Source organism: Oncorhynchus gorbuscha, linkage group LG04 (genome assembly GCF_021184085.1).
Source record: "Oncorhynchus gorbuscha isolate QuinsamMale2020 ecotype Even-year linkage group LG04, OgorEven_v1.0, whole genome shotgun sequence".
Taxonomy (NCBI): Eukaryota; Metazoa; Chordata; class Actinopteri; order Salmoniformes; family Salmonidae; genus Oncorhynchus; species Oncorhynchus gorbuscha.
The window spans coordinates 39,108,995-39,253,173 of NC_060176.1; the positions used below are offsets into that span (position 1 = coordinate 39,108,995).

Below are 144,179 nucleotides of genomic sequence, written 5' to 3' on the forward strand. Positions count from 1 at the left end.
AAGTGTCAAAGAGTCCAGCCAACCTAGTCATAGACTGTTCTCTCTGCTACTGCAAGTCTAGGTCCAAAAGGCTCCTTAGACAGCTTCTAACCCCAAGCCATAAGACTATTTCAGGTCTTTCTTGGAAAAGAGATTTTATCTCAATGAGAAAAACCTGTATAAATAAAGGTTACGTAACAATTATTATATATTTTTTTGCATTGACCCCCCTTTTTTAAAGCTACTGCTATTGACTGTTTATTATCAATGCATAGTCACTTTACCCCTACCATATGCATATTACCTCAATTACCCCGACTAAACTGTACCCTCGCACATTGACTCGGTACCGGTACCCCCTGTAATATAGCCTCATTATAATTGTTTTTACTTTTTTTTACTTTAGTTTATTTAGTAAGTAAGCATTTTCAGGGTAAGGTTGTATTTGGCGCATGTGACAAATGCAATTTGGTTTGATTTGATTTATATATTTGGGCACAATTTAACACTTTAGTAGCTTCCTCCTTTGGAAAAGCATTTCAAAGTTGTATTTTAATCACGTCACTTTCACATGTGGTTGGATCAGAATCACCATTATAATCACTGGCCGGTAACGGAGAATTAAGTAAAACCACATGTCCAAATCTCTGTCTCCATCCATGGCTAAATTAGGAAAAGGCCAACTTTATCTAGCTCATGATAGATAACCTACACATATAGAGGGGCGCTATTTCGCTCGCTCGGATGCTTTCTCCGGGAAGATACGTTTTTAAATATGGTGTATGTGGACACCCTTTCAAATGAGTGGATTCGGCTATTTCAGCCACACTCGTTGCTGACAGATTTATAAAATCGAGCACACCACCATGCAATCTCCATAGACAAACATTGGCAGTAGAATGGCCCTACTGAATAGCTCAGTGACTTTCAACGTGGCACTATCATAGGATGCCACCTTTCCAACAAGTCACAGAACAGGATCCCCGAGTGCTGAAAAGAAATAGTCTGTCCTCGGTTGCAACACAACTGAGTTCCATACTGCCTCTGGAAGCAACATCAGCACAAGAACTGTTCGTCGGGAACTTCATGAAATGGGTTTCCTTGGCCTAAAATGCCAAGCGTCAGCTGGAGGGGTGTACAGCTCGCCGCCATTTGACTCTAAAGCAGTGGAAACGCATTAATCTGGCTGTCCGACGGATGAATCTGGATTTGACAGATGCCAGCAGAACGCTACCTGCCCCCAAAGCATAGTGCCAACTGTAAAGTTTGGTGGATGAGGAATAATGGTCCGGGGTTGTTTATCATGGTTCAGGCTAGGCCCCTTAGTTCCAGTGAAGGGAAATCTTAATGATACAGCATACAATGATATTCTAGATGAGAATGTGCTTCCAACTTTGAAGCAACTGTTTGGGGAAGAAATGTTTCTGTTTCAGCATGACAATGCCCCCGTGTACAAAGTGAGGTCCACACAGAAATGGTTTGTCGAGATTGGTGTGGAAGACCTTGACTGGCCTGCACAGAGCCCTGACTTCGAACCCCATCGCACACCTTTGGGATGGATTGGAACACCGACTGCGAGCCAGGCCCAATTGCCCAACATCAGTGCCCGACTTCACTAATTGTCATGCCGGTGAATGAGGACCCAAAAGCGACTTGGCGAAAACAGAGTTTTTAATCCAGTAAGATACTTAACAAAACAAAAGGCATAATACTACTCGTAAAGACGAGAACAGACTGGAGACATGATCAAGAACTGCAGGTTGCCTCGGGAAGGCACTTGAACCTAGCAGACTCAGACACCTGCTCACCACGCAGCATCTGAGGGAAACACGACACGACAGGGCAAAACATAGACACAGCACGGTGAATATAGACAAGGATCCGACAGGGCAGGTACGGAAAACAAGGAGAGAAATAGGGACTCTAATCAGGGAAAAGGATCGGGAACAGGTGTGGGAAGACTAAATGATTGATTAGGGGAATAGGAACAGCTGGGAGCAGGAACGGAACGATAGAGAGAAGAGAGAGCGAGAGAGTGAGAGAGGGAGGGGAGAGAGAGGGATAGAAAGAGGGAAAGAACCTAATAAGACCAGCAGAGGGAAACGAATAGAAGGGGAAGCACAGGGACAAGACATGATAATTAATGACAAAACATGACAGTACCCCCCACTCACCGAGCGCCTCCTGGCGCACTCGAGGAGGAACCCTGGCGGCAACGGAGGAAATCATCAATAAGCGAACGGTCCAGCACGTCCCGAGACGGAACCCAACTCCTCTCCTCAGGACCGTAACCCTCCCAATCCACTAAGTATTGGTGACCCCGTCCCCGAGAACGCATGTCCATGATCTTACGTACCTTGTAAATAGGTGCGCTCTCGACAAGGACGGGAGGGGGGAGGGAAGACGAACGGGGGTGCGAAGAAAGGGCTTGACACAGGAGACATGGAAGACAGGATGGACGCGACGAAGATGTCGCGGAAGAAGCAGTCGCACAGCGACAGGATTGACGACCTGGGAGACACGGAACGGACCAATGAACCGCGGGAGTCAACTTACGAGAAGCTGTCGTAAGAGGAAGGTTGCGAGTGGAAAGCCACACTCTCTGGCCGCAACAATACCTTGGACTCTTAATCCTGCGTTTATTGGCGGCTCACAGTCTGTGCCCTGTAACGGCAAAGTGCAGACCTCACCCTCCTCCAGGTGCGCTCACAACGTTGGACAAACGCTGAGCGGAGGGAACGCTGGACTCGGCAAGCTGGGATGAGAACAGAGGAGGCTGGTAACCCAGACTACTCTGAAACGGAGATAACCCGGTAGCAGACGAAGGAAGCGAGTTGTGAGCGTATTCTGCCCAGGGGAGCTGTTCTGCCCAAGACGCAGGGTTTCTGAAAGAAAGGCTGCGTAGTATGCGACCAATCGTCTGATTGGCCCTCTCTGCTTGACCGTTAGACTGGGGATGAAACCCGGAAGAGAGACTGACGGACGCACCAATCAAACGACAGAACTCCCTCCAAAACTGTGACGTGAATTGCGGACCTCTGTCTGAAACGGCGTCTAACGGGAGGCCATGAATTCTGAACACATTCTCGATAATGATTTGTGTCGTCTCCTTAGCGGAAGGAAGTTTAGCGAGGGGAATGAAATGTGCCGCCTTAGAGAACCTATCGACAACCGTAAGAATCACAGTCTTCCCCGCAGACAAAGGCAGACCGGTAATGAAGTCTAGGGCGATGTGAGACCATGGTCGAGAAGGAATGGGAAGCGGTCTGAGACGACCGGCAGGAGGAGAGTTACCTGACTTAGTCTGCGCGCAGTCCGAACAAGCAGCCACGAAACGGCGCGTGTCACGCTCCTGAGTCGGCCACCAAAAGCGCTGGCGAATAGACGCAAGAGTGCCTCGAACACCGGGATGACCAGATAACTTGGCAGAGTGAGCCCACTGAAGAACAGCCAGACGAGTGGAAACAGGAACGAAAAGGAGGTTACTAGGACAAGCGCGCGGCGACGCAGTGTGCGTGAGTGCTTGCTTAACCTGTCTTTCAATTCCCCAGACTGTCAACCCGACAACACGCCCATAAGGAAGAATCCCCTCGGGATCAGTAGAAGCCACAGAAGAACTAAACAGACGGGATAAGGCATCAGGCTTGGTGTTTTTGCTACCCGGACGGTAAGAAATCACAAACTCGAAACGAGCGAAAAACAACGCCCAACGAGCTTGACGGGCATTAAGTCGTTTGGCAGAACGGATGTACTCAAGGTTCTTATGGTCTGTCCAAACGACAAAAGGAACGGTCGCCCCTCCAACCACTGTCGCCATTCGCCTAGGGCTAAGCGGATGGCGAGCAGTTCACGGTTACCCACATCATAGTTGCGCTCAGATGGCGACAGGCGATGAGAAAAATAAGCGCAAGGATGAACCTTATCGTCAGACTGGAAGCGCTGGGATAGAATGGCTCCCACGCCTACCTCTGAAGCGTCAACCTCGACAATGAATTGTCTAGTGACGTCAGGAGTAACGAGGATAGGATCGGACGTAAAACGTTCTTTTAGAAGATCAAAAGCTCCCTGGGCGGAACCGGACCACTTAAAACACGTCTTGACAGAAGTAAGAGCTGTCAGAGGGGCAGCAACTTGACCGAAATTACGAATGAAACGCCGATAGAAATGAGCGAAACCTAAAAAGCGCTGCAACTCGACACGTGACCTTGGAACGGGCCAATCACTGACAGCTTGGACCTTAGCGGAATCCATCTGAATGCCTTCAGCGGAAATAACGGAACCGAGAAAAGTAACGGAGGAGACATGAAAAGAGCACTTCTCAGCCTTTACGTAGAGACAATTCTCTAAAAGGCGCTGTAGAACACGTCGAACGTGCTGAACATGAATCTCCAGTGACGGTGAAAAAAATCAGGATATCGTCAAGATAGACAAAAACAAAGATGTTCAGCATGTCTCTCAGAACATCATTAACTAATGCCTGAAAAACAGCTGGCGCATTGGCGAGACCAAACGGCAGAACCCGGTACTCAAAATGCCCTAACGGAGTGTTAAACGCCGTTTTCCACTCGTCCCCATATATTTACATTTACATTTAAGTCATTTAGCAGACGCTCTTATCCAGAGCGACTTACAAATTGGTGCATTCACCTTATGACATCCAGTGGAACAGCCACTTTACAATAGTGCATCTACATATTTTAAGGGGGGGGGGGGTGAGAAGGATTACTTTATCCTATCCTAGGTATTCCTTAAAGAGGTGGGGTTTCAGGTGTCCCCCTCTCTGATGCGCACGAGATGGTAAGCGTTACGAAGGTCCAACTTAGTAAAGCACCTGGCTCCCTGCAGAATCTCGAAGGCTGATGACATAAGGGGAAGCGGATAACGATTCTTAACCGTTATGTCATTCAGCCCTCGATAATCCACGCAGGGGCGCAGAGTACCGTCCTTCTTCTTAACAAAAAAGAACCCCGCCCCGGCCGGAGAGGAAGAAGGCACTATGGTACCGGCGTCAAGAGACACAGATAAATAATCCTCGAGAGCCTTACGTTCGGGAGCCGACAGAGAGTATAGTCTACCCCGAGGAGGAGTGGTCCCCGGAAGGAGATCAATACTACAATCATACGACCGGTGAGGAGGAAGGGAGTTGGCTCGGGACCGACTGAAGACCGTGCGCAGATCATGATATTCCCCCGCACTCCTGTCAAATCGCCAGGTTCCTCCTGAGAAGTGGGGACAGAAGAAATGGGAGGGATGGCAGACATTAAACACTTCACATGACAAGAAACGTTCCAGGATAGGATAGAATTACTAGACCAATTAATAGAAGGATTATGACATACTAGCCAGGGATGACCCAAAACAACAGGTGTAAAAGGTGAACGAAAAATCAAAAAAGAAATAGTCTCACTGTGGTTACCAGATACTGTGAGAGTTAAAGGTAGTGTCTCAAATCTGATACTGGGAAGATGACTACCATCTAAGGCAAACATGGGCGTAGGCTTGTCTAACTGTCTGAAAGGAATGTCATGTTTCCGAGCCCATGCTTCGTCCATGAAACAACCCTCAGCCCCAGAGTCAATCAAGGCACTGCATGTAGCACCCGAACCGGTCCAGCGTAGATGGACCGACATAGTAGTACATGATCTAGATGAAGAGACCTGAGTAGTAAGCGCTCACCAGTAGCCCTCCGCTTACTGATGAGCTCTGGCCTTTTACTGGACATGAATTGACAAAATGTCCATCAAATCCGCAATAGAGGCACAGGCGGTTGGTGATCCTCCGTTCCCTCTCCTTAGTCGAGATGCGAATCCCTCCCAGCTGCATGGGCTCAGTCTCTGAGCCAGAGGAGGGAGATGGTTGCGATGCGGAGCAGGGAAACACCGTTGATGCGAGCTCTCTTCCACGAGCCTGGTGACGAAGATCTACCCGTCGTTCTATGCGGATGGCGAGAGCAATCAAAGAGTCCACATCTGAAGGAACCTCCCGGGAGAGAATCTCATCCTTAACCACTGCGTGGAGTCCCTCCAGAAAACGAGCGAGCAGCGCCGGCTCGTTCCACTCACTAGAGGCAGCAAGAGTGCGAAACTCAATAGAGTAATCCGTTATGGATCGATCACCTTGGCATAGGGAAGCCAGGGCCCTAGAAGCCTCCCTACCAAAAACTGAACGGTCAAAAACCCGAATCATCTCCTCTTTAAAGTTCTGGTATTTGTTAGAGCAATCAGCCCTGCCTCCCAGATAGCTGTGCCCCACTCTCGAGCCCGGCCAGTAAGGAGTGAAATGACGTAAGCAACCCGAGCTCTCTCTCTAGAGTATGTGTTGGGTTGGAGAGAGAACACAATCTCACACTGGGTGAGAAAGGAGCGGCACTCAGTGGGCTGCCCGGAGTAGCAAGGTGGGTTATTAACCCTAGGTTCTGGAGGCTCGGCAGGCCAGGAAGTAACAGGTGGCACGAGACGAAGACTCTGGAACTGTCCAGAGAGGTCGGAAACCTGAGCGGCCAGGTTCTCCACGGCATGGCGAGCAGCAGACAATTCCTGCTCGTGTCTGCCGAGCATGGCTCCTTGGATCTCGACGGCAGTGTTACGAGCGTCTGTAGTCGCTGGGTCCATTCCTTGGTCGGATCCTTCTGTCATGCCGGTGAATGAGGACCCAAAAGCGACTTGGCGAAAACAGAGTTTTTAATCCAGTAAGATACTTAACAAAACAAAAGGCATAATACTACTCGTAAAGACGAGAACAGACTGGAGACATGATCAAGAACTGCAGGTTGCCTCGGGAAGGCACTTGAACCTAGCAGACTCAGACACCTGCTCACCACGCAGCATCTGAGGGAAACACGACACGACAGGGCAAAACATAGACACAGCACGGTGAATATAGACAAGGATCCGACAGGGCAGGTACGGAAAACAAGGAGAGAAATAGGGACTCTAATCAGGGAAAAGGATCGGGAACAGGTGTGGGAAGACTAAATGATTGATTAGGGGAATAGGAACAGCTGGGAGCAGGAACGGAACGATAGAGAGAAGAGAGAGCGAGAGAGTGAGAGAGGGAGGGGGAGAGAGAGGGATAGAAAGAGGGAAAGAACCTAATAAGACCAGCAGAGGGAAACGAATAGAAGGGGAAGCACAGGGACAAGACATGATAATTAATGACAAAACATGACACTAATGTTCTTGCGGCTGAATGGAAGCAAGTCCCCGCAGCAATGTTCCAACATCTAGTGGAAAGCCTTCCCGGAAGAGTGGAGGCTGTTATAGCAGCAAAGGGGTATGGGATGTTCGTGAGCAGGTGTCCACATACTTTGGTCATGTAGTGTACATTCAGCCTCATTTGAATTTAAGGACCATTATGAAATACGGAGAGACGAAAGATATATTATTTTAATGTTTTTTTTACCCCTTATTTATTGGTCAAATCTTTAGGGAAGCACAGCTTCCCTTGGCATCCATGAATACAACACCACTGCTCCAGAGAGGAAGTTCCAGAGAGAAAGTTGGCTTCGGTTACCTTCTCTTTGAGGGTTCCGATATAGCCCAGATACAGCCTGGTAATTTCACAGATGGTAAGCAGAACCACCCCAGTCACAAGGAGAGCTTGGTAGTAACCAGGCAGGTAATTCAACTATGCCAAGAAAGACTAATAACGCATTATTGATTTGGGTATGCTATAAATACTAAACAAAGCATTGTGGAACCTTGGGGCGACCTCTGTGAAGTCATACGAAGAACCCGCATGACAACAGCTGAGACCTACCAGCATGGGAATTGGAAAATGTTGAAGTAGAGGAGCATCTGAAGGGGAAGGTGGGACACCAACTCATTGATTGGAATATAGAAACAAAGCGATAGATTGACCATAAATCAATGTATATTCGAAGTATATAAATTTGAAGTATATAAATACTTTCCTGAATATCCAAACACTCTCCAGAAGGATGTGAAATATTTTCCTAAAATACCTCTTCAATTACACTTCAGAGTAACACATATATTGAATACATAGGCTATTTGAAACGGGCATCATATAGTATTCAGCCTATTCTTGGAATCAGGCCTAGCTGTTTTGTCATCTTGCTCCCTGTTGTAGTCACTGCTAAAGTCCCCTGTCCTGTTGTTGGTCAACACAGACCCGCTGACGGAAGCCAGGCCCATATGCAGGTTCTTGGGTGTGGGGGAGTAGAACAAAGGCATGGTGGCTGCCCAATATAACCATGCCTGCTATCAGTTTGTTTGTGTGGGTGAAGGCAACAACAGTGTGTTTGTAATGGTGTGTGTGTGATTGAGGGCTGTAGGGATTCATTAGTTAACCAGACAGCAGTGTCTGCTAATTAGATTATCAGAGTGGAGAGAGGAGGGATGACAGGGGGATTAGTGCCCTAGACAGACATAGCTGCGTGGTGGCTGTGGCTCTGCACTCAGTACTTTGTTAGGGTTTTAATACATGGGAATAGAAGGTTTCATGTCAACCAAGTTTTGAAACGTCAAATTGAACATTCCTTGTGAAAAAAACAACAATAGATAAAACCCATCAATAGGGACAATTTTCCCAGCTAGATCATTTGGTTCCGTGGAAGTTGTAGGAACATATGTTTTTGGTTTCATATTGATTGTGAGAACGAAGCCATATGTTCCTGACTGGTAAAACTGAACATTTTTTTAATGTTTTGAGAACAGAAGTGAAAAGTACATTTTTAGGTTGCAGAGGGGTTCTGAGAACATTTTACTCTGGTTGCTTGAAAGTTTTCCCGGGGGGGTTTATTAATGCCCTGAGAATGGAAATGAATGCTACTTTCGATTGAAAAAATAACTTCCTTAAAACATTCACTGAATGTTTTAATAAAACACCATCTTATTTTAGGTGAACTCTTTAACTACAATCACAGATATGACACATGGAAAGTAACTTATTATTTATTGTGGCACAGCATCAGTGAGATTTGAACCTATAATCTTCTGTTCTCTATTGATGGAATTATTCCACTGCGCCAACAGGATGGAGCTAACATGTTTTTTTTTACACATACAAGGCTGTTCATTTTAGTCTATTCAAACAGACCCAATTTCAAAGAAAACAAGCACTCATTAAGATCAGGTATGCCCAATAAGTGGCCGCGGCCAACACACCTGAACACACTTTACAAAATAGAGGATAGAGTTTTGTTGATTATGAGAACCGAATGGATATGTTTTTATTAAGCTTCTTAGAATGTTCTCTGAACGTTATAAAAGTTTTATTGTGTTTTTCTTATGGAAAGTGGGCCTCCCGAGTGGCGCAGCGGTCTAAGGCACTGCAGTGCTTGAGGTGTCATGAGAAAGCGGTATAAGCACTGCGATGCTTGGCTATCATGAGATAGCGGTATACATTATTTTTTCTTTACCTGTAGGACAGATTATGCTGAAATTCCCACAGAGGAACATTGTTTCTTAGCGTTCTTGGAACAATTTGAGAACATGACTTTATATAGAATCATGAGGAGAAAACCTGTATGAAACGTTATGCTAAAGTACTGAAATTCCCACAGAAGAACGTTGTTTCTTAGCGTTCTTGAAACAATTTGAGAACATTACTTTACATAGAACCATGAGGAGACCTGTAGGAAACGTATTGCTCAAGTACGGAAATTCCCACAGAAGAGCGTTGTTTCTTAGCGTTCTAGATCCATGAGGAAACATTCCCAATGTCAAACCAGTTGGAGAATGTTTCTAGAACACCCCCCCCCCCAAAAAAAAAAATTAACCATGTTTGAACTTTCAGGAAATGTTTTGTTAAAGTAATAAAATAACAAAAAATACTTTTTTTTTGTGAAGTTCCTTAAATATGCTGAGAATGTTCCAAAGCAAGCAACTATCCTGCACCATTCCCAGAAAGTTGTGGGAAGGTTGTATGCAAAATAACCGTAGGACATCTTAAGGCAGGTTATCTTTTAAATCAACATCACACATATTTGCTACACTAACTAATATCAATCGTTACCTGTTGAAAATTTGCTCTGTGACTTTAATTAGATGCAGATAGATCATGTTTTGATGGAAGATAGACAGTGTGGTAAGCATGTCATTAGGAATTAGAATACTAGATGGACATGAACCTTTTAATGATGGTATAAAGGCCAGCCGTTTAGGTCAGGGAGTTGGTCGACCATGGTTTGCATGTGCTGTGATAAGGTAGTGTAAAATAATGAATTTGAAGAATTTAGCTGCACTGTATGTTTGTTAGCTAGTTTGCCTGCCAGTTTAAGAGGAATGATTCCATTTATTTTTCAAATGAACTGCCATTATTCCAATATTCCATTAAAACAACGCAGCAATAAACTGGCAGAAATCAGTTGGACTTGCAACAATTACTGATATTGTGTCATATAATAGCACTCATAGCTTTCCAAGAAAACAACAATTGAGACATGTATGGTCTGCTTACATCTATTCTAGATGCTAGTTAGACAGAAAATTGGTCAACAACCCATATCAACTGAATATATAATTATATGACAATACTTTAGGTTGACAATAATTCTACTACACAATTTCTGATATTTCACCCACCTTAATTTTACTTACCTGCATAAGTCAAATCTGGATTATGTCAATTCTGCCATTCACGCCAATTAGACTGGTTTTGGATTTCTCCCTGGCCAATCTGGCTGCCATGTTCACCCCATTCTAACGTCGAGGGTTTATTACATAGTCATTTAATAGGATCTCTATAAAATGGTAGTACATTTGACGTAACTTGTGAAAACTTTTATTGACAAATTCATGATTCAATTCATGTTTAAATTACAGTGAGACGGTGTGGTAGGGCTCTGCTTTGCTCAACTGCACAGAGTCTGTCGTCCTCAGACTGAGGCCTGGATTATGTTGTGGCCTTGGGGCCTCACTCGTCATGTGTGACAGGGTGCAATGACAGAGTATGGCCACAAGATGTCCCTGTGCTTACAGCTCATCTCTGGGGGCACGCAGGGGAAAGTACTCAAACTGCTCCATTACCTCCTCTATCTTCTGAGATCTATTGTAGAAACCCAGCATCACCAGCAGACTACTGATCTCATCCACCTTCATGTTCTTTACAGGGACAGTCTGATACAACACACACGCAAAATGTTTACATTCAGTACAGGCGGGGAAACCATAATGCAAGATTGAACAGGTTCAGAAAATATACAGCATCACTGTCATGCCTCTTTCTCTTTAACTGTTTCAAATCACACCTATATGTTCCTATTTTTATTGTGTAATGTATTCTTGCAATAGTTATGTATTCCTTTCTAATGTTGTCATGCTTGAGTCAAGGTCAGAAAATATATGTTATTTACCCAACCATTTAGCTGATAATCTTTGCCTGACCTTTAGACGATATTGTAGCGATCTTAAAACAGCACCCATCAAGAGGTTCTGACTTCTTAGCGTAAGAGATAAGGTGTTGGCTATACAATAGCTGACCCTGGGTTTGAGGTCCTTGTCAGGCCTACCCCCACAACCGCTACACTGGTGTCAGAAGTGGGATGAGGCCTTTGGAGAGGCATTTACATGTAAGGTACTTGGTATAGAGAAGTGTGGGGGCAAGTTCTCCCAAAGGAAGGAGCTAATGTAACGACCTTAACCCAACACCCAGCGACTTTGTTGAATGGTTTGTTGCTCTTGGCATAATGGTGAACGTGTTGGCTTGTTAGTCACTGGACCTACTGTAGGTTCAAATCCCAGTCAGAGTTACCCTCTGAATTTGTTACAGTATGTAGCATCTTCAATGGGAATCATATCTTACCTGAACAACCTCATCCTTATCATTGTAGAAGATCAGAAGTGGATTCTTCTCCTCCCCTGTATCATATTCCAGATTGTGACTTCAACTGAAAGGAGGCTCAAGGAACATATATGTAGGGCTGGTTTCCTGAGCCCAGATTATTCCTAGTCCTGGACAACAACAAAAAAATCTATTTCAGTGAAGATTCTCCATTAAGCATGATTTTTCGTTATTGTCCAGGACTAGGTTCACTCTCTGCCTGTAGGATACGGGAACACCAACAAATTCAAGAACAATCTACTTGAAGTGAGATCAAACATACAACACATGATGGATTTTAATTTAGTTGGACCCACATAAAACTGGGTTGTTGCTAACACACATTGTCTTGTTTATCTGGAAGGTCATGAGAAACTACAAAAGGCTTTGGGTGGGTCAAGTTTTGAAAAAAAATTACATGAGGTACGATGTAACCATATGAGGCAATGCTAACATACAATGCAAACAATCTCCCAAGATATCATTAGAAAGCGACCTAGCAACCATAATACAATTATAATCTAGCCTCTTAAATCTATTTAAGATCTACACAGAAACCAATAGAAGGATACTACAATGCCCATCGCTCCATGAGAAACGTATAGAGCTCAGGCATCTTCTGGATGGCTCATCCAACCACACTTAGACCCTATGGGAAAAATGAACAGACGATGAGTATTTTTCATTCACAACCACCATGTCTAATCTGTTATCTCAGTTTGGTCAAAGATACAGAAGCCTTCATGTATTAACAATAAAATGTGTCTTCCTCCGAAGTAGAAAGTTTAACAAAGGTATGTTCAGAGTAGAGAAGTAAATTCATTTCACTAATTTAATCACCACATCATTCACATTTAACTTAACATAAGTATGCCCTTGGCTATTCTGTGACATTTTCTTCTGCCATCCTTCTTGGAGCAGAAAAGGTCAGCATGAGCAACAAAACGGCCCACGTGTTTGAGCCTGAACCTTGCTTCTTGAGTCTTCAATGGAGTTATTCAACAACTGACACAGTAAACTACCTTTCGGGTGACCATGGACTCATGTGCTCAGGTTGGACTGAACCAGGTGGCAGGGCCAAGGGGGGAAGAGGGTCCATTAGGAAAATGAGTCATGTTTTTAGTTTGGGTTTTCTTTTTGTTTATTCTCAATGACAGATATTATGGAAAATGGTCACCAGATGGGCCTAATACTTGTTCCACTTGAAATGGCTTGAACATAAATATAGATGTTAATGAACACTTTCTATCGGGATTGGTACCCCTGACTCCGTAAAATATCCTCGGGATTGGTACCCCTGACTCCGTAAAATATCCTCTGTCTCTGTAGCAACCCTCGAGGACACCTGCATTCGTATCACTTTTTCCCAGATCACAGTGCTAGTGAAAACCTACCTCAGAGGCACACTGCAGTGCATTTTCTTGAACTTGTTCAGCCTGTATGTATGACGGTAAAATACCTCTGTGCTGCAGAGAATAGTGAACCATAATAAAACACTTTAGAATGTGACACTTTAGAGCGTTTCTCCATTTCCCCACAGATGGAGCTACAGTAGAACAACAGTATGTCAGGTTGAAATAAATGCTTACATTGAATAAGCATGCCTTTAATAATCCTAGAAGTCCCCTTGAAATGAATGCAGTCAAATGACATGACACAACAATACAGTAGATGACAAAAAAAAGTATTCTGTTGTTCCATTCCATAGTAAAAACCTTTGCGTTTCCTTTGTCAATGAAACAGAGGCATGACATGTACACTAGAGGGCGACAACAACTGACTATTATATCCTGGCAGATTGGCGGGTAAAAATGTAGCCTACTTCCAAATTCTAGCCACAGACAATTATGTTTCCAAGAAAAATAAACCCTTCTAGATTGGAATGCTAAAGCAAAACCATCTCTCTCTATAATTCCCAGGCTAGAGCTTAGAACTTGATGTTCAACTCTTAACATTCAGCAGTTCGGTGTGTGCAAGCCATGATGTGTCAAATGGTGGAGCAGTCCTCATTTTAACAGAGTTTCCTCCCCTTGGCTGTGGCTGTAAATCCACAGCCCAAATTAAAAAGAGCAAGCCCCCTCCGACACGGAAAATAGTTATAGTTTTACTTTAATTTATCTTTATTTGTGTTATAAACCCAGCCATGTTTCTCACAATGTAAGTTTGCTGGCCAAGATTGAGCAGCAGAACAATCCAAATACAATTAATTTTAAACAGCAGGAGAAGGAAAGAGAGAAAAAGGAGAAGATGGGGGTTGGGTATTCTTGGCATGCCTCTGTGAGAGTACTGTATATGTGTGGATGCATACCATATGTTTTCTCCCTGTATGTGTGTGTAGGCCTCCTTCTATGTTGGAGAGTATGTCAGAACAAGAGGTTACAACCATCCATCTGCTGACAATGAGAGGGACTTAATGATGGTGTAGAGCTTTAGTGAGATAGGTCACATGGTGAACACGGATTCCTGTGAAAAGACAGGAAAATACATGCAGTAAAAAGAACTCAGTCATACCCAACATAAATAGCCACATTGTCACGCTCTGACCTTAGTTCCTTTATTATGTCCTTGTTTTAGTTTGGTCAGCGCGTGAGTTGGGGTGGTTAGTCTCTGTTCCTTTTTCTATGATGTGTTTTTGTGTTTGGCCTGGTATGGTTCTCAATCAGAGGCAGGTGTCGTTCGTTGTCTCTGATTGAGAATCATACTTAGGTAGCCTTTTCCCACCTGTGTTTTGTGGGTGATCATTTCCTGTTTAGTGTTTTTTCCATTCACCTTACGGGACTGTTCGTTTGTAGTTTATTGTTTTGTTCAGTATTCAGTTATTTTATAAAAAATATGAACACTTACCACGCTGCGCTTTGGTCCTCCTCTCCTTCCACTGAAGACTACCGTTACACACATTCATGAACATGAAGGCACACAAACCTCCAGGCATCTCATATCTTGTTCCCAGTTCCACAAACTTAAACTCCAGTGTCAAACCTATACAAATTCACACCCCATGCTGCTATATATTTTTTAAAATCACCGTCGGTATTGTCAAATCATCTTAGTCTATTCTTCCATCATCCATTGTACCTCTATCGTACATCAGACTAGGACAGCGTTTCCCAAACTCGGTCCTCTGGACCCCAAGGGGTGCACATTTTGTTTTTTGCCCTAACACTACACAGTTGATTCAAATTATCAAAGCTTGATGATTAGTTGATTATTTGAATCAGCTGTGTAGTGCTAGGGCAAAAAAACAAAATGTGGTTATAAGTTTCTACAGACCATGTGACCAGGTGAGAAAGAACTCTGGGCCCTAATGAAATCCAACTCCTTGTAGGATCTGTATAACATCTGGTATACATACATTATAGCAACAGGCCGATTTCCACACAGAATTGTTTTTATTTATTTATTTAACCTGTATTTAACCAGGTAAGCCAGCAATATGGGGATGAGGTAGTTGGATGGGCTATTTACAGATGGGCTATGTACAGGTGCAATGATCTGTAAGCTGCTCTGTTAGCTGATGCTTAAAGTTAGTGCTTAAAGTTAGTGAGTTAGTGAGTTGGTTTTGGGGGTGACCAGTGAAATAAACCTGCTGGAGCGTGTGCTATGGGTGGGTGCTACTATGGTGACCAGTGAGCTGAGATAAGGCAGGGCTTTAGTTAGCAAAGTGTTATAGATGGCCTGGAGCCAGTGGGTTTGGCGACGAATATGAAGCGAGGGCCAGCCAACGAGAGCATATAGGTCGCAGTGGTGGGTAGTATATGGGTCTTTGGTGACGAAATGGATGGCACTGTGATAGACTGCATCCAATTTGCTGAGTAGAGAGTTGGAGCCTATTTTGTAAATGACATCGCCGAAGTCAAGGATCGGTAGGATAGTCAGTTTTATGAGGGTATTGTTGGCAGCATGAGTGAAGGATGAAGGATGCTTTCTAGGAAGCTAATTCTAGGAAGCTGATTATAGATTTAATTTTGCATTTAGATGCTTAATATGAGTCTGGAAGGAGAGTTTACAGTCTAAATAGACACCTTGGTATTTGTTGTTCACATATTTTAAGTCAGAACCGTCCAGAATAGTAATGCTAGGCAGGTGCGGACAGCAATCGGTTGAAGAGCATGCATTTAGTTTAACTTGCATTTAAGAGCAGTTGGAGGCCACGGAAGGAGAGTTGTATGGCATTGAAGCTGGTCTGGAGGTTAGTTAACACAGTGTCAAAAGAGGGGCAAGAAGTATACAAAATGGTGTCGTCTGCATAGAGGTGGATCAGAGAATCACCAGCCGCAAGAGCAACACCATTGATGTCTACAGAGAAAATAGTTTTCCCAAGAATTGAACCCTTTGGCACCCCCATAGAGACAGCCAGAGGTCCGGACAACAGGCCCTCCGATTTGACACACTGAATTCTATCTGAGAAGTCGTTGGTGAACAAGGCGAGGCAGTCATTTGAGAAACCAAGGTTGTTGAGTCTGCCAATAAGAATACGGTGACTGACAGAGTCGAATGCCTTGGCCAGGTTGATGAATAGGGCTGCACAGTATTGTCTTTTGTCGATGGCGGTTATAATATAATTTAGGACCTTGAGCGTGGCTGACGTGCACCCATGACCAGCTCGGAAACCAGATTGCATAGCGGGGAAGGTACGGTGGGATTCAAAATGGTCGGTGATCTGTTTGTTAACTTGGCTTTCGAAAGATCTGAGAAAGGCAGGATAGGATAGACATAGGTCTGTAACAGTTTGGGTCTACAGCTTTCCAATCTTTAGGCATCTCTTACGATACAAAAGAGAGGTTGAACAGGCTGGTAACAGGGGTTGTAACAATTGCGGCGGATCATTTTAGAAAGAGAGGATTCAGATTGTCTAGTCCAGCTAATTTGTAGGGGTCAAGATTTTGCAACTCTTTCAGAAGATCAGCTATCTGGATTTGGCTGAAGGAGAAATGGGGAGGCGTAGGAGTTTCTGTGGGGGGTGCAGAGCTGTTGACCCGGTAGGGGTTGCCAGGTGGAAAGCATGGCTAGCCGTAGAAAAATGCTTATTGAAATTCTCGATTATCGTAGATTTATCGGTGGTGACAGTATTTCCTAGCCTCAGTGCATTGGGCAGCTGGGAGGAGGTGCTCTTATTCTCCATGGACTTTATAGTGTCCGATAACTTTTTGGAGTTTGTGCTACAGGATGCACATTTCTGTCAGCATTTGCTTTCCTAACTGCCTATGTATATTGGTTCCTAACTTCCCTGAAAAGTTGCATATCGCGGGGGCTGTTCGGTGCTAATGCAGTATGCCACAGGATGTTTTTGTGCTGGTCAAGGGCAGTCAGGTCTGGAGTGAACCATATCTGTTCCTGGTTCTATTATTTTTGAATGGTGCATGCTTATTTAAGATGGTGAGGAAAGCACTTTTAGAGAAAGACCTGCTTGCTGAAGTGTTTTAGAGAGTATTTGACTGTGATGAGGGGTGGTCGTTTGACCGCGGACCCATTACGGACGCAGGCAATGAGGCAGTGATCGCTGAGATCCTGGTTGAAGACAGCAGAGGTGTATTTAGAGGGCCGCTTTCCACACAGAATCTGGAGCAAATCAAACATCCATCTAAAAAAGCTCTTCCCTCTTTCCTATCATGTCCATTGTGAGTGTACTAGACTCCCAGCACGCCATCCCCAACATGCATAATGAGGGGAACTAATCGGAAGCCCCTCTCTCTTCCCCAACTGATCTGTAGGCCCCTGTCTGTGTGTGTGTGTGTCTATCCGTCCTGTCTCCTGTCTCTTAGTTTCCTCACACTCAGCAGTCGTCAGGGCTTGTTATAGAGACATACACTTCCTCTATCCTCTCTCTCCACTAATGTGGTGCTGCGGCGGGAAGCTTCACTAACAGTAACAGGGGTCTGGCTGTGTGTTTGATCCTGTCTGGGCCCTCAGGGCTGCAGAGGGAATTAAGGCCTTCCTCCCTGACTTTCTCTGTCTGCTGGAAACACTGCTGCCTGTAAAATAGGGTTGGTAACTGTAGGCATGGTAACAGGGTTGCACACTAGAGTTGCATAACTTTGGGGGCCCAGAGTTATTCCAGGTCAAGTAACATGGTCAGGGCAAACTACTGGCCCTACTTATGCTCAGGTCTAAGAACCAAAACAGCCTATACCCTCTGCTGACACATAATACATGTACATCTAATATAGGGATGATAAATTGCTGCTGGAATATGTCCATTTTGAGCATTTGGCAATGTGACACGAACCAGAGGATGGACATCCTGCAATAATGATAATATCCCAGCTTTAAATCTGTGTTTTCAATTCAGCCATGTGCTAGACTGCATACAACCCCATAGAATCTAGTCACTAATCTCCACACCTAAAGAAAAGCTTTATGACCCTCAATGGAGAAAACAGTTGTTTTTTCTATTGTGGTGGTGTGAGGTGAGGGGGCTCAGTGTTTACATATTTAGATTTGAGAATAACTAGCGGGTTAGGGAGGCGGCGTGAGTTGACATCATGCCGGATGTGGGAATTTTGCAATGATCGATGTCCAGCCGCTGACCACATCAGAGAGGCTACGGGGCAAACAGACTACCACTGCTGCTCCCCTCTCTAATCTCAGCCTGCTAATGGAAAACACATGGCCACAGTGTGTGTGTGTGGCTAGGAGGGGGTAATGGCTTCAGTGTGAGCCTGGGACACACACACACACACAAAGCAGTGACGCGCACTCCCTGTGTTCCATTTAGCGTTAGAGAGTCAGACGGCCATTATCAACCCCTAGAGTCTTAGGCAGAAAGCTGGGTGGGCAGAACGGAAAGCCGTATCATCTCCGCAAATTAAGCCAGGATAAAGAGGGTGTGAATAACCATGACTTGGCTGGAAAAAGGAGAGAGCAAGACAGCGATAAGGCAAGCTATTTAGGCAAGGGGGAAAGTTAGGCAAGGGGGAAAGTTAGGCAAGTGGGAAAGTTAGGCAAGGGGGAAAATTAGGCAAGGGGGAAAGTTAGGCAAGTGGGAAAGTTAGGCAAGGGGGAAAATTAGGCAAGGGGGAAAGCCAGAGAGGGAAAAGTCCATGGTGGCAACATACGTTTTAGTAATTCTTGGCACAGAAAATAGTCAAAAGAATGCCTGCATCTCATACAATGTACTCAATGTGTGCAACCGCTTGAGGCTTGAGTGTATTTATCAGTATGCTTTTGATTACATTGACTGTAGGACCATTGGTTCAGTGCATAAAAATATACGCTCCGTTGCTCTGAATCATTTCCCTCTCCAGCTCTTGGATAGAACAGAGCTGAATCTTGTGACCATTTTCCATCCCAATCTCTGGAGCATAGTGAGGTTCTCTACTCCAGGTTGGAGAGGAAGTAAAAAAGCTCTGGGTCTGACTCTGGAATATGTGAAAACTGAAACCTGGAGACACACTGCCTCCTCTCTATAGATTGTGGATGGGGGTGTGGAAAGAGAGAGGGGAAGATGGAAAGAAAGAGGGCAGGAGGGAATGAGGGAGACAGTGAGAGAAGAGGAAGAGAGAAAGAGAGAGGGGAAGGGAAGGAGAGAGAGAACATTTGACTGACCTGTTTTCTATTAGAACCAGAGCTCCTTAATACACTCAGCAGAATTATGCTGACAAAGGGGGAAAAAATAGTTTAGGCTATTTAAAGTCCCAGACAACTGTTTGCATACCCCTCTCTTTCCACCAGAAAACAATCTGGATGGAGTGGGATTGTGTAGATGGATTCCCAATTTATTCCCATTCATCAGTAATGTTTACGACAAGACAAGATGATAACTAATGAATCATACAACTATAATTACTAGCTAAGTGTCTGCATTACAGAAGAAGTGTGGTTTGAATGCTAATAAGGTCATTGTCCGCAAGGAAATATAATTAGCATAATACAAAAATACCCATAGAAATCTGTCAGTTTAAGCTAAAGATTTTTTGTTTTTCTTTGCACTGGATGCATCTCAATTGACCGCATCCGACTATGTAACCGCATCCGTGGTGGAAGGTGACAGAGCAAGAGCGATGTTTGCCAGACCATGAGACATCCCCAAAATCTGTAGCGTCCAAACGGTTTGGACTACACACTATTATGACCCTTCTATGGAAAAAGACTCACAAATATGATGTTGTTCACCGTTTTGCTCTACGACCCCCACAAGTGTCTTAGGATTCGTCTGAAGTCAGTACAGCGGATCTGCCAACCTCTGTCTGTAGCATCTGAAACAGTTTGTGCTACACACTAATACACACAAATTACCCCTCTGTGTTTTGCTCTAGGAGGCCCACAGGCCTGAAAATCCACCGGTAACAGTTGAAGAAATGTATGGAAGCAGATATGGAGACAGTTTAGTAACAAAACTAAGGGGTTAAATACATGTAAAAAAAAAAAAATGTTTCATGATCTTTCTTATATCGCTCAGATATAGGATAGACACTTCAGAACAAACTTCCTTCAGATTTATTGAAGTGACTATCTGTTGTCCCATGTAGTGAATATGTTATTCTATGCATTTGTGTCACAGATCCCTCCGGAACCTTCATTACGCGCACCTGTCCCTTATTCCTTCTGATTAGTACTTGATTAAGTGTGCCCTTTGGTTTCCTTCGGGCTGTCGATTATTTTTCCTATGTCCGTTGGTGCCTGTGAGTACCTGTGCTGTGTGTTTATTTGGTCTTCGTCCCCGTGCCTTTACACGGCACGCCGTAATTTGGGCTGAACTAAAAACCCTATTACGCATTCCTGTGCCTGTCTCCCGAATCATTCATACCAACGTGACAAGTTTTATGGTTTAATAGCAGTGAGGCTAAATAAAATGTGTCATCAAATAATATATATATATATATATATATATATATAATTTTTTTTTGATACTTCAAGGGGTCTTCAAAGTCCAAATCAAATAGCAAAGTGATCCTTGTTATGACCTTCTTAAAACAATTCCATATAGCTTAGTAGTACCCCATCCCCCTCCCTCCCCCTCCCCTCCCCCGGCTTAGACAGGGCTTCGATTCTTATGGGTCAATACTGTGCTGAGATAAATGTTTCATTGCAAATCACAACTTTGTTAGCCTACGTATAAAGGCCTTGTTGTTTTGGTAGAGCAGATCTTTTGATTTAGTTATAATTTGCAGAAAAATGTATTTTACTGATGTTTCAATATCTGCTGACACTTCAAACCCACATGTTAAGCATAATTACAGACCCCTTATTCGTTTATTACTTACCCATAATCCCTTTTTGTCTTTCTATGACAAATATATCATAATACTGACCTGAACTTTACCAAAGATAAGTGTTGCCGAATGTCTATTTGAGATGTCATGCAATGTGGTTGTCTTCAAACCAACATAGTATGTCAGAATATCCAATTTGAGTGTGGTGCCATTGTGAGGGAGTTTTGAGTTTTGGGCTATATTATACTATTATAATGACAGTGTTAAATCACAGAGTGAGTAGATGTCACTGGAAATATATAAACATACACGGGATCCCAGCGTTATTTCCTTATGGTGAAACACTGACCTCAGCATGCTGTGGTTAGTGTGTGTGTGTGTGTGTGTGTGTGTGTGTGTGTGTGTGTGTGTGTGTGTGTGTGTGTGTGTGTGTGTGTGTGTGTGTGTGTGTGTGTGTGTGTGTGTGTGTGTGTGTGTGTGTGTGTGTGTGTGTGTGTGTGTGTGTGTGTGTGTGTGTGTGTGTGTGTGTGTGTGTGTGGTTTAGGGCGAGGGAAAATGCCAGCTCCATTTCCAGTAAAAGTCATTTCATAGTTACTGAAGCTCCACATGCTGAGCATTACATTACATTACATTCAATGTGACAAAGCACTAAGATTAAACAATGTCTCTTGCTGTAAGACAATATAATATAATGTTATAATGTGTTGACATGAACATCAGACTGTAGATAAGATACTTTTGAATGAAATGTGTATAGTTTTAAGTCAGGAATTACTATGAAAACTTATGTTGACTTGAGTGAACCTGTACTTCCCTCTCAATGCTGAAATACTCTGCTTAGTCCAATATATCATTTTACAAGTAGTGCACGTCATCCAGTGAGTCTCGCTCTAATATCCATAATGTATGGGAGAATACAAACACATTTTCTCCATGCATTCTAGCCACAGAAACATTTATATTTTATATATCTTTTTTTATCCCATTTTCTTTTCTGCTTTGCATTGCAGAAAATATTTGTATTTTTTCCCTCACTCATACATTTCTTTCTTTCTATTTTTTTTGCAGCTAGGGCTGAAATGGATGCCAGATGTGCATGCAGTCTGTTCCTGTTACCGTGGTAACGCAGGGTTCTGAAAAGACCTTCTAGGTTCTAGGGCTGTTGGCTTGGCTGACTCACTGTTGCTGTTTCTATAGACCTGGCACACTACACAGCCGTAATATGTGCCAAGATCCAAGTTCTGTTTAGACTGTCAGTCAACTTGTCATTGCACTTCCCACCCACTCTATTCCCCCCTAACAGTTTGACTGTCAAACCTGGAAGTTATCCTGTATGGTTTGTTTGTTTTTCTAATACTGTAGTTTACAAATTGCATGAGAAGCTTTGAGCATCTAACTAACAAGTAAACACATATTTTCATATTTCTCTAACCAATGTTTCACTTTGGATGGAATCATAACCATCTAACCATCTGTATACAGCACAGGAATACTTCAGACCTCAGGCCAAGGGCATTGTTTGAATTAAACTTAAGTTGATATTTGAAAAGAGATATACACTATCTGCAAACTTTCTCTTTGAAAATACTAGTACAAAAACATTGTGTTTGAAGATTAGATTGCGCCTGTCATTCTCAAAAGACTCTGATTAAACGCAGATATGCCTTCTCATTCATTCCGGTCTTATAGGGCATGTTGAGGGAGAGCAACGGTGTGACAGATATTGCAATGCTGGGCTGAGAACCTCCACAATCTGTAAGTTCCACTCTGACAATAAGTTTGATAACATTCTTACATTCAATAATTACTCAAACATTCAGTAAGTTCTATACAATCCTACTCTGCCAGTTCTACAGCCAAACACTGAATACAGTAGTCGAGTGTTCTTTGGGATGTGGTGAATTAGTATCAGGACCTGCCCTAGCCTTTTGGGGGCGCTAGGCAAGATTTAATTGGGGGTACCCCCACCTCACAGGAAAAACATTTTAGTGGCCCCCTCGTGATGGTGGAGACTGGGCTCTAAAGTCTGATCAATTTGGTTGCATATGCAAATAATTATTTTGCTGTGCGACTAGGAGTTTTTAGGAGTTTTTAGTCGATGTTGCCTATGTCACTTATGCCCAGGTTAGTATCACAAACTGAATTTGGCAGTTAGTGGAGGGAGGTCTATTTTAGAAAGGTCTTTACATTAAAAACACAACATAGAAAAGTCATGTGTCAATCAAGACACATTTAACTGCTTTCTCTGGGTCTGACTGGGATATGATTGGCTCAGACCTTCTCTTTGTGGTCACAGTGTGGTCTGAAGCTGCGGTCGACCTCTGTGTCACGTCTTGACTGTGCCCTAGATTGCAGTCTAGCTGTGCATAGGGTGCGCTTTGTTTAGTCTATGCTAAACACACACACACACACACACACACACACACACACACACACACACACACACACACACACACACACACACACACACACACACACACACACACACACACACACACACACACACACACACACACACACACACACACACACACACACACACACACACACACACACACACACACTCGCAGAAAGACACACATACACATACAGTTAAAATAACATGGAAGTGGAGTACCATGTCAGCAGTGCAGGCCCAAGTCAATGACCCGGTCTTCTGGATTCAATTACCCAACCACATGATCCATCCATACACTCCTGCACAGCCTTCTGCCTTGCTCCTGGCTATATACCCTTCTATCCCCCAAAAGAGTACAAATATGCAGCGCATGATGCATTAACTTTGGGGTCCTTAGCACAGAGTTCCCACTGTTTTCCCCCATGAAAGGAGCTCTTGTCTCCCTCAGGAGGAGCCCAGCAGTGGTTCCTCTGGCTCTTCTGCCTCTTTGATGATCAAGTGTGACGTGAAAAAGTCTCTGTATCCTCTTTGTCTCCAGGAGAGAGGCAGCCAGGAGTCACCGGAAACTGTAAAATATCAATTATTGCTAAGAGGATGGATGGTTTTAGGCTACAGATGGGGGAAGGGAGCTATATGTATGGTTCTGAAATCAATACTCTAGGGCCACTGTGTGATGTTTGTGGGATGGTAATGATAATATTTTAGCACGCAAAAGGTCGACTGAGGGATAAGTTCACAGATTAATGTGAGAGGTGAGAATGTCCATATTAGCTACATGTAATCGCTTTTATTTCAAAGAAGTAAATAAAAAAAATAAAAAAATATTCAACGACAATAAAAAACTGAAAATCAGATCAGACAAACAAACAAAACAGAATGAGGAGTTAAAAATATACCATATCACTGATAATGTTTCCGCAGCGTTATGAGGCCCTGCTTAAAAATATGTACTGTAGCCTGTGAAAGCAGGCAGAGGCCAGTCAGTCAGATATAAAAAGATGTGTTTTCTGCTTGCTTAAATTGGCACTTTATAATCACACAACTCATATGGTTTTAGTTTACATGTACTTAATAACAGTGGTAACACAATAATGCACATCCTGTATAATCCTTTGAAGTTTTGATATTGTATATTTCCTACGGACAAAACGATAGCAATTGGGAAAGTCGCTAAGAAAACGAGAGTTAGGCTATAGATTCCTGTGGAGCTATTAATGCCAGATAAGTTTCACTCTGCTTCATGCAGTTAAGTGTTGAACAAACAACAACAGAAAAAAAAAAAAAAAGCCAAGGGCAACTTTACAAAGTACATACTCATATACTGTGGCTGCAGAGAGCCTGACACAAAACAATCAAATGTAACATGAAAGCCAGTTCATTGACACACAGAAAAATAAGTAGCAAAATAATTCATATAAGCGCAGCTTACAAACATATACAATTATACTGATACAAAAACACCTTCACGTGTCGAAAAAGAACACTGGCAAAGAGTAGGCTGGCTGTACCATAAAAAAAAATGAAAACATCAAAGGCACCAAGAAAACCCTAAGCACTATCAAATAGCTCTGAAAACTGTGGAATGTACAGTAAATCTGAATCCACGGTCTGAACACCACTGCCACTTTTGTACTACTTTATATTATGCAGATTGGTTCATTGTTTTTTGGTTAAGTGTTGTATTTATATTCCATACTCTTTTCTACGAGCCTCCTCTTGTAATGTAGTAATCCTCATATGTATAAAACCAGTCAAACTTAATGCAATATGAAATGTTGATTAAGCAATACATCCCTTTCGGGGTAAGTGTTACCCTTGATTCAATAAGGCCTCTTTAACCAATTAGCTTTAATTAGCTAGCATTATTCAGCTACTTAGCCACACTGGAATTCAAGTTAAGGAAAAGGCAACCTTCTAATGTAACATGACTAGATTGTCTGTCAGGTAGGTGGATGATTAATATACTGTTAAAGAATGATTGAAGTATCAAAATGTAAGTATAATATTTAATCTGGAATTCAAACATGACTTCAACCTATATAAACAACACTATGATGAGAAATACCAGATAAGACAAGGCCTCTCACAGACTGTTTCTAGTGGCCAAAGACCTAGTGGCAATACACCTGTCTCTATGTGCTTCTTAGAAAACAATGGCTGCACAAACAATGCACAGAAGCATTTGGTATAAGGAACATTGCCTACCCACATTTATTAGTGCGTAAGAATCAAGCTAAAAACGATTGAGTGGGAAAGAATCTAAGACTAAGACATTTCCACTAGCTGTTCAATAGGCTTGACGAAAGAACATAACAGCATCTTAGCTTTTTTTAGGTGCTTTTAACAGCATATCCAGATAATATAGTGTGTGCCTTCAGAATACAGGGCTATTGCTCTGTTGGGAGGGGAATGACAACAAGTGCTTCCTTAAAAGTTTGCATTGCTTACTCATTTCATTGTCAATAAACTGTGACTGACAAAATTGTGGAACAAATGTACTGTACTTCAGCTAAAACATTAGATTGTGGACAACATAGCAACAAAAGAATACACAAATAACTCAACAATCTCCTTTATGGAGTGTTCCTTATTGAAACGGGCTAATTTAAATCAAACAGACAAATACTGTATTTGTATTCTCAGTACCTTGTTTCAACTTGAGACCTCACTTTGCATAGATTACATTTCTATTGTTGTATCACATACAATCTTGAGGAAAAACATTTAAATTACAATTATTGTCGGAAATTCCTATATAAATATAGTGGTGGGCATTGGAGGGATATAGTAGAGATGGAAGAAAATAGAAGATGATTGTTTGCCGCTGTCAGAACTCTTCCACTGCCACAGTTATGTCCAACTTTGAAGTGTAAAACTGATACATTGCAGGTATATGAGTTCAATATAATACAAACACACTCCCACACCAATGAGAAGAACCACAATTTAAACAAAGTTCTACTTACTTTCCACTGGTCCCGGACACACAACACACACACACACACACACACACATAATAAATTCCTTTGATGAAAAATCACCAAGTCCTTTTGCATGTTTCCTTTGGAAGAAAAGTAATTAATTCCCCATTGTCATGTGATGTGAGTAACAATAAAAAACCCTGGTCAATAGGTCGGAGTAAAAAATTGTCTATTTGATTATCTGCGGTGGCATAATTGCTGTCTTTGTTGGTGTCTTAGTTTCCAGAGCAGTATCCAATGTCCCTTCCTTGCCTCTCTTTCTGGGAGGCTTTTTGATGGGGGTCTTCTTTGGCGTGACGTTCACTGATCCACCACCACCCTCTCCCACCCTGGAGCCGTTCAAGTCCTGCTTCTCCGGGCTCTTGGGGGCGACCTCGGGGGTGGCTGGGTCCCTTGTGGGGACCCCCACACCCACCATCTTCTGGAGGCTGGTGGTGGTGGGCAGTAGAGGCTTGTTGGAGCTCTGGTGGCCTGGGGTGGCCGGAGTGGTCCGCTTGGCCTTCTGCGGAGGAGTGGGCTTCTCCCGGTCTCCTCGGTCCCGGAAGGCTGGGGTGGGCAGGCCATTGGTCTTTACCAGGCCGGTGCCTTCATTTCGGTTGATGCTCTGCGTCTTCTCCTTGAGCTGGGCCGCCAGGAGTGTGGCGGCCTCGGAGTTCATGTGTGGGTGGATCACTTTGGGGCTCTTGGGCGGCTCCTTGGGGTTCTCCACTGCGGCTGCCTTCTCGGCCACCTTCTTTTCAGAGTTGGAGTTGTGGAAGTTACCGATCTTCTTGAGAGCGTTCTGCACCACTCCATTTATGTGCTCCATGTGGTTAATATCCTCCCTGGACCTTCCCAGCCGGTGGGCCTTGTGTTTGCTGGGGGAACCATTGACCTCCGTCCCCTTCCCCTCCTGGTTCCTCTTCTCCTTGGATGTCTCCTTCAGCCTCTGCCTCTCTTCACTCTTGGCTGAGCTGTCGCTGGAGCTCCTGGTCGTCCTCTCCTTGGGCACTGTCAGCCCCTTACACCCCTGGTTCAGCTGCTCCACCTGGGGGGGTGTGGTACCTCCGGTGTTCCCATGGATCCATGACACCTTCGGTTTGGTGGAGGGGTCTGGCGGGCGTGGTTTGGTGGTGGTCTTCCATCCCGGGGACGGTGGCTTGCCATTACCTTTGACCTCTATTGTAACTGTGCTGCCACCCCCATCCTCTTCGTCCTTGGAGTTCTTGGAGAGGTGTGCAATGCGAGCATAGAGGGCCCCAATGGCCGACTCAGAGCCACTGGTGGAGCCCTCGCTGTCAGAGGACTTGAGCAGGGTTGCTTCGCTCCCGTCCCCAGCCTGAGGCTTGTTGATGGTGGTGCTGGTAGCGCTGGTGTCTTTCAGAGAGGTGTACTCCCCTGCATCGTCCTCACTGGGCACAACTGCTGCGGATGGCTTCTCAGCTGCTGGCTTCTCCTTACTCTCATTCAGTGACTCTATGGGACAGTAAGATATATAATTGATGAGAGTCAGGTTTAGTTTGGATGGTAATGGTGATCATACGTAGGTGGTCAGAATATGAAGTTTATTTCCAAAACACTATATCCACACATTTTTTACTTTTTATTTGATCAGAAATGATCACTTATGAGTACCTTCATGTGTGTGTAAAATATGACTGTTCTCAGATTTTGCATTCAAGACCAGTGGTGTAGTGGAGGGTATACGCAGGTATTCGCTGTATTCCCACTTGTTTTTCAGTGGGCATTGCCTATACTTACTTCTTAATTCCCACTGATAGGTATCAATGTAGTGCTTCAAATGTTGATAAACTATTATGTGTTCACATTTTAGGCGCAGAAATATACACATGGCAGTAGACCAATCCGTGAATGTTCCAAAATGCAATTTGCAGGAAAACACCGTTCTGAAGTGGAACGGTGGAAATGCAAGCGGTTTCATGGCCAGAGATTGAAATACAGAGTTGGAAATACCCGTTACAAAGAGGTGGAATTTAAAGATGCAACAATTATCATGGGTTGGTAATATGATTAGGATAATGTCTTTGACTGCTAGATAATGAAAGAAAGTTGAAAGAAAACCAATAGAACAGGAGAATGCATACGAGTAAATCTTTATAAAAATACTTGCCTCCACATTTCTATGGTGGGATTTTGGCTTTAGGCTACTTTGAATTAAGGTAAGACATGCCTCATAATATGAAGTAAAACGTCCAGGTTTCAAACAATTAAGGAACAGGGAAAATATAGTGATGCTATTGATAGGCCTAACTGTCTTCTGGTAGATGGAAAGGCTTTCCTAAAAACCTTCTCTATTAAATGTTAACTAGATACAAAGCAGCCCATGCATATCTGTCAGAATGATATCATGATGATTATTTGCATCAATCCAGTGGTCTTTTCTTTTGCAAACTCCATATCATGTCCTACAGAAACACAGCTAATCAAACATTTTTTTACAAGACCTCAAAGTGGTTTCCTGATGTTCATTGTTATGGATTTTTTTTTTCGGAAGAAAAGAAAAAGGTGTGACTTTGAGAACGAAAACCTGAAAGAAATGGGGTAAAATCTGAAACCTGTTAATTTCTGACTCAGTTTATCTGTTTCAATAGTATTAACCTACTGAACAGTACAGCTTGGGTTGACCTGACTGTGAAAGACCAATATGGGATGTATAATTTTAGGTAATTCAGAGTGTATGTCACTGTTTCTAATATAATGTTTCACACAGGGCGCCATTTGGAAAAATGTAGGTAAAATGAAAAGAAACACACTTCTCCAGGCACCACTACACCACAGTTCAAGACACGTTATATATCAGCAGGAATGGAATGGAATGTTCATATTCTGTATATTTGACTAAGATATGTTGTCTCACCTAGCTATCTTTAGATGAAAGCACTTACTGTAAGTCACTCTAGACAAGAGCATCTGCGAAATGACTAAAATGTCAAAAGTAAATGTTTTACATACAGATCTCATATGACTCTACTGAATACATTTGACTGTGTAAAACCTAGTAGTACTACTTATTTCTCTGAAAGTGAGGCGGAAATACAGCATTTTGCAAAAAACATGATTATTTGTCTCTCTGAAATTAATCCATCAAGTAATAGATTTTAAACAAATACATATATGTTATTGCCATTAATAGATAGTGAAAAAACACTCTTTTATAATTTCTTTAGCCTCTCTGCGCACCGAACCCGGGATGAAATTCGACAACAAACGGCGCTCGCTACATAAATAGTCATATTAAACATGAATGAAAATACAAGTGTCTCACATGTTTCGAAAGCCTAGAATCTTGCTAATCCAACTGTGTTGTGATTTAAAAAATGATTTACTGCGAAAAAATACGATGTGATTATCTGAGGATAGAGCCCCATAAAAAACAACTATTTCAACCAGCAAAGGCTTAACAAAATCACAAACTGCAATAAAATAAATGGTTTACCTTTGATGATCTTCCTCTGTTTGCAATCCCAATGCTCATTGTTACACAATGAATGGTCTTTTGTTTGATACAATTTTTATAGCCTAACACGAAACATTTTGTGAACCGCTTTTGTCGTGAATTGCGTCTCATTCCATTTTCGATGACACATTCGATGTAAATACACACACTAAACGTGACTTTTCCAGTCCTGTTTGGTTTCATTGCAATTAACTGGTTTGTTTGTAACACAACCAAACCTGATGGGTCATTTCGCGGGACGTATTGACTGAAAGAAACCGATTTGAAGACAACAAGTAATGACATCATTGTGCACCAATGATATGACCGCTGTTTCGTTGATTGACTGTATTTTAACCCAATGACCACTGATTGTCTTGAAATCTAGCTGGGTAGATAGCCAAGGAGCAGAGGTAAACGGCAATATGTAATGTTTATGTGTTGGAAGACCAACCCATTCGCCATTGAAGATTCATTTCGGAAGGAGCCATGCAAGTTACGCACAGCATTGTTTTGGTAAAGCGCATCTTCAGCTGTTTATATATCAATCAGTATGGCGACTAGGTCAGGGAAAGCTAAATCTAAGTCTCGATATACAGATGTACACACAATTATAGAAGAAATTGAGACAGAGATTGTTGGAGGACGATTAATTTAGCGATTCCCAAATGGAGGAATATTTTTTGAACGGAGAGGACATCGTTTTGGACTGGTAAGTTCTTCTCATGCAAATGCCGTTGTTGTTAAAATAGTATTTGTGATTTTTAAAAATTTTAGTAGCAATATATAAAAATGTAATGTAATGAAATGTGAGATGCGTGTGTCTGCCACCCCACCCCACCCCCACATGAAATAGCCTATTTGAGGCTGTTGAGGGGAGGGCAGGCCCACAACAATGGCCAAAGTGAAATGGAGACAGTAGATACAGCTGGTCTGTTGTAATATAATAAAGACAGTAGATCTAGCTGGTCTGTCATAATATGAAATAGACAGTAGATCTAGCTGGTCTGTCATAATATAAATGAGACAGTAGATCTAGCAGGTCTATAATAATATATTCAACCTTATGTTCCCTGTACTCTATATATATCTGTTTATTATACCTGCTGATACAGGGCTCATTCATATGTGAAACTATTCTAGCTGAACATTTTCTTTCACAGTGACACTGACTCCGAATGGGAGCCCCCAGTGCCTAGGTGTCCATCCCCCACTGAAGCTCGTTCATCCAGCTCCTGCCACAAGTGGTGTTCATCTGCCCAAATTTATTTTTGCAGGCATGGATGTGCCTCAGGGCCAAAAGGGCACAGAATGGACGTGTCGCTGTGTTCTTTGCAAAATGAAGTCCCCCATCACCTGCACCACATGCGTGGTGACCCTCTGCTTTACAGCAGAAAGAGACTGCTATGGCACCTGGCATCAGCAGCACAATATTGTGTAGAGGACTGAGGGTCTTCCAAATATTGAAAGTGTTATTTTGTAAATGTTTCTATTTTTTTCCATGTTTTTTCTCAATTTTTGTGGTGTGTGTGTTAGAATACTATTTTGGTATTTTGTATATAGTTATTCCATTAAAACTGTATAACCTCACCAATTTGGCCACTTGGGTACATTTGGGCTACTTGTGTGGGACACCTGGGTGACTTCATGATAAATGTCATGTAGCACACTCATTTTGGATGTTATCATTCTAAAACTTTGCACAAGTACTGTTGCCCTCTTATGTTTTCACTGAAATTGTCCCCATCATCCTATCTGAATGTTTGTTTTGTCTTGTTCATTTTAAAGATGATGATACAACAATAAAAATGAAAAAACGTATTCACGGTTTTTTCATTGTATTATCTAGACCAGATCTATTGTGTTATATTTTCCTACATTCAATTCACATTTACACAAACTTCAGAGTGTTTTCTTTAGAATAGAATATGCACATCCTTGTTCCTGGGCCTGTGCTACAGGCAATTAGATTTGGGTATGTCTTCAGGCGGAAATTGAAAAGGGTAGGGGGGTAGTTGTAAGAGGTTAAACATTAAAAGCTCATTTACCAACATTTCTGAAAATATGCAGTGCCTTCGGAAAGTATTCAAACACCTTGACTTTTTCCAAATTTTGTTAGGTTATAGTGATATTCTAAAATGTATAAAATACTTTTTTCCCTCATCAATCTACATACAATACCCCATAATGGCAAAGCAAAACAGGTTGTTAGAAGGTAGGTAAACCTTCGCCCCAGTCTGAGGTCCTGAGTGCCCTGGAGCAGGATTTCATCAAGGATCTCTCTGTACTTTTCTCCGTTCATCTTTGCCTCGATCCTGACTAGTCTGCCAGTCCCTGCCGCTGAAATCATCCCCCCCAGCATGATGCTGACACCACGATGCTTCACCATAGGATTAGTGCCAGGTTTCCTCCAGACGTGATGCTTGGCATTCAGGCCAAAGAGTTCAATCTTGGTTTCATCAGACCAGAGAACCTTCTTTCTCATGGTCTGAGTCTTTTACTGAGGAGTGGCTTCAGTCTGGTCACTCTACCATAAAAGCCTGATAGGTGGAATACTGCAGAGATGGTTGTCCTTCTGGAAGGTTGTCCCATCTCCATAGAGGAACTCTAGATGTCTGTAAGAGAGACCATTGGGTTCTTGACCTCCCTGACCAAGGCCCTCCTCCACTGATTGCTCAGTTTGTCCGGGCGGCTAGCTGTAGGAAGAGTCTTGGTGGTTCCAACCTTCTTCCATTTAAGAATGATGGAGGCCACTGTGTTCTTGGGACCTCATATAGACAGGTGTGTGCCTTTCCAAATCATGTTGCATGTAGCACAGGTGGACTCCAATCAAGTAGAAATATCTCAAGGATGAGCTCAATTCTCATAGCAATCGAAAAACCTGTTTTTGCTTTGCCATTATGGGGTAATGTCTGTAGGTTTCTGATGATTTTTATTTATTTAATCCATTTTATAACAAGGCTGTAACGTAACAAAATGTGGAAAAAGTCAAGGGGTCTGAATACTTTCCGAAGGCACTGTATAGTGGTTTTTAATTCAACTCTTCATATACAGTATTAGAACATCAATAGGGATAAAGGATGCTTATATGAGGCATGTTCACATGATTTAGAATGAGTGTACATCATATTTATTTTCTTGAATAATATCAAGAAATTTTGTGGCCTCCAAAAACAATCATGGGGGTGTCTAAATGAAATAATATATAAACTGATAGCCATGATGCTTTCCACCAATCTACAAGAAGAGATTCATGAATTGGATGACTTTACCATTATATTTCCTGTTCATTGTTTCACATCAACACAAGGGACAGGGCTCGATGGCACATGGTAAGGATAACTATCATATCGCTCTAATTAGCTTTGCAGAAGTGTGTGACGCAGTGCTCAGTCATCCTAGTACGTATTCTTCCTTTACACTTTGTGACAAACAAATCCCACTCCAAGTGTGTGTGTGTGTGTGTGTGTGTGTGTGTGTGTGTGTTTGTGTGTGTGTGTGTGCTCAAACATCTGTGTGTGTACATGTGTATGGGCATGCATCCATACGTGCCTGGATGTGTTTATTTGTGGAGTAGCTGTGGCTAATCACAGTGTTTATTGTTCTTTCCTGATGACTCACCTTCATGGGGCACACATTGTTTAGACAGGTCCGTTGTCGTTTGTGTCCGACCGTGTGCCTCTCTCTCTCTCTCTGTGTGTGTGTGTGTGTGTAATGACTCACCTTCATGGGGTACACAGTATACGGGGCCATCATCGCTGGGTTCCTCCTCGAAGGAATCGAAAGACTCCTGGGAGGACCAGGAGGAAGGGCAGGGCTGCTCAACTACAGAAGGGGGCTCGATGAAGCTGCAGTTGAATGTGTTTTCCGGGTCATGGTGGGCTACTGGGGGTCAGGGAGAGAAAACAAACACAGAGAAGCAGGGGTCAGAGAGAAGTAGATTGACAGGACTACCTTACAAGAACAACAGATTGAGAGAGATGTTGTGGAGTGTGTTGATGTTGTCAGGCACGGTACAGTCTGGCTTGAGTTATCTAGAATGTTTCAATAGTGTTTCATGTTTTTGTGACAGTCTGCATGATTCTTGAAGAAACTGCTATTTACTGAGAAATACGTTCAAGTTTTTCCTTTAGTTATCATTCCAATAGACAGAATGCTCCATTTCCTAAATGTAGGTACTTTCCCTCCCTCCCTCCCTCCCTCCCTCCCTCCCTCCCTCCCTCCCTCCCTCCCTCCCTCCCTCCCTCCCTCCCCTCCCTCCCTCCCTCCCTCCCTCCCTCCCTCCTCTTTAGATGTTGATGTATTCTGCTGACCCTTCAGTCAGTCTGGGGACAGCTGTGTTCATGTGGGATGTCTGTGGTTCCTCTTCTCCTTTCCCCAACTGGCCGAGGACTGACTGTGTGCATGTGCATGTGTGTGTGTGTGTGTGTGTGTGTGTGTGTGTGTGTGTGTGTGTGTGTGTGTGTGTGTGTGTGTGTGTGTGTGTGTGTGTGTGTGTGTGTGTGTGTGTGTGTGTGTGTGTGTGTGTGTGTGTGTGTGTGTGTGTGTAGTATGACTGGGCGTTAACTGGACACTAACCACATCAGATACATCAATTTACACCCTCCCTCCTCTACTGGATGACACATGAGCCCATCCGTTTGTTCTCCACTAACACTAAGCTAAAACTCAACCCTCTCTTGGCTGGAACTCTCTATGTATTTGACATTATTTATTTGACCATTTTAAACACAATTCAGCCACCCAAGTGGATTTACTGCATTTAACGTATTTCCATTGTGGTCCTTATTGTGCTATGAGTTTATAGTATGAACGTTGTGGCATGGATGTCATCTCCCAAACTGTAAAACAACTGACCTCTGCTAACACCAACACAACCAGGTGTGGTACAGCTCCAGCTAAATGAGTACCAGGAGACGTGTAAATGCAAGAGCAGCATTATTTTATTATTCTCACAGCACTTGTTAACTAAGCCTTGGGGTTTGGGGGGGGGGGTTGTACTAAGCTAACATATGGAATTGTTTTAAGATGGTCATATCATGGATCATTTAGCTTTTACATTTGAGAATTTTAGGACCCCTGTAGGTATCAGATTTTCTTGGCAATACATACAGTCCAAAAATGCATCATTAGGATTTGGAATTTGAAGTGTCTCTCCTATATTCCAGAGATATACGACAGCTCAGGATTTTTATATATATTTTTTACACATTAAAACAAAACTAAATGTTTTAACTGGTATGGGGTTACCTTCAGTCCTGCGAGTCCTGTGACACTTGTGCGGGTCGTAGAACAAAAGGGAGAACATCATCGTGTTTGTGGGAGTCTCATCTTTCCATAGAGTGGTGATATTAGTCTGTACGGTTTGGATGATACAGACAGAATTTGGCACATCGGCGGTACCAACTTCAGACAAGTCCTATGTGGATGTCATAGAGCAAAATGGACCACACCATCTTGTTTGTGAAAGTCTCTTTTCCATATTAGCTTGAAAGCTAAACCTTTCAGACACTACATACTGTACGTGTTCGTGAGAAGACTGATTTTCGGGATGTCTCCAGGTCTGACAAACAGTGACATAGGTGGATAGCAGTTAACCTCAGATGTTGAACAGGTGGATTTTGATGGGAATCTTTTCATTTTGTTAATTAGATTGATGCAAGGGGAATTTCTATTTTGATGGGAATTTCCACTGAAAATGGTGGGTACTATGTGGATATCCAGCATACTGCAGAGTCAAGCAGAAAGTGACTATTTGTCTCTTTCTCCATACTTCTGAAATTGTTCCAGGCAATATATCTGGTGACATCCCAGTCTTGTTCAGAACTCTACATAATGCCGCCATGGTGAAGGGATTAAATGGAGGAAATTGACTTGATGTAGATTAGTTGGATTGTAGCAATGGCAGCCGTTAGAAACAATATAATATAAACAGTGCCCATCCAAATATTTATCCACGGACACAGAAAAGAAAGGCCATGGAAATTCTTTCATAGCAGCTTTTCTTCCAGCTGAAATTGTTTTTGTTCAAATTCAATAAAGTCGATACATAAATAAATGGCAGCCTTTCTGTTTTGGACGGTATGCACTTCATGACTATTGTAACAGCCCTGCTATGCTAGAGTATAATGAACAGACGACTCCAATGCCATGGAGGTACAATAGCAGAATGTTCCAGCTGACTGAACCAATGTCTGTGCGAGACTATATTAGTCAGTACTGATGCAGTGTCCAATAGGTATAGCATAGGGCATACTGTAAGTAACCTCAATTGACCAACTAACCAACTGGCTCTTTATTCCATACATTCTCTCTTTCATGATACAGTGAACAACTGCTGTGCTTGAATGTTCACACCAGACTAAAAGTCTGGAGCCGGATGGATTTTTCCGGGAGAGACAGGGCAGCAGCGAAAGCCCAAAGCTCAGCCTACAGAGTCCATTGGACAACTGTGCATTTGTGATGAACCCCAGCTGTACAGGCCTATCATAGCTGCCTGTGAGGCCAGCTACACTGGAGCAGGTGGTCCCGCTCCACATCACTTTTCACAGGAAAGCATTCGGACATGCAATTGCATCCCAAATGGCACTCTATCCCCTATATTATAGTGTACTACTTTTGACCAGAGCCCAAAAGTAGTGCACTATACAGTATAGTGAATAGGGTACCATTTGTGACACACACATACACACACAGAGGACTACGGAATGGAAATGGGGGAAGGCAGCCAGCCGAGCGTGAGATAGCTAACTATAGTATAGGGCGTGGAATAAATATGCTTAGAATGGAATGACAAACTATAAGCAGTGTAGAGCTTTTAGAAGAGGAGGGGGGATGGGAGAACGTTTATGTATGAAGGAGCGGAGGAGCTATATGAGCTATGCAAAAGACAGAGCAATTGATTTCTTCCTCCCTCCGCCTCCTCTTCCTCCTCCTCCTATTCCTCCTCCCTCAGTTTCTCTTTACATTGGTCTTGGATTGGGTGAGAGTTTCGGTAAAGACACCATAAATATTTTCTTCCCCCCTCCCCCTCCTCTTCATCTTCCTCTTCCTCATATTCCTCCTCCCTCTGTTTCTCTTTACGTTTGTCTTGGAACGGTTGAGTGTTTGTGTAAAGACAGCATAAAGGTTTTCTTCCTCCCTCCTATTCCTCCCCTTTTTCATCTTTCCTTTTGTCTTGCCACATCTGTTGTTGTGTGTTGACCACAGTGTGGGTAAATCATAGGTCTGACACGGGCTGGGGTAAATTTGTCCACTTCCTGTTTCGAGTCCAGTGGGCCTCCTGTGGAATGTTTAAGGGACTGACGGCGCCCCAGGGAGGGTAGAGTTTCAAAACGCTGGTAGGCAGGCCACGCTTCTGTGGGCAGGCAATGAGGAAAGCAAAGCAGAGCAGTGTCCTGGCTCTCGAGATGGAGGGAGAGAGCAAGAGAGAGAAAGAGAGAGAGAGAGAGAAGCTGACCAGTTTATCTCTCCTTATGAACAAGAGAGTCTATAACACTGGGAGAAGGACTCCAAAGTATATACTTAAATTCAGTCAGTTGACATTTTATAGCTGTGTGTTGTCATGTCATGAAAACTTAGAAAGAATTGGTTTTGGTTTGAACCAAAAACTCTATTCTACTCTCTCCAAATTCCCAAAGTGGTAGTTTGTTCTCTTTGATTTGCTTGATCGCAACCCAGACATGGCACGATATGCTTTGTGCAAAAAAATAATGAAAGGGCTTGTTTGTTTAAAAGGTCGTACGCATAGACTTTTAACAAAAAAATCTGTTGCCTCTGGCAGCTTGTTTATAAGTTACAGTAAACTTTGAGAGTGTTTGTGCAAAATGATCTTAAAATGTCCCATGATAACTGGATGACAAAGACAATACTGTTCCCGTGTGTGTTTCTACGCAGGCACAATGAAGACCGCTGAAGTGGAGAAGAACATGCTACTCGTTGTGAAAGAGGAAAGAAACAAGGTCAACGCTTTTTAACTCCTTCCCCATCACTGATCTTAATTGGTAAAGGTAACTACAATATATCCCACAAATAGGGCCTTTCTTAATTCCAAAATTGAGTCAGAGCACTGTCAGAGCTCTTCCATCCATGCATACAGAACCAGTCTAGATAGCCATGATTCAATTTAACTCCTACATAGCAGGGACAAAGCAGAACGGCACAGAATGTGGCCGTGTTTGAAATTTCTAGAGATTCCAGAAGGCATCTGGGTAGACAAAGGAGAGTTATTCAGTATGTAGGCAACGTGTAATATCCTTTAAGCTGACTTGAGATGGGTCCTGACAGACAATCCTATCCCAGACCACGAGAACTTCCTCCACTTCCTTCTCTCCCTCCCTCCACACAGACAGACAGGAGCAACTCTCCCTCCGCTTCCATCCACGTTGACACAAACAGAGCAGCCTTTGATAAAGTATCACTCAACACCACTCAGACCTCCCGAGCACCACACCACTACACTGACCCATTCTCTCTTAATAACACTGCCTTCAGCCCAGCAGAGTAGGAACTCAACTCACTTTCTTAGAAAGGAGGGAAGGAGGGAAATGAGTAAAGAAAAGAGAAAAAAAAGAGAAGGGCCTGTTTAGGGTTGTAATAATATGAACACATGGTATTTAAGGGTGCCAGGAATAATAAGCCCTGCAACCAGTGCATTCCTCTCAGATGAAACCCCATACCCATTTGGCAGCCGCAGTACACTTTTCAACCCTATTCATTGTCTGAAAACCACTCCACAGAGAGTCGCAGAGAGAAGTATCACAGAGCAAAGGTCAAATGAAAACGCTCTCTCCCTCTTGCTGAAGAGTTAAAGAGGCGTGCAAAGATTATGACACAGAAACTATGGGATCATCCAGAGACACATGGAGCATATACACAAACACACAAGAGAGTATCGTATTGAAGAAAGTGGCTGTAGCTGGATCCCGAATGACACCTTCTATTCCCTATATAGTGAACTACTTTTAACTAGGGCCCATAGGGCTCTGGTCAAAAGTAGTGAATTATTTAGGGAGTAGGATGCCATTTAGGATGCAGGCTCTTTCTTGGCATGGTTGAGGCGGTAGACTATGGGGAGGAGGGATTGGTGCTTACCGACTACTTTGGGCAGCTTCTGTCGTCTCAGTGGGATCTGGGGGAGTTTGGTGCTGATTCGGCTGAATCGTCCACACAGGATCCGCTTGGCTTTTTTGCTGTTGGTAGAGTTGTCTTGGTCAGGACTGAGGGAAAGAGGGAGGGATGACGCCATGGAAAACATACTAAATTACGAAACACCACAAACTGATTGAAATGTGGGTAATGTTCATCTGCATTGACACGCTTGCAGTACAAGCAACATTTCATGGACCACGTGAAGAAAAAGACCACACACAATATCATGCTGACCCATTTTTGATTTGGCTACAAATGATATGCTACGCAGGGCCTGCCGTTCTTCCTCACCATGTGAACTAACCAGGAAAGACTTTAGGCCCTTATTGTGACTTATAATAAGGACCCGGATATAAGATAAAAGGGCAAACAACTATTTCAATGGATAGAGCCATCTGCATGAGCTACTATGGCCCACTCTTCCCTTCCAACAAATCTCATCCCTCGCACCACACCAGGCCCGTGTCTGTCACTCACTTGTGGTCATCTTTATTTCGGCAGAGGCAGCAGCAGCAAAGCAGCGAGAGGAGGACAATGAGCAGAAAAGAGACCAGGGTTCCTGCCGCGATCACTCCCATCCGCTGGTTGGGCTCTGAAACAGCAGACAGACACAAGCAGGGATTTTTGGGTGTGCCACACTGGTGCAGACTGCCAGTGCCAACCAGAGCCATTTGTATATCTGGTACCAACTAACGTTGCTCTCTGTCAGAACTCCCTGAACTCCCAGAATCAGAACTCTGGAGCTGAAATTCAATCTGTCCTGCACTGTGTTGACCCTCCACACTGTAGAAATACTGTAGGCCTATTGTTAAAGCGGGAATTAAAGATTATCGTCAATGTGGAACAGACAAATTGATCTGAAATATCTGTCAAACCCCATCTTTTCACTTTTCTCTCACTCCTCTACTACACTCCCTATACCGCCATAATTCATTGATGATTTATTAGCACCCCTCCCTTTCTAAGCTGGATGCACTTAAACAGAACAGCAGTCCATCTGTTGCATAAGCATCTCTCAGGGTGTGACCGAAATGGCACACTATTCCCTACATAGAGCACTATACTGTTAACCAGAGCCTTATGGGTCCTAATCAAAAGCAGTGCACTGCATACGGAATAGGATGCCATTTCAGACGCACCCTTAATTTCCACAGTATACATGCACTGTGCAGTCAGATGACGCCATCAGTGAGATAACCTATAAGTTAGCAGATAGATAAATACTGCTGAACCCTGGCCCTCTACGCCCCTCTTCTGTCATAGAGGCTGTGGATGAATGGAAGTGTGGCCTGGGTGTGGCGTGTAAGGCCTCTGTGTTCACAGCTGGAAAAAGGAAGGGACTAGCCTGGCAGAGCCCAAAGGCCTGACCTGGTGACATCATCACTGCTTCCCAACATGTCCATTTGGTAACCCTGTTTCCTCAAGCTACTCTCCTCCCTCCATCCCTTCTCTTTTCTTCCTCCAGCTCTCTCTTCCTCTTCCTCTTTTCTCTCTCTCCAGCAGGACAGGAACAGGGCCAACAAACACAGAAGTAAAAAAAGGACACCAGGCAGTCTGGAAACACCGTTAGGCTCAACTACTACATTGACCTGAATTGACATGTGTGCTAGTGCTCATTGTCTCCCTCATAAGGCTCTGGTCAAAAGTAGTACATTATATAGGGAATAGGGTGCCATTTAGGACAAACTTGTCTCCGTCACCACTATCAACTAGCTATTTAGACAAACAGTACAAGCAAGGGGTTTGGGACCTTCATGTGCAGTGCACACATTTGATATTTTCCCTATGGTTTGATGCAGGGGTGTTTTGTCTTTATGTTGTGCCTTTCTTTCCAAAATATAAAAACGTCTGTATCATTAGAAGCACCACGGTTTGATGCCGCAAGTACTCTGCTAAGAATGTATTTTTACATCTACATTTTAGGTCTTGCAGTGTGGCTGGCTTTAAAAACAGTGACCTAACATTCACCCAGATCTGTAGAAGTGAATGAGGTAATAAAGAAATAAACCCTTACGTAGTTTGCAGGTTGCAGGGTGTATATGTGTGTCTCTGTCTCTCTCTCTGTGTGTGTGTGTGTGTGTGTGTGTGTGTGTGTGTGTGTGTGTGTGTGTGTGTGTGTGTGTGTGTGTGTGTGTGTGTGTGTGTGTGTGTGTGTGTGTGTGTGTGTGTGTGTGTGTGTGTGTGTGTGTGTGTGTGTGTGTGTGTGTGTGTGTGTGTGTGTGTGTGTGTGTGTGTGTGTGCGCGCGCATGTGTATGTGCACATGTGTGTGTGACTCAGGAAAGAGAGTGGGTTGGTTTCCTTACGTAGGTTGCAGGCCCCAGACATTGGGTTGCAGTTCTTGTCGTGACAGGAGCAGGTCTGGGCACAGTTCACTCCATACTGACCCATCTGACACGTCATATTGCAGCTAGAAGAAAGAGAAGACACTAACAACTTAGTTACTGTGTCCATGCGATGTGTCCATGCGATAAAACCATAATAAATATATTCACGTCACCAAATAATCTATTAAAGCACATTGTTTTGCACATTGCCGGAGGACAGCAAGTTTCCATCCTCGTCTGGGTACATTGACTTCAATACAAAACATAGGAGGCTTGTGGTTCTCACCCCATTCCATAGACTTACATAGTAATTATGACAACTTCCAGAGGATGTCTACCAACATATCAGAGCTCTTGCAGCATGAATTGACATGCTGTCCACCCAATCAAAGGATCAGAGAATGAATCTAATACAGCTAGCTAGCACTGCAGTGCATACAATGTGGTAAGTAGTTGACTCAAAGAGAGAGAAAGACAATAGTTGAACAGTTTTTTACAAATTAATTTCTTCATAAATGAAGGAGAAGCAAGAGAGAAAAAGAGAGGGAGTGAAGGAGCTAGCTATATTTATTTCACATTCACTTACTTAGCTAGTAAAATACAGCTTGCTAGTTTAGCCTACTCAAACACCCGGCTCAAGAAGAGAGGGATGCTATGTTACCTATCTGGTTATGCAACACCGGAACTCTTCCAAGTCAAGGTAAGCTTTTGGTTTGATTAATTTATTGCCACGGGGCCCGCCGGTGTAACTGGTACACTGCTTGCTAACTGTACACTGTACTGCATGATCGTAGCGGGTTTACTAATGTATTATTTGTGCACATTAGCTTTCCGAGCCAAAACTTCATATCATAACCGCTAACAGCTACACACAGCCTACATCGTTGTCACCAGCCTACATCGTTGACTTGACGGTAGCTAATAATGGTGACAGCAATGTAGACTGTGTGTAGCGGTTAGCGGTTATGATATGAAGGTTTAGCTTGGAATGTTTTTTTGCCTAGTCACAGACTGCTAATGTGTTGTGCACTGAAGTCCACAAGCGAAGGGAAAAGGTGAGTGGAGGAGAGGGCGTAAATGCGAGAACGAATAATCCAAAGCTCAAATCAATCATGTTGTTTTATGTGGCTGCTATGAAAGTGAACTGTGTTTGCGTGTGATCAGGGGTGTATTCATTTCACCGATTCTGTTGAAAAACTTTTCTTAAATGAAAACAAACAGAATTAAACAGGAATAAACATACTGGAATTTGTCCAATAGAAATTATTTTTTGCAAGTGTTTGACTAATGATTACACCCTTGATCAGCTAGATGCAGGCAAGATTGTGCAAGGCGGTATTGAAAGTGTCAATGTCTGTCACGTTGCTTACTCAAATTTCTCTCGACCTTTGCACCTAAATTGTAAACTTTCATTCATAGGCTAGGTTGTAGCAACCTCAAGATGGGTATAGGGAAAATGTTAGTATCATGTAGTAGCCTAAACCTGTCAATGCTACAATGAGCTGAGTGAATGGAGTATGAATGATAGTCATCCAATATGCTGCAATAGAACTAAGGCCATGTTCATTAAAAAAATATTGTCCTCCCTCATCTTAAATGGCACCGACCGCCACTGCTCTCTGGGTATTGTAGCCATGAAGGGAAGCGTAAACATGAAGATGTTTTGGTGAAAGTTCTGACTCACTAGGTCCCGTAAAATCCCGGCTCACACAGGCACTCTCCGGTAGCAATGTGACAAACGCCGTTAAAACAGTGGCTGCAGTCATTCTCACAGTTATCCCCATAAGTCCCGTTGGGACAGCGCACCTCACACCTACCGACCAGGGAGACAAAACAGGAATGAATGTTGTTTATTATGATCATTGTCACATCAGCTGTGAGTCATGTCTCAGAACCATTAGCACAACATGAAAGCCTGTGCCAGTACAAGTTCAGGTATTTAAATAGTAATTATAATGCAGTATATAATGTAAATTACATTTTGACATGCTGAAAAGTAGACAACAATTTACATTTTCTCTAGCTTTGTATTCAAGTGTATATTAGCATAACTGTAAGTCTTTGTTTGAAGTTATGTTTTCAAGTGTTGTACTAGAGCAGGGCTGTTCAATGTCGGTCCTGGAGGGGCCAAAACACTCCTAGTTTTCATCCTCTCCTTCGAATCTGGGACTGATTCAGACCTGGGACACCAGGTGAGTGCAACAAACTACCAGGTAGAAGCAAAAAAAAGTGTTTGTGTGTGTGTATGTGTGTTTCCATTCCATTCTCTCACCTGTCCCCGATCCAGCCGGGGTTGCAGTGGGAGCACTTTCCTTCGATGCGGTTGCAGAAGTGGCCATCTTTACACGGGGGACACACATCCAGACAGTTCTCTCCGAAGAAGCCTGGCAGGCACATCTGATCACACTTGGTCCCGTTCCAGCCCCTCTCACAGGTCACACACCTCCCCTCTGTTACCTTACAGGGCTGCTGGCCTTTACAGTGGCCACACCTGGAGTCAGGACATGAAGGGAGAGAGGCCATCAGGATGGTGGTTGAGACATTTTCATAGCGAATCTTTGTGTTGGTATCTACACAGTTTAGCGGGCCCTGTATATACATTTCCAGGACTGCCTTTTTTTAATAACTTCTATGACATAGAGGTCAGAGAAGTGTGGGAAAGCGGCTATGTAGCAGCTCATGTATAACATGAGTTTTGCAGACTTTGAGCAAGGTAAATCACTTAACCTGAATGGCTTCAGCATATTGGATGTTTATTATGAGATACTGTGAATGCCAATACCACAGTATCGCCCCAATACACTTTTACCGATCATGTTTAAAGTAACTAACTGTCCAGTGAAAATCTCACTTTTAAAAATGTATATTCTATTAATTCATACCCAAATAATGCTGTTGACTCTTCCTGGGCTCCCGAGCGGCAGAGCAGTCTAAGGCACTGCATCTCGGTATTAGAGGTGTCCCTACAGACACTCTGGTTAAAATCCAGGCTGTATCACAACTGACTGTTATTGGGAGTCCCATAGGGTGGCGCACAATTGGCCCAGCATTGCCGGTGTAGGCTGTCATTGTAAATAAGAATATGTTCTTAACCGACTTGCCTAGATAAATAAAGGTTAAATAAATAAAAAATAAAAAATCCTATACTCGCATGAATAATTTTTATGACCGGTATACGCTCAGACCATTCTGTTGCTGGGGTACGACCACACCATTCCAACACAGAAAAGCAGATATTTAAAATGCTTAATTAACATTTCACTCATATTGTAATTATTTATAGGTCATATTCTATAGAAATCTGTAAAAACTGGACAATTATTTTAAGATATGTTATGGGTTATCAGCTGGAGCGTATGTCAAATCATATTTCTAATCAAAACTCCAAAACCACAATTTAATGCGTATCAGGAAAAAAACATTAACATTAAGATCCTTGGGGAAAAAATTAAGAGAAATCCCTGTTAATAAGAATCCACGGCTTTTCAGTTTCCCATCTGTCAAAATGTCTTATATTCGGTCATAATGACACAGAGTAATGTTCTCCAGTGGTTCCTCACCTATTCCTGCAGTTCTGTCCGTAGAACCCTGCGGGACACGGTTCCCTGCAGAACTTCCCCCGGTATCCCGGTGTGCAGGTACATGAGCCATCCGCCTGGTTGCACTTCCCATGGATGCACTGACAATACCTCTCGCATCGGGGGCCCCACAGTCTCTCCCGGCACTGGCAACGACCCGTGAACTGCTCGCATGGAGAGTTATTACAGTTACACTGGATGGCACAATTCCTCCCCGACCAGCCTGGACTACAGTTACACCTTCCTGTGTTCTGGTCACACACAGAGTTGAGACTGCAGTAGCAGTTGTTTGCACACTGAGGGCCCCAAAAGCCATATTGGCAAGTGCATGTGCCTGTGTCCTGGTCACACTTGCCCTTCTGGCAGAGGCAGGGCTTCTCGCAGTTGGGCCCCCAGCGGTTAGTGTTGCACGTGCACTTGCCCGTCACGTCATCACACTGGCCGTTGGGAAAGCATTGGCACTTGCCCTTGCAGTCTGGGCCCCAGAACTGGGCGGGGCACTCTGGAAAAGGAGGGATGAAGTAATATTAGGATATTATGGTGAGAACATCATAAGCATTACACAAACATTTATTTGATGCCTTATATCTAGGTGAATATGTCCTTTCTGATGTTTTAGGACAGGACGTGTGAGATGTGTCCGAAAAACAAGGTGCTTACTTGTATCACAACTGGCTCCGAAGTATCCATGGCGACAGCGGCATTCATTGGGCCTAACGCATACCTCATTTTCCTTACAGGTGAAGTTGCCTTCACAGAGAGCTAGGGGGAGGATGTACTGAATCACTACATGTCCACATATTAAACATTGAGGGCTGGTTTCACCAAACCGAGAACCTCCATTGAAATTGTTTTTTAGTCCAGGACTAAGCTTAATATCTGTCCAGGAAACAGGCCCTAAGTGATATAAACATGTACAGTTGAAGTCAGAAATTGACATACACCTTAGCCAAATACATTTAAACTCAGTTTTTCACAATTCCTGACATTTAATCCGAGCAGAAATTCCCTGTTTTAGGTCAATTAGGATTACCACTTTATTTTAAGAATGTGAAATATCAAAATAATAGTAGAGAATGATTTATTTCAGCTTTTATTTCTTTCATCACAGTGTTTACCTACACTCAATTAGTATTTGGTAGCATTGCCTTTAAATTGTTTAACTTGGGTCAAACGGTTCGGTTGTAGCCTTCCACAAGCTTCCACAATAAGTTGGGTTAATTTTGGCCCATTCCTCCTGACAGAGGTTGTGTAACTGAGTCAGGTTTGAAGGCCTCCTTGCTTGCACACGCTTTTTCAGTTCTGCCCATAAATATTCAATAGGATTAAGGTCAGGGCTTTGTGATGGCCACTCCAATACATTGACTTTGTTGTCCTTAAAGTATTCTCTAAAAAGTAAGATCCTTGTACCCATGTGCAATTGCACACCGTATTCAGGCTTTTTTATGACAGTTTTGGAGCAGTGGCTTTTTTCTTGCTGAGCGACTTTTCAGGTTATGTCGATTCTTTCTTGCTGAGCGGCCTTTCAGGTTATGTCGATATAGGACTTGTTTTACTGTGGATATAGATACTTTTGTAACTGTTTCCTCAAGCATCTTCACAAGATTGATTTGCACGTTTTGCACCAAAGTACGTTAATCTCTAGGAGACAGAATGCATCTCATTCCTGAGCGGTATGGCGGCTGCGTGGTCCCATGATGTTTATACTTGCGTACGATTGTTTGTACAGATGAACGTGGTACCTTCAGCCGTTTGGAAATTGCTCCCAAGGATGAACCAGACTTGTGGAGGTCTACAATTCTTTTTCTGAGGCCTTTGCTGATTTCTTTTGATTTTCCTATCGTGTCAAGCAAAGAGGCACTGAGTTTGAAGGTAGGCCTTGAAATAAATCCACAGGTACACCTCCATTTGACTCAAAAGATGTCAATTATCCTTTCAGAAGCTTCTAAAGCCATGACATTATTTTCTCAAATTTTCCAAGCTGTCAACTTAGTGTCAACTTAGTGTATGTAAACTTCTGACCCACTAGAATTGGGATTCAGTGAATTATAAGTCAATTAATCTGTCTGCAAACAGTTGTTGGAATAATTACTTGTGTCATGCATAAAGTAGATGTGCTAACTGACTTGTCAAAACTATAGTTTGTTAACAAGAAATGTGTGGAGTGGTGGAAGAACAGGTTTTAATGACTCCAATGTAAGTGTATGTAAACTTCCGACTTCAACTGTACATATAAAAATACTGTGCTATGATGGTTGATATGCTGTATACATACGTGTCAAACATTCCTCTCCTATCTGCCCCCATCCGCTGCAGCACACAAAGCCTGGTGACCTGACAGAGAGGAGAGGAAATATGAGTGTCAGAGAGGAAGAAAATAAGCAAGGAAACTTAAACAGACACTGGAATATAACAACATGCCACCACCCTGCACAACCACTACTATCCTGTCATCTCCTCAGTCCTCACACTTGTCCTTCGTGTGGCAAACGCTGAAAACTCTAAACGTCTGCGCAGCATTTGTTCTGACTTTCTCCATATGCTTTCCATGTGCAAAGAAATGGGTAGAAATGAATAACACACTTCTCACATAAACATCCTTCTCCCCAAAGCCCCTTCAACTCGACCTCTCCTGCCCGGCCTGTCAGCAGTCAACAGTCAGAACAATAGTAGCCTCTGAAGTGCTAACCCATGGAGACTATAGAAGAGCAACTCTAGCAATAGCTAGCTAGCTACAACCACAGTTCAAAAACAATGTTTTCTTTCAAATACTTTAATGTGTGATTGAACCAACCAGGCGTACCTGAAGGGTGATGTTTTGCACTTTTAGGACTATCCCATTGATCCAGTGTGTCAGTCAGTCTCAATCAAGCACAACTTTGGTATCAGAAAGAACACAAATACTATTTAAAGATGACCCCATGTCTAGCCAGGAAGGAGTGAGGAGTGGGGAGTGAGTTTAGAGAGGCAGTCTTTGGCGGTCTAGTTTGAAGCAAAGCTAGATCCCCTCCACTCTGCTCTCTTCTCCTCTCCGCACTGCTCTGTCAGGAAAGGACAGATGCTTCTCTTCTTCCTCCCACACCACTGACCTCCCAGAGGTCCCCGCCACACTTTTACTTCCTCTAAAGTGTTGGGGGCGGAATTCTGCCTTCAGAAGCAGACGTGCACACAGACACACACATGCGCTGTTGTTCCCCTCTAAAACCTGCCAGACCTGGGTCTGTCACACAGAGGGAGAGTCTAATGGATACTGGTCTTATTTAGGCCTACTATTCTGGATTGGGTCTAAAGAATGAGCTAATACATGGATAAAAAGCTGTGTTGGTTTATTTATATCTCACAAGAAGCTGTTTGTAAGGTATTAATCAAATCTCCTTTCAGTGAAGCATTTCGAATGTGGTCAGTGGTATCTGCGATTTTAGATGACCCCATCTGACCTTTGACATACAGCCTCAATCCATCACAACTCTGGAAAAGAACACATTATGTTCATTTGCGTAACAAATGTGACACTTTGAGATAAAGCAGGACTCACATTGGTCTCTCATTATCAAAGCAGGACCCACATTTGTCTTGTGTTACTCAAATGAGCCTATAAACGTTATCGGCCACAGTACTGTTACGTTTGGCACTTTGAACAGTGTTCTAGTACTGAACACTTCATTCAACAACATATCATTTGTTTCTCAACACTGAAAAAAATCAGATATCAACTTTTCTCAATTTCTGTGTTTTTTTCTTCTTCTCACTTTCCCATGGTACTTTGTGATGCAATGAATACTGACAAACCACGATGAGTGTGAACCAACGTTGTTAATGTTGTCAATGTCCCCCACTACAGTCAGCGAGCTGATTTAGTAACACGAGGACACATATAGGAAGTGCTAAGCAGCAATGATAAATGAACAACTACTTCCCTATATTCTTCCCGTGAGCAGTGAACCCAGTAAAGAGATTAAACAAAATGCACAAACGAAAGAAAATGATACGGGTGGTGCACTGCAAAAAAAACAAATCATCCAAGCCAGTTAAAACACTAAGAATAGGATTGTGGTCGAGACTTTAAATTGAGAGTGGGGCCAACAGTAAACGTGTGTGATTTCATTGAAGATAAAGGATAGAGAATAGTTTACAGTAAGCACTAACACTCCTCATGGATGCTACATGTTAAAGTAATGACCCTCGAACCAACTATAGACATTTGGTCAACAACTTTGACAACAAAAAAGGACGTGTTTTGTCCATGAGACACTGTACATGTCTATTGAGGCACATTTCATCACGTTCTAACACGAAAGGTAAGGACAGGCGCAGGCAGGGCCCAGGGGTCTACTTGTAATGTCATTTAAATGTGTATAATGCCAGACCACAGAAGGGCGTTGACCTCTATTATGGAATGCCAAAATGTTAACAGATTTCACACACTCTGGTCCTACACCGACCCTCCTTTGACATGTGGTTTTCAGTCTGCATAGTAAAGGTGCTAACTGGTGAATAAGAAATGTAGGCTTAAGCTAACTTGATGCACTCCCTGTCTATAAGTTCAGTCTACAACTTACCTTTGTTTCTGGTAGCTGCGGAAAATGTGTGGGGTTATTTTCAGCCATATAGCTGATGCCACGACTTCAGGCCAGTGACACTAAATATATAAGGCCTGGAAGCGCCCCCTATGTGAAATTATAGAACATTACCCACGGTTCCAGATGTAGGTAGCATCTGGACGGCTGCTCCTCAGATGGACTCCTCCTTGTGTAAGGAGAGTGCATATGAAAAGAAATATGACCAACTAGCCTACACAATATCGAAAATGAACTATTTTAGGTAGTGGAGGGCAAGAGAACCCGAGTCTAAAACAAAGTTTTGCAACGTGAGTAGTCAATACTCAAAGCACAATAGTTCAGAATTTGACCTGAATAATCAACAAGTAGCCTAGTAGTTGCATCGCACTGAGAGCGATAGAGGCAGGCAACTCCTTTTTTAAAAATCGACAGAAGCCCGTTATTCCGCGTCCGCAGTGCAGCTATACTTACCCTGGTAATTTGCATACATTTCTGCCTTTTGGGTTGAGTTCTTGGCTAAAACTCAAAGAAAAAAATGAACAAACCACCACAACAACTTCAATAATGATCTTCAATTCCATTTTACAAGAAACAGCATCCTTCTAGATGTCTCTTTCGACAATTGCCCCTATTCTTCTGCTCTCCAGGGTTGCGTTTATAATCCACGGAGGTAAAAAAAAAATAATGTTTTGTTATTGTGGGAACTTCAGAAGCTTTATCCAAGTATTCGAGATATGATCCAGGTTCCAGTTGGGGAGAAAAGGCTTAGCACTGCGCCATCTACGCCATCGACGTACCCAAGAGTTGAAAGAATGTGTAGCGACACCAAACCACACAGAGCACAGTTCCAAAGAAGTTATAAAACCCAAACTTGAACACGCAATTCGATCTCCTCGAACGATTACTTTCCTTCATTGCTGATTTGTAATATTAAAACATTCATTATACCATACATTTTCAGAAGAATAAGGAAGAAGGAAAGAGGCATCATGAAAGTAGCGGAATCCAACGGGCATCCTCCTCCGACAATAAAAGCATCCGCTTATTGCCACCAACCATAACTTGACCACAAATATTATGTTTTATGCCCAGTGCTATGGAATAGGTAAAAACTAAATCTTTCGACTGGTCGAGGCAAAGATTCCCTTTTTTTTTTTGCTTTTAAATCAAAGATTAACAACGTGTTATTTATTGTCTTCTCTTTCTATTGCGCTGTCATGAGTGGCGGGGGGGCAGGCACTTTCTGATTTGTTACTCTATCCTTGCCTGCAGTTAGTTAGTTACACAGAGTTAAGTGAGCATACTTTTCGTGCGCCACCGTGGATTTATTTTCAGAGAAAAGAGGCGATAAGCAACACACAAAAGTGGGTGTGCCACATGGGGACAATATGATATAGGCCTAGGTCTCGTTCTTCAATGCCAACCTTTCCTCAAAATATTAAATATAATACATAGGCCTACTACTACTACTACTGCTACTACTACTACTTACTACTACTAATAATGGGGTGAGTATTAGTAAAGTGGGACATTTTCTGACACAGAATGGATGATAGAATGGATGATTGTCCTAAGATGAATTTTTCGCTGTCGATACTGTCAAATTGGGACACCAAGACACGTAATTCTTTAATATAAAAATAGACAAATTAGAGAGTAATACAAATAACAATTTTATAAGAATAAGAGTAATTATATCAAGTATCAAATGTATTTATTGACATTTTTGTAATATGACCGTTAGTCCCAATCAATAGCCCCAATTTGATATTTTATGCCAACTTCATTATATGGGAATTTGACAGAAAGAATACCATTAGGCTATACTTTTGCACAGCAATGGCTCCCCCGTCTGTTTCATTAAATGAACTGGCAAAATAACCACAGAGGGGACTGTTATTAGTATATGGCCATAGTTTTTCAATACAATAGTAGTACTATTTTTTCCTGATATTGAAGGTGCAACATTAGGCCTACACAAAAAAAAATCACTATTCCACAAGATTTCATGACAGGGGACAGATTGATAGTCTTGCGCGCCCAAATCCACCTTAAAGTCTTGGCCAAATAAAGACGTTTCGAAATTAACCTATTACGTCAAAATCAATATGCATGCGTCAGGGTTTTTCCCACCAACCGGTACTTCAGAATTAAACTACTATAAATATGCATGACCGGAGTAGATACGAATACGTGTGGCAGATAAATGCGAAACTAATTTTAAACAGCCCACAATCAATGCTGCGCTCACCTGCTTAGTTAGTTCCGCTGAGACCAACGCAGCACCTCAAAACTCATGTCTTATGTCAAAACTGTACCAGCCCTTACTCGGGCAGGCGTGGATATAAACGTCAGAAGACTGAATAATCTTTCTAACCGAAGAGCACAGTCCACCGTCGCCTCAACTCAGGCAGACCAGGATGTCACCAACAGAGAGTCCTACTCTTCAAGGAAAAGCAGAAATGCTTCCTCCTCTCCAAAGATCTCTATTGACTTTGAGCTGACACAGGAAGCATACAAGAGTAAAGACAATTTAGAACTGCTCAGAAGTTTGGTGGTTTTCAAACTGTGCTCCTATGACCTTTTGGTTGATAAGAACAAGGAGGTATGGTATAATATCTGTGTGCTGAATCTGCATTAAGCTTGTATTTGTTTTGTTGCTGAGAAGCTCAAGTTGGCGAGACACACAAACTGTATTAGAGAAACTTTACTGCATGTGATCATGTGTCGCTCTACGTCCTGCTGTGGTGGTTTCACTTGCTGACCTGCCTGTCCTTTAGAAGGATCCTGACTTATAATAGAAGACAACACAGAAGGCCCAAATGACTTTCTAAAGGCAGGGCAATCTGCATTTTATAGAATATATAAGAAACAGAATACAATTGGAATGATTTCTCCAGGGAGGGAACTCTTATTTGATGCGGTATAAGAAAACATAAACAAAGTTTGTTTAACATTCAGTTCGCCTAAAGGGTGTGCATACAGGTGCAGGCAGCGAGGAATCTATTACCTCTCTTCCAGTAAATCTGCCGTCTGCCTAGTATGCTGTGTGCCTGTGTCCCTAGATAACGTTACCACCAAGCGGTCTATTTAGAGTGTGGAATTACTCCCTCTTATAGAACATAACTGTGCCTGACTTGCCCGGCCCTCCTCCCACTGTTTACTGTCATCTTGAGGTTCTCACCTCATTGAAATGTCTCAAAAACTGAAAAAAGGCGATCTTCATGGCAAATGCTATAACAATGTTATGTATCATTTATAAAGGCTTTATTGCCAATATTACCACACAATTATTGGCCACACAAGTAAATGGCGTGAACAAAATTGAAAGGAAATGTTTACTTGTTTGCGGGGACTGCGTTCACTGTAAACACTTTCATTTAAATCGCACTATACCGCAGATCCTCAGCGCTACAGCTTGAAACGAGCTCTAAATGCATTTCCCTTTTTTCCTTAGCTGATGGATATCAGTAAGTTCCTACTGGGGAAGAAGGCATTTGAGCAGTTTATGAAGATGACATTCTATGGCCAGTTTGTGGCGGGAGAGGACCACAAGTCCATCAAGTCTCTGATTCAAAAGAACAGGGCCTTCGGAGTGGGCTCTGTCCTGGACTACAGTGTAGAGGAGGACCTCACACAAGAGGATGCAGTGACTAAAGAGATGGAGTAAGTAAATTGCTTATTACCCTCAACATTATGTTTCTAACCTATATAAAATGCTGTTCCACAACTTAATCAGAAGGAATATGAGTGGTGATGAATGTGATGAATGCATTTCCTGTCATCAGTAAGGTATTCGATAAGGATTAGGGAATATAGAAAGTACTGCAGTTCTGTGTTATTCACTTCTAAAAGCACACAAGCATTGTTTTAAGCAAACAAAGTTCTATTTTTCACACATACAGATTTAGTTCCCCAAACGAATATAATTTCCTTATTTTGTATAAAATCAAAGGCATCCAAATCTAACCAGAGTGAATGACCACATATATGATTTTCCCCTCGTTTGAAGCCAGGGACTTGCTATAATTTGATATCCCTCTTAGGATGTAAACACTAGTCTGTCCAGACCCCATTGGTCGGTTTGGTCAAGGCCCTCCTCGGTGGATTGTCTGGCCTCTCGGAACTCACTCTTCAGGAATTCTGTCACATGAGTTGATCCCAGCTCTGATATAAGCCTGTATGACAGGCCAGGAAAAACTTACACAACCGTTCTCTCTGAGGAGAGCTGTAGTTTTGATGTGTGAGATAATGGCACAATGTACTCACACTGTGAGATAGTTATGCTAAGAACATTTGTTTTGGTTCCTAGCTTAGTTTCCTGACCCCTCTTTGAAGGACAACTTTATCTTTGAGGTTATATACTTATAAATAAATAAATAAGACATTTGGTCGGCATTTAGTCCAGTGAGAGAGATAAATAAAGCCGCTTAAATTGAAATTGAATTGAGAGAGAGAGGAACATGCTGCCAAAGGACTCTCTCTCTCTCTCTCTCTCTCTCTCTCTCTCTCTCTCTCTCTCTCTCTCTCTCTCTCTCTCTCTCTCTCTCTCTCTCTCTCTCTCTCTCTCTCTCTCTCTCCCTCTCTCAATACACATACAGTCACTTCATTGCTCTGCTTAATTTTCTCCTTTGTCTTTACTTTGTCTGCCATCAAAAGACATGACCATCAAAATCTCAGTCAGGCCTCTCTGTTGGTAAAAAAAAACAGACCTGCAAGGCATACGCTAGGGAAAGGTAGCTAGTCTACTTTGATGCAAGACGACTGCTATAGTAACGTTCATGCTTGACATGCACTTCTATGACCCTCCAAAGAGAACCGCACTGATCAGCTAGAGTAGGACACAAACAACAGGAACGCTTGGCCTTCCAGGAGAATAAAATAGAAAAGTATAGAGGCTTCACAGGCTCATACATGTACACACAAATATGCAAACCAACAACCAAACGATCACTCAGACATTTACAGTTCCATCCCAAGCATGTAAAACGTCTGGCACTTACAGTCCAGACATGCCATCATACCATTCAACCTCCTTCTGTTTAAGCGCACTGACAGTGACGTCCAAAAACCCACCAAACCTAGCACCAATAACCACCAAAATACCCAATATAGTGTCCTGTGACGTCAGCCCTTGTGTCCTGTGATCTGTGATGGTGTAGTGTGTCTGAGTGCCCTTTCAGGAAGGTCAAAACATTGGCAGGGATTCAGCTCAGCTTCAGTCAATCTGGGGCCACCTGTGGGTAGATGTGTGCTATATACACTGACTTGTGCCTCAAGGGCAATATGGTTCACAGAATGATGTTTATTTCTAGAAGTGGAACGGGGCTCGATGTGTGGTCACCAAGGAATTGAATGTGTGTGTGTGTGTGTGTGTGTGTGTGTGTGTGTGTGTGTGTGTGTGTGTGTGTGTGTGTGTGTGTGTGTGTGTGTGTGTGTGTGTGTGTGTGTGTGTGTGTGTGTGTGTGTGTGTGTGTGTGTGTGTGTGTGTGTGTGTGTGTGTGTGTAGAGAGAGATATCTTAACATACTTTGTGTCCATAACACTATAATACTAAACTTTGTGTCCATAACAAATTAATAAATTATCCTCTCTTTTCTCATTGTCAGCTCATGTGTGTCTGCTACAGAGAAAGAAGGCATGAGTAAGTCCGTCCTTGTGTTTTTTTGCTCTCATTTGAGCCCAAACTATATGATGCAACTGGTTGCAATAGGGAGGAATGCTGATGTGTTTGCTTCCCCCTGCAGGCATGGACCACAGAGAAAAGCACTATAAGGCTCACCAACAGTTTGGGGACCGTCGAGGGGGAGTGACCGGCGCCAGGACATACTTCTACTCTGATGAGGCCAAGTGTGACCAACACATGGAGACCTTCCTAAAGTGTATCAAAGCATCTGGTACACCTGTGGATATAAACAATACGAAAAGGCTGGGCGGTTGGGATGGAGTTTTTTATTCAGTGACTAATAGTAATAATAGTAATTACCATGTACCAATTTGTAGTTCCTTGGCAGTTCCTTGGCGTGTGGTCCTTCTGTAGCTCAGTTGGTAGAGCATGGCGCTTGTAACGCCAGGGTAGTGGGTTCGATCCCCGGGACCACCCATACGTAGAATGTATGCACACATGACTGTAAGTCGCTTTGGATAAAAGCGTCTGCTAAATGGCATATATTATTATTATTATATATAACACTCACTAAAGGACACTCATAGTCTCAAGACCGTAATTAGTACTCAGCAAAAATATCCCTCTATGTAACCTTACTGTTTAGACAACATTATGCAAAATGCATCAGCTTCCTATTCCCATGAATTTATATATTGCTGTTTTTGATTGATATTAGTGTGGCTTACACTGAGCATGTGTGACCTATCAACCTTCATCCAGGTGGGAGCTCAGTGGATGGCTTCTCTGCCATCAAGATGACTGCACTGGGACGACCTCAGTTCCTGGTAGTTAAGGGGGAACTCACCTCATTCAATATCAATGTGTAACACACACTTAGCTGATAGTTGACTCTCTGGTAAAGTGCTATAATGCTTGTATTTTGCTCTCTACCTCTATAGCTCCAGTTCTCGGAGGTGCTGGTGAAATGGAAGCGTTTCTTCAGCTTCCTGGCGGCACAGCAGGGGAGAGATGGCATGGAGGCTCTGGAGCAGAGGCTAGAGCTGCGGCCACTACAGGTACACAGAACACACAGAGTTGGGGAGTAACAGTTCCGTTACCAGCAAAAATATTGTAATCAGCTTACAGATACTTTTGAAAAACTAGATGACTACTTATAGGATTACTTTTCAATTCAGAAAGAACGTTTTCTCAATGACTGTAACGAGTGCGCTGAAAGTCGTGAAGCAAGTGTTTTAATAAATAAACCAAAAAATAAACACGAAACACAAACAACGCACCGACATGAAACCGTTAATAACACCTGAGGAAAGAACCAAGGGACAGATATAGGGAGGATAATCAAGGAGGTGATAGAATCCAGGTGAGTGTCATGAGGCGCTGGTGCTCTCGACGATGGTGACAGATGTGCAGGATAATCAGCAGCCTGATGACCTAGAGGACGGAGAGGGGTATACGTGACAGTACCGCCTCCCTGACGCGCGGATCCAGCTGCAGGACGCCGACAAAGGGGACGAACCCGGGGATCAGGAGCTGACAGGTTACCCCTGCTGAAGCACGGGAACCTGTCACGTCGGCAGAGGCACGGGAACCTGTCGAGACTGCTGGGGTGCGAGAACCTGTCAGACCGGCTGAGGCAGGGGAGCCTGGCCATCTGGCTGAGGCATGAGAGTCTGTAGCGGCTCCCGGACCCGATGTCATTTACACTAGCACACAAAAAAACACTCCCCGATGCTTCCCTTAGGTGAGGTGTTATTCTGTAATGATGGGGCGGTGAGTCGAAAGCAGGTGCAGGTGAAACATTTTAATAAAACAACAAAACCAAGAACACAACACTAACATAAGGCAGTACGCCGAGATACAAGAACAGAGTCAATAACACCTGAGGAAAGAACCAATGGGAGTGACAGATATAGGGAAGATAATCAAGGAGGTGATGGAGTCCAGGTAAGTGTCATGAGGCGCTGGTGCGCTTGACGATGGTGACAGGTGTGCGGGATTATCCGCAGCCTGATGACCTAGAGGCCGGAGAGGGAGTACTTGACAATGACATTCAAATCAGAATTGAAAAAAGGCGCAAGTTTAAATTTGTTCTGCGTGAGCGAGTCTGGCTACAAGTCAGAGACCACTATTTATAACGACACAAGGCGAGACCCAGATGCAGACACAGGAGGCAGATGGTTTGAGCTCTGATATTTATTATAGTCCAAGGGATAGACAAAAGGCAGGTCAGGGACAGGAAAGAGTTTATAGCCAGGGTGGAGTCCAAAATAGTACAGGGCAGCAGGCAGGCTCGAGGTCAGGGGCAGGCAGAGTGGTTAGGCAGGCTCAGAGTCAAGACAGGCAAGGGTCAAAACCAGGAGGATGAGAAAAGAGAGACTGGGGAAAAACAGGAGCTGAGAGAAAAAAATCGCTGGTTGACTTGGCAAACAAGATGAACTAGTGCAGACAGACAGAAAACACAGGTAAAAATACCCAAGGGATAATGGGGAAGATGGTCGACAACTTGAAGGGGGTGGAGACAAGCACAAGGACAGGTGAAACAGATCAGGGTGTGACACTATGATGACACACCAAACGCGTTTTATGGATCGCAGGAAAATAGGAATAGGTTTTGTAGGCTACAGTCCAAGCTATGTCTTCCAATGGTGCGACTGCTGTCGGCATCAAAAGATTATCAAACTTGAATAAACTCTTGGAGTTAAGGACAACAGCAGTGGTGGATATCACTTATTATTTATATCTACATAGCACATTGATGTGAATCACACTGCTGCTCTCTCATTTACCTATTTGTATTTGTATTTATTACAGATTCCCATTGGCTGCTGCCAAGGCAGCATCTACTCTTCCTGGGGTCTAGCAAACTTAAGGCAATATTTTAATAATTTAAAACACGCCATTATATTTCACAACAGATTTCACAACACATTAAGTGTGTGCCCTCAGCCACTACTCTACTATCACATATCTAAAACACAAAATCCACGTGTATGCGTGTATAGTGTGTATGTTACCGTGTGTGTGTGTGTGTGTGTGTGTGTGTGTGTGTGTGTGTGTGTGTGTGTGTGTGTGTGTGTGTGTGTGTGTGTGTGTGTGTGTGTGTGTGTGTGTGTGTGTGTGTGTGTGTGTGTGTGTGTGTGTGTGTGTGTGTGTGTGTGTGTGTGTGTGTGTATCTGTGCGCCTTACAGATTGTGGTTGTTGGGGATCGCAGTTCACCAATATATATATATGTGTATTTTAACCCAATAATGGTAGAATTTAAGAAGGTTAAGCTGCTTATCAATCACTGTTTTTGTGACCAGTGGACAGTCAGTGAAAAATGCGCTCTTGAAACAGCTTTAGTGCGGTTCCCAGCCTATTGAATAAACGTTTGAGGGAGTTTCTCCTTTCTAAACTCCCTGTGGTATTGTGTTCAATACTGTCAAAAACTAGTTTAATTTAAGTCGGGCTTTTATTGCTCAATCTAATTCATGCTGATAAAGAAAACAGACACATGCTCAAACTTGCACACTTTTGATAGAATTATCCCAAACAGCTGCAAATTATGGGCATATCAATGTGTCACCAAAAAAATGTAAGCAATTGGCCTATACCAAATGCAGCATATGGTTTTCATTTGTCACATGCGAATTGCACTTTTCAGTAGTGCTCAAAGCATGTCTTTACATGAGCGCAACATTTATTTTTCAACTTGAAGCAATGACCAGTCCTCCATGACAACAAAACATAAACAACAGAGTAGGTTATTAAGTCCTTAGTGTTTGGGTTAAGTTCAGGTAAAACATTTTGACTAATCTATATTTCCAAGTCTTGAAGATCAAGGGTTATTAATTAATTGGAACGACATGACATCTGACAGACTTTGTTTTTTAATGTAAATATATGGCCTACTTGTATCATTATCTGTAGTAGAAAGCATTGGGTTAGAAGAACCCTACATAACCAACCCATAAAGTAAAATGCAACATCCATTTATGGTCAGCTATGTAAACTCTCAAATGTATTTAGTCTGCAATAAATGTCATTCAATTGGTCATTTTCATTTTTGTCTTCCTCTAATGCCTCTTAAGCAGAAAGCAAGCTAAAAGTAACTGAACGTAAACAGATTGTGTTACTGAGTTTGGGTAATCCAAAAGTTACGATTCTGATGACAATTTTTGGAAGGTAACTAGTAACCGTAACGGATTATATTTAGAAAGTAACCTACCCAACCCTGAGAACACAGTTGCTGTTCTTTAGGGTTTATAATGACTTGTGTATAGGTGATCAACCCTTGTTTGACCTATTTGATCCATTGAGATAACAATGTCGTACTATATATACGGTCAAAAATGCCTATTTGTCCATACAGGAGTTTATGACCACGCTGGGGGCCACAGGTGACTTCCATGGCTGGTTCACTGGAGAGAAACAAGGATCAGGGTAAAAATAATACCTCTCGTTCGAGAAACTGTGTTGTGCCATAAAGCAGTAGAATAATTGCCCTTGCATACTTTGTTGAAAAAGCCCCTTACAACAACTATATTTGACTCTCTGCGCCCCTTCAGAACCATTGACAGGCTGGACTGGAACAGCCTGATCGACGACAGAATAAAGATATCAGATCTGCTGGTTGTCCCAAATTTAGAGGTAAGCAAGGCACGGCAATGGCAACGAAAGTGCTCTAGAAGATAGAAGATACCACTTGGTTTCAAACTCAAGTGGTACTGTAAACACCTCCAAACCCTGTCAATTGTTTGAGTAAATACGTTGGGAAGATTGATCATTCAGTTTAGAGTTGATCCCAGAATGGTGAAAGAATGTTTGAAAAGAGTTACACCTCTTGTGACTCACTGGGCCTGACATGGTTTGAATTGGCACGCCATTCTCTATGTAAGCATTAACACATGACAGCTGTGCAATTCCATGGAATAACCACACACCTCAGCGGTGTGAGAAGGCTTGAGGCCGTGTGTTAATACTTACTTATCTTAGCTTAAGACAAAGCCAGTCTGTTGAAGGTAAAGGCCCCCAGGTCTTTGTGTGTGTGGGCTGTCTCCAGTGTTAGCTCAGACAGTGTGATTCATTGAGCCTCAGGTAAGGTATTTTAGGCTCTCCTTTCTTTGTTTGTGCAGACTGGTCAGCTGGAGCCCCTGCTCAATAAGTTCACAGAGGAGGAGGAGAAACAGATGAAGAGGATGCTCCAGAGGCTGGATGTACTTGCCAATGTAAACACAGGGAGGTCAAAATGCTATATGAAACCATGCTTATGTTATCTTCAGCCATGTTATGCTATGTCACGTTACATCACGCCAGGTCATCTTATCATCTCATAATTAGCTACCAGTTCAGTTTCCTTGGTTTATTGAGAGAAGCTCTGAGCTCATGTGTGGATTGAAGTGGAACTCACCTGTTCTGGCTGTCTGTGTTGCAGCATGCAGAGGAGCACAGTGTTCGTCTGATGGTGGATGCAGAGCAGACCTACTTCCAGCCCGCCATCAGCACACTGACTGTGGAGATGCAGAGGATCTACAATAGAGGGAAACCTGTCATCTTCAACACCTACCAGTGCTACCTCAAGGTTAGGGACCCATTACGTTGCCATCCTTCCAAGTCTTGTTTGTCACATCACAAGGAAGTTGAAGCCTGGGAGCTGAGGCTACTAGAGACCCTGTCACTGAGTTTCTATGCTCATACATGTAGTCATGTCTTACAAGCAGCTCTCTGAAACACATCATTTGAAGGTTTGATCATAAACAGCTTATACGCCATTATCATACAGATGACCGGTGTCCCTAATATCCCTCCTTTACTTCCTTCCTCTCGCTTTCTCTACCATTGTAGGAGGCCTATGATATGGTGACCATGGATGTTGAGTTGTCGAGGCGTGAGGGATGGTTTTTTGGGGCCAAGCTGGTGCGTGGGGCTTATATGTACCAGGAGAGGAGCAGAGCGGAGGAGATCGGATACGAGGACCCCATCAACCCTGACTATGAGACCACTAACATGATGTACCACAAGTAAGGGATGGATATGCTTATTTAGTTACTCACTGTGCTTAAATAAATACTGTACTTAAAACATTCTTCAATTCGTATTGAATAGCAATTGTTTTTAAGAACCTGTTAAAATGCTGAATGACCTATAAAGTAAAGTCTCTGACTTGACCAAACGTAGAGCACTATGAGGAATTTTTCAGTAACATCGTTTCACACAGAGAGCATGTTGGTTTTGTATTTTTTTTATTTCAGTCATTCAGCAGACACTCTTATCCAGAGCGACTTACAGGAGCATCTAGGGTTAAGTGCCTTGCTCAGGGGCACATCGACCAATTTCTCACCTAGTCGGCTCAGTGATTCAAACTACAACCTTTCAGTTACTGTCCCAACGCTCTTAACCGCTAGGATACCTGTAGTTTACTTAACATGTCTGTCATGTCTGTACTCTGTAAGGTGTCTAGACTACATCCTCGATGAGATTGTACTGAACAGAAATGCCAATGTCATGGTTGCTTCTCACAATGAGGACACAGTGAAGCACACCCTCAGGAGGCAAGTCTCATTACTGCACTGCATGGCCTTAGCTTGACACAGACACACTGAGGATGGCTCTCTGCCAAGTTTTCCTGCTCAAACTCTGACACACGTAGTTATTGCATTTCTATAGAGTTTTTCTCATGTTTAAAGCATATACTATGTACATTCATGGCCAAAAGGTTTGAGAATGACACAAATATTAATTTTCACAAAGTCTGCTGCCTCAGTTTGTATGATGGCAATTTGCATATACTCCAGAATGTTATGAAGAGTGATCAGATGAATTGCAATTAATTGCAAAGTCCCTCCCTCTTGGGTGGCGCGACAGTTTGATTGTGTCTTGCTGGGCTGCAGAAGTTTTGTTTATTTTCAGCGTGTGTAGTTTATCAAGTATTTAACTCAATCATCGGTGTGATCGCTTTAGGTCGTGGTTGTTTTCGTTTGGGCCCGCTCCCGTTATGGATCGCATGGATTAGTAGCAACATTGTTGCGAAGCTTTAACATACAAACCATCGGACAGTCAGACAGTACACCGGCATGCCTGAAGACCACAGCTGAGACCTCTTTTTCTCTCTCTCTTGCTCTTCCCTCTATCGTTCCAGTGCATTACCCTGCAACAGACTCTCTATTTGAAGTTCATTAGAGCTGGACTATTATTGCCCGGCCAGAAGTATTTGGGTGGACATTTTAGTTAAAAGGGAGGTTGCTTGCAAGTTGTGTATTGTTATGTGAACTGTATTGAAGTCAGGTGTACTAATGACATGTGGCAGAGAAGATTGTTGACATTTTTGAGGCCTTTGTTGTGTCTATGAACACCCCCCACATTCATACCCTCTGCACTCATCCACTGGAAGATAATACAGATTATTGCAAATCCTCTGTTGATGACTGGGTTCGTTTTTGTATGAAGTTGCTGTTAAATTGCTCTGCCATTATTAGTATTATTGTATGAGGTATTCTTATTGGGGTTACCCCTGTGCTGTGATGTGGGTTTTATATGGTGTGTATTCTCTTTTCTCTCCACTGGCTATCTGGTAAACAGGCTACACTCTAGGCAGTCTCTTCTGCTGATGTGTGTGGGTCTGGTAGTGGTACTCTCTCTATTCTACTATTTTCCTTTCGGGATGGTTAATACCAGCATGGCGCCCGACCAAATCTTTCTTTACCCCTCTCTAATAAATACCGCTACAATGCTGATTGAGTTTGAATAACAGACTGGAAACTTCAAAAGGAGGGTGGTGCTTGGAATCATTGTTCTTCCTCTGTCAATCATGGTTACCTGCAAGGAAACACGTGCCGTCATCTTTGCTTTGCACAAAAAGGTCTTCACAGGCAAGGATATTGCTGCCAGTAAGATTGCACCAAAATCAACCATTTATCGGATCATCAAAAACTTCAAGGAGAGCCGTTCCAATTGTTGTGAAGAAGGCTTCAGGCCACCCAAGAAAGTCCAGCAAGCTCCCGGACCGTCTCCTAATGTTGATTCCGTTGCGGGATCGGGGCACCACCAGTACAGAGCTTGCTCAGAAATGGCTTCAGGCAGGTGTGAGTGCATCTGCATGCACAGTGAGGCAAAGACTTTTGGAGGATGGCTTGGTGTCAAGAAGGGCAGCAAAGAAGCCACTTATCTCCAGGATGAATCCCCTTTCCGATTGTTTGGGGCATCTGGAAAAAAGCTTGTCCGGAGAAAACAAGGTGAGCGCTACCATCAGTCCTGTGTCATGCCAACAGTGAAGCATCCAGAGACCATTCATCCTTGGGGTTGCTTCTCAGCCAAGGGAGTGGGTCATTCACAATTTTGCCTAAGAACACAGCTATGAATAAAGAATGGTACCAACACATCCTCCGAGAGCAACTTCTTCCAACCATCCAGGAACAGTTTTGTGACGAACAATGCCTTTTCCAGCATGATGGAGCACCTTACCATAAGGCAAAAGTGATAACTAAGTGGGAACAAATCATCGATATTTTGGGTCCATGGCCAGGAAACTCCCCAGAACTTAATCCCATTGAGAACTTGTGGTCAATCCTCAAGAGGCGGGTGGACAAACAAAAACCAACAAATTCTGACAAACTCCAAGCATTGATTATGCAAGAATGGGCTGCCATCAGTCAGTGGCCCAGAAGTTAATTGACAGCATGCCAGGGCGGATTGCAGAGGTCTTGAAAAAAGAATGGTCAACACTGCAAATATTGACTCTTTGCATCAACTTCATGTAATTGTCAATAAAAGCCTTTGACACTTATGAAATGCTTGTAATTATACTTGAGTATTCCACAGTAACATCTGACAAAAATATCTAAAGACACCAAAGCAGCAAACTTTGTGGAAATTAATATTTGTGTCATTCTCAAAAAGTTTGGCCACGACTGTACAGTTGAAATCTGAAGTTTACATACACCTTAGCCAAATACATTTAAACTAAGTTTTTCAGAATTCCTGACATTTAATCCAAGTAAAGATTCCCTGTTTTAGGTCAGTTAGGATCACCACTTTATTTTAAGAATGTGAAATGTCAGAATAATAGTTGAGAGAGATTTATTTCAGCTTTTATTTCTTTCATCACATACCCAGTGGGTCAGAAGTTTACATACACTCAAGCCTCCTCCTTTTTCCTCCAAACATAGCAATGGTCATTATTGCCAAACAGTTCAATTTTTTCTTTCATCAGACCAGAGGACATTTCTCCAAAACGTGCAATCTTTACCCATGTGCAGTTGCAAACCGTAGTCTGGCATTTTTATGGCGGATTTGGAGCAGTGGCTTCTTTCTTGCTGAGCAGCCTTTCAGGTTATGTCGATTATATAACTTGTTTTACTGTGGATATAGATACTTTTGTACCTGTTTCCTCCAGCATCTTGACAAGGTCCTTTGCTGTTGTGGGATTGCACTTTTCGCACCAAAATATGTTCATCTCTAGGAGACAGAACGCATCTTCTTCCTGAGCGATATGACAGCTGCGCATTCCCATGGTGTTTATACTCGCGTACTATTGTTTGTACAGATGAACGTGGTACCTTCAGGCATTTGGCAATTGCTCCCAAGGATGAACCAGAGTTGTGGAGGTCTTGGCTGATTTATTTTTATTTTCCCATGATGGCAAGCAAAGAGGCACTGGGTTTGTAGGTAGGCCTTTCAAAAATACATCCACAGGTACACCTCCAATTGACTCAAATGATATCAATTAGCCTATCAGAAGCTTCTAAAGCCATGACATAATTTTATGGAATTTTCCGAGCAGTTTAAAGGCACAGTCAATTTAGTGTATGTAAACTTCTGACCCACTGGAATTGTGATACAGTGAAATAATCTGTAAACAGTTTTTGGAAAAATTACTTGTGTTATGCACAAAGTAGATATCCTAACCAACTTGCCAAAACTATAGCTTGTTAACAAGAAATTTGTGGAGTGGTTGAAAAACGATTTTTAATGACTCCAGCTGTGTGTGTAAAGCTAATGTGTCCCTTTCACCATTAGTGCAGCTAGAGTTGTTTGCACAAACAGTAACAAAATGTGTCCAAAGGAACTCTATGCCCGGGTACCTCATCTCTTAGTTTCATAGACTGTGTCTTCGTCACTATCACATACCATACAAATATAACTTGTACTTATAATTTTCCTTTTCCTCTTGTTGACACAGGATGAGTGAGTTGGGCCTGACTCCCATGGAGAACAAGGTGTACTTTGGACAGCTGCTGGGCATGTGCGACCAAATCAGCTTCCCATTGGGTGAGACTGACTGACTGATTGGTTAATTGATTGATTGGTTAGCTTCACAATGGTCCAAGTTTGCACTTCCCATGCCTACAGGACAAATTATTGGGATGCAGGGACAGACAGAGCTCTCTGACCTCACAGAGCACTGCTGATTTGATGGCCTTTTGGCCCTGTTTAGATTCCATTGGTATTTCCCAATAGCAGTCAGTTATTTGTGTTGACACATGGAACCTCATGACCCTGCATTGTGCACATATGGAGTTCTGGGACTTGCACTGACACTTTATTGACAAATTGGCCATGACTGGTGTTGGCTCACAGCACTAGTTTGTCAATCATAGACATTGTATTGTAACTAAATCAGGGATGATCAACTGAGGTGCTGGGGAGCCACAGGATGTGAAGGCTTTTGCTCCATCCTAGCGAAGATACTACTGGTTCAACTTTGTGTGGTCTAAAATTTAAGTGCACGATTAGTTGAATAAATTCCCAACTCACTAATTCCACTACACTAGCCAAGTATAATATTTTTTGGGTATGTACTGAAAAGCTGCCCCAATAAATGTCATTCTCTTCCCCTCTGTCTCTCTCTCCTCCAGGCCAGGCAGGTTTCCCGGTCTATAAATATGTTCCATACGGGCCGGTGAATGAGGTGATACCGTACTTATCCCGTCGTGCCCAGGAGAACAGGGGCTTCATGAAGGGTTCCCAGAGGGAGAGGGAGCTTCTGTGGAAGGAGCTAAAACGCAGGCTGGCCTCGGGACAGGTATTCTACAGACCTCAGCCTGAACCGGGTCTATGAAATTACAGCTAGCTAGCTGTCTGTCTGTGCTGTGTCATGACGTTGGCCTCTGAGTATAGCAACCCCATCCCCTCTCCCTGCCACCCCCCTTGCCTCCTTCAACAAGGCTGCTGTGGTCAGAGGTCGTAAATTCCTGAGAAGACCTCATGGACACACAGTTATAGAGAGTAGTCTGTCATGGAGACAAAGGAAATCCTTCCACCTCACAGAACTTGAGGTACGAACAAATTTCATGCTCTGGAGAAAGTGTAAAAGATTGGTGAAGAATCCAGCTACGAACTGGTCCGTTTGTCACAACTTGGGAAGCTCATGGGAGACTGTGTGGCCACATTACCATAACGTTGTTTATATAATAGCCCCAGATAAAGGGTTTACATCTAATTGTTGTATAAGATGAATGAGTGAGTATGATACTGTTTACACAATTTTACAATGTGATTTTAGACTGTTTGATGAAGAAAAACTCAAAAAGGGATTGAATTTGAACTAAATCAGAGGACCGCCCCTGAGCCCAGTTAGGGTCAGACATCCTGGGACAGCCCTTTTCTGCCATTCTGAATAAAACCCAACTTTGAGAAATTATCACCAGACCATGTTTTTCTCCATTAGGAGTGGGACAAAGGTTACAGACCATTGCTGAATCTTTTAACCATACCACGTGGTTAAACTCATAGACTATCGATACCGACAGAATGAGAACAAGTCTTTGATATTAATTACTAGTCTGCACCTAGGAATTTGGTATCATCGAACGCAAAGAACGACAACTGCCGAAACATTCATTCTATAACGAATGTCACTTTGAATTCTCCCCTTTAACCAAGAAAGAGAGAGAGGGAGAGAGAATTCTACAAAGAATTCAATTCTACAAAGAAAGACTTTTCACCAGCGATCAAGACGACACACTGAGCGTAAATATATATATTGATTGCAATTGTTCCCGAATGAGTGAGCGTTCATGTGTAAAGGATTAGCATTTTAATTGTGGCTTGTTTAACAAGCCACTATGCCGGTTCAGCCCACTAGTGCATATTCTCCTATCATTTCATGTAACCACATTTACCATGTTTGTTTGTTTATGCATTTCTGTGAATTACTTAGTTAGTAATAAATTAATTATTTAAGACAATTGATATATGGATGACTCATAGTGAAGACTGGGTTTGTGCAGATAACCAACAATTTACGACGTTTGGAAGGTGACTAACGTGAAGTAAAATAAATCATTAATCAGAAGACTATTGATCAGATATGAAAATATCTGAAAGGTTATATTGGGAAATTATAACTTTGTAATCGGAATACTTTCCTTGGTGCTCCGACTTCCTAGTTAATTACAGTTACATGATTATTCAGTTTAATCACGTAATACTAATTACAGGAATCTTTGATAAAAACTAAGTTTTTAATGATAGTAAAGACACGACAGCTGCTTACTCTCTTTCTAGTGCTCTCTCTTTCTGTCTCCTCTCTCTCTTTGTCATGTTCTCTGTCTTATTCTTATCAATTACCTCTCTCTCTTTTAATCTCCCCCTCCCCAACCATCTTTCTTCCTCTCTCTTTTCCCAACTTCCCTTTCTTCCTCTCTCTTAATTCTCTCTATGAGCATTCCTCTTGGTGTCCTCAGCATCCTCATAGCGCTGCATATATCATATGGGCATCTTTACTACTCTAACAGGACTCCCTAAAATGTCAGGCTGGCCCAGACTACCCGTCACTCGCTGCTTTTTATAGCTCTATTTATCCTGGAGAGGGACAACAGTAATAAAAACATTGCAGGCTTGATTTAAGTGGCAGTAAAATATCCATCAATATCCCTTTTACTTTATAATGCTTCTTGAGAATACAAAACCCTCTGAGGAGTATTTCTGTAGATTTCCTACATCATGTTTTAAAGATAGTATCATATAGTGTTCTTTGGGAAATGTATACTGTACATAAATCTATGGTGAGAATGTATACTTGTCTACACACACCGGTGCCTCTGTAGTACTGCATTAAATATTGCTCTCATAGACAGAGCTAGTTTAGTTTGAATCAATAAGAGTCTTTTGGAACTAAATTGTGTAAAGGGTCTGGAGGGTTGGTTCTCCGGTAGCCTTGTTTCTTTTGTGTTCATATCCAGGGATGCAATTACAGTATTGTATACGATTCTGGACATCAAATAACTGATACTGACTGTGCTATTTATTTTTCCATTTGGCATGTAAATTAATTAAATTTTAAATGTGTTGGATTTTACACTCCAAAATAAAAGAGAGCCGCACACTCTAGGAGCTCAGATGCAAAAATGTAATTACCAATGTTTCGACAGCCAAGCTGTCTTCATCAAGCTATAATCAAACACTGCGGGATGACTCATTTATATAGTGTCAAAAGACACAGGTGTCTGTAATCGTGGCCAAGAGTGGCCAAATATCATTGGTTAATATCAAATATTAAAATGGCATACAAAGAACAGCATACAAGCAACAAATGGATAGCATACGATCCTAAATGAATTTTTAACTACACAAGCTTACAAACAATTACAATGGCAAAGTCACAATAATCACAAGAATGGCTTCAGATCTTACACTCCAACCTTGTCTCTTGTAAATATACTTAAGCTATCTGTGAAAAGTCATTCATTTTGTTTATTCAAAATGTGTTTCACGAAGTGAGTTTATAACCAAAATGGCTGACAAGAAGAATGTATGGAAAAATGCACAAGGCCTCAACAAGTCTTGTACAAGTTGAAAGTAAATTGAGAAATCACAAAGTTATCGTCCTCTTTTGATAGCCCAGCTTTTAAGTTAGACTCCCAGTATGGGTCATTTTGTGTGATAATTGTAGGCTAATGCCTGTTTCATTACTGACAGTCTATTAATATCTCCGTCGGAAACTAATCATGCTTCCCAGTAATTATCACCCTGCGACTCTGCAGATGTTCATTCAATTGCCTGTGATATTGTTCTCTCACCCTGAATAGGGGAGGGAGAGGGTGTGTTATTCATTGTAGGCACATTGGTCTGAAGAACTCTTTGTGTTACGGAAACAAGAAAAATACATTGTCCAATGTAAAGGCTCAATTCAATCTGTATTGTAACAGCTCAAATTCATTTTAAAGGCAGTGTTCCTACGTTCGCAGAGACTGTATTCACAGTAAATGCTGCAAATGTCGGCTCATTCAGAAATCGCCTTTCAATGTCTAAAGCGGCTCTTCCGCGAATCCTTCAGCAATACGTTTCTGCTCTCCGTTTTTTAAAAACTGTTCTTTTTGACTGTCGGGATGTTTTTTTTTCTCTAGTAAGGAAACAATTGAACTCCAGATCCACTGACAGTACCTTCTAAACTGAGCTGTTCCTAATTTACTTTATGTTATGAATGTCGACGTTTCTTATGCAAGAGGTTGACTGGAATCACTTTACATGTGGGCTTTGCATAGTTTCCTCCAAGTTCTACTAAGCTACATGGATGTTTTTTAAAGGTCATAACAAGGATCCTTTTGCTATTTCATTTTTAATTTTCCGACCCCTCGAAGTATCAAAAACATGTTTGATTTTTAATTACTTGAAGAAAATATGTATTTGGCCTCAGTGCTATTATGCCATACGAACACATTAAATAACAGATTCACAATATAGAACAACAGATATCTTAAGGAAGTTTGTTCTGAAGTGTGTTCTTTTTTACATGTTATTAAACCCTTATTTTTGGCACTAAACCATCTCCAATCATTTTTTTCAACTGGTACCGGGGGACCTTCGACTAGTTTGTGATGCCTGTGGGCGTCTGTGTTCGTGAGAGTCTCGCCTTTCTACAGAGGAGTCATATTAGTGTGTAGGCCAAACTGTTTGGCTGCAACAGATAGAAGTTGACAGATTGGCTGTACCAATTTACGAAGAACGCCATTGTGTTCGTGAGTCTCATCTTTCCAAAGGGGGTTATAGTGGTTTTTAGGCCAAAGTGTTCCAATGCTACAGAACATTTTGTGAGAAGACCGATTTTTGGGATGTCTCATGGTCTGACAAACCCCGCTCCTAGCTCTGTCAACTTTCACCGCAGATGCAGAAGTGTGATATGGGCGGATGCGGTGGATTGAGACGCATCAAATGCAACTGACAAACTTTCATGGGGATGTTTTTATTATGCTAATTCGATTTCTGCTGGGACGTGGAAATCAACCTTAGGGGTTAAAGATGAAACTGAAGGAAATTGATACCAACAATTGAAATGATAATGAGTATTGTTGATATTATTTCAGAATATGCTGAATGGTTGAACAAAAAAACATGCCTTATAAATAACTGTTTTAAAATTGGTCCTTTGTGTTAGTCTCTGGCAGCCTGTTTCCCCCACAAAAATATCCACAAGCTGACATGGTACTCTCCTAATGAAAGACACAAGAACCAGATTGACCACCTGATGATCAATGGCAAGTGGAGAAGTTCGCTGAGGGACGTCAAGGTGCGAAGGGGGGCAGATGTCGCCAGTGACCACCATCTTGTGACTGCCAACATCAAACTAATGCTGAAACGTTCAGGACCACCAAACAAAAGGAACAACCAGATTTGATGTTGGCATGCTGAGGGACCAAACTGTCAACAAAACCTACATAATGCAAGTTCACAACAAGTATCAAGCCCTTTCAAACAATACAGAATAAGATGAGGAGGAGACTGCGGAATATATATATACAGTGCCTTGCGAAAGTATTCGGCCCCCTGGAACTTTGGGACCTTGTGCCACATTTCAGGCTTCAAACATAAAGATATAAAACTGTATTTGTTTGTGAAGAATCAACTTGGGCGTGCACAATTATTCAGCCCCTTTACTTTCAGTGCAGCAAACTCTCTCCAGAAGTTCAGTGAGGATCTCTGAATGATCCAATGTTGACCTAAATGACTAATGATGATAAATACAATCCACCTGTGTGTAATCAAGTCTCCGTATAAATGCACCTGCACTGTGATAGTCTCAGAGGTCTGTTAAAAGCGCAGAGAGCATCATGAAGAACAAGGAACACACCAGGCAGGTCCGAGATACTGTTGTGAAGAAGTTTAAAGCCGGATTTGGATACAAAAAGATTTCCCAAGCTTTATACATCCCAAGGAGCACTGTGCAAGCGATAATATTGAAATGGAAGGAGTATCAGACCACTGCAAATCTACCAAGAACTGGCCGTCCTTCTAAACTTTCAGCTCATACAAGGAGAAGACTGATCAGAGATGCAGCCAAGAGGCCCATGATCACTCTGGATGAACTGCAGAGATCTACAGCTGAGGTGGGGAGACTCTGTCCATAGGACAACAATCAGTCGTATATTGCACAAATCTGGCCTTTATGGAAGAGTGGCAAGAAGAAAGCCATTTCTTAAAGATATCCATAAAAAGTGTTGTTTAAAGTTTGCCACAAGCCACCTGGGAGACACACCAAACATGTGGAAGAAGGTGCTCTGGTCAGATGAAACCAAAATTGAACTCTTTGGCAACAATGCAAAACGTTATGTTTGGCGTAAAAGCAACACAGCTCATCACCCTGAATACACTATCCCCACTGTCAAACATGGTGTTGGCAGCATCATGGTTTGGGTCTACTTTTCTTCAGCAGGGACAGGGAAGATGGTTAAAATTGATGGGAAGATGGATGGAGCCAAATACAGGACCATTCTGTAAGAAAACCTGATGGAGTCTGCAAAAGACCTGCTACTGGGATGGAGATTTGTCTTCCAACAAGACAATGATCCGAAACATAAAGCAAAATCTACAATGGAATGGTTCAAAAATAAACATATACAGGTGTTAGAATGGCCAAGTCAAAGTCCAGACCTGAATCCAATCGAGAATCTGTGGATAGAACTGAAAACTGCTGTTCACAAATGCTCTCCATCCAACCTCACTGAGCTCGAGCTGTTTTGCAAGGAGGAATGGGAAAAAATTTCAGTCTCTCGTTGTGCAAAACTGATAGAGACATACCCCAAGCGACTTACAGCTGTAATCGCAGCAAAAGGTGGCGCTACAAAGTATTAACTTAAGGGGGCTGAATAATTTTGCACGCCCAATTGTTCAGTTTTTGATTTGTTAAAAAAGTTTGAAATATCCAATAAATGTCATTCCACTTCATGATTGTGTCCCACTTGTTGTTGATTCTTCACAAAAAAATACAGTTTTATATCTTTATGTTTGAAGCCTGAAATGTGGCAAAAGGTCGCAAAGTTCAAGGGGGCCGAATACTTTCGCAAGGCACTGTATACACACTGCTCAAAAAAATAAAGGGAACACTTAAACAACACAATGTCAATCACACTTCTGTGAAATCAAACTGTCCACTTAGGAAGCAACACTGATTGACAATAAATTTCACATGCTGTTGTGCAAATGGCATAGACAACAGGTGGAAATTATAGGCAATTAGCAAGACACCTCCAATAATGGAGTGGTTTTGCAGGTGGTGACCACAGACCACTTCTCAGTTCCTATGCTTCCTGGCTGATGTTTTGGTCACTTTTGAATGCGGGTGGTGCTTTCACTCCAGTGGTAGCATGAGACGGAGTCTACAACCCACACAAGTGGCCCAGGTAGTGCAGCTTATCCAGGATGGAAAATCAATGCGAGCTGTGGCAAGAAGGTTTACTGTGTATGTCAGTGTAGTGTCCAGAGCATGGAGGCGCTACCAGGAGACAGGCCAGTACATCAGGAGATGTGGAGGAGGCCGTAGGAGGGCAACAACCCAGCAGCAGGACCACTACCTCCGCCTTTGTGCAAGGAGGAGCAGGAGGAGCACTGCCAGAGCCCTGCAAAATGACCTCCAGCAGGCCACAAATGTGCATGAGTCTGCTCAAACGGTTAGAAACACACTCCATGAGGGTGGTATGAGGGCCCGACGTCCACAGGTGGGGGTTGTGCTTACAGCCCAACACCGTGCAGGACGTTTGGCATTTGTCAGAGAACACCAAGATTGGCAAATTCGCCACTGGCGCCCTGTGCTCTTCACAGATGAAATCAGGTTCACACTGAGCACATGTGACAGACATGACAGTCTGGAGACGCCGTGGAGAACGTTCTGCTGCCTGCAACATCCTCCAGCATGACCGGTTTGGCGGTGGGTCAGTCATGGTGTGGGGTGGCATTTCTTGGGGGGCCGCACAGCTCTCCATGTGCTCACCAGAGGTAGCCTGACTGCCATTAGGTACCGAGATGAGATCCTCAGACCTCTTGTGAGACCATATGCTGGTGCGGTTGGCCCTGGGTTCCTCCTAATGCAAGACAATGCTAGACCTTGTGGCTGGAGTGTGTCAGCAGTTCCTGCATGAGAAAGGCATTGATGCTATGGACTGGCCCGCCCGTTCCCCAGACCTGAATCCAATTGAGCACATCTGGGGCATCATGCCTCGCTCCCTCCACCAAAGCCACGTTGCACCACAGACTGTCCAGGACTTGGCGGATGCTTTAGTCCAAGTCTGGGAGGAGATCCCTCAGGAGACCATCCGCCACCTCATCAGGAGCATGTCCAGGCATTGTAGGGAGGTCATACAGGCACGTGGAGGCCACACACACTACTGAGCCTCATTTTGACTTGTTTCAAGGACATTACATCAAAGTTGGATCAGCCTGGAGTGTGGTTTTCCACTTTAATTTTGAGTGTGACTCCAAATCCAGACCTCCATGTGTTGATAAATTTGATTTCCATTGATAGTTTTTGTGTGATTTTGTTATCAGCACATTCAACTATGTAAAGAAAAAAGTATTTAATAAGAATATTTAATTCATTCAGATCTAGGATGTGTTATTTTAGTGTTCCCTTTATTTTTTTGAGCAGTGTATATGGGAAGTGTGAGAATGTGGTTAAAGCTAATAAACCTATGGAGATTTAGCTGTCATATGAACCATAAAAGCTTTGAATTTATAAAAATACTCTGTAAACTATCAAAGAAATATATCATAAACAGAATCCCCCTTGTCGACTTATACTTTTCCCAAATAGATGTAATTTTTTTGTTACCTGTCTACACTCTGTGACAAACATATTTAATATCTCATCTATCTATATAGATATACTGCAGTGGTGTGTGAGACAGCAGGGGTTCAAATTGTAGAACCCAGTTCCTACATTTGAATATAAAACGGGATTTTACCATTTTACATTTGATCTCTGGGACCCCCAGGATGACAAATCAGAGCAAAATGACTGAATGTAAGTGCATTATTTACCTTCAGTGATAAATTGACATATCAAACCAGTGGCAGTGATTAAAGTTTTGTGTTGTTGTGCTCTCTCCTCAAACAATATCAAGGTATTTTTTCATTGTACTAGCTACTGTAAATTGGACAGTGCAGTTTGATTAACAATAACTTAAGCTTTCTGCCCATATAAGCCTTGTCTATATCATGGAAGGTTTGCTGTTACTTATGTCATTCAACTCACATTAGCGCACATTAGCAACAACCATTCCGGTATAGGGACACCGATCCTGTAGATCCTTAAGAGGTTTTAATTAACCTCTACGTGATCAGTGAGCCCCCCCCTTGAAAATGTATTAATAAACCAATTAAGCACATTTGGGTAGTCTTTATACAACATACAGTAGAAATGCAATGGTTAATTGCACAAACAATGCTTCCATCTAGTGGCCAAAATCTCAATTTTGCCTGGGCTGGAATAAAGCATTATGGCCTTTCTGTTGCATTTCAAAGATGGTATTTTTTAAATGTATGTTTCTCTTTATATTATCTTTTGCCAGATCTAACATAGGAATATGTCTTCTTATCACAATCACACCGTGAGTAGTTAGTCATAAAACATACAACTCTGCCTTTCTTCTTCCCAAAGAGTTCTTTATTCCTGCCTGCGTGATGTACTGAGAACCCAGCTGGCTGTATGGATGGGGACAGCATATATCCGGAGAGAGTCATGATTCCGTGAAACAGAGTATGCTACAGTCCCTGATGTCTTCCTGGAAGGAGATCCTCGCCCTGAGCTCGTCTACTTTATTGTCCAGAGACTGAACATTAGTGAGTAATATACTTGGAAGTGGTGGATGGTGTGCATGCCTCCTGAGTCGGACTAGAAGTCCACTCTGAATATATCTTCTCCTCCGGCGTCTTAGAGCAGCCTCTGGGATAAGTTCATATGCCTTGGGGGAGGTACGAGCAAAGGATCCAATTTGGAAGTTGGATTTCTGGTCAGAATGCTGGTGAGATACCACCACTGATATTCAAAAGTTATTTCTGGCTGTATGTAACATAAACAAAAATTCTGGGCTAATAACGTAAGAAATAACACAAAGAAATACTGCAAAGTTGCTAAGTAGCTAGAAGCTGCTATGTCTGTCAGCTCCATCTTGCAACATTTTTATTAGCCTATGTAATTGTAAAATATGTATCCTGTAGCAGTCAAGGGCATTAAATCAGCAGAAGGCAAGGCAGGTTGATGTGCTCAGAGCGTAGATTTATTTACAGGTCTTGGTGAGCCAATTTTGAAAGCGACATACATTGTACAAGTAGATTTACCAAACATATGCCAGAAATAAATAGCCTCTGTATCTGAGAAACCAAAATGAATTTGTCTAAAAAGGAGCTATAACATGTAGGCCTAAATAATACGCCCTCGTCTGCTAAATGGCATATATTATTATTATTATTATTACAGGACCATACAATTACCCAATAGGCAATTACAACCAATAAACTGGTTCCACAATGTAAAAGGTCATGTCTACATCCATTGTTATATTTGTACACTAGTCTTAAAACACCATGCATACATGAAACAATATTTTCTCTCATTCAATGTTCTGACTGCAAAGCATGGAGCGCAGGCCATGTAGCCTAAAGCACGTGCTCCTATTATGCACAACAAAAATGACAGGAACTGGACACACGGCACTCTGACATAACCTGGGAAATATGAGCAAAGAAAATCATACATTTAATTAAATTGTAATGTCGTTCATCTGTTGTATGAAGAGAGTCAGACCGAAATGCAGCGTGTAGGTTACTCATGACTTTAATGAAGATAATCGCGGTACATGAAATAACTGAATAAATACAAAAACAACAAACGGAACGTGAAACCTATTACAGCCTATCTGGTGAACACTACACAGAGACAGGAACAAACACCCACAAATTACAACGCGAAAGTCAGGCTGTCTAAGTATGGTTCTCAATCAGAGACAACGACAAGCACCTGACTCTGATTGAGAATCGCCCCAGGCAGCCAAGCCTAACTAGACACACCCCTAATCATACACAATCCCAATTACTACAAACCCCAATACGAAACACAACATATAAACCCATGTCACACCCTGGCTTACCCAAACATATACAAACATATACCAAAAACACAAAATACAATGACCAAGGCATGACAGAACCCCCCCCCCCCTAAGGTGCGGACTCCCGGACGCACCTCAAGAGCATAGGGAGGGTCCGGGTGGGCGTCTGTCCATGGTGGCGGTTCTGGCTCGGGACGTGGACCCCACTCCATTAATGTCCTATTTCCTCCCCTTCGCATCCACTTTCTCCGCCGACCATGGCCTAATAGTCCTCACCCAGATCCCCACATAACTGAGGGGCAGCTCGGGACCGAGGGGCAGCTCAGGACAGAGGGGCAGCTCAGGACAGAGAGGCAGCTCAGCAGAGGGGCAGGACAGAGGGGCATCTCAGGACAGAGGGGCAGCTCGGGACAGAGGGGACTGAGCCCGGGACTGAGGGGCAGCTGAGGGGGCGTCTCAGGACAGAGGGGCATCTCAGGACTGCGGGGCATCTCAACAGAGGGGCAGCTCGGGAGAGGGGGAAGCCCAGTACTGAGAGGAAGCTCAGTACTGAGAGGAAGCTCAGGCAGGTAGTAGGCTCCGGTAAATCTTGGCTGGCTGGTGGAACTGGATGATTCAGGTTGTCTGGCCGATCTAGAAGATCTTGGCAGACTGGCACTTCTGGCGGATTACATTTACATTACATTTAAGTCATTTAGCAGACGCTCTTATCCAGAGCGACTTACAAATTGGTGCATTCACCTTATGACATCCAGTGGAACAGCCACTTTACAATAGTGCATCTACATATTTTAAGGGGGGTGAGAAGGATTACTTTATCCTATCCTAGGTATTCCTTAAAGAGGTGGGGTTTCAGGTGTCTCCGGAAGGTGGTGATTGACTCCGCTGTCCTGGCGTCGTGAGGGAGTTTGTTCCACCATTGGGGAGCCAGAGCAGCGAACAGTTTTGACTGGGCTGAGTGGGAACTGTACTTCCTCAGTGGTAGGGAGGCGAGCAGGCCAGAGGTGGATGAACGCAGTGCCCTTATTTAGGTGTAGGGCCTGATCAGAGCCTGGAGGTACTGAGGTGCCGTTCCCCTCACAGCTCCGTAGGCAAGCACCATGGTCTTGTAGCGGATGCGAGCTTCAACTGAAAGCCAGTGGAGAGAGCGGAGGAGCGGGGTGACGTGAGAGAACTTGGGAAGGTTGAACACTAGACGGGCTGCGGCGTTCTGGATGAGTTGTAGGCGTTTAATGGCACAGGCAGGGAGCCCAGCCAACAGCGAGTTGCAGTAATCCAGACGGGAGATGACAAGTGCCTGGATTAGGACCTGCACTGCTTCCTGTGTGAGGCAGGGTCGTACTCTGCGGATGTTGTAGAGCATGAACCTACAGGAACGGGCCACCGCCTTGATGTTAATTGAGAACGACAGGGTGTTGTCCAGGATCACGCCAAGGTTCTTAGCGCTCTGGGAGGAGGACACAATGGAGTTGTCAACCGTGATGGCGAGATCATGGAACGGGCAGTCCTTCCCCGGGAGGAAGAGCAGCTCCGTCTTGCCGAAGTTCAGCTTGAGGTGGTGATCCGTCATCCACACTGATATGTCTGCCAGACATGCAGAGATGCGATTCGCCACCTGGTCATCAGAAGGGGGAAAGGAGAAGATTAATTGTGTGTCGTCTGCATAGCAATGATAGGAGAGACCATGTGAGGTTATGACAGAGCCAAGTGACTTGGTGTATAGCGAGAATAGGAGAGGGCCTAGAACAGAGCCCTGGGGGACACCAGTGGTGAGAGCGCATGGTGAGGAGACAGATTCTCGCCACGCCACCTGGTAGGAGCGACCTGTCAGGTAGGACGCAATCCAAGCGTGGGCCACGCCGGAGATGCCCAACTCGGAGAGGGTGGAGAGGAGGATCTGATGGTTCACAGTATCGAAGGCAGCCGATAGGTCTAGGAGGATGAGAGCAGAGGAGAGAGAGTTAGCTTTAGCGGTGCGGAGCGCCTCCGTGATACAGAGAAGAGCAGTATCAGTTGAATGACTAGTCTTGAAACCTGACTGATTTGGATCAAGAAGGTCATTCTGAGAGAGATAGCGGGAGAGCTGACCAAGGACGGCACGTTCAAGAGTTTTGGAGAGAAAAGAAAGAAGGGATACTGGTCTGTAGTTGTTGACATCGGAGGGATCGAGTGTAGATCTTGGCAGACTGGCACTTCTGGCGGATCCTGGCAGACTGGCGACGCTGGGCCGACTGGCGCTGGGCGCTGGGAGCACTGACTGGCACTGGGCAGACTGGGAGCACTGGCGGCGCTGGGCAGACTGGCGTCGCTGGGCAGACTGGCGGCGCTGGGCAGACTGGGCGCACTGGCGGAGCTGGGCAGACTGGGAGCACTGGCGGAGCTGGGCAGACTGGGAGCACTGGGCAGACTGGAGACTCTAAAAGCGCAGGAGAGGAGAAAAGTGCTGGCTGCGCTGAACTGGCGAGGCGTACTGGAGGCCTGGTGTGTGGTGCTGGAACTAGTGGTACTGGATCTAGGACACGCACAGGAAGCCTGGTGCGGGGAGCTGCTACTGGAGGACTGGTGTGTAGAGGTGGCTCTGGATAGACCGGACCGTGCAGGCGCACTGGAGCTCTTGAGCACCGAGCCTGCCCAAGCTTACCTGGCTCGATGCCCACTCTAGCCCGGCCAATAGGAAGGGCTGGTATGTGCCGCAGCTGGCTCTGCACCCGCACTGGAAACACCGTGCGCTCCATAGCATAACACGGTGCCTGCCCGGTCTCTCTAGCCCAACGGTGAGCACAGGGAGTATGCGCAGGTCTCCTACCTGGCATAACTATTCTCCCTTCTAGCCGCCCCCCAATAATTTTTTTGGGCTGTTTTTCCGGTTTCCAACCGCGTCGCCGTGCTGCCTCCTCATACCTGCGCCTCTCCGCTTTAGCTGCTCCTATTTCCTCCTTGGGACGGCGATATTCTCCCGGCTGCGCCCAGGGTCCTTTTCCGTCTAATATCATCTCCCAAGACCAGAAGTCCTCATATTGCTGCTCCTCACAATTAACAGCGAGAGTAGGCTCAGGTCTGACTCCTGACTCAGCCACTCTCTCTCTGCGCTCTCCCCCGTTACTTTCGTTTTTCGCTCTTGCGTCGCCGTGTTCTCCTTTTCGACTCCATTCCTCTATAGCCCTCTTCGCATTGCTGCAGGGAATCCCACCTGTCGATTTCTTCCCACGTAGTATACTCCATGCTTCTGCTGTCTATAACGTCCTCCTTTAGATCCTGCCAGTTCACACGCTGCTCGGTCTGTGAGTGGTGGGTGTTTCTGTAATGTCGTTTGTCTGTTGTATGAAGAGAGTCAGACCGAAATGCAGCGTGTAGGTTACTCATGACTTTAATGAAGATAATCGCGGTACATGAAATAACTGAATAAATACAAAAACAACAAACGGAACGTGAAACCTATTACAGCCTATCTGGTGAACACTACACAGAGACAGGAACAAACACCCACAAATTACAACGCGAAAGTCAGGCTGTCTAAGTATGGTTCTCAATCAGAGACAACGACAAGCACCTGACTCTGATTGAGAATCGCCCCAGGCAGCCAAGCCTAACTAGACACACCCCTAATCATACACAATCCCAATTACTACAAACCCCAATACGAAACAACATATAAACCCATGTCACACCCTGGCTTACCCAAACATATACCAAAAACACAAAATACAATGACCAAGGCGTGACATAAATAAACAATTGCTACCTCAAAAGTCTTGCAAATGTTCTGGTGCACTATAAACATTGTACACATTGTTGCTGTAAAATGAAAAATGTATTGAAGGCCGATGTTTCGTAAACATTACACAAGTTGGAAATCGCAAACTCAACAATGAGTGGGTTTGGAAGGAATCAGTTGCTAACTTTAAGTGTTGCAAAGCAATCAATCACTAGCCTGATATTCAGTGTAGTGGGTGGTCCAAGTCTGGGTTTAACGGTCCCTTTAACAAGATATAAATAATAAACATGCAGCACCACGGGCCAGAACAGTTTCAATACATTGGCCATGCTGTCAATCCAGCATGATTTCTGACACATTCAAAACAACTGCAAACTCGGAAATCTCAGACTTCAGTGAGTTCAAGACAACTGGGGGAATAAAAACTTGCTCCAACTGGGAAAATAATCTTTGAACGGTCATCCAACAGGTCTGACCTGTAGATCATTGACGTCATGATTTGACCTTGTTCACTCCCTCCGCTCCCCCGACATCTGTGTTGATTGAGACTGCTGATCCAATTAGAGTTCCGAGTGCATGTTTCACTAGCCAATCTGTTGCATTTTTCTTGCAAGAGCGATGATGCGGCTACATGTAGATTAATCCATGTAGACTGTGCCACAAAATGAGTGACATAACCAGGTCAGATAATTTTAAGTCAGTCTCAAGTCAAAGTCCAGAGATTTGAGGCTCCAAGTCAAAGCTATTTTATACCAAGTCAAGTTTCAAGTCAAATGTGTTTTAATGGGCTAACAGTAGTAAATCAAAAAAAAGGGTCTTAAATATCTAAAGCAAATAACAAAAGGATCCTTGGCATGACTCTCTTAAAACAATTCCTTATCAAATGTGGTTGCAAACACATATTTAGCACAAGTTATTGAAGCTGTATCGAAATGCTTGTGTTCCTAGCTCTAACAGTGCAGTAATATCTAACAATACACACAAATCTAAAAGCACAAGAATGAAAATAAGAAATACAGAATCTAATGTTAGGATGAGCAATGTCAGAGTCCAGTGTGTTCGTGTATATATATATATATATATATATATATATAACATTGAGCATATCTGTAGAATACATATAATAGCATAATATATGCAGTACCAATCAAGTTTGAACACACCTACTCATTCAAGGGTTTCTCTTCATTTGTACATCTTTCTACATTGTAGAATAATAGTGAAGACATCAAAACTAAGAAATCATGTCGTAACCCCCCAAAAAGTGTTAAATAAATCAAAATATATTTAACATTTTAGATTCTTCAAAGTGGCAACCCTTTGCCTTGACATCTTTGCAAGCTCTTGGCATTCTATCAACCAGCTTCTTGAAGTAGTCACCTGGAATGCATTTCAATTAAAAGTTCATTTGTGGAATTTATTTCCTTCTTAATGTGTTGTAAGCCAATCAGTTGTGTTGTGACAAGGTAGGGGTGCTATAGAGAAGATAGCCCTGTTTGGTAAAAGACAAAGTTCATATTATGGCAAGAACAGCTCCAACAAGCAAAGACAAACAGTTCATCATTACTTAAAGACATGAAGGTCAGTCAATACGGAACATTAAGAACTTTGAAAGTTTAAGTGCAGTTGGAAAACCCATCAAGCATTATGATGAAACTGTCTGTCATGAGGACTGCCACAGGAAGACCCAGAGTTACCGCTACTGCAGAGGATAAATTCAATTAGCGTTAACCCCGCCTCAGATTGCAGTCCAAATAAGTGCTTCACAGAGTTCAAGTAACAGACACATCTCAACATCAACTGTTCAGAGGGGACTGCGTGGAGGCCTTCATGGTCGAATTGCTAAAAAGAAACCACCGCTAAAGGTCACCAGTAATAAGAAGAAACGTGCTAGTCCAAGAAACACGACCGGTGGAAATCTGTCCCATGGTCTGATCAGTCCAAATTTGCGATTTTACTTGTGAGATGTATTGTCGGTGAACGGATGATCTTCGCATGTGTAGTTCCCACCGTAAAGCATGGAGGAGGAGGTGTGATGATGCTTTTCTGGTGAAACTGTTAGTGATTAATTTAGAATTCAAGGCACACTTAACCAGCATGGTTACCACAGCATTCTACAGTGATACACCATCCATCTGGTTTCGCTTAGTGGGACTATCATTTGTTTTTCAACAGAACAATGAATCAACACACCTCCAGGCTATGTAAGGTCTATTTGACCAAGAAGGAGAGTGATGGAGTGCTGTATGACCTGGCCTCCACAAGCATCCGACCTCAACCCACACAAAACTTACTATCAAAACAGAAGGGGCACAGCAAGTGCTGCAGCCCAGGATGCAGGCATCCATTTACTCCCGTTATCAATTAAAGCTCAAAATTAATTTTCCATGTGCATTCACCAAACGTAGCCATATGCTCTCAGCACACCCGGCTTCACCAGGCCTTCACACCTCATTCACTTCTTGTGGGCAGCCATATAGAACACAACACATGAGGACTGAAATACACCATATACAAGTCACATGATTAGGTCAATTGTCCAATGAAAATGCTTGCTGAAATATCAGGGGGGATTAGTCACACTTGTGGAGTGTGATAATCCCGTAACACTTTGTAGTCAACAGTGATCCACAGTATCAGAGCGTGTGTGCTTCATCAGTGTCACTTTACTCACTGAATGGCTCTGGGTAATCTGTAATGCTCCATTGATCTGAACACTCTTCAGAGAGCGAGAGAGAAAAGAGAGAGAGAGTAAGAGAGAATGAGGAAGAAAAAGATAGGGGAATAGAGAGATGAGAGGGGGAGAGAGAGACTCAACCCGGACCAGCCTGATTACACACAGCTCCCCTTGGTTGGCGGCTCTGATGTCAACCAATGAGTAAACAAATTAGACAAAAACGCAACAGATGGGACTGGCGCTAACTAATCTCATTGGTCTGTTGAGAGAGAGGCATTCCAAGACAGAGAGAGAGACAGAAAGAGAGAGAGAGAAAGAGAGCGACGGGGAGAGAGAGAGAGAGAGTATTTGGCATCTCATTGCTGCTGTTATTCTCTCATCCATACCATTTCACTATGAACGATGAGTCATTTCGTTTGTCATAGGCTACATATCTCCTGGGTGTGTGTGCATGTGTATGTTTTAGATATCAGAATGTCAGATATCAGCAGCTGGAGCAGACAGGAGGGTCTAAAAGCGTAGGGAACCCTTCATTCACATCACACGTCTCAGGAAGAATTAATTGGCTCTTCTTCCACCACAGCTTGTTGTTGGCCTGGCTGTTTCTCTAATTTAGTTTCCATTCAGTTTCCAAGGAGGTGAGAGACAAAGCTGTCCTGATAGACATTTTTGAATCCAATGTCTGTGTCTCAATTGGCAACCTATTCCCTATATAATGCTTTGGTCAAAAGTAATGCACTTTTTAGTGAAAAGTGTGCCATTAGGACTCAAACAATGGCCATGAAAGCCAAGCCTTCTCTCTTCCTCTCCTGAAAGTCACTAAAACAGAAGAAGAATTAATGTTGACTGGATTTCTTTCAATCTTCCCCCTTTTCCTCCTCTTCTACCACCACTAGCTTTTGTTCTAGTCAATGAATGGTGCCCATGTATTATGCAACTAGTTCTCACAGTCATGTCAGAATTAGACGTCCTTCCATGCTTCTTAAGTATCACATTTTAAAGTAGTAAGTGTTTAAGGTTATGTTTAGGCATCAATTCATAATTTTAAGAATAGGGTTAAGTTGGGCATTATCTCTGAATGGTTAAGGTAAGGGTTCATGTTTTTTGATAGACTTAAAACAAAAATCTGAAAAAACAACACTCTAGCAAAACCGAAACCTACTTGAAGGTAACAGAGCTCACAAGTCCTCAACTGGAAGATTCATTAAATAGTACCTGCAAAATACCAGTCTCAAAGTCAACGGTGAAGAGGCGCTGGCAGAGTTCCTCTGTCCAGTGTCTGTGTTTTTTCCCCCTCTTAGTATTTTTATTGGCCAGTCTGAGATATGGCTTTTTCTTTGCAACTCGGCCTAGAAGGCCAGCATCCCAGAGTCGCCTCTTCACTGTTGACATTGAGACGGGTGTTTGCAGGTACTATTTAATGAAGCTGGCACTTGAGGACTTGTGAGACATTTACATTACATTTAAGTCATTTAGCAGACGCTCTTATCCAGAGCGACTTACAAATTGGTGCATTCACCTTATGACATCCAGTGGAACAGCCACTTTACAATAGTGCATCTAAATATTTTAAGGGGGGGGGGGGGTGAGAAGGATTACTTTATCCTATCCTAAGTATTCCTTAAAGAGGTGGGGTTTCAGGTGTCTCCGGAAGGTGGTGATTGACTCCGCTGTCCTGGCGTCGTGAGGGAGTTTGTTCCAAAATTGGGGAGCCAGAGCAGCGAACAGTTTTGACTGGGCTGAGCGGGAACTGTACTTCCTCAGTGGTAGGGAGGCGAGCAGGCCAGAGGTGGATGAACGCAGTGCCCTTATTTGGGTGTAGGGCCTGATCAGAGCCTGGAGGTACTGAGGTGCCGTTCCCCTCACAGCTCCGTAGGCAAGCACCATGGTCTTGTAGCGGATGCGAGCTTCAACTGGAAGCCAGTGGAGAGAGCGGAGGAGCGGGGTGACGTGAGAGAACTTGGGAAGGTTGAACACTAGACGGGCTGCGGCGTTCTGGATGAGTTGTAGGGGTTTAATGGCACAGGCAGGGAGCCCAGCCAACAGCGAGTTGCAGTAATCCAGACGGGAGATGACAAGTGCCTGGATTAGGACCTGCGCCGCTTCCTGTGTGAGGCAGGGTCGTACTCTGCGGATGTTGTAGAGCATGAACCTACAGGAACGGGCCACCGCCTTGATGTTAGTTGAGAACGACAGGGTGTTGTCCAGGATCACGCCAAGGTTCTTAGCGCTCTGGGAGGAGGACACAATGGAGTTGTCAACCGTGATGGCGAGATCATGGAACGGGCAGTCCTTCCCCGGGAGGAAGAGCAGCTCCGTTTTGCCGAAGTTCAGCTTGAGGTGGTGATCCGTCATCCACACTGATATGTCTGCCAGACATGCAGAGATGCGATTCACCACCTGGTCATCAGAAGGAGGAAAGGAGAAGATTAATTGTGTGTCGTCTGCATAGCAATGATAGGAGAGACCATGTGAGGTTATGACAGAGCCAAGTGACTTGGTGTATAGCGAGAATAGGAGAGGGCCTAGAACAGAGCCCTGGGGGACACCAGTGGTGAGAGCGCGTGGTGAGGAGACAGATTCTCGCCACGCCACCTGGTAGGAGCGACCTGTCAGGTAGGACGCAATCCAAGCGTGGGCCGCGCCGGAGATGCCCAACTCGGAGAGGGTGGAGAGGAGGATCTGATGGTTCACAGTATCGAAGGCAGCCGATAGGTCTAGAAGGATGAGAGCAGAGGAGAGAGAGTTAGCTTTAGCGGTGCGGAGCGCCTCCGTGATACAGAGAAGAGCAGTCTCAGTTGAATGACTAGTCTTGAAACCTGACTGATTTGGATCAAGAAGGTCATTCTGAGAGAGATAGCGGGAGAGCTGACCAAGGATGGCACGTTCAAGAGTTTTGGAGAGAAAAGAAAGAAGGGATACTGGTCTGTAGTTGTTAACATCGGAGGGATCGAGTGTAGGTTTTTTCAGAAGGGGTGCAACTCTCGCTCTCTTGAAGACGGAAGGGACGTAGCCAGCGGTCAGGGATGAGTTGATGAGCGAGGTGAGGTAAGGGAGAAGGTCTCCGGAAATGGTCTGTTTCTCAAACTAGACACTCTAATGTACTTGTCCTCTTGCTCAGTTGTGCACCGGGGCCTCACACTCCTCTTTCTATTCTGGTTAGAGCCAGTAGTACACAGCGTTGTATGATATCTTCAGTTTCTCTGCAATTTCTCGCATGAAATAGCCGTAATTTCTCAGAACAAGAATAGACGAACGAGTTTCAGAAGATAGTTCTTTGTTTCTAGTCATTTTGAACCTGTAATCGAACCCACAAAATGCTGAAGCTCCAGATACTCAACTACTCTAAAGAATGTCAGTATTATTGCTTCTTTTATCAGGACAACAGTTTTCAGCTGTACAAACGTAATTGCAAAAGGGTTTTCTAATGATCAATGAACCTTTTAAAATTATGAACTTGGATAAGCTAACACAGGAGTGGAACACAGGAGTGATGGTTGCTGATAATGGGCCTCTGTACGCCTATGTAGATATTCCATAACAAATCTTCCGTTTCCAGCTACAATAGTCATTTACAACATGAACAATGTCTACAGTGTATTTCTTATCAATTTGATGTTATTTTAATGGAAAAATGACTTTTTCTTTCAAAAACAAGGACATTTCTAAGTGACCCCAAACGTTTGAACGGTAGTATACATTTGAGATGAGTAATGGAACATATGTAAACATTATTAAAGTGGCATTATTAAAGTGACTAGTGATCCATTTATTAAAGTGGCCAATGATTTCAAGTCTGTATGTAGGCAGTAGCCTCTCTGTGTTAGTGATGGCTGTTTAACAGTCTGATGGACTTGAGATAGAAGCTGTTATTCAGTCTTTCGGTCCCAGCTTTGATGCACCTGTACTGACCTCACTTTCTGGAAGGTAGCGGGGAGAACAGGCAGTGGCTTGGGTGGTTATTGTCCTTGATGATCTTTTTGGCCTTCCTGTGACATCGGGTGCTGTAGGTGTCCTGGAGGGCAGGTAGTTTGCCCCAAGGATTGCGTTGTGCAGAACCGCACCACTCTCTGGAGAGCCTTGTGGATGTGGGCGGTGCAGTTGCCGTACCAGGCAGTGATACAGCCTGACAGGATGCTCTCATCTGTGCATCTGTAAAAGTTTGTGAGGGTTTAAGGTGACAAGCCACATTTCTTCAGCCTCCTAAAACAAAAATCCAGAAAATCACATTGTATGATTTTTAAGTAATTCATTTGCATTATATTGCATGGCATAAGTATTTGATACATCAGAAAAGCAGAACTTAATATTTGGTACAGAAACCTTTGTTTGCAATTACAGAGATCATACGTTTCCTGTAGTTCTTGACCAGGTTTGCACACACTGCAGCAGGGATTTTGGCCCACTCCTCCATACAGAACTTCTCTAGATCCTTCAGGTTTCGGGGCTGTCGCTGGGCAATACGGACTTTCAGCTCCCTCCAAAGATTTTCTACTGGGTTCAGGTCTGGAAACTGGCTAGGCCACTCCAGGACCTTGAGATGCTTCTTACGGAGCCACTCCTTAGTTGCCCTGGCTGTGTGTTTCGGGTCGTTGTCATGCGGGTTGGTAGGTGATCAAATACTTATGTCCTGCAATAAAATGCTAATTAATTACTTAAAAATCATACAATGTGATTTTCTGGATTTTTGTTTTACATACCGTCTCTCACAGTTGAAGTGTACCTATGATACAAATGACAGACATCTACATGCTTTGTAAGTAGGAAAACCTGCAAAATCGGCAGTGTATCAAATACTTGTTCTCCCCACTGTAGGTATTCCTCTTGTCCAGATGGGATAGGGCAGTGTGCAGTGTGATGATGATTGCATCGTCTGTGGACCTATTGGGGCGGTATGCAAATTGAAGTGGGTCTAGGGTGGCAGGTAAGGAGGTAGTCATTATCTTTGGCCTCTTGGGTACAATAACAATTGTGGCTATCTTGAAGCATGTGGGGACAGGGAGAGATTTAATTGATCCGTAAACACACCCGCCAGCTGGTCTACGCATGCTCTGAGGACGCGGCTAGGGATGTCGCCTGGGCCGGCAGCCTTGTGAGGGTTAACACATTTAAATGTGTTAGCCAGAAGCTAGCCAGGAGCTAGCTAGAAGCTAATCAGAAGCTAGTTAGCTTCTTTACTGGCAAATCGTTAGTATTCAGCTAACCACGGTTTGTGGTCATCAGCTATCCTTTAGCTTGAAAATCTATCGCCAGTTTTGTACGGCGCAGCGCGGCTCGGAACGGAACATACCGGACCAATTTTTCTCTCCATGTCCTTGGATTTCAACTGCTCTCTGGACATTCATTCCCGGATCTCACAGCTAGCCAGCTGCTATCCGTGTGTCTATCTGCTCTCGTCGATTCCGGAGCAAACATCAATTACTCCGGAGCTAGCCAGCTCCGTAAATCACTCCTGAGCTCCGTCAATCACTCCTGGGCTGCAGTCACCTATCCGGACCCGTTTTACTGCCTACGCAGAGCCCCACCGGGCCTTCACAACTGGACTGCCAACGTTGTCTACCCGAAGGAGATCCGGCTGGCTCCTCCGTCTCGACGTTACCTGAACGCCCATCTGCGGCCTGCTAACCGTTAGCTGTCTTACCGGCAGCTCTCAGAATAGACAATCGGACAATTTATTTATTTTTATTATTATTATTATTATTATGTTTATTCTTGGGCCTCTATAATCTATATCTATTGTTTTTATTTTATTTTTGTTGTTGTGTGATTTGGACTAATTCCCTCTACCACACGGAACCCCACTAATCTACTGACGGAACGCAAGAGGTGGCTAACAACAGACCCCCTTCCTATGCTAGCTTGCTACCGATGTCCTGGCTAGCTGTCTAAATCGCCTTGACCCCGAAACCAACCACTCCACTCTCTGGACTCTTTTGATCACTCGACTAAGGATGCCTCTCCTTAATGTCAATATGTCTTGTCCATTGCTGTTCTGGTTAGTGTTTATTGGCTTATTTCACTGTAGAGCCTCTAGTCCTGCTCACTATACCTTATCCAATTTATTAGTTCCACCACCCACACATGCAATGACATCTCCTGGTTTCAATGATGTTTCTAGAGACAATATCTCTCTCTTCATCACTCAATACCTAGGTTTACCTCCACTGTATTCACATCCTACCATACCTTTGTCTGTACATTATACCTTGATGCTATTTTATCGCCCCCAGAAACCTCCTTTTACTCTCTGTTCCAGACGTTATAGACGACCAATTCTTATTGCTTTTAGCCGTACCCTTATTCTTCTCCTCCTATGTTCCTCTGGCGATGTAGAGGTGAATCCAGGCCCTGCAATGCCTAGCTCCACTCCTATTCCCCAGGCGCTCTCTTTTGATGATTTCTGTAACCGTAATAGCCTTGGTTTCATGCATGTTAACATTAGAAGCCTCCTCCCTAAGTTTGTTCTATTCACTGCTTTAGCAAACTCTGCCAACCCGGATGTTCTAGCTGTGTCTGAATCCTGGCTTAGGAAGACCACCAAAAATTCTGAAATTTTAATTCCAAATTACAACATTTTCAGACAAGATAGAACTGCCAAAGGGGGCGGTGTTGCAATCTACTGCAAAGATAGCCTGCAGAGTTCTGTCCTACTATCCAGGTCTGTACCCAAACAATTTGAACTTCTACTTCTAAAAATCCACCTCTCTAAAAACAAGTCTCTCACCGTTGCCGCCTGCTATAGACCACCCTCTGCCCCCAGCTGTGCTCTGGACACCATATGTGAACTGATTGCCCCCCATCTATCTTCAGAGCTCGTGCTGCTAGGCGACCTAAACTGGAACATGCTTAACACCCCAGCCATCCTACAATCTAAACTTGATGCCCTCAATCTCAATCAAATTATCAATGAACCTACCAGGTACCCCCCCCAAAGCCTTAAACGAGGGCACCCTCATAGATATCATCCTAACCAACTTCCCCTCTAAATACACCTCTGCTGTCTTCAACCAAGATCTCAGCGATCACTGCCTCATTGCCTGCATCCGTAATGGGTCAGCGGTCAAACGACCTCCACTCATCACTGTAAAACGCTCCCTGAAACACTTCAGCGAGCAGGCCTTTCTAATCGACCTGGCCGGGGTATCCTTGAAGGATATTGATCTCATCCCGTCAGTAGAGGATGCCTGGATATTTTTTTTAAATGCCTTCCTAACCATCTTAAATAAACATGCCCCATTCAAGAAATTTAGAACCAGGAACAGATATAGCCCTTGGTTCTCCCCAGACCTGACTGCCCTTAACCAACACAAAAACATCCTATGGCGTTCTGCATTAGCATCGAACAGCCCCCGTGATATGCAGCTATTCAGGGAAGCTAGAAACCGTTATACACAGGCAGTTAGAAAAGCCAAGGCTAGCTTTTTCAAGCAGAAATTTGCTTCCTGCAACACTAACTCAAAAAGTTCTGGGACACTGTAAAGTCCATGGAGAATAAGAACACCTCCTCCCAGCTGCCCACTGCACTGAAGATAGGAAACACTGTCACCACTGATAAATCCACCATAATTGAGAATTTCAATAAGCATTTTTCTACGGCTGGCCATGCTTTCCACCTGGCTACTCCTACCCCGGTCAACAGCACTGCACCCCCAACAGCAACTCGCCCAAGCCTTCCCCATTTCTCCTTCTCCCAAATCCATTCTGCTGATGTTCTGAAAGAGCTGAAAAATCTGGACCCCTACAAATCAGCCGGGCTAGACAATCTGGACCCTTTCTTTCTAAAATTATCTGCCGAAATTGTTGCCACCCCTATTACTAGCCTGTTCAACCTCTCTTTCGTGTCGTCTGAGATTCCCAAAGATTGGAAAGCAGCTGCGGTCATCCCCCTCTTCAAAGGGGGGGACACTCTTGACCCAAACTGCTACAGACCTATATCTATCCTACCATGCCTTTCTAAGGTCTTCGAAAGCCAAGTCAACAAACAGATTACCGACCATTTTGAATCTAACCATACCTTCTCTGCTGTGCAATCTGGTTTCAGAGCTGGTCATGGGTGCACCTCAGCCACGCTCAAGGTCCTAAACGATATCTTAACCGCCATCAATAAGAAACATTACTGTGCAGCCGTATTCATTGATCTGGCCAAGGCTTTCGATTCTGTCAACCACCACATCCTCATCGGCAGACTCGACAGCCTTGGTTTCTCAAATGATTGCCTCGCCTGGTTCACCAACTACTTCTCTGATAGAGTTCAGTGTGTCAAATCGGAGGGTCTGCTGTCCGAACCTCTGGCAGTCTCTATGGGGGTGCCACAGGGTTCAATTCTTGGACCGACTCTCTTCTCTGTATACATCAATGAGGTCGCTCTTGCTGCTGGTGAGTCCCTGATCCACCTCTACGAAGACGACACCATTCTGTATACTTCCGGCCCATCTTTGGACACTGTGTTAACAACCCTCCAGGCAAGCTTCAATGCCATACAACTCTCCTTCCGTGGCCTCCAATTGCTCTTAAATACAAGTAAAACTAAATCCATGCTATTCAACCGATCGCAACCTGCACCTACCCGCCTGTCCAACATCACTACTCTGGACGGCTCTGACTTAGAATACGTGGACAACTACAAATACTTAGGTGTCTGGTTAGACTGTAAACTCTCCTTCCAGACCCATATCAAACATCTCCAATCCAAAGTTAAATCTAGAATTGGCTTCCTATTTCGCAACAAAGCATCCTTCACTCATGCTGCCAAACATACCCTTGTAAAACTGACCATCCTACCAATCCTCGACTTTGGCGATGTCATTTACAAAATAGCCTCCAATACCCTACTCAACAAATTGGATGCAGTCTATCACAGTGCAATCCGTTTTGTCACCAAAGCCCCATATACTACCCACCATTGCGACCTGTACGCTCTCGTTGGCTGGCCCTCGCTTCATACTCGTCACCAAACCCACTGGCTCCATGTCATCTACAAGACCCTGCTAGGTAAAGTCCCCCCTTATCTCAGCTCGCTGGTCACCATAGCATCTCCCACCTGTAGCACACGCTCCAGCAGGTATATCTCTCTGGTCACCCCCAAAACCAATTCTTTCTTTGGCTGCCTCTCCTTCCAGTTCTCTGCTGCCAGTGACTGGAACGAACTGCAAAAATCTCTGAAACTGGAAACACTTATCTCCCTCACTAGCTTTAAGCACCAACTGTCAGAGCATTTTACAGATTACTGCACCTGTACATAGCCCACCTATAATTTAGCCCAAACAACTACCTCTTTCCCAACTGTATTTTATTTATTTATTTATTTTGCTCCTTTGCACCCCATTATTTTTATGTCTACTTTGCACATTCTTCCATTGCAAAACTACCATTCCAGTGTTTTACTTGCTATATTGTATTTACTCTGCCACCATGGCCTTTTTTGCCTTTACCTCCCTTCTCACCTCATTTGCTCACATTGTATATAGACTTGTTTATACTGTATTATTGACTGTATGTTTGTTTTACTCCATGTGTAACTCTGTGTCGTTGTATCTGTCGAACTGCTTTGCTTTATCTTGGCCAGGTCGCAATTGTAAATGAGAACTTGTTCTCAACTTGCCTACCTGGTTAAATAAAGGTGAAATAAATAAATAAATAAATGTCTTGCTCACGTCGGCTACAGAGAAGGAGAGGGAGGGCCCACAGTCCTTGGTAGCGGGCCGCGTCAGTGGCACTGTATTATCCTCAAAGCAGGCAAAGAAGGTGTTTGTTTGTCTGGAAGCAAGATGTCGGGGTCCGTGACGTGGCTGGTTTCCTTTTTGTAGTCCGTGATTACCTGTAGACCCTGCCACATATGTCTCATGTCTGAGCCGTTGAATTGCGACATTTAACTTGTTTGATTGCCTTGCGTAGAGAATAACTACACTGTTTGTCATGCAGGTGAAAGAGGACCCAAAAGCGACTTAACAGAAACAGAGTTTATTTAAATCCAAACAGGGAATAACAGAAATCCTCTAGACTTGTAGAGGGGAAATAACTGGAGAAGCGGCCACAGACTGCAGGTCGCTTCGGGTAGGCGTAGGCCGTAGTCGACAGAGACACCTGCTCACACGCAGCATCTGATGAAGGCAAAAAAACACGACAGGACAGGGCGATACACAATCACAGCAAAAACACGACAGGACAGGGCGAAACGCAATCACAGCATGGTGAATACAATACAAGGAACCGACGGGACAGGAACGGAACACAAAGGAATAAATAGGGACTCTAATCAGGGGAAAGGATCGGGAACAGGTGTGGGAAGACTAAATGATGATTAGGGGAATAGGAACAGCTGGGAGCAGGAACGGAACGATAGAGAGAGGAGAGAGAGGGAGGGGGAGAGAGAGGGATAGAAAAAGGGAACGAACCTAATAAGACCAGCAGGGGGAAACGAACAGAAGGAAAAGGAAAATGACAAGATGATATAAGACAAAACATCACAGTACCCCCCCACTCACCGAGCGCCTCCTGGCGCTCTCGAGGAGGAACACTGGCGGCAACGGAGGAAATCATAGATCAAACGGTCCAGCACGTCCCGAGAAAGAACCCAACTCCTCTCCTCAGGACCGTAACGAAAAACGATAAAAAGGGAAACTAGGTACTACTCTAAAAAAAAAAATGAGAACTAGGGACAGACTGAGACACAGCAAGGGCAGGGACAAGAACAGGAGAGATGCGATGGCAGGGAACAGACTGAGACCCAGCAAGACCAGGAGCAGAAGCAGAAAAAAATTACCAGACTTCTTCTGCGCGCAGTCTGAACACGCAGCCACGAAACGGCGCGTGTCACGCTCCTGAGTCGGCCACCAAAAGCGCTGGCGAAGAGACGCAAGAGTGCCTCGAACACCGGGATGACCAGCTAACTTGGCAGAGTGAGCCCACTGAAGAACAGCCAGACGAGTGGAAACAGGAACGAAAAGGAGGTTACTAGGACAAGCGCGCGGCGACGCAGTGTGCGTGAGTGCTTGCTTAACCTGTCTTTCAATTCCCCAGACTGTCAACCCGACAACACGCCCATAAGGAAGAATCCCCTCGAGATCAGTAGAAGCCACAGAAGAACTAAACAGACGGGATAAGGCATCAGGCTTGGTGTTCTTGCTACCCGGACGGTAAGAAATCACAAACTCGAAACGAGCGAAAAACAACGCCCAACGAGCTTGACGGGCATTAAGTCGTTTGGCAGAACGGATGTACTCAAGGTTCTTATGGTCTGTCCAAACGACAAAAGGAACGGTCGCCCCCTCCAACCACTGTCGCCATTCGCCTAGGGCTAAGCGGATGGCGAGCAGTTCACGGTTACCCACATCATAGTTGCGCTCAGATGGCGACAGGCGATGAGAAAAATAAGTGCAAGGATGAACCTTATCGTCAGACTGGAAGCGCTGGGATAGAATGGCTCCCACGCCTACCTCTGAAGCGTCAACCTCGACAATGAATTGTCTAGTGACGTCAGGAGTAACGAGGATAGGAGCGGACGTAAAACGTTCTTTTAGAAGATCAAAAGCTCCCTGGGCGGAACCGGACCACTTAAAACACGTCTTGACAGAAGTAAGAGCTGTGAGAGGGGCAGCAACTTGACCGAAATTACGAATGAAACGCCGATAGAAATTAGCGAAACCTAAAAAGCGCTGCAACTCGACACGTGACCTTGGAACGGGCCAATCACTGACAGCTTGGACCTTAGCGGAATCCATCTGAATGCCTTCAGCGGAAATAACGGAACCGAGAAAAGTAACGGAGGAGACATGAAAAGAGCACTTCTCAGCCTTTACGTAGAGACAATTCTCTAAAAGGCGCTGTAGAACACGTCGAACGTGCTGAACATGAATCGAGTGACGGAGAAAAAATCAGGATATCGTCAAGATAGACAAAAACAAAAATGTTCAGCATGTCTCTCAGAACATCATTAACTAATGCCTGAAAAACAGCTGGCGCATTGGCGAGACCGAACGGCAGAACCCGGTACTCAAAATGCCCTAACGGAGTGTTAAACGCCGTTTTCCACTCGTCCCCCTCTCTGATGCGCACGAGATGGTAAGCGTTACGAAGGTCCAACTTAGTAAAGCACCTGGCTCCCTGCAGAATCTCGAAGGCTGATGACATAAGGGAAGCGGATAACGATTCTTAACCGTTATGTCATTCAGCCCTCGATAATCCACGCAGGGCGCAGAGTACCGTCCTTCTTCTTAACAAAAAGAACCCCGCCCCGGCGGAGAAGAAGAAGGCACTATGGTACCGGCGTCAAGAGACACAGACAAATAATCCTCGAGAGCCTTACGTTCGGGAGCCGACAGAGAGTATAGTCTACCTCGAGGAGGAGTGGTCCCCGGAAGGAGATCAATACTACAATCATACGACCGGTGAGGAGGAAGGGAGTTGGCTCGGGACCGACTGAAGACCGTGCGCAGATCATGATATTCCTCCGGCACTCCTGTCAAATCGCCAGGTTCCTCCTGAGAAGTAGGGACAGAAGAAACGGGAGGGATGGCAGACATTAAACACTTCACATGACAAGAAACGTTCCAGGATAGGATAGAATTACTAGACCAATTAATAGAAGGATTATGACATACTAGCCAGGGATGACCCAAAACAACAGGTGTAAACGGTGAACGGAAAATCAAAAAAGAAATAGTCTCACTGTGGTTACAGATACTGTGAGGGTTAAAGGTAGTGTCTCAAATTTGATACTGGGAAGATGACTACCATCTAAGGCAAACATGGGCGTAGGCTTGTCTAACGGTCTGAAAGGAATGTTATGTTTCCGAACCCATGCTTCGTCCATGAAACAACCCTCAGCCCCAGAGTCAATCAAGGCACTGCATGTAGCACCCGAACCGGTCCAGCGTAGATGGACCGACATAGTAGTACAAGATCTAGATGAAGAGACCTGAGTAGTAGCGCTCACCAGTAGCCCTCCGCTTACTGATGGGCTCTGGCCTCTTACTGGACATGAATTAACAAAATGTCCAGCAACTCCGCAATAGAGGCACAGGCGGTTGGTGATCCTCCGTTCCCTCTCCTTAGTCGAGATGCGAATCCCTCCCAGCTGCATGGGCTCAGTCTCAAAGCCAGAGGAGGGAGATGGTTGTGATGCGGAGCAGGGAAACACCGTTGATGCGAGCTCTCTTCCACGAGCCCGGTGACGAAGATCTACCCGTCGTTCTATGCGGATGGCGAGAGCAATCAAAGAGTCCACATCTGAAGGAACCTCCCGGGAGAGAATCTCATCCTTAACCACTGCGTGAGTCCCTCCAGAAAACGAGCGAGCAGCGCCGGCTCGTTCCACTCACTAGAGGCAGCAAGAGTGCGAAACTCAATAGAATAATCCGTTATGGACCGTTCACCTTGGCATAATGAAGCCAGGGCCCTAGAAGCCTCCCTACCAAAAACTGAACGGTCAAAAACCCGAATCATCTCCTCTTTAAAGTTCTGGAACTTGTTAGAGCAATCAGCCCTTGCCTCCCAGATAGCTGTGCCCCATTCTCGAGCCCGGCCAGTAAGGAGTGAAATGACGTAAGCAACCCGAGCTCTCTCTCTAGAGTATGTGTTGGGTTGGAGAGAGAACACAATCTCACACTGCGTGAGAAAGGAGCGGCACTCAGTGGGCTGCCCGGAGTAGCAAGGTGGGTTATTAACCCTAGGTTCTGGAGACTCGGCAGGCCAGGAAGTAACAGGTGGCACGAGACGTAGACTCTGGAACTGTCCAGAGAGGTCGGAAACCTGAGCGGCCAGGTTCTCCACGGCATGGCGAGCAGCAGACAATTCCTGCTCGTGTCTGCCGAGCATAGCTCCTTGGATCTTGACGGCAGTGTAACGAGCGTCTGAAGTCGCTGGGTCCATTCCTTGGTCGGTTCCTTCTGTCATGCAGGTGAAAGAGGACCCAAAAGCGACTTAACAGAAACAGAGTTTATTTAAATCCAAACAGGGAATAACAGAAATCTCTAGACTTGTAGAGGGGAAATAACTGGAGAAGCGGCCACAGACTGCAGGTCGCCGGGTAGGCGTAGGCCGTAGTCGACAGAGACACCTGCTCACACGCAGCATCTGATGAAGGCAAAAAAACACGACAGGACAGGGCGATACACAATCACAGCAAAAACACGACAGGACAGGGCGAAACGCAATCACAGCATGGTGAATACAATACAAGGAACCGACGGGACAGGAACGGAACACAAAGGAATAAATAGGGACTCTAATCAGGGGAAAGGATCGGGAACAGGTGTGGGAAGACTAAATGATGATTAGGGGAATAGGAACAGCTGGGAGCAGGAACGGAACGATAGAGAGAGGAGAGAGAGGGAGGGGGAGAGAGAGGGATAGAAAAAGGGAACGAACCTAATAAGACCAGCAGGGGGAAACGAACAGAAGGAAAAGCAAAATGACAAGATGATATAAGACAAAACATGACACTGTTTGTATTCGGCCATATTCCCAGTCATCTTTCCATGGTTTTGCGCGAATGCCACCATCTAGCCACGTTTTCTGGTTAGGGTAGGTTTTTATTTATTTATTTCTCTCCCCAATTTCGTGGTATCCAATTGTTAGTAGTTACTATCTTGTCTCATCGCTACAACTCCCGGACGGGCTCAAGAGAGACGAAGGTCGAAAGCCATGAGTCCTCCGAAACACAACCCAACCAAGCCACACTGCTTCTTAAAACAGTGTACATCCAACCCGGAAGCCAGCCACACAAATGTGTCGGAGGAAACACTGTGCACCTGCTGACCTGGTTAGTGTGCACTGCGCCCTGCCCGCCACAGGAGTCGCTAGTGCGCAATAAGACAAGGATATCCCTAACCCGGACGACGCTGGGCCAATTGTGCATCACCCCACGGACCTCCCGGTCATGGCCGGTTGCGAAAGAGCCTGGGCGTGAACCCAGGGTCTCTGGTGGCTAGACCACTGCACCACCCAGGAGTCCCCGGTTAGGGTAGGTTTTAATAGTCACAGTAGGTACAACATCTCCAATGCACTTCCTTATAAACTCACACACCGAATCAGCGTATAAATCAATATTTTTCTCTGAGGCTGCCCAGTTTGCGTGATCAAAACAATTTTGAAGTGTGGATTCCGATTGGTCATACAGCGTTGAATTGTTCTTGTCACGGGTACATCCTGTTTGAGTTTCTGCCTATAGGACGGTTGGAGCAAAACGGAGTCGTGGTCAGATTTGCCTAAATTAGGGCAGGGGAGGGCCTTGTATGCATCGCGGAAGTTAAAGTAGCAGTGATCCAGTGTATTGCCCGCACGAGTGCTACAATCAATATGCCGAGAAAACGGTGGGTGGTGTGCACGCCTCCGAAGTCTGACCAGGAAGCCGCTCCGTCTACCTATTCTGCGGTGATGTTGTTCTGGGTCTGCCTCTGGGATCAGATCAAATGCCATGGCTGGTGGTGAGAACAAAGGAACCCCTTCAGGAAATTCATATTCCTGGTTGTAATGTTGGTAAATTGACATCACTCTGATATCCAATAGTTCTTCCTGGCTGTATGTAATAACACTTGAGATTTTCTGGGCTAACAATGTAAGAGATAATACATAAAAAACGAAATCCTGCATTGTCCCTCTCTGTCAGCACTATCTTATCTTATCTTATGGCCAAGCCAACTGGTCTTAAAAAAATCATTTAAAAAAAGAAAAACTCCAAGGCTGACTGGATCTGGATGGATTCCATCATTCCATACCTGATGCAAAACTAGTCTTCGTCCCAAATGGCACCCTATTTCCTATGTACTATATATTTGAATGAAGTGCACTAAATAGGGAATATTATGCCATTTGAGATGCGCTCTAGATCATTATGGAAGACAGCCTACCTACTGGAAGACAGCGTACTGCCAGCCATGCATCACATGGGATTCAGGTCGGGTGAAAATCCAGATCAGTAGGATGAATATTGCCTAGCTATATGTAACGGATGTGAAACGGCTAGCTTAGTTAGCGGTGTGCGCTAAATAGCGTTTCAATCGGTTACGTCACTTGGTCTGAGACCTTGAAGTAATAGTTCCCCTTGCTCTGCAAGGGCCGCGGCTTTTGTGGAGCGATGGGTAACGAAGCTTCGTGGGTGACTGTTGTTGATGTGTGCAGAAGGTCCCTGGTTCGCGCCCGCGTATGGGCGAGGGGACGGTTTAAAATTATACTGTTACATTGATGCTGATGACCCGGATTACTGGTTGCTGCGGGAAAAAAAGGAGGAAGGTCAAAAGGGGGGTGAGTGTAACGGATGTGAAACGGCTAGCTTAGTTAGCGGTGTGCGCTAAATAGCGTTTCAATCGGTTACGTCACTTGGTCTGAGACCTTGAAGTAGTAGTTCCCCTTGCTCTGCAAGGGCCGCGGCTTTTGTGGAGCGATGGGTAGCGATGCTTCGTGGGTGACTGTTGTTGATGTGTGCAGAAAGTCCCTGGTTCGCGCCCGGGTATGGGCGAGGGGACGGTTTAAAATTATACTGTTACACATACAGTAAGAGGAGAGATATAGGAACAGAACTTCTTCTTGCACTAGCAACTGCACCTTGGGAAGACGAAGGTTGATGGTACTGGGCCTACTGTATAGTCTAGTGTTTGTTCACCACCAGGCGGCAGGTAGCCTAGTGGTTAGAAATTTGGACTAGTAACTGAAAGGTTCCAAGATTAAATCCCCGAGCTGACAATGTAAAAATCTGTCCTTCTGCCCCTGAACAAGGCAGTTAACCCACTGTTCCTAGGCTGTCAGTGAAAATAAGAATTTGTTCTTAACTGACTTGCCTAGTTAAATAAAGGTAAAATAAAAATAAAAAACTAAGGTAAAATAAATAAAAAAACATGTTTTAGTTCCTTCATGCGTAATGACTTCAGAGGGACTTTGAACTTAGATCTCCATCAAATGGAAGGAAGAAAAGGACTGATGTGTTTTGGGAGGAAGCAGAGAAGAGAACCACATCCTACTTATACAATTACCTCTTATACCTCTACAATGCTTCCTTCCTCAGAGGGACTGTTGACATGGGGGAAGCGAGCAGAGAAGAATAAAGAGAAGTTCCTTCATCATCTTAAATCCTTATTATACCTGTCCATCTCCAAACAAGATATACATAATTGCAATTTTTATTTCAGGATGATGAGTCAGTGTGTAGATACATATGGCACAGTGCCTCTACTCCTAGCGCTCCTTATTCCTCACTCCATATTCCTAACACTGGGCAGAAGTGTAGACTCCAGCATGTAAAAGTCGACTGTACAGCAGCCAAGTCTAAAACATCTTCATTGATTTCTCTTCTGTGTGTGGGCTTCGAGAGATTCGGCTGGCGGGCGGCATGTGATCCGCAAGAAAAGGATATCCTTTCTTTCTCCGTTGCGTTCTGCCGCCCACGGCCCGAGTTGAAATGATGATTCATACCGCTAAGCCCACACACTTTAGATCGAGCAAGTATAGAGGTGAGCAGTACTCTGGATAGAATACATTCTGGTAGAGGAATATAGTACCAGAACTCATAAGCAGGTGGCAGTAGGGATCATCCCTTTCCTATGATAAGACTCCAGATGTGTTGGAACCTCACACATCCCATCCAGCTTCCAGCCCTTTACTAGTCCTCCAGCTAAAGCCGTTTTTAGTGTAAGAAATTTCATGCTGACCTATTTTAGTTAGGGGAATATCACATCTAAAAAATAAAAAAAGTATTGAGGATGGACCTGCTTCTCAGGGCTATTGCACATCATTGTTCAAAACCTACGGGCATATAGTATAATAAGAGAAGAATCCACATTTAACAGAATAGCATAAACCACAGGCACAGATGTATTTTTTTTCTCTTATCTTACAGTGCATTGTTTATGTTTCCTAAAGAATGTGTGGTGGAAATTACAACATTATGTTATTCACATTACTTTATATTAGAATGTATTCTTATATTGGTACTTTCACACGCTGACAGTTGATTTAAGATGCCTTTGGTGATAAAAACTAAAGACTGCATTCCATTCCATGATTAGTGTCTGTGTGAAATTCTGGCTTGTTTCCCAGTGCCAGGCATATCCTCCCTCCAGTTTATTTCTCCCACATCGCAGATGAACATTGGACTTCATCATTTGAGGGAAGGACCTAGTGTCCTATGTTGCATCAGTATTTCGGTATAAACAAGCATTAAATTGACCTAGAGACAGAAACCTGGTGCGATGTAAATATTGATGTGGCATGATATCACATTGCACCTTTGTATAATTCTACACATCTGTTGTTTGTCATGAACATTCAGGAGGATGTACGTTGCTTTAAAGATATGTATCCCAAATCTGCTCTTTGGGCTCTCAGCGATCACCCACGGGGGGTCATTGACCATTATTGCAATAATGAATAATACAGTTTGATTGTTTTGAAGAAGTCTCTCTCCTTTAAATCAGAACTATTCCACTACAAATGTCACAACGCACACGTAAGGAAGCATACAACACTCAACTCCCTCTCTCTATGTCCAGCACACATTTCCTTCCATTAACCTCTTGCAGTCACAATACAATAGTGTCGCTGGATAACAGCACTCTATTCCCTGTGATATCACCCACCATAACCGCATAATCCCTACCTTGATAATTCAAGGATTATTATCTTTACACAGATATAGATTGCACACACACACACAGACAGACAGAAAGAGAGGAGAAAGAGAGAAAGAGAGAGGGATAATCAGCGAGAGAGGAGAGAGAGAGGGAGCGAAGAGAGGAGTGCAGGATTATTGTCCTCGTATCTTTCCCTATTCCTCTTTCTCTCTCTTTGAGCTGATGTACAACAGTCCCTCATACAGATACACATAGCACAGTACAAACACACACCCACACACACACACACACACACACACACACACACACACACACACACACACACACACACACACACACACACACACACACACACACACACACACACACACACACACACACACACACACACACACACACACACACACACACACACACACACACACACACACACACACACACACACACACACACACACACACACACACACACACACACACACACACACACACACACACACACACAGAGAGACAGAGAGAAAACGGGTAATATTTAACCTCCCCTTCTATCTTTCGCACACTTTTCTAAAAGAGGGCTTAACCCCAGGCTTCCATTAGTCAACAGAAAGCTCCTCATCCTACGCTCTTCTCTATAGAAACTATTTTGGTGCTTTACTATCAATCTGGTTGCCTTTTAGATAAAAAAAATATATCATAACACCTTGGCAGGGAGAGGCTTGAGGTACGAATGTGTGGATGTGATTTCCTGCTGTGGAGATGATTCAGTTGGGACTGGGAGGTGTTTGTGTGTGTGTATGAGTGAGTGTGAGTTAGTTTGTGTTGCAGGCAGGTTGAGGCTCCTTCCAGGCTAGGATTACTGTACTGTATAGTTTCTCATTATCGCCAAGAGGAGAGATTATCCCTGGTCTGCCCTTGCTGCTCCCGTCCCATCTACAGCACTCTGTTACCCAACGCTTATATACAAATGCTCAGAGCTACACTGTAGGGGATAGGGGCTGCTGCAGATATTGATACAGATCTGACACTGATCAAAACACATTTTGTGGTTAGGGTAAACCATTACAAAAATACTGACATAAACAGCGACTCAAACACAGTACACACAATACACACAGACACAAACAGATACAAATAGGCACACACAGACATGCAAACACACAAATTGGACTGAAAGGAAGTAGAATTACTCTCCAATTCTGTGATTAAATTTCAGAATCCAACCCTGGCTGGCTGGCTGGCCCAGCCATCACTAATAGAAAGACAGAATAGATAATGCCACACTGTATTACAGTAGACAGGGACCCCCACTCCAGCTGTTGCTATCCCAGTCAACCTTGATGGTATTAGCGAGAAACTGTCTGTTGGTGTCCCAAATGGCTCCCTATTCCCTATGGGCACAGGTCAAAGTAGTACACAACATAGGGAATATGGTGCCATTTAGGACACAACCAGACAGAATGCTGTCTGAGCACACTAGAGGCGGTCTCTCTCTCACTCCACTAATCTCATCAATACTAACACCAACAAAAAAAATGAGTTCTGACCAGCCATTACAGAGTGACATATATTGGACCAATGACATGGCAGAGAAGGCACAAAATGGCTCCTTAAGCTGTACCAAATGACATGTTAAAAGAACACCCTGATTAATGATCTGGCTACGGTCTGGTCGGGGTGATGAACAGCGGGCGGGTAATGCTGTAATTTAAAGGATATATAAAACTCTGCAAATACAAAGTCTGCCAATAGTATAAGTACTTGATAGAACTACATTACAGGACTCAGATACAATGTACATCTACACAGAGAGGTGCATTGGTGTGTATTCCATGAAAAGTAGGTGTTCTAGTGCAAATCTAAAAAAGTATGTATTTGAATCCTGGTTTCTCTGGAGACATAATATTAAGTTATACATTTTATCAGAAGATGGAGCGGGACCTGGATCAGTGATACTGAGAGACAGATCGTGATTGTGGAGGCCAGGTCATCTGGTGCAGCAGGTGTGTTGGGTCATTGTCCTGTTGATAGTCTCACTAAGCCCAAACCAGATAAGATGGCGTATCGCTGCAGAATGCTGTGGTAGCCATGCTGGTTAACTGTGCCTTGAATTCAAAGTAAATCACAGGCAGTGTCACCAGTAAGCACCCCTACACCATACCACCTTCTCCTCCATGCTTTACGGGGGGAAATACACATGAGGTCATCCGTTCACCAACACCGCGTCTCACAAAGACACTGTAGTTGTTTCTAGCCATTTTGAGCCTGTAATCGAACCCACAAATGCTGATGCTCCAGATACTCTAAAGAAGGTCAGTTTTATTGCTTCTTTAATCAGAAACACAGTTTTCAGCTGTGCTAACATAATTGTAAAAGGGTTTTAAAATGATAAACTTGGATTGGCTAACACAACGTGCCATTGGAACACAGGAGTGATGACTGCTGATAATGGGCCTCTATATGCCCATGTAGATATTCCATAAAAAATCTACCGTTTCCGATACAATAGTCATTTACAACATTAACAATGTCCACACTGTATTTCTGATCAATTTGATGTTATTTTAATGGACACATTAAAACACATTTTTTATTTTCTTTCAAAAACAAGGACATTTCTAAGTGACTCCATACTTTTGAACAGTGGTGGATATACAGTGCCTTCGGACAGTATACAGACCCTTTGACTTTTTCCACATTTACAGCATTATCGTAAAATGGATTAAATAAATACAAATCCTCAACAATCTACACACAATACCCCATAATGAAATGTTTGCAAATGTATAAAAACGAAAACAGAAATACCTTATTTCCATAAGTATTCAGACCCTTTGCTGTGAGACTCAAAATTGAACTCAGGTGCTTCCTGTTTCCATTGATCATTCTTGAGATGTTCCTACAACTTCATTGGAGTCCACTTGTGGTCAATTAATTTTATTGGACATGATTTGGAAAGGCACACTTCTGTCTACATAAGTATGGACTGTTGACAGTGCATGTCAGAGCAAAAACCAAGCAATGAGGTTGAAGGAATTGTCCGTAGAGCTCAGAAACAGGATTGTGTCGAGGCACAGATCTGGGGAAGTGTGACATAACATTTCTGCTGCATTGAAGTTACCCAAGAACACAGTGTTCGCCATCATTCTTAAATGGAAGAAGTTTGGAACCCCCAAGACTCTTCCTAGAGCTGGCCACCCGGCCAAACTGAGCAATCAGGGGAGAAGGGCATTGATCAGGGAGGTGACCAAGATCCCGATGGTCCCTGACAGAGCTCTAGATTTCCTATGTGGAGATGGGAGAACCCTCCACCAATCAGGCCTTTATGGTGGAGTGGCCAGACGGAAGCCACTCCTCGGTAAAATGCACATGACAGCCAACTTTGAGTTTTCTAAAAGGCACCTAAAGGACTCTCAGACCACGAGAAACAAGCTTCTCTGGTCTGAAGAAACCAAGATTGAACTCTTCGGGCCTGAATGCCAAGCGTCACGTCTGGAAGAAACCTGGCACCATCCCTACGGCGAAGCATGGTGGTGGCAGCATCATGCTGTGGGGATGTTTTTCAGCGGCAGGGACTGGGAGTATAAAATATAAATATAAACGCAACATGGAACAATTTCCATGATTTGACTGAGTTACAGTTCATAAGGAAATCAGTCAATCAAAATAAATGTAATAGGCCCTAATCTAGGGATTTCACATGACTGGGAATACAGATATGCATCTGTTGGTCAGAGATACCTTCTTAAAAAAGGCAGGGGCGTGGATTAGAAAACCTGTGAGTATTTTGTACAATGCCATCTCCTTCGCATAGAGTTGATCAGGCTCTGGATTGTGTCCTGTGGAATGTTTTCCCTCTCCTATTCATTGGCTGTGCGAAGTTAATAGATATTGGCGGGAACTGGATCACGATGTCATACATTTTGACCCAGACATGCTCAATTGGTAACATGTCTGGTGAATATGCATGGGAGAACGGGGACATTTTCAGCTTCCAGTAATTGTGTACATATCCTTGCGACATGGGGCAGTGCATTATCATGCTGCAGCAAGAGGTGATGGTGGCAGATGAATAACAGGACAATGGGCCTCAGGATTTCATCATGGTATCTCTGTGCATTCAAATTGACATCAATAAAATGCAATTGCGTTCATTGTCTGCCCGGTACATTTGAAACTGGGATTCATTCATGAAGAGCACACTTCTCCAGGGTGCCAGTGGCAATCGAAGGTGAGCATTTGCCCATTGAAGTCGGTTACGACGCCAAACTGCAGTCACGTCAAGACCCTTGTGAGGATGACTAGCGTGCAATTGAGCTTCCCTGAGACTATTTCTGACAGTTTGTACAGAAATTATTTGGTTGTGCAAACCCACAGTTTCATCAGCGGTACCAGTGACTGGTCTCAGATGATCCCACAGGTGAAGAAGCCGGATGTGGAGGTCCTGGGCTGGTGTGTTTACAGTGTGTGTGCGGTTGTGAGGATCTTTTATTTCAGCTCGTGAAACATGGGACCAACGCTTTACATGTTGCGTTTATATTTTTGTTCAGTATATTATGTTACTTAACGATGATAGCCCCTTGAATCTTTCAGTCAATCAGAGAAGATTACTGCTGGCAGGCAGCACTTCTGCAAAAAAAATGTTAGCTCTAAGACGACAACCACCTCCCTCTTTCCCATTTAACCATTGAATACAGGTACTACTGTGACAATACAGAGGCGGATGCAAGATGCAAGCAACGATGGTTTAATGAATACAGTTACAGCAGCAACAGGACAGACAGACTGTACTCAGACGGAATCCGACCCAGGGACTAGGGCGCATCTTCCGATGATAGCGTGCTGAGAAATCCAGTGGAGCATGCTGAGAAATCCAGTGGAGTGTGTCCGGAATGGGTAGGAAGGAGCACAGCAGATAATCCACACAAGGGCGGCGAGAGAATGAGCAAGGACACACGACACAACCTCAGGGAAGTAACAACGATCTGACAATAGGAAACACTGGTTACAGAACATATAAAGGGAAGATAAGTGGTTCCAGCTGGCGCAGACAATCAGGCCGAGATTGGGAACCACGCCCAACCAAACACGGGAGAGCGAGAGAGAGAGAGAGAGAGAGAGAGAGAGAGAGAGAGAGAGAGAGAGAGAGAGAGAGAGAGAGAGAGAGAGAGAGAAAGAGAGAGGGAGGCAGTGGATTCATGAACCGTGACAACTACGCATTACTATCTGTAATAAAAAAAGAATTACATTGATAGATTTAGGTTGGTTGTTTTTCAGCTCAACTTTCTAAACAATGTTTTGGTTAGTTTCTAGCTTGTTAGCTAGTTAGCTAGCTAGCTAACATTAACATTAGCCGGCTAGCCAATTCAAATAATGACCACCTCATATACGTCTTAACGTCTTAACTTGAGCTAAGTTGTATTCATTGTTACAGGGAAATAATTTGTAAATAATGATCTTGTTGTGAGTTTAATGGCAAGCTAATTACAGAAAATAGCTTATGGCTGTGAGTGTGATGAAATAGGGCATTCTACCGGAGAATTTTAGAACTTGGACACTGTCTGGCTGGCCTAATGTTAAATCCTAATTTAACTTTGGTGCAGGTCATGTTGTTCTCCAGATTACTGTCTCTGGTGAACACACAGTTTATTTGTCACATGGAGATGATACAGAAGGTGTAAACGATATAGTGAAATGGTACCTTGCATAGTGGAGTAGTTTTTGTAGCTAGCTAGCCAACTAAACAATGAACCAGAATCCAAACTCATAACGTTACTGCCATATATAAATCTGCAGGTAGCTAACCAACTAGATTCAATGTTAGCTAGTTAGTTAGCTTGTATTTCCCACCGTAAAGCATGGAGGAGGAGTTATCCAGTGGAGGTGCTTTGCTGGTAACATTGCCTGTGATTTATTTAGAAATCAACGCACACTTAACCAGCATGGCTATCGCAGCCTTCTGCAGTGATACACCATCCTATCTGGTTTGGGCTTAGTGGGACTATCATTTGTTGGTCAATGACCCAACACACTTCTAGCCTGTGTAAGGGCTATTTGACCAAGACCTCCTTTGGGATGAATCGTACCGCTGAGTGAAGGAAAAGCAGCCAGCAAGTGCTAAGCATACGTGGCAACTCCTTCAAGACTGTTGGAAAAGCATTCCAGGTGAAGCTGATTGAGAGAATTCCAAGGGTGTGCAAAGTTGTCATCAAGGCAAAGGGTGGCTATTTGAAGAATCAAAAATATACAATATATTTTGATTTGTTTCACACTTTGTTAGTTACTACATGATTCCAAATGTGTTGTTTCATAGTTTTGATGTCTTCACTATTATTCTACAACTTAGAAAATAGCAAAAATAAAGAAAAATCCCTTGAATGAGTAGGTGTTCTAAAACTTTTGACCGGTAGTGTATACTATCTGAAAATGTAGCTAGATCGACTCTCTCTTACCAGTACACATGGATGAACGCTTCTCCCTCTCACGGATGCCATGGTTCCACCGTGCATTCCAATTATTTCAAAACTTTGTCCTCCAGAAAGTGGAGACCAACACTTTGAGTTATTTGTGATATCTTTCAAAATAGCCGCCTTAGAAAGGATTACATGCACATACTCAGCAGCCCTTTGTTATAGACAGAAGCGAGCTACATGGCAGACCAATCATCTCTCAGCCCATCCATTACCTCTGCCAACCATGACTAGTGGGAAGGTTCCTGGCTTTTTCCATGGCTAAACCAACTAGGCTCGTAATCTAACCACTGTATTTGTATTAACAGATGGCATACACGTTTGTTATTAAGGCACATGAAAGTTCACATGTTCCAGAAGGCATTTCTGCCCCAAAACTTATTTTGATAAAAAACAAATGTTTACGTTCAATGCCTCTCCTGTGATGTAGTGACGCGCGACATAGGCCTATTTTCCTGAAACAAGTCTCATTTAAGATACACTCCGATATGACAATGTACAACGTCATTCAAGGGCTGAGGGTTTAGGGCTGTCTACTTTGAGTTTGAACTGCAGCCCTGGTTGATAAAAGATAAAAGATTGTGAAGGATTGAATACAAATATATGTTTCTGTTTTGGAGTTTGAAAATGTAGGCTACTGGTCCAAGCGGGACTTATGAAAGCTTGTTTAAATGGCCCGGTTAGCTTGGTAGATTTTGCAGGGCCAAATGTCGAGCCCTGCAGTCTCTTTAACCAATCCACTCCCTGTACTCAATGTCATATGCCGAAGAAAAAACACCACCTGCTGGAGAAAATTGATTTTGGGCCCAGTTATCCCTCTTACTTCTTGTCTTGGTATGATTCACAAATTTCAGTAATTACTTTAGCTCCCGCCTTGAGCCAATCAGTGTAATGTTGTTAATGCCGGATCTCTACACATCATTCACCCAAGTTGTCACAATCGGGCCAGTGCTGTCTGAGATATCGCGTGTTAGTAAATTCTCGATCACATTACCCATATGCACCGGATGTCATGCATTTCAATGGGGACATCCACAGAAGACTGGGAACACAATGCCCCATTTCGGTTGAATGCTCCGTTGCGAGACGGACACCTCATACTTAGAATGCTTTCAAACTTTGATCGTCTTCAGTCCAGCCAAGCTACAGAAGAAGATGTGATTTTCGGTGATGGCTTTATGGGATAGCGAGCAACTTGTAAACATTTACCCATTCTTATTATTGAGTACTGTTTTAATAGAAATGTTAAATAATACACACTGGCAGCTAAGCCAATTATATAAATGTTACCTTCTGTTTAAGTTTATTGTCATGGTAATTAAGTTTTTAATTTTATTATAATTATTAGGTGGAGGTCGCTAGCTACAAAGGTATCTTCAGCTATAGACATGGGAAGTAATAGTTGTGAGGGTGCTTCAGCACCTCCTTAAAATTTGAATTAACAGAAAATATTATATAAAAAGTAGTGGACTGGGCCTTTACTAGTCCTGTATTAGTGGACCGATATAGTCGTCTTTTTCGGTTTTTCACATGTGAAACTGCACTTCATATGAGAGGTGAAAACATGTTATTCTCCTCACATGACAAAAGGTGGTGTTAACATGTGAACATACTGTGTGTGTCTGCACATGAGTGTGTTCGTGAGTGTGGCTGTGTGTAAGCACATGAGTGTGTGCTTGGGGACTGGCTTAAACTCATCAGTATTGAGTCAGAGCAGACGGTGCAGATTTGATAGGGAGTTCCCAACATGGTCAGGTTGATTTAAACAATGCATGTGTAAGAAGTCCGTGAAACATCCCTGGTGAGAATTCCAATATGATGGTCCAAGACAAATTTCCATTCAGGGACAATTAAATTAATCTTATCTTATTGTATCTAATCTATGCAAATTTCTGCTCAAAGATATCAACTGTATCCGTCGGCTACTGTTCATTTCAATTGATCTGTTTGTCTGTCCGCCCACCCACCCGCCCACCCATCCACCCATCCATCCATCCATCCATCCATCCATCCATCCATCCATCCATCCATCCATCCATCCATCCATCCATCCATCCATCCATCCATCCATCCATCTGTCAACATTTAACATTACTACTGAGGCTCTTCTCATCCTAACCATGCTTATATTTAAATTGGGAGGTGCCTAACCATGCTTATATGTAAATTTGGAGGTGCCGGAACAAAAATTTGCATAGAGCAGTAGAGTAGAGGCACTTGCAGAAGATGCACACATGGGAAAACAATTTTGTAGCCTAGGGTCCAGGAAAAATGTGTCCTTTAATAAACATATTTCATGCAATTCTACATTATTTTGGATGACTGAATACTTTTTAGCTGAATATTTTTTTATACCTTACAAATGATCGAAATGACAGGCTACTTTGACACTGACAAACTGAGGTCATTGTCTACACTTGACAATTATATGCGACTTCTGTTATCAGAATACGAAGATCACATTGAAAAGACGGGTGTAGATGCACACAAGTCGTGTTGTGGTCTGACTGAATTCAGATTTGGCTGACCACTTCAGGAGGTCAGCCAAAACAGACTGTGGATTTCTCCTCAGTCTGGACGCAATCAGGCGACCAAAAGTGCATGCAGTGGGGGCGACATCATCAGCACTCCTCTCACAAGTCTCCAGAAAACGGTTTTGTTATAAGGTTTTTAATTATAATCTGTTCCTAGCGTGTGAAGAATGTGTTTGCTGGACTAAATGTTAGCCAGTTAACTAATATTTAGAGTTGATAACTTGGTAGCCTACAGACAGATTAGTCATATCTTTTCAGCAGGATACATTCCAATCTGTGTTTTCCCATGATTGTATTTGAAATATTGCAAGGCCTGTTTTGGCTGCATGTTGTTAACTGACAGATTTGCAGAGACCGTAGGCATTCCTTGTGATTGGGCTACTCACAATAAGCTATTGATCCTCTGTGGCTAAATTATAGGCTTACTCCTGGTGTACTATTCAGAATGATTTCATTTCTTTCTGAACAGACAGCAGTAATTCTATAACTTGGCAAATGTATTTCAATTCATCAGAGGCGCTGCAGCACCTCAGGGACACTTCCCGTGGCTATGATTCTATAAGGAAATAAATGATGAAGTGCAACGCTGGAGAGATGAGAGTTGCAGGCTCATGTCTATCAGAGCAGAGAGATGGAGAGAGATCATAGAAAGTGAATCTCATTCTATTACCATGAGAGATACAGGCTTGCTTCTCTCTCTCTCCCTCACCACAGCAATGGCCACGTGTTGGTCTATATAGGCTACAATTTTGTGCAAACCATAAACCCAGATTGGCACAACACGAATCAATTCTTAGAATATATCCGCCACATTTTCACATTGCATTTTTTAGGGGCAGGAGAATTACAGAGGAGTCAACTTGAATTACTTCTGATTGCTTTTATTATAATTTTTACATTGCAAACAGTGACAATTACTGTATTTTCTACGACAACAGAGGTACTGGATCCTGGCACATAGATTCCGGAATGAAACAGTCCAAAACTGAGAGGGAACAGGATCAAGCACGGTTCCTAACTAAATAGAGCTGGGGCTAAATAAATATAATTACTAGAACAGCAATACCCATTCAAGTCAATGTTATTTGCTGGGTGAACCAGGGGCCATACCATTCTAGTTATTCTATTAATATGGGCCATACAGGGCGCTCATCCAGCTGTCATCCAGGGCAACACCAAGTAAGTGCTGAGTGAGTCATGTGTCTGATTGTCAAAACCGCCCACAGGCAGCCTCTGCCTTTCACAGGCCAGCGATTGATAATGGGAATATCTGACTGATAAATGGAAAGCCACACTGAAACTTAATGACTGTTACCCTGGTAGGTTTCCACCCCATCACAGCATCAGTCCATACTTTCTGACTGAGAGAGAGTCATCGGTTGGTTTGTCAAACGATGCAGTGCAAAGCTATATATCAGATCTCAATGCAATACCAATGCTCTATCACTTGAATAGCTATGGAAATATAAATCAAATACCTATATCTAAATAGATATAGAGTAGGCTACAGTATCATAAAAATCTATCACTGTATGGAACATGAAAGTAAAGACTTGTTACTTACCTCGTGTATGGATTTTATGACACAATTATAAGTTACATTACTTTTTAATAATTTATTACATTTGAATGATCACTTGTAATTATTTACATTTAATGGGCTCTGTTGAAATATCCGAACGTCCACACCACTTAAATTAAAAGCTGTGTAATGTAAGCATTTATGCCGAGTGGCAAGCTAGCATGTGTATTGGAATGTATGGTTATTTCATTAACAATGCACTGTGAAAAGGATGTGTAATTATGCTTTTCTTTTTACACACACTGTAAAACTTTCCCCTGTAAATTTACAGCATTATACAGGCACCACAATTGCCTGCTTAATACTGTAACTTTGCTTTACAGCAAAATGACTGTATTAAGCCGGCAACAGTGCAGTATCGGTGTGTGGGTAAAATCACTGGCGAAGCCAAGCCCCCCCAAAGCATATTGCATGGGCAGTAACAGAGAGTTACATGACCTACAGCATGGTCAAACAAATTAATGTATTTTCAGACCAATAAACGACTATTTGATTTAGAACCACAGAGAGTTACCGCAAGTTGCAAAGAAAACAGGAGCTGTCTCCACTATTCCAGCACCATTTTAAATTCACATCAGCAAATCACCTCTGTTTAGTCAAATACAGTGACAACTAAAAGATACCAAAAACAATTTAGTCCAATAAACTTAAGCTACAGTTGAAGTCTGAAGTTTACATACACCTTAGCCAAATACATTTAAACTCAGTTTTTCCCAATTCCTTACATTTAATCCAAGTAAATAGTCCCTGTCTTAGGTCAGTTAGGATCACCACTTTATTTAAAGACTGTGAAATGTCAGAATAATAGTAGAGAGAAAGATTTATTTCAGCTTTTATTTCTTTCATCACATTCCCAGCGGGTCAGAAGTTTACATACACTCAATTAGTATTTGATAGCATTGTCTTTAAATTGTTTAACTTGGTTCAAATATTTTGGGTAGCCTTCCACAAGCTTCCCACAATAACTTGGTTGAATTTTGGCCCATTCCTCCTGACAGAGCTGGTGTAACTGAGTCAGGTGTGTAGGTCTCCTCGCTCGTACATGCTTTTTCAGTTCTGCACACAAATTGTCTAAAGAATTGAGGTCAGGGCTTTGTGATGGCCACTCCAAAACCTTGACTTTGTTGTCCTTAAGCCATTATGCCACAACTTTGGAAGTGTGCTTGGGGTCATTGTCCATTTGGAAGACCCATTTGCGACCAAGCTTTAACTTCCTGATAGTTGTCTGAGATGTTGCATCAATATATCCACATAATTTTCGTCCCTCACGATGCCATCTATTTCGTGAAGTGCACCAGGCCCTTATGCAGCAAAGCACCCCCACAACATGATGCTGCCACTCTCGTGGTAGGGATGGTGTTCTTCAGCTTGCAAGCATTCCCCTTTTTCCTCCAAACATAATGTTGGTCATTATGGCCAAACAGTTATATTTTTGTTCGTCAATATAGGACTCGTTTTACTGTGGATATAGATACTTTTGTACCTGTTTTGTACCAGTTTCCTCCCTCTTCACAAGGTCCTTTGCTGATTGATTTTCACTTTTCGCACCAAAGTACATTCATCTCTAGTAGACAGAACACATCTCCTTCCTGAGCGGTATGACGGCTGCTTGGTCCCATGGTGTTTATACTTGCGTACTATTGTTTGTACAGATGAACGTGGTACCTTCAGGCATTTGGAAATTGCTCCGAACGATGAACCAGACTTGTGGAGGTCTTGGCTGATTTTTTTTGATTTTCCCATGTTGAAGGTAGGCCTTGAAATACATCCACAGGTACACCTATAATTGACTCAAATTATGTTAATTAGCCTATCAGAAGCTTCTAAAGCCATGACATCATTTTCTGGAATTTTTCTAGCTGTTTAAAGGCACAGTCAACTTAGTGTATGTAAACTTCTGACCCACTGGAATTGTGATACAGTGAATTATATAAGTGAAATAATCTGTCTGTAAACAATTGTTGGAAGAATTACTTGTGTCATGCACACAGTAGATGTCCTAACCGACTTACCAAAATGATAGTTTGTTAACAAGAAATTTGTGGAGTGGTTGAAAAACAAGTTTTAATGACTCCAACCTAAGTGTATGTAAATTTCCGACTTCAACTGTAAATATAAAGTAGCTCTTCATGGTTCTGATTTCTGTGTGGATGTGTGTGTGCGTGCGCGTTCGTTCAAGTGGATAAAATATGTTTACATCAACCTGAATTGCAGTGACCTAAATCCCCCAAACTACACACAAAAATTATTAAAATCATCTGTAATAGTACAGTATAAAGATAATTATTCATATATACACTTTATAAGTATAAAAACACTATTCCTTAAATCTGCCAAGAGGAAGAGCGAATCCTCCTTCCCTTTGAAGTGGGTCATCAACAAAAGAATGGCAGCAGTGGCTGTTAGATCGTCATTGCCTTGATTTCATTGAGCAGGCGTTGGATCTCTCTCTTCGACTTGGTCTTTTGGATTTAAATAAAGTTGACAATTCTCTCACCGTTGTTCAGGAGAGCTTGAGTTAGGCGACTGTCAATCTCAATGCCTGTGAGGGTATTGAAGTGGTCGCAGAGCCATAACTTGGTGAAAAGGAAAGTTCACTGATGATTGGAGGAGGACAAGTGTATCAAATCAAATCACATTTTATTGGTCACATACATGTGTTTAGCAGATGTTATTGCGGGTGTAGCGAAATGCTTGTGTTTCTTGCTCCGACAGTGCAGTAATATCTAACAAGTAACATCTAACAATTTCACAACATATACCCAATACACACAAATCTAAGTGAAGGAATGTAATTAAGAATATATAAATATATGGACGAGCGATGTCAGAGCGGCACAGACTAGGATACAGTAGATTAGTATAGAATACAGTATATACAGATGAGATCAGTAAAGCAATAGATGTGTAAACATTATTAAAGTGGCTAGTGTTCTGTTTATTGAATTTGCCATAGATTTCAAGTCTATGTATATAGGCAGCAGCCTCTATGTGCTAGTGATGGCTATTTAACAGTCTGATAGCCTTGAGATACAAGCTGTTTTTCAGTCTCTCGGTCCCTGCTTTGATGCAACTGTGCTGACCTTTCCTTCAGAATGATAGCGGGGTGAACAGGCAGTGGCTTGGGTGGTTGTTGTCCTTGATGATCTTTTTGACCTTCCTATGAAATTGGGTGCTGTAGGTGTCCTGGAGGGCAGATAGTTTGCTCCCGGTGATTCGTTGGGCAGACCGCACCACCCTCTGGAGAGCCCTGTGGTTGCGGGTGGTGCACTTGCCGTACCAAGCGGCAGCCCGATAACATGTTCTCAATTGCGCATCTGTAAATATTTGTGAGTGTATGTCAGCATCTCTGGTGAAATTGCAAAATCCATTGTAACGCGGTACCTAAAAAATGTTGGAGACCTGACTGAGGAAGGAGAACCACTTGGCAGTAGGTACCACTCCCTGTTCACTAAGATTAAGACCATAGTGGAGCATAAAAATAGTAAACACACTTTAGATATAATCCGTAGACCCAAAAGAGGAACAATGAAGAAGAGAGGGACATCAGTGGACTGGTAAAAACAGCAAGAATCAAGGTTAATCTTAGGGATACAGTCTATTTTCCTGAATTTCCGTGTGAATTTCCATAAACTGCATGTTACTCAGGCCCAGAAGCCAGGATTTGCATATAATTTGTAGCATTGGATAGAAAACAATATGCAGTTTGTAGAAATGTTAAAATAATGTATGAGACTATAACACAATTGATATGATTGGGCGAAAATCCAAAGAAAAACCAACAGCTCCCAGGCTCTTATAATGGGAAGCTTGGGGTTCTATGTCATTCCAGCTCGCAGATTGCAATTCCTATGGCTTCCACTAAATGTAAACAGTCTTTGTTCATTGTTTCAGGCTTGTGTCTTCAAAAATGAGCAAGAATTTTGAGTTTTTGTACAAAGACACTCAATTCAAAATCGGTCTGTTGGTGCGTGATGAAGAGGACGCGCGCCTACTAATTTGACTTTCTATTAAACATACTATTTTCCATATGGAATATTATAGTTTATTTACATTTTAGGATATCTGAGGATTTAACGTAGTTTGACTTTTTTGAACAAAGTTTAGCGGTAGATTTTTGGACTCCTTTGTCTGCATGTTGAATGAGTGGATTACTGAAATTACTTAGTTTACTAATCTGATGTTTTGGGATATAAAGAAGGATTTATCTAAGAAAACGACCATTCATGTTGTAGCTGGGACCCTTGGGATTGCAAACAGAGGAAGATTTTCATAAGTAAGTGATTTATTTAATCGCTATGTGTGATTTTGTGAAGCCTGTGCTGGTTGAAAAATATGTTGATGTTGGGCGCCGTCCTCGAACAATATCATGGTATGCTTTCGCTGTAATTCCTATTGTAAATAAGGTATTACAGTTTTTTACTTTAAAGAAATTTGCAAACATTTCTAAAAACCTGTTATTGGTTTGTGATAATGGGGTATTGTCTGTAGATTGATGAGGGAAATGTTTTATTTAACCCATTTTAGAATAACTCTGTAATTTAACAAGGGGTCTGAATACTTTCCGAATCCACTGTACATGTACAGCACCAGTCAAAAGTTTGGACACACCTACACATTCAAGGGTTTTTCGTTATTATTGTGGAATAATAGTGAAGACATCAGCACTATGAAATAACACATATGCAAACACATATGGAATCATGTAGTGACCAAAAAAGTTTTAAACAAATCAAAATATATTTTATATTTGAGATTCTTCAAAGCAGTCACAGGTTTGACAGCTTTGTGCACTCTTGGCATTCCCTCAACCAGCTTCATGAGGTAGTCACCTGGAATGTAATTCAGTTAACAGGTGTGTCTTGTTAAAAGTTCATTAGGGGAATTTCTTTATTTCTTAATGTGTTTTAGCCAATCAGTTGTGGTATACAGAAGATAGCCCTATTTGGTAAAAGACCAAGTCCATATTATGGCAAGAAAAGCTCAAATAAGCATATAGAAACGGCAGTCCATCATTACATTAAGACATGAAGGTCAGTCAATGCAGAAAATTTGATGCTGTGCTAAGTGGGACTATAATTTTTTTTTTAACAGGACAATGACCCAAAACACACCTCCAGGCTGTATAAGGGCTATTTGACCAAGAAGGAGAGTGATGGAGTGCTGCATCAGATGACCTGGCCTCAACAATGACCCGACCTCAACTCAATTGAGATGGTTTGGGATGAGTTGGATTGCAGAGTGATAAAAAGCAGCCAACAAGTCCTGTGCATATGTGGGTACTCCTTCAAGACTGTTGCAAAAGCCTTCCGCATGAAGCTGGTTGAGAGAATGCCAAGAGTGTTGAAATCTGTCATCAAGGCAAAGGCTGGCTACTTTGAAAAATCTCAAATATAAACTATATTTTGATTTGTTTAATACCTTTTTGGTTACTACATGATTCCATATGTGTTATTTCATAGTTTTGATGTCTTCACTACTTTTCTACAATGTAACCCCCCTTGGGTTGTGCCGTGGCGGAGAACATTGTGGGCTATACTCGGCCTTGTCTCAGGATGGTAAGTTGGTGGTTGAAGATATCCCTCTAGTGGTGTGGGGGCTGTGCTTTGGCAAAGTGGGTGGGGTTATATCCTTCCTGTTTGGCCCTGTCCGGGGATGTTCTCGGATGGAGCCACAGTGTCTCCTGACCCCTCCTGTCTCAGCCTCCAGTATTTATGCTGCAGTATTTTATGTGTCGGGGGGTTAGGGTCAGTTTGTTATATCTGGAGTACTTCTCCTGTCCTATCCGGTGTCCTGTGTGAATTTAAGTATGCTCTCTCTAATTCTCTCTTTCTCTCTTTCTTTCTCTCTCTCGGAGGACCTGAGCCCTAGGACCATGCCTCAGGACTACCTGACATGATGACTCCTTGCTGTTCCCAGTCCACCTGGCCATGCTGCTGCTCCAGTTTCAACTGTTTTGCCTGTTGTTATTATTATTTGACCATGCTGGTCATTTATGAACATTTGAACATCTTGGCCATGTTCTGTTACAATCTCCACCCGGTACAGCCAGAAGAGGACTGGCCACCCCACATAGGCTGTTTCCTCTCTAGGTTTCTTCCTAGGTTTTGGCCTTTCTAGGGAGTTTTTCCTAGCCACCGTGCTTCTACACCTGCATTGCTTGCTGTTTAGGGGTTTAGGCTGTGTTTCTGTACAGCACTTTGAGATATCAGCTGATGTATGAAGGGCTATATCAATACATTTGATTTGATTTGATTAATAAATCGTGAAAATAAAGAAAAACCCTTGAATGAGTTGGTGTGTCCAAACTTTTGACTGGTACTGTACATGACACTGGGTGTGCTCCTGCCTCATAATCAATCATCAATCGATCCCATATAATTGGTATTGCTCTGTAGGGAGAATGATTTTAAATCTTTTGGGCATGATAAATTGTTTTCCAATCTGATTGTAGATCTTAAGGATAATGAGGATTCGGGCTTTGAGACAGGGCATGGGGAAACTCTTAAAGGGTCATTGATCAACCTTTGCTGGGGACAACCCCGCTGTATTGGTGGGTTTACAGAACTTTAGCTGTGCTAAGTTTTTCTGCTGATACTGCTTAGTTGAAAGAGAGACATTTCAAAGAGCTCCTCGCAAGCTTCGTCCAAAGAGAACAATCAGAAATTATCAGCAATGTGTTGAGGAGCTGTCCACCACAGACCAAGACATAATTTAAGGGATCAAGTCTGAGTTACTCCCATCATACTTATGCAGCGGCCAATTGTTTCCACATAGCATGGAAGTTGTTGGTGTCATGAATGAATTTGAAGAGAAATTATATAACGACAGTCAAAAGGGTTCACAAAGCAAATTACTGCAGAGGTGTCTACAGTTGTATTCAAAGGAACAAAATATACTAAAGGCCTTTAGAAAATGATGATGGATACACATTTGTAAAGAGCTCACTGATTCTGGTCACAGGTCCATGTAATCGTTGGGGTGTATCAGTCTGTCACTGGTCGATCCCGTGGTTCATTTTATACCCGATTCTGATTAATTATGTGTGTTAATGCAGATAGTTTGAGTGATTATTACCAAGTACCAGTTTACAAAGTGTGAGGTTTCTCTGTTGTTTCCCTGCATCACTCAGTGTGTTCTCCTTAAACCAGTGTAGGCATATAGGGTCTTCAAGATGCAATTAAACACCAGTTGCCCGAGTTGGAGACCGAGACGCTGATATCTTTGTTGGAGCATCTGAGTGGAAATGTTTGAGTGGAGAATATTAGAGACCTTGAATATGTTCAGCCGGACATAAAAGACTATTTGACGCGGATACAGTGCCGGAAATTGCTTCAGTCCTTCGAGCAAAGAGGTGAGACTTGATTGATACATGTGACATGTTTATGTAATTGTTATGGACACTACACTTACTCTCTCTCCCACATACACAAGGTTAATAGTTCATTTTTTTGCCCTCAAAATAAATGGTTTATGCTATGAGGGAGCGAGGCACTTGAAATAAAAGGGACAAAATTATTTTAAAAAATACATAAAAGAAAGAAACGAATATACACAAATGGTTTTGAAAATAATTTGTTTGTCCTCTTCTGCTGGGATGGATGCAGTGCATAGCCTAACAGATAGATGTATGCCTTTGTATTTGTTTTAAGACAAATTAAGAATTATTATTTATTTTATTTCACCTTTATTTAACCAGGTACGCTAGCTGAGAACAAGTTCTCATTTGCAACTGCGACCTGGCCAAGATAAAGCAAAGCAGTTTGACACATACAACAACAGAGTTACACATGGAATAAACAAACATACTAGCAATAATAGAGTAGGAAAATCTATATACAGCATGTGCAAATGAGGTAGGATAAGAGAGGTATGGTAATAAATAGGCCATGATGGCAAAGTAATTACAATATAGCAATTAAACACTGGAATGGTAGGATGTGCAGAGGATGAATGTGCAAGTTGAGATCCTGGGGTTCAAATGAGCAAGATAAATAAACAAATAAATACAGTATGGGGATGAGGTAGATTGGATGGGCTATTTACAGATGAGCTATGTACAGGTGCAGTGATCTGTGAGTTGCTCTGACATTTACATTTACATTTAAGTCATTTAGCAGACGCTCTTATCCAGAGCGACTTACAAATTGGTGCATTCACCTTATGACATCCAGTGGAACAGTCACTTTACAATAGTGCATCTAAATCTTAAAGGGGGGGGGGGGTGAGAGGCTGACAGCTGGCTGACAGCTGGTGCTTAAAGCTAGTGAGGGAGGTAAGAGTCTCCAGCTTCAGAGATTTTGTCAGTTAGTTCCAATCATTGGCAGCAGAGAACTGGAAGGAGAGGCGTCCAAAGGAAGAATTGGCTTTCGGGGTGACCAGTGAGATATACCTGCTGGAGCACTTGCTACGGGTGGGTGCTGCTATGGTGACCAGTGAGCTGAGATAAGGCGGGGCTTTACCTAGCAGAGACTTGTAGATAACCTGGAGCCAGTGGGTTTCGCGAGGAGTATGAAGCAAGGGCCAGCCAACGAGAGCATACAGGTCACAGTGGTGGGTAGTATATGGGGCTTTGGTAACAAAACAGATGGCACTGTGATAGACTGCATCCAATTTGGTGAGTAGAGTGTTGGAGGCTATTTTGTAAATGACATTGCTGAAGTTGATGTAAATGTGGATCTCTAAATAGTTTGTCATTTTCTAATGATCTGTCCCTCGACAAACATGCATAGCCGGAAAAAAGATGAACGATTATTAGCTAATTTTGATTGTACAGTGTTGTGGCATCAGTGTCAGGAGAAGAAAAGTTTTACTCCTCTCGGAAGTGAAACAACATATGGGGTAAATAATGCAGCCATGCAGGGCTCTACCCTGACCTTTTTTACAAGGAGCACATGTCCGCCTGAGTTAAAGAAATGTCATATGCATTGTATTTTTTGCCTTAATTGTTTTATATTTCTTCTTTAAATATTCTGGTGCTCGCTCATCATCCCCTCTGCCTTGTGAGCCAGTCAGTGGTATGAGTGAATAGCTGTCCCCTCAGAGCCCGGCCTCTTCTTTGCCTACAACAACGATTAGCATGAGCACAATGTGGGTCAGCAACTTCCAGGTACCTTGGCAGAAGATGTTCTCCAGCCTCAAGCAAGCCAAAAAAGGTAGAGGTGGTAGATCAAAATCAAATCAAATTGTATATGTCACATGCGCCGAATACAACAGGTGTAGACCTTACAGTTAAATGCTTACTTTCAAGCCCTTAAAAACCAACAAAGAAAATCCCTAAAAAGGTAAGAGATAAGAATAACAAAAAATGAAAGAGCAGCAGTAAATAACAATAGCGGGGCTATGTACAGGGAGTACCGGTACAGAGTCAATGTGCCAATGTGCGGGGGCGCCGATGTCGAGGTAATTGAGGTAATTATGTACATGTAGGTATAGTTATTAAAGTGGCTATGCATAGATAATAACAGAGAGTAGAAGCGGTGTGTGTGTGGGGGGGGATGCAAATAGTCTTGGTATCCATTTGATTAGCTGTTCAGGAGTCTTACGGCTTGGGGGTAGAAGCCGTTTAGAAGCCTCTTGGACCTAGACTTGGCACTCCGGTACCATTTGCCGTGGGGTAGCAGAGAGAACAGTCTATGACTAGTGTGGCTGTTATGCAGGTGAATGAGGACCCAAAAGCGACTTGGCGAAAACAGAGTCTTTAATCCAGTAAAGTAAATTTACAATCATAAGGCATAATTCCACTCGTAATGACGAGAACAGACTGGAGACTCGATCAAGAACTGCAGGTTGCCTCGGGAAGGCACTTGAACGTAGCAGACTCAGACACCTGCTCACCACGCAGCATCTGAGGGAAACACGACACGACAGGGCGATACACAGACACAGCACGGTGAACAATAGACAAGGATCCGACAGGGCAGAAACGGAAAACAAGGGGAGAAATAGGGACTCTAATCAGGGAAAAGGATAGGGAACAGGTGTGGGAAGACTAAATGATTGATTAGGGGAATAGGAACAGCTGGGAGCAGGAACGGAACGATAGAGAGAAGAGAGAGAGGAAGGGAGAGAGAAAAAGGGGAACGAACCTAAAAAGACCAGCAGGGGGAAAATGAACAGAGGGAAAAGCAAAATGACAAGACAATCTAAGACAAAACATGACAGTGGCTGGAATCTTTGGCAAGCTTTAGGGCCTTCCTCTGACACCGCCTGGTATAGAGGTCCTGGGTGGCAGGAAGCTTGGCCCCGGTGATGTACTGGGCCTTATGCACTACCCTCTATAGTGCCTTGCGGTCGGAGGCTGAACAGTTTCCATAGCAGGCAGTGATGTAACCCGTCAGGATGCTCTCGATGGTGCAGCTGTAAAACATTGACGATCTGAGGACCCATGTCAAATCTAGCAGCAACATTATGTACAAAATAATTTATGCAAAAATAGCATGGCTGGTTAATATAAATCTTCAATTTTAAAGGAAAAGATTCTCTAGTCTGATAAAGCCAAGATTGAACTCTTTAGCCTGAATGCTAAGAGTTTCGTTTGGAAGAAACCAGGCACCGAACAACACCTGGCCAATACCATCCCCACGGGGAAGCATGGTGGTGTAACGATTCTCATCCTCGTCTGATGAGAAATATGAAGGATCGGACCAAATTGCAGCGTGGTACGTGTCCATGTTAACTTTATTAATGTGAACACAAAATAACAAAGGTGAAACAACGAAAAAACAAAACAGTCCTATCAGGTGACAAAACAAAAAACAGGAACCAACTACCCACAAAAACCCAGTGGAAAAAAGCTACCTAAGTATGGTTCTCAATCAGAGACAACGATAGACAGCTGCCTCTGATTGAGAACCACACCCGGCCAAACAACAAAGAAATACAAAACATAGAAAATGAACGTAGAATGCCCACCCTAGTCACACCCTGGCCTAACCAAAATAGAGAATAAAAGTCTCTCTATGGCCAGGGCGTGCCAGGTGGTGGAAGCATCGTGCTTTCAGGATGTTTTTCTGAGGCAGGAACTGGGAGACTAGTCAGGATCAGGGGGAAAATGAACGGAGCAAAGTACAGAGACATCCTTGATTAAAACCTGCTCCAGAGCATTCAGGACCTCAGACTGGGGCTAAGGTTCACCTTCCAACAGAACAATGATCCTAAGCACACAGCCAAGACAAGACAGGAGTGGCTTCTGGTCAAGAATGTCCTTGAGTGGGCAGGCCAGAGCCCGGACTTGAACCCGATCAAACATCTCTGGAGAGACCTGAAAATAGCAGTGCAGCCCACATGTCAAAAATATTAAAACAAAAAATCTAATTTGTAAATATATTTATGAAATATATGTGACATACTTATATGGACATATGAGTAATTCATGTATACCGAACAAAAATATAAACGCAACATGCAGCAATTTCAACGATTATCCTGAGTTACAGTTCAAATAAGGAAATCAGTCAAATGAAATGAATTCATTAGTCTATGGATTCCACATGACTGGGCAGATGTGCAGCCATCGGTGGGCTTGGGAGGGCATAGGCCCAAACACTTGGGAGCCAGGCCAAGCCAATCAGAATGAGTTTTCCCTCACAAAACGGCTTTGTTAAAGGCAGTTTCATAAGGTGTCTGGGTGGCTGGTCTCAGATGATCCAGCAGGTGAAGAAGCCGGATATGGAGGTCCTGAGCTGGCGTGGTTACACGTGGCCTGCGGTTGTGAGGCCAGTTGGACGTACTGCCAAATTCTCTAAAACGACATTGATCTGTTTCACCTGTCCACCCCCCTCCAGGTGTCTCCCATCTTCCCCATTTATCTCCTGGGTATTTATACCTTTGTTTTCTGACTGTCTGTGCCGGTTTGTCTTGTTTGTTAAAGTCAACCCTTGTTTTGTCTCAGCTCCTGCTTTTCCCCAGTCTCTTTTTCTTGCCCTTCTGGTTTTGACCCTTGCCTGTCCTGACTCCGAGCCTGCCTGCCGTCCTGTGCCTTTGCCCCTACTCTGGATTACCAACCTCTGCCTGACCTGAACCTGGGCCTGCCTGCCGTCCTGTACCGACCCCTGCCTACCATGACCTGTCGTTTGCCTGACCCTGTTGTTGCAATAAACATTGTTACTTCAACACATTCTGCACTTGGGTCTTACCTGAAACCTGATATGTGATAGAGAAATTAATATTACATTTTGCAACAGCTCTGATGGACATTTCTACAGTCAGTCTGTGGCATTGTGTTGTGTGAAAAAACGACACATTTTAGTGTCCTTTTATTGTCCCAAGTACAAAGTGCACCTGTGTAATTATCATGCTGTTTAATCAGCTTCTTGATATGCCACGCCTGTCAGGTGGATTGATTATCTTGGCACAGGAGAAATGCTTACTAACAGGGAAGAAAAACATTTGTGCACAACATTTGAGATAAATAAGCTTTTTGTGCTTATTTCATCTCATGAAACACGGGACCAACACTTTACATGTTGCACTTATATTTTTGCTCAGTATATTTAGATATTCAGTATATTAAGATTTATTTCAAATATTAGTACATACACTAAGTGTACAAAACATTACGAACACATGCTCTTTTCATGACATAGACTGATCAGGTGAATACATGTGAAAACTATGATCCCTTATTGATGTTAAATCCATTTCAATCATTGTAAATGAAGGGGAGAAGACTGGTTAAAGAAGGATTTTTAAACCTTGAGACAATTAATACATGGATTGTGTTTGTGTGCCATTCAGATGGAGAATGTGCAAGACAAAATATTTAAGTGCCCTCTTGAACGGGGTATGGTTGGAGGTTCCAGGTGCACCGGTTTATGTCAAGAACTGCAACGCTGCTGGGTTTTTCATACTCAACAGTTTCCCGTGTATATCAAGCATAGTCCACCACCCAAAGGACATCCAACCAACTTGACATGAATGTAGTGAGCATTGTAGTGAGTCCATGCCCTCGTGAATTGAGCCTGTTCTGAGAGCAAAAGTTTGGGGTTCAACAACTGAATATTAGGAAAGTGTACTTAATGTTTTGTGCACTTAATGTATATTACATATATGTATTTGTATATGTCATGCTTCGGTATGTGGACCCAAAAGGGATTTAGATGTTTCCCTTATCGAAGTTGCTAAAAGAGTCTGTGATTGAAACTCTTGTCACTGTTACCTAGGGTCAGGTTTTCAAGACTAAGGCCCCTGGCTCTTGGTTCCAGCTGAGCCTGCTTGGGCAGGGAGAGGGAGAAAGATAAAGGGTAGGAACATTCCCAGTTCTCCAGATCCAGCAGGCTCAGGGTGGGGTGGTGGAGAGAGGGAGAGGGAGTGGAGCTACTGTAGCAGTACAAGGTGGGGTACTGGAGAGAAATTGGCACTCTAGCGATGATTAATGATGTTTTTGATTTTTCAGGGCTGCCAAAACACTCCTTGCACTTCCTAAAGAGACAGGGGTTATAACAATTGAAACCCTCCTTACTTGATACCCCAAGACAGTTCCAGGGCAAGGCAAGACAGGTTACGGACTGAGAGTTTCATAAATCATACTTTAGCAATTTCTTGGAACAATTAATTATTATTTTGCAAGCCCAAGCTAGGATACATGCCTTAGTAATTATTTAGATTCTTGAGGTAACAATGAAGCACAATATATAGATGAAGTTGGAAGTTTGTGCACTTAGTTTGGAGTCATTAAAACTCGTTTTTCAACCACAAACTATAGTTTTGGTAAGTCGGTTAGGACATCTACTTTGTGCATGACAAGCCATTTTCCAACAATTGTTTACAGACAGATAATTTCACTTATAATTCATTGTATCACAATTCCAGTGGGTTAGAAGTTTACATACACTAAGTTGACTGTGCCTTTAAACAGCTCAATAAATTCCAGACAATGATGTCATGGCTTTAGAAGCTTCTGATAAATTATGTCAATTAGCCTAAGTCCATTGGAGGTGTACCTGTGGATGTATTTCAAGACCTATCTTCAAACTCAGTGCCTTTTTGCTTGACATCATAGGAAAATCAAAAGAAATCAGCCAAAACTCCACACAAGTCTGGTTCATCCTTGCGAGCAATTTCCAAATGCCTGAAGGTACCACTGTACAAACAATACCACTGTTCATCTGTACAAACAATAGTACGCAAGTATAAACACCATGGAACCACACATCCATCATACCGCTCAGTATGGTTGGTTGAAAATAGGTTTTCCAAATGGACAATGACCCCAAGCATAGTTCCAAAGTCGTGGCAAAATGGCTTAAGGACAACAAAGTCAAGGTATTGGAGTGGCCATCACAAAGCCCTGACTTCAATCCTATGGAAAATGTGTGGGCAGAACCAGAAAAGCATGTGCAAGCAAGGAGGCCTAAAAACCTGATTCAGTTACACCAGCTATCAGGAGGAATGGGCCAAAATTCACCCAACTTATTGTGGGAAGCTTGTGGAAGGCTACCCGAAACATCTGACCCCAGTTAAGCAATTTAAAGGCAATGCTACCGAATACTAATTGAGTGTATGTAAACGTCTGACCCACTGGGAATGTGATGAAAGAAATACAAGCTGAAATAAATCATTCTCTCTACTTTTATTCTGCCATTTCACATTCTTGAAATACATTGGTGATCCTAACTGACCTAAGACAGAGAATCTTTACTTGGATTAATTGTCAGGAATTGTGGAAAAACTGAGTTTAAATGTACTTGGCTAAGGTGTAAGTAAATTTCCGACTTCAACTGTATTTACCCCAGGTAAATGTTACCCTCATGGCTGTGTAAATGTGTGTGTCTGTGTGTGTGCATAAAGTTTGTGTGTGTGTGTGTGTATAAACTGATGTTAAAGGTGCCATTAAGACATACCATGAACATATAATAGGCCTACCTGTGTGAGTGTTTACTGTATGTGTATGAAGGAAAGAAGGAGGGTGGGAGGGTGTTGCGGGATGGGGGGCTTCATACCCTATTCATCCAATTATGGCTGCGATCCTCAGCGTCTGCTGTGTTTATGATCTCATTATAAACAGGCTTTATTTTCCCCTCCTCTCCTCCCTACTAACACATTCACTGCAATTTTCATGTCCTTAATTTAGAAGACACTGAATATTGCAGCCTTGGAGAACTGTAAAGGTAAAATATGATTTGTGGTGTAAAGAATAGATCCTCATGTCAGCACAATGCACAAACACACTCACGCACCAGTGGCCGTTTCAGATGAGGAGGACACTTTTTTTAATGAGCATGGCCTTATTTCTCTTACATTTCAAACATTTCTAGTCACCATATTAGCTAAAGTAACGTCATAGTCAGCATAGCTAATAGAAGTAATGCATTTGTAAACCCGCTACAGTCATGCAGTAACGTTACAGTGTACAGTCAGTAAGCAGTTACAACGGGCGGGCCCCTGTGGCAATAAATTAGTTAAACTAAAAGCTAACCTTGACTTGGAAAGGTTACAATGTTGTGTTGGATAGTCATAGATAGCTAGGTAACATATCATCCCTTTATTTAAGCAGGGTGTTTCTGTAGGCTAAACTAGCTAGCTGCATTTGCAGTAAGTGAAACTGTAACTGAAAAAAATTACTCTCTATTGCTTCACCTTTATTTAGGAACACATTATTTTGTTAAAAACTGTTACATTATTTTCTTTCTCTCTCTTTGAGTCAACTACTCACCACATTTTATGCACTGCAGTGCTAGCTAGCTGTAGTTTATGCTTTCAGTACTTGTCATGCAGGTGAAAGAGGACCCAAAAGCGACTTAACAGAAACAGAGTTTATTAAAGTCCAAAACGGAATAACAGAAATCCTCTAGACTTGTAGAGGGGAAACAACTGGAGAAGCGGCCACAGACTGCAGGTCGCTTCGGGTAGGCGCAGGCCGTAGTCGACTGAGACACCTGCTCACACGCAGCATCTGATGAAGGCACAAAACACGACAGGACAGGGTGATACACAATCACGGCAAAAACACGACAGGACAGGGCGAAACGCAATCACAGCATGGTGAATACAATACAAGGAACCGACGGAACAGGAACGGATCACAAAGGAATAAATAGGGACTCTAATCAGGGGAAAGGATCGGGAACAGGTGTGGGAAGACTAAATGATGATTAGGGGAATAGGAACAGCTGGGAGCAGGAACGGAACGACAGAGAGAAGAGAGAGCGAGAGAGTGAGAGAGGGAGGGGGAGAGAGAGGGATAGAAGGAGGGAAAGAACCAAACAAGACCAGCAGAGGGAAACGAATAGCATGGGGAGCACAGGGACAAGACATGACAATAAATGACAAACATGACAGTACCCCCCACTCACCGAGCGCCTCCTGGCGCACTCGAGGAGGAATCCTGGCGGCAACGGAGGAAATCATCGATGAGCGAACGGTCCAGCACGTCCCGAGACGGAACCCAACTCCTCTCCTCAGGACCGTAACCCTCCCAATCCACTAGGTATTGGTGACCCCGTCCCGAGAACGCATGTCCATAATCTTATGTACCTTGTAAATAGGTGCGCTCTCGACAAGGACGGGAGGGGGGAGGGAAGACGAACGGGGTGCGAAGAAAGGGCTTAACACAGGAGACATGGAAGACAGGATGGACGCGACGAAGATGTCGCGGAAGAAGCAGTCGCACAGCGACAGGATTGACGACCTGGGAGACACGGAACGGACCAATGAACCGCGGAGTCAACTTACGAGAAGCTGTCGTAAGAGGAAGGTTGCGAGTGGAAAGCCACACTCTCTGGCCGCAACAACAATACCTTGGACTCTTAATCCTGCGTTTATTGGCGGCTCTCACCGTCTGTGCCCTGTAACGGCAAAGTGCAGACCTCACCCTCCTCCAGGTGCGCTCACAACGTTGGACAAACGCTTGAGCGGAGGGAACGCTGGACTCGGCAAGCTGGGATGAGAACAGAGGAGGCTGGTAACCCAGACTACTCTGAAACGGAGATAACCCGGTAGCAGACGAAGGAAGCGAATTGTGAGCGTATTCTGCCCAGGGGAGCTGTTCTGCCCAAGACGCAGGGTTTCTGAAAGAAAGGCTGCGTAGTATGCGACCAATCGTCTGATTGGCCCTCTCTGCTTGACCGTTAGACTGGGGATGAAACCCGGAGGAGAGACTGACGGACGCACCAATCAAACGACAGAACTCCCTCCAAAACTGTGACGTGAATTGCGGGCCTCTGTCTGAAACGGCGTCTAACGGGAGGCCATGAATTCTGAATACATTCTCAATAATGATTTGTGCCGTCTCCTTAGCGGAAGGAAGTTTAGCGAGGGGAATGAAATGTGCCGCCTTAGAGAACCTATCGACAACCGTCAGAATCACAGTCTTCCCCGCAGACAAAGGCAGACCGGTAATGAAGTCTAAGGCAATGTGAGACCATGGTCGAGAAGGAATGGGGAGCGGTCTGAGACGACCGGCAGGAGGAGAGTTACCCGACTTAGTCTGCGCGCAGTCCGAACAAGCAGCCACGAAACGGCGCGTGTCACGCTCCTGAGTCGGCCACCAAAAGCGCTGGCGAATAGACGCAAGAGTGCCTCGAACACCGGGATGACTCGCTAACTTGGCAGAGTGAGCCCACTGAAGAACAGCCAGACGAGTGGAAACAGGAACGAAAAGGAGGTTACTAGGACAAGCGCGCGGCGACGCAGTGTGCGTGAGTGCTTGCTTAACCTGTCTTTCAATTCCCCAGACTGTTAACCCGACAACACGCCCATAAGGAAGAATCCCTCGGGATCAGTAGAAGCCACAGAAGAACTAAACAGACGGGATAAGGCATCAGGCTTGGTGTTCTTGCTACCCGGACGGTAAGAAATCACAAACTCGAAACGAGCGAAAAACAACGCCCAACGAGCTTGACGGGCATTAAGTCGTTTGGCAGAACGGATGTACTCAAGGTTCTTATGGTCTGTCCAAACGACAAAAGGAACGGTCGCCCCCTCCAACCACTGTCGCCATTCGCCTAGGGCTAAGCGGATGGCGAGCAGTTCACGGTTACCCACATCATAGTTGCGCTCAGATGGCGACAGGCGATGAGAAAAATAAGCGCAAGGATGAACCTTATCGTCAGACTGGAAGCGCTGGGATAGGATGGCTCCCACGCCTACCTCTGAAGCGTCAACCTCGACAATGAATTGTCTAGTGACGTCAGGAGTAACGAGGATAGGAGCGGACGTAAAGCGTTCTTTTAGAAGATCAAAAGCTCCTGGGCGGAACCGGACCACTTAAAACACGTCTTGACAGAAGTAAGAGCTGTGAGAGGGGCAGCAACTTGACCGAAATTACGAATGAAACGCCGATAGAAATTAGCGAAACCTAAAAAGCGCTGCAACTCGACACGTGACCTTGGAACGGGCCAATCACTGACAGCTTGGACCTTAGCGGAATCCATCTGAATGCCTTCAGCGGAAATAACGGAACCGAGAAAAGTAACGGAGGAGACATGAAAAGAGCACTTCTCAGCCTTTACGTAGAGACAATTCTCTAAAGGCGCTGTAGAACACGTCGAACGTGCTGAACATGAATCTCGAGTGACGGAGAAAAAATCAGGATATCGTCAAGATAGACAAAAACAAAAATGTTCAGCATGTCTCTCAGAACATCATTAACTAATGCCTGAAAAACAGCTGGCGCATTGGCGAGACCGAACGGCAGAACCCGGTACTCAAAATGCCCTAACGGAGTGTTAAACGCCGTTTCCACTCGTCCCCCTCTCTGATGCGCACGAGATGGTAAGCGTTACGAAGGTCCAACTTAGTAAAGCACCTGGCTCCCTGCAGAATCTCGAAGGCTGATGACATAAGGGGAAGCGGATAACGATTCTTAACCGTTATGTCATTCAGCCCTCGATAATCCACGCAGGGGCGCAGAGTACCGTCCTTCTTTTTAACAAAAGAACCCCGCCCGGCCGGAGAAGAAGAAGGCACTATGGTACCGGCGTCAAGAGACACAGACAAATAATCCTCGAGAGCCTTACGTTCGGGAGCCGACAGAGAGTATAGTCTACCTCGAGGAGGAGTGGTCCCCGGAAGGAGATCAATACTACAATCATACGACCGGTGAGGAGGAAGGGAGTTGGCTCGGGACCGACTGAAGACCGTGCGCAGATCATGATATTCCTCCGGCACTCCTGTCAAATCGCCAGGTTCCTCCTGAGAAGTAGGGACAGAAGAAACGGAGGGATGGCAGACATTAAACACTTCACATGACAAGAAACGTTCCAGGATAGGATAGAATTACTAGACCAATTAATAGAAGGATTATGACATACTAGCCAGGGATGACCCAAAACAACAGGTGTAAACGGTGAACGGAAAATCAAAAAGAAATAGTCTCACTGTGGTTACCAGATACTGTGAGAGTTAAAGGTAGTGTCTCAAATTTGATACTGGGAAGATGACTACCATCTAAGGCAAACATGGGCGTAGGCCTGTCTAACAGTCTGAAAGGAATGTTATGTTTCCGAGCCCATGCTTCGTCCATGAAACAACCCTCAGCCCCAGAGTCAATCAAAGCACTGCATGTAGCACCCGAACCGGTCCAGCGTAGATGGACCGACATAGTAGTACAAGATCTAGATGAAGGGACCTGAGTAGTAGCGCTCACCAGTAGCCCTCCGCTTACTGATGGGCTCTGGCCTCTTACTGGACATGAATTAACAAAATGTCCAGCCACTCCGCAATAGAGACACAGGCGGTTGGTGATCCTCCGTTCCCTCTCCTTATTCGAGATGCGAATCCCTCCCAGCTGCATGGGCTCAGTCTCAAAGCCAGAGGAGGGAGATGGTTGCGATGCGGAGCAGGGAAACACCGTTGATGCGAGCTCTCTTCCACGAGCCCGGTGACGAAGATCTACCCGTCGTTCTATGCGGATGGCGAGAGCAATCAAAGAATCCACATCTGATGGAACCTCCCGGGAGAGAATCTCATCCTTAACCACTGCGTGGAGTCCCTCCAGAAAACGAGCGAGCAGCGCCGGCTCGTTCCACTCACTAGAGGCAGCAAGAGTGCGAAACTCAATGGAATAATCCGTTATGGACCGTTCACCTTGGCATAAGGAAGCCAGGGCCCTAGAAGCCTCCCCACCAAAAACTGAACGGTCAAAAACCCGAATCATCTCCTCTTTAAAGTTCTGGAAATCGTTAGAGCAATCAGCCCTTGCCTCCCAGATAGCTGTGCCCCATTCTCGAGCCCGGCCAGTAAGGAGCGAAATGACGTAAGCAACCCGAGCTCTCTCTCTAGAGTATGTGTTGGGTTGGAGAGAGAACACAATCTCACACTGCGTGAGAAAGGAGCGGCACTCAGTGGGCTGCCCGGAGTAGCAAGGTGGGTTATTAACCCTAGGTTCTGGAGGCTCGGCAGGCCAGGAAGTAACAGGTGGCACGAGACGTAGACTCTGGAACTGTCCAGAGAGGTCGGAAACCTGAGCGGCCAGGTTTTCCACGGCATGGCGAGCAGCAGACAATTCCTGCTCGTGTCTGCCGAGCATGGCTCCTTGGATCTCGACGGCAGTGTAACGAGCGTCTGAAGTCGCTGGGTCCATTCCTTGGTCGGTTCCTTCTGTCATGCAGGTGAAAGAGGACCCAAAAGCGACTTAACAGAAACAGAGTTTATTAAAGTCCAAAACGGAATAACAGAAATCCTCTAGACTTGTAGAGGGGAAACAACTGGAGAAGCGGCCACAGACTGCAGGTCGCTTCGGGTAGGCGCAGGCCGTAGTCGACTGAGACACCTGCTCACACGCAGCATCTGATGAAGGCACAAAACACGACAGGACAGGGTGATACACAATCACGGCAAAAACACGACAGGACAGGGCGAAACGCAATCACAGCATGGTGAATACAATACAAGGAACCGACGGAACAGGAACGGATCACAAAGGAATAAATAGGGACTCTAATCAGGGGAAAGGATCGGGAACAGGTGTGGGAAGACTAAATGATGATTAGGGGAATAGGAACAGCTGGGAGCAGGAACGGAACGACAGAGAGAAGAGAGAGCGAGAGAGTGAGAGAGGGAGGGGGAGAGAGAGGGATAGAAGGAGGGAAAGAACCAAACAAGACCAGCAGAGGGAAACGAATAGCATGGGGAGCACAGGGACAAGACATGACAATAAATGACAAACATGACAGTACTAGATTAATTCTCTGATCCTTTGCGTGGGCCGACAATATATCAATTCATGCTGCAAGAGCTCTGATAGGTTGGATGATGTCCTCCGAAAGTTGTCATAATTACTGTGTAAGTCTATGGAAGGGGGCGAGAACCATGATTCTGCTAGGTTTTGTATTGAAGTCAATGAACTCAGAAGAGGACAGAAGCTAGCTGTCCTCTGGCCACACCATGGTGCTACCCTAGAGAGTTCTGTTGAGGCTACTGTAGACCTTCTTTGCAAAATAGTGTTTCAATCAATTATTTGGTGACATGTGATAATATATAATACTCCAGAGAACGCGTTTCCACTGCTCCAGTGTCCAATGGTGGGAAGCTTTTACACCTCTCCAGCCGACGATTGGCATTGTGCATGGTGATCTTAGGCTTGTGTACGGCTGCTCTGCCATGGAAACTCATTTCAAGAAGCTCCTGACAACAGTTCTTGAGCTGACGTTGCTTCCAGAGGCAGTTTGGAACTCGGGAGTGAGTGCTGCAACCAAGGACAGACAATTTTTACACACCATACCGTTTCATCACTTTGCGGTCTCGTTCTGTGAGCTTGTGTGTCTTACCACTTCGTGGCTGAGCCGTTGTTGCTCCAAGAAGTTTACACTTCTCAATAACAGTACTTACAGTTGACTGGGACAGCTCTAGCAGGGCAGAAATCTGACGAACTGACTTGTTGGAAAGGTGGCATCCTATGATGGTGCCATGTTGAAAGTGACTGAGCTCTTCAGTAAGGCCATTCTACTGCCAATGGTTGTCTATGGATATTGCATGGCTGTGTGCTCGATTTTATACACCTGTCACATACTTTTGTATGTATAGTGAATAGGATGGCCTTGACTAGAATACAGTATATACTTATGAAATAGGTAAAATAGTATGTAAACATCATTAAAGTAACCAGTGTTCCATTTATATGTACATAGGGGATCAGCCTCCAAGGTGCATGGTTGAGTAACCGGGTGGTGGGCGGGCTAGTGACAGTGACTAAGGTCAGGGCAGTTTACTGGGTGATGGCCGGCTAGTCATGGCTATGACCTTGAGATAGAAGTTGTTTTTTAATCTCTGACCTCGCCTTCTGGATGATATCAGGGTGAACAGGCCCGGGCTCGGGTGGCTGAGGTCCTTGATGATCTTCATGGCCCTCCTGTGACACTGGGTTGTTTATATTTGATTTAACATTTCATGACGTCACGTACACGAAGGCATTGTTTGTTGAATATACTTACGCAGTTCAACTCATGATTAATATAATTCGCCAATACATTCACAGATGGCCTGGTAAATTGTTTGCTGCTTCCATTCGGGATGCACTGTTTCAGTTTCAATTACTCTTATTTTGGACCAAAATGAACGAATGTAACCAAGGCTGTAATTGTCAATCCAATCAAACTAGCAGGGCAATAATCACATCTGCCAAATGAATTTGTATTTGTCACATGCGCTGAATACAACCGGTGTAGACCTTACAGTGAAATGCTTACTTAACAAGCGCTTAACCAACAATGTAGTTTGAAGAAAATACCTCAAATAAAACAAGATTAGTAACAAATAATTAAAGAGCAGCAGTAAATACCGGTATTAAGGTAATATGTACATGTAGGTAGAGTTATTAAAGTGGCTATGCATAAATAACACATAAGTAGCAGCAGCGTGGGGGTGCAAATAGTATGGGTAGCCATTTGTATTTGTATAGTATGGGAGCCTGCTCGCCTCCCTACCACTGAGGAAGTACAGTTCCCGCTCAGCTCAGTCAAAACTGTTCGCTGCTCTGGCTCCCCAATGGTGGAACAAACTCCCTCACGACGCCAGGACAGCGGAGTCAATCACCACCTTCCGGAGACACCTGAAACCCCACCTCTTTAAGGAATACCTAGGATAGGATAAAGTAATCCTTCTCACCCCCTCCCCCTTAAAATATTTAGATGCACTATTGTAAAGTGGTTGTTCCACTGGATGTCATAAGGTGAATGCACCAATTTGTAAGTCGCTCTGGATAAGAGCGTCTGCTAAATGACTTAAATGTAAATGTAAATGTAGATGTCCTGGAGGGCAGGCAGTGTGCCCCCAGTGATGAGTTGGGTAGACCGCACAGCACTTTGGAAAGCCCTGGGGTTGCGAACGGTACAGTTGCCGTACCAGGCTATGATACAGCCCGATGCATCTGTAAAAGTTTGTGAGGGTCTTAGGGGCCAAGCCAAATTTCTTCAGCCTCCTGAGGTTGAAAAGGTGCTTTTGTGCCTTCACCACACTGTCTGTGTGGGTGGACCATTTCAGATTGTCAGTGATGTGTACGCCAAGGAACTTGAAGCTTTTTACCTTCTCCATTGCAGCCCTGTCAATGTGGATGGAGGCATGCTCCCTCCTGCTGTCTCCTTACGTCCATGATCAGCTCTTTTGTTTTGTTGACGTTGAGGGTCCTCACCTCCTCCCTGTATGCTGTCTCATCATTGTTGGTTATCAGGCCTACCAGTGTTGTCATCTGCAAACTTGGAGATTGAGATGGAGGTGTGCGTGGCACGCAGTCATGGGTGAACAGGGAGTACAGGAGGGGGCGGAACACGCACCCTTGTGGGGCCCCTGTGTTGAGGATCAGCGTAGTGGAAGTGTTGTTGCCTACACAAGTGTTGTCGCCCTAGACCCAGCTCCCCAAGTTTAATGATGAGCTTGGAGGGTACTATGATGTTGAAGGCTGAGTTGTAGACAATGAACAACATTCTTACATAGGTATTCCTCTTGTTCAGATGGGATTGGGCAGTGTGCAGTGTGATGGCGATTGCATCATCTGTGGATGATTTGGGCGGTATGCAAATTACAGTGGGTCTAGGGTGTCGGTTAAGGTGGATGTGATATGATCCTTAGCTAGTCTTTCAAAGCACTTCATGATGACAGAAGTGAGTGCTACGGGTCAAAAGTAATTTCCTTTTCTTTCTTGGTTACAGACACAGTGGTGGACAACTTGAAGAAAATGGGTACAGCAGACTGGGACAGGAAAACGTTGAATATGTCCGTAAACACTCCAGCCAGCTGGTCTGCTAATGCTCTGAGGATGTGGCTAGGGATCATGCCTCGGATGGCAGCTTTGCGAGGGTTAACACGCTTAAATGTCTTACTCACGTCAGCCACGGAGAACGAGAGCTCACAGTCCTCGGGAGCAGCCCGCATCGGTGGCATTGTGTTATCGTCAAAGCAGGTGAAGAAGGTGTTTAGCTTGTTCGGGAGCAAATCAAATCAAATCAAATTGTATTTGTCACATACACATGGTTAGCAGATGTTAATGCGAGTGTAGCGAAATGCTTGTGCTTCTAGTTCCGACAATGCAGTAATAACCAACAAGTAATCTAACTAACAATTCCAAAACTACTGTCTTATACACAGTGTAAGGGGATAAAGAACATGTACATAAGGATATATGAATGAGTGATGGTACAGAGCAGCATAGGCAAGATACAGTAGATGGTATCGAGTACAGTATATACATATGAGATGAGTATGTAAACAAAGTGGCATAGTTAAAGTGGCTAGTGATAAATGTATTACATAAGGATGCAGTTGATGATATAGAGTACAGTATATACGTATGCATATGAGATGAATAATGTAGGGTAAGTAACATTATATAAAGTGGCTAGTGATATATTTACATAATTTCCCATCAATTCCCATTATTAAAGTGGCTGGAGTTGAGTCAGTGCCAGTGTCAGTGTGTTGGCAGCAGCCACTCAATGTTAGTGGTGGCTGTTTAACAGTCTGATGGCCTTGAGATAGAAGCTGTTTTTCAGTCTCTCGGTCCCAGCTTTGATGCACCTGTACTGACCTCGCCTTCTGGATGATAGCGGGGTGAACAGGCAGTGGCTCGGATGGTTGATGTCCTTAATGATCTTTATGGCCTTCCTGTAACATCGGGTGGTGTAGGTATCCTGGAGGGCAGGTAGTTTGCCCCCGGTGATGCGTTGTGCAGACCTCACTACCCTCTGGAGAGCCTTATGGTTGTGGGCGGAGCAGTTGCCGTAGCTCTCGATTGTGAGCAAGATATCGGTGTGCGCGATGTGACTGGTTTGGACTTTGTTATCTGTGATTGTCTGGAGTCTCTGCCACATAGACATCTGAGCAGTTGAATTGCGACTACACTTTGTCTCTGTACAGACATTTTGCCTGTTTGATTGCCTTACGGAGGGCACAACTGCACTGTTTGTGTTCAACCATATTCCCAGTCACCTTGCCGTGGTTAAATGTGGTGGTTCGCGCTTTCAGTTTGCGATAATGCTGCCATCTATCCATGTTTTATTTGTTTGGCTAGGTTTTAATTGTCACAGTGGGAACAACATCCCCTATACACTTCCTGAGGAACTTAGACACCGTGTCAGTGTATACGTCAATGTTATTCTCAGAAGCAACCCAAAACTTATCTCAGTCCATGTGATTAAAACAATCTTGAAGCATGGATTCCAATTGGTCAGACCATCGTTGAATAGTCCTTAGCACGGGTACTTCCTGTGTCACGCACAGATGAACAAAGACCATCCTGCAGACATGAAAGCATCCATACATACATCATAGCACTTGCAACCACACACGCACACACACACACACTTCATAATGCATATACACACTGACATATGGATGCCCATATGGTATACATGCCAAAACAAATACACACGTAGATGAAAAACACTCAGAACCTGGTCCGATTGTTTCATGTAAATATCGAAAAAGAATGTATGGGAAAGCAGAAGAGTGGCTTTTGTGCTCTATGAACCCCACAGTGTTAATACAGATCAAATATTGACTAGAATCATGAAAATGTATGAATGTGCACAGTATACAACAGAGATAAAATATTACTAATATTACTCCTAAAAAAATGCATCTAGCAATATGATTTACTGTATATACAGAGTTTATCAGTGAGAATCTGGGATTGCCTCGCAGCACGCACAGACAAAGAGGAATAATGATCAATTTAACTTAACAATGATCCTTCCTTGTGAAGCACTGAGAGCCTATTTTGTCAAAACACTTTGCAGTATGGGTCCTGCTGTAACAATTTTATACTGATTCATTCCTCCCGCTATATTTGCTTATAGTTTAGTCCACCTAACTATTATTGCTGCTATATATGTTTTTGGGATGAAATGTGAGTGAATAAAATCAACTATTTTATTCTGTTCCATTGTAAATGTTACAGTACAGGTTGGCTATATCTTTCTATGAGAAGCTGTCTCAACATGCTTTGAGGTCTGTGGATCGCCCAAAAATGGCTACCTTAGTGTAACTCACCTTAATTGTCTGTATGGACTGTGAGACCCAGCCAATAGCAATCCATCTGTGCCCTTCGCTGAGCATCATCAGTCAGCCACCATCCAGTTGCTAAGTGAGACTGAATAACCATCAATAATGATTATATGGTGCCAAACACCCCGTCTCACTCTCCCCCAACTCAAGTATATGGATATAGATTGCTGTTTTATACCAATAAGCTTCCTAATTAGTGTTTGTCAAGTTCCATGATGTTCAGGAGACGAAAGTTCAGCCAATGTAGCAGCTCAGCTATCTCATTCGGTCCAGCCAGGGATTTCAGTTCAGTCAACTAACTAAAACACATTTTTGGTGCCAACCATGCCATGCTATGTTAATACAATCCATGTCTCAGACCAATTCCCCTAAGCCACGGTTAGCACAATACCACAAAATTCTGAGGTCTATTCAAAATTCGAATTATCCTTCATGCTGGAGATGTCTGTCATGTGAGGTATGTTAGAGCGTTGGGCCAGTAACCGAAAGATTGCTGGTCGACTACCCGAACCGTCAACGTCTGTCAACGTGAACAATCTGTTTATGTTTCCTTGAATCAGGCACTTAACCCTCATTTGCTCCAGGAGTGCCCTACTACTATGGCTGACCCTGTAAAACAAACACATTTCATTGCACCTATGTGGAGTATGTGACGATAAAACAATACAAAAAATGAACAGAGGTACTCCTCATGTACACCATTGCATGTAGGGCAGTAGCTGTTGGTTTTCTTTACTCCTTTGTAAAGGCGACTAAACAAGGGAGCGAAGCCTCCTTCCCCACCCATCGACCCTGTAATATTCCTTAAATCAAATTGTATTGGTCACATGCTTCGTAAACAATAGGTGTAGACTAACAGTGAGAGAGAAAGAAAATAGAGAAATCATCGAAAAGTAAAACACTAATAATAATAAAAGTAATAATAAATACACAAATACACAATAAATACACAATGAGTAACAATAACTTGGCTAGATACCGTATGTACATATAGCTAGGAATAAAGTGACAAATAATAGAAAGTAGCAGTAGCGCATGTGATGAGTCAAAAAGTTAGTGCTAAAAGGGTCAATGCAGATAGTTAACCCTTTGAACCATACGAATACACGGGTGTGATCATTCTATAGGGTTCCCTGCAGCGTATGATCAAATCGGTGTGATTAGAACACTTATTTTTTTTCAATTTAAAGTTTTATTAAGTTTTCTTGTATTTCAATCAACCAACAAAACACATTCCACGTTCACAGATGTGACAGGCTTTAAAAAAAGAAAAAGTCAAAAAATAATAATACATTTGAAAAAATAAAAATACAATTAAAATGAATGATAAAGTCAAATAAAAGCATTTATTTTTCTTAATCTATATATTTCCTTGGTACATATACATACATACATACATACATACATACATACATACATACATACATACATACATACATACATACATACATACATACATACATACATACATACATACATACATACATACATACATACATACATACATACATACATACATACATACATACATACATACATACAAAGCATTTATTTTTCTTAATCTATATATTTTCCTTGGTAAATATACATATATACATACATACATACATACATACATACATACATACATACATACACACACACATACATACACACACACACACATACATACATACATACATACATACATACATACATACATACATACATACATACATACATACATACATACATACATACATACATACATACATACATACATACATACATACATACATACATACATACATACATACATACATACATACATACATACATACATACATACATACATACATACATACATACATACATACATACATACATACATACACACATACACACATACACACATATACATACACACACACACACATACGCACACGTACTCAAAAACTAAATTAAAATAAAAACACACAAAAAAAAACATATAACATTTGCAGCAGCACTATCAAGGTTCTTATCAGCTATTTCAAGCATTCGCTGAGTCGACGGGCCAATAATTCGTTTTTAGGTTTTACAGTACCTTACACAGCATGTATCTGCACATTTCCCTAGTCACCCCGTTCACTCTGTCCAGTTTGAAATATAGTTGAATAGTGGAGACCAGAGTCTATCAAACTTGGGCTGTCTCTTGTGGAGGTCATACGTGAGATTTTCAAGAGGAAGAAAGTCAACAATCCGGTCAATCCACATTTTAAATGTAGGGGGGGGTATTAGAGGCCCACAATAGAAGAATACATTTCTTAGCAAAGTATGTAATAGTCATAAGCTAATTTTCTGGGCATTAAGAAGATAGATACACGGGGCCATATCAAACTGTACCTCTAGTATTTTCTGTGCAGCAGTATGTACAGATTGCCAGAATCTGGCAATCTCCCTACAGCTCCAAAATACATGCATATAGGTTCCACTTTCAGAGGTACATCTTTTACAGTTAGGAGACATATCTGTTTTCATTCTATGGAGTCTCAAAGGAGTATAATAAAATTTGTACAAAAAATTGTAATTAGATTCTTTCATTTTTACACTGGTAGAGGAGCAGTATACCCTGTCGCAAACCTCCGCCCATAACTCATCACTGATAGTCAGACCAAGGTCCTTTTCCCAGATTATTTTCAAAGGAGTAGAGGAGCTTCCTTTCCCAGAAAGGAGTCTATAGATGTAAAATATTTTGCCTTTAATGGATTGTGCTGTGACAAGAAGGGTTTCAACTTCATTCAACTGAGTTCTAAACCTCCTCTTGGAGGTAAATGAGGAAATGACATGTCTAATTTGAAGATATTTTTAAAAATGGGATCTTGGCACATCGAATTCACTGCAGAGCTCTTGAAAGGATTTCAGTGTAGTGGTTTTCTGATGAAATAGGTCTGAAAAGGTCCTGATTCCTAGAGTATGCCAAAGATTAAAGTTGGCATCCCTCAGGGCTTTTGGCAAGTCTGGGTTGCCTACTATAGGCGAGTGAGAACATATTTGGGAGGAAATGCCCAGGTATTTCTTACAGTCCCTCCACGCTAGTAGGGTGCTGTAAATCGCAAAGGTTTTGGCTATGTTGCCCACTTCACTAAAGTTATTAATGAATATAATTGAGCTTAAGGGCAATGAACCACAGGATTGGGCTTCTATCTGAATCCACGTTGACTCTTGTCTGTTAGCATGTTGCGGATTTGGGCAGACCAGTAGTACAATTGAAGGGAGGGAAGGGCAAGACCACCTTTAGATTCAGGTTTTGATAAAGTGGAAAACTTGATCCTTTTTTATTGCCCCATATAAATTTGGTGATGCTTTGGTTAGTTGTTTTGAAGAAGGAAACTGGGAGATAGCATGGTAGCAGCTGAAATAAGTAGTTCAGTCTAGGGAGGACGTTCATACAGATTACATTAATTCTTCCTACTAAGCTAATTGGGAGGGAGATCCAGGTTTGGATATCGTTCTTGATTCGATCCAGGAGTGGAAGATAATTTTCCTTAAAAAGGCTATTCAGATCTGGTGTTATGAAGATCCCGAGGTATTGAAACCCCTGTGTTTTCCATTGGAAAGGACAAATGTCTTCATAGAGCTGGTGAGTGTAATATTGAGAGGGCAGACAGTGGATTTATTCAAATTGATCTTATAACCTGAAAACTTGCCATACTGAGCAATTGTGTCTAAAATGAGAGGGAGGGATTTCTCAGGGTTGGATATGTAGAGCAAGACATCATCCGCGTAAAGCGAAATCTTGTGCTGCAGGCCACCTGCAGAAACACCCATAATACTTGGATTGCTCCTTATCAGCTCTGCCAGAGGCTCCGCCCCAACAAGTAGAGCAGCGGGAACAGCGAGCACCCTTGTCTTGTGCCCCGTTCCAGAGGGAATCTGTCAGAGTTCAGTCCATTAGTAGTCACCATGGCATTTGGATGAGAGTATAGTGAGTTGATCCATTTAATAAAATTTGGGCCCATATTGAACTTTTCTAAGACTGAAAACAGAAAGCTCCACTCCATCCTGTCAAACGCCTTCTCGGCATCCAGTGAAGCCAGCAGGACAGGGGTCTTTTGTGCGTTTACTTGATCAATAATATCAAAAAGACGGCGAATGTTATCAGAAGAGTATCGGTCTCTAATAAATCCAGTTTGGTCCGCTTTTATTATTTTGGGAAGAAGAGTGTTTAGTTTTTTGGTGAGCAATTTGGTAATTATTTTATAGTCGAAATCCAACAAGCTTATGGGCCGGAAGGACGAGCAGGATAGGGGGTCCTTGTCCTTTTTTAGCAACACTGTAATGCGAGCTGTGTGCATTGAGTCTGGGAGAACTCCGTTTTTGCAAAAATCCTCCAGCATTGGCATGAAGATAGGGCTGAGCTGTGGCCAAAAAGCTTTGTAGAACTCTCTGGGGAATCCATCTGGGCCTGGGGACTTATTAGGTGGCATGGAGGTAATTGCTTCCAGGATCTCCTCAGGAGTGAAAGGGGAGTTGAGATCTTCCTGGTCGGTCTCTGATAGTTTAGGTAGCGAGATTCCCTCTAGGAAAGAGTGGAGTTCTGCCTCTGTGTGTTTTCTCTCAGAGGTATATAGTTTGCAGTAAAAATCATGAAAAGTTAAATTGATCTTTTTGTGACCTCGTCCTCTGCTGTTCGGATAGCCATGATTGTACGCTCTGACTGCTCCTTTTTTTAATTGGTAAGCAAGCAATCTACTGGGCCTATTGCTATACTCATGGTATTTCTGTTAAGTAAAGAAAACTATTTTTTTATCTCCCGAGTGTAGTCCAAATTCAGTTTGGCTTTGGCTGCTTTAAGATGACTCCAGGAGGTGCTGTCTAGGGATTGTTTATGTATTTTTTCACAGCATTCCAGCTCCCTCTCAAGATCTAGCCTGTGTGCTTCCATTGCTTTTTTCTTAGAGGAAGCATATGCAATTAGATGACCTCTTAGTGTGGCTTTAGCAGCGTCCCACATTGTGGCCGGAGAAACAGGAGAATCTTTATTGTCTTGTGTGTAGTTGTCTATCCATGTAGTTACCAAAGTGTGGAACACGTCATTTGATAGCATGGAGGTGTTGAATTTCCAGCTCTTTGACCTCGGGATGTTTTTGCAGAGGTCAAAGCGGAGGTGGACAAAGGCGTGATCTGAAAGTGGTATGGGTCCGATTGTACAAGTGGCTGAATTTATGAAACTCTTTGGGATAAAAATGTAATCTATACGGGAGTAGGTGTTATGGACATTAGAGTAGTATGTATAGTCCATAGATGAGCTATTATTCTCTCTCCAGATATCTATCAGTCCCATCTCTTTAGTAAGAGAGTTCAACATCTTTGCAGATCTAGGATTTGTGGTGGGGACTTGAGATGATTTGTCTAGGGTTGGGTTAAGGGTACAATTAAAATCTCCGGCCACCACGCCAAAGGAGACACAATGCTCATTGAACAGGGTTATAATTTTTGACATGAAGGCAGGAGTATCTGTGTATATGTTTAATATAGTAATTGGTTGACCATATAGTGACCCAGTTATCAAAATAAATCTCCCCTCTGGATCAGATATGTTTTTGTCAATTATGAATGGAACATTTTTATGGATAAGTATGCCTGTGCCTCTACTGTTTGATTTGAAAGATGAGAAATACACCTGTCCCACCCAAGCTCTGCGGAGTTTGGCATGTTCAGCATCACAGAGGTGTGTCTCTTGTAATAGCGCGATGTCTGCCTTTTCCTTCTTTAGAGCACATAGTATCTTTTTTCGTTTTATTGCATGCCCTAGACCATGGCAGTTCCATGTCAATAGTTTTAAGGTACTAGTCATCGTCATCGAGCAGTAATCAAACTTTAGTGCAAGTCATCGCTGGTTAAAAGTGGATAGTAATTAAAGCTGCGCTCACATAAAAGGAAAATAAATGGTGTACATAAAATAATAATCTCTGA

The 144,179-nt window shown here is 43.4% G+C and overlaps 2 protein-coding genes across 5 annotated transcripts; one reads left to right on the forward strand and one right to left on the reverse strand.

The window, feature by feature from the left end:
• Positions 1-24,072: 24,072 nt before the first annotated feature.
• Positions 24,073-50,609, reverse strand: LOC124034053 (scavenger receptor class F member 2-like). Of its 2 annotated transcripts, none has more exons than XM_046346757.1 (11): positions 49,814-50,609; positions 47,059-47,117; positions 45,444-45,545; positions 44,766-45,285; positions 43,478-43,696; positions 42,890-43,018; positions 41,185-41,288; positions 39,358-39,472; positions 38,824-38,921; positions 33,454-33,615; positions 24,073-27,749 (listed from the first exon to the last, which is right to left on the reverse strand). In XM_046346757.1, exons 1-11 carry the CDS (start codon positions 49,921-49,923, stop codon positions 26,464-26,466), a joined length of 2,904 nt encoding a protein of 967 aa, XP_046202713.1. In that variant the 5' UTR covers positions 49,924-50,609; the 3' UTR covers positions 24,073-26,463. The 2 variants fall into 2 exon arrangements, with proteins under 2 accessions (XP_046202713.1, XP_046202712.1); XM_046346756.1 differs by having other exon boundaries at positions 38,824-38,948.
• A 905-nt stretch (positions 50,610-51,514) lies between these two features.
• LOC124034054 (proline dehydrogenase 1, mitochondrial-like) lies at positions 51,515-74,947 on the forward strand. Of its 3 annotated transcripts, XM_046346759.1 has the most exons (15): positions 51,516-51,947; positions 52,800-53,008; positions 54,951-54,985; positions 55,089-55,238; positions 55,730-55,794; positions 55,909-56,025; positions 59,322-59,392; positions 59,518-59,599; positions 60,085-60,177; positions 60,384-60,530; positions 60,794-60,969; positions 61,402-61,500; positions 65,127-65,215; positions 65,803-65,969; positions 74,817-74,947. In XM_046346759.1, exons 1-15 carry the CDS (start codon positions 51,639-51,641, stop codon positions 74,838-74,840), a joined length of 1,833 nt encoding a protein of 610 aa, XP_046202715.1. In that variant the 5' UTR covers positions 51,516-51,638; the 3' UTR covers positions 74,841-74,947. The 3 variants fall into 3 exon arrangements, with proteins under 3 accessions (XP_046202716.1, XP_046202715.1, XP_046202714.1); XM_046346758.1 differs by lacking the exon at positions 74,817-74,947 and having other exon boundaries at positions 65,803-66,597; XM_046346760.1 differs by lacking the exons at positions 61,402-61,500; positions 74,817-74,947 and having other exon boundaries at positions 51,515-51,947; positions 65,803-66,597.
• Positions 74,948-144,179: the final 69,232 nt, after the last annotated feature.

Coding starts and splice junctions, on each gene's coding strand:
- LOC124034054 (XM_046346758.1), top strand. CDS start 51,639: ATGTCTTATGTCAAAACTGTACCAGCCCTTACTCGGGCAGGCGTGGAT. Junction 53,009..54,950: donor GCAGTGACTAAAGAGATGGA/GTAAGTAAATTG, acceptor TCTCATTGTCAG/CTCATGTGTGTCTGCTACAG. Junction 55,795..55,908: donor TGGGACGACCTCAGTTCCTG/GTAGTTAAGGGG, acceptor CTACCTCTATAG/CTCCAGTTCTCGGAGGTGCT.
- LOC124034053 (XM_046346756.1), bottom strand. CDS start 49,923: ATGGAATTGAAGATCATTATTGAAGTTGTTGTGGTGGTTTGTTCATTT. Junction 45,546..47,058: donor AGGAGAGGAATGTTTGACAC/GTATGTATACAG, acceptor TCCTCCCCCTAG/CTCTCTGTGAAGGCAACTTC. Junction 43,019..43,477: donor CCCGGCTGGATCGGGGACAG/GTGAGAGAATGG, acceptor CCTGGTCGGTAG/GTGTGAGGTGCGCTGTCCCA.